Source organism: Lepidochelys kempii, chromosome 9, assembly GCF_965140265.1.
Source record: "Lepidochelys kempii isolate rLepKem1 chromosome 9, rLepKem1.hap2, whole genome shotgun sequence".
Taxonomy (NCBI): Eukaryota; Metazoa; Chordata; order Testudines; family Cheloniidae; genus Lepidochelys; species Lepidochelys kempii.
The window spans coordinates 44,183-169,064 of record NC_133264.1 but is presented as its reverse complement, the minus strand read 5'-3'; the positions used below and the strand labels follow the sequence as shown (position 1 = coordinate 169,064).

General features: G+C 44.1%; 2 protein-coding genes across 4 annotated transcripts; both read left to right on the top strand.

Moving 5' to 3' along the window:
- Positions 1 to 3,440: 3,440 nt before the first annotated feature.
- MELTF (melanotransferrin) lies at positions 3,441 to 81,527 on the top strand. 3 transcript variants are annotated; one of them, XM_073358915.1, is made up of 17 exons: positions 3,442 to 3,723; positions 4,392 to 4,617; positions 14,812 to 14,966; positions 21,638 to 21,737; positions 34,812 to 34,994; positions 35,349 to 35,505; positions 37,080 to 37,147; positions 38,187 to 38,374; positions 39,359 to 39,518; positions 47,153 to 47,304; positions 51,049 to 51,145; positions 63,894 to 64,088; positions 65,547 to 65,703; positions 76,410 to 76,477; positions 76,579 to 76,766; positions 78,508 to 78,706; positions 79,683 to 81,527. In XM_073358915.1, the coding sequence occupies exons 3-17, from the start codon at positions 14,829 to 14,831 to the stop codon at positions 79,748 to 79,750; spliced, it is 2,118 nt and encodes a 705-aa protein (XP_073215016.1). In that variant the 5' UTR covers positions 3,442 to 3,723; positions 4,392 to 4,617; positions 14,812 to 14,828; the 3' UTR covers positions 79,751 to 81,527. The 3 variants fall into 3 exon arrangements, with proteins under 3 accessions (XP_073215017.1, XP_073215016.1, XP_073215015.1); XM_073358914.1 differs by lacking the exon at positions 4,392 to 4,617; XM_073358916.1 differs by lacking the exons at positions 4,392 to 4,617; positions 76,579 to 76,766; positions 79,683 to 81,527 and having other exon boundaries at positions 3,441 to 3,723; positions 78,508 to 78,613.
- A 6,555-nt stretch (positions 81,528 to 88,082) lies between these two features.
- Positions 88,083 to 118,260, top strand: PIGZ (phosphatidylinositol glycan anchor biosynthesis class Z). The gene is made up of 3 exons (XM_073358912.1): positions 88,083 to 88,369; positions 112,863 to 113,081; positions 116,608 to 118,260. Exons 1-3 carry the CDS (start codon positions 88,327 to 88,329, stop codon positions 118,218 to 118,220), a joined length of 1,875 nt encoding a protein of 624 aa, XP_073215013.1. The 5' UTR covers positions 88,083 to 88,326; the 3' UTR covers positions 118,221 to 118,260.
- Positions 118,261 to 124,882: the final 6,622 nt, after the last annotated feature.

Genomic DNA, 124,882 nt, shown 5'->3' with positions numbered 1-124,882 from the left:
AAAATAGTCCAGGGCTTTGTAGCATCTTCTGATTCTTTTAACACTTTCTTTGTTTCTGTTACTCGCCCCGTCAATTTTGTGGCATTTTGTCTTAACCATTTAACAGCCATGGGTTATAGTTTGCAGTATTCTACATTCCAAGGCTACAGTTTCTGCCCTAGCCTTACAAATTTCATTACATGTTTCTTCCCCACTATATTTTTTTTAATTCACATGGACCTCTTTTGCTAGCAACCCAGTGGGCCATGAGTTATCAAACTCTGTGGAGGTTTGATGGGAGGGGATAAGGGGATTCCCTACAGCGGACAGCTCGCTTACTTACTAGATCAGCGGTCGGGGTCACCAGTGTTGTCAGACGTCACCAGTGTGGTGCTCTGCTCTGTCCAATGTTGATAACAGTCGGATGCGTGCATGTGTTCCCTCCGTGTGCTGCCCCAGCTCTGCGCAGATATCTGACACAGCAGACCCTGAGAGAAACCCCAAGGACCACAGACTCTAATAAGGTATGAAGGCACCTGGACAGATTTGTTGCCAAATGAAGCAGAGTAATAGTTTCCCGCAGACTGTACAGGACATACTACAAATATGTGCCCCCTGACAATGGACCAGCTCAGTCAGTGGTGGGTCTTACCACTGCCCCCTAGACCAGACAAAGATATCCACTCAGGGATGCATTTTTATACACAGGTACAAACAAGTTACACATCACTCCTGACCCATTAAGGTACAACCCCTGTACGTGTTAGGATGCTGTCTCTCTCCTGGTACATGTTGGTTTGAACAAACAACTCTATCCATCATATTATCCTTTTGTCCCTGTCATTAGGATGGGTCAGCATGTTCCTTATTATCTCTGTGGAATGTGTTTGTACTGGGATGTTCTGGTGCCATCCTGGCACATGTTCATCTTACTAGAACTCGATACCTTTAGGCATGTGTATATGTCTAATTAGCAGCCTTCTTCTTGCCAACTTCTGTGAGCAAGGCCTGCCTCTGGCTCACAGCTTAACTTTCCTTTAGGTTAGCAAAATCTTGACCATTACTGTAGTTCTGGCCTCATACCGGGCCTCTGATCGAAGGCTTATGTTTCAGGCCCTCTGTCATAAATATAAAGGAAAGGGTAAACCCCTTTGAAATCCCTCCTGGCCAGGGGAAAGCTCCTCTCACCTGTAAAGGGTTAAGAAGCTAAAGGTAACCTCGCTGGCACCTGACCAAAATGACCAATGAGGAGACAAGATACTTTCAAAAGCTGGGAGGAGGGAGAGAAACAAAGGGTCTGTGTCTGTCTGTATGCTGGTTTCTGCCAGGGATAGACCAGGAATGGAGCCTTAGAACTTTTAGTAAGTAATCTAGCTAGGTATGTGTTAGATTATGATTTCTTTAAATGGCTGAGAAAAGAATTGTGCTGAATAGAATAACTATTTCTGTCTGTGTATCTTTTTTGTAACTTAAGGTTTTGCCTAGAGGGGTTCTCTATGTTTTTTAATCTAATTACCCTGTAAGATATCTACCATCCTGATTTTACAGGGGGGATTTCTTTATTTCTATTTACTTCTATTTTTTATTAAAAGTCTTCTTGTAAAACACTGAATGCTTTTTCATCGTTCTCAGATCCAAGGGTTTGGGTCTGTGGTCACCTATGCAAATTGGTGAGGCTTTTTATCCAACATTTCCCAGGAAAGGGGGGGTGCAAGTGTTGGGAGGATTGTTCATTGTTCTTAAGATCCAAGGGTCTGGGTCTGTAGTCACCTAGGCAAATTGGTGAGGCTTTTTACCGAACCTTGTCCAGGAAGTGGGGTGCAAGGTTTTGGGAAGTATTTTGGGGGGAAGGACGCGTCCAAACAGCTCTTCCCCAGTAACCAGTATTAGTTTGGTGGTGGTAGCGGCCAGTCCAAGGATAACGGGTGTAATATTTTGTACCTTGGGGAAGTTTTGACCTAAGCTGGTAAAGATAAGCTTAGGAGGTTTTTCATGCAGGTCCCCACATCTGTACCCTAGAGTTCGGAGTGGGGGAGGAACCTTGACACCCTCATCTTACTAGAAGAGGGAAGAAAGGAGTTGAACAAGGATTTGCCACATCTCAGGAGCATACACTAATCACTGAGCTATAGGCTATGCTGATGTGGGGCTCCCTCAATCTCTCCTGTTGAAGCTGTTCCACTGCTGATAAATAATTTAAAGAGTCATGAGAACGCGGGAAGCGGGGCCTGGATCCTTGGTCTCCCACCACATAGCTAAGTTCTCTAACCACACTTCACAGAGTTATTCTGGCCCAATGGCTCTCTAATTATCATATTCTCTGTGTATAAATAAAGTCTGCTGCAGTTTCCACGGCATGCATCCGATGAAGTGAGCTGTAGCTCGCGAAAGCTTATGCTCAAATAAATTGGTTAGTCTCTAAGGTGCCACAAGTACTCCTTTTCTTTTTGCGAATACAGACTAACACGGCTGTTACTCTGAAACCTGTAATTATTTAATGCCACAGTGGAACTGCTTCAACAGGAGATACTGAGGAAGTGAGAGGGGATAGCTCAGTGGTTTGAGCATTGGCCTGCTAAACCCACGGTTGTGAGTTCAATCCTTGAGGAGGCCGTTTAGGGATCTGGGGCAAAAAAAAAAAAATGGGGATTGTGCCTGCTTTGAGCAGGGGGTTGGACTAGATGATCTCCTGAGGTCCCTTCCAACTCTGATATTCTATGATTCCCTACCACCTCAGAATATCCCATAGCCCAGTGGTTAGAGTGGCCTCCTAAGTGATAGTAGGTCCCTGTTCAAATACCTGCTCCCTTTCTGCTGGAGGGGGGACTTAAACTGGGGGGGTCTCCCAGGTGAGTACCCCAGCAACGCGGGGTAAAACTTATGAGGGAGGTCATTCTCCTTCTGAGCCCCTACCCCAGCTGTTTTGTGTGCACACTCATAGGGCCTAATTCAGTAGTCAAGCTCTGCACATACATATCCGATCAGACCCCATAGATGCGATAGAGGAATGGCAATCTTCGGGTTTGTGCATCACAATGGGGCTTAGACATCTGGATGCCTAGATGGGAGCAGCAGTGCACATGCACAGAAGCAAAAACTTAGGCCTCAAGGGAGGTTAAGTAGCTAGAGCTTTTGGAGGCAGCTTAGTGGGGTTTTTGTGAATCCCAGTGGGACCTGCTTCTGGGATTTAGGCACCTGAAGTGGCAGGTAGGCATAAGTTATTTTGTGAATCATGCCCACTATGCCTGTGATATTGAGTGAAAGGCATAACAGCATCAATGTGCACTTCCTGATCTCCATGTGGAAAAAGCTTGATAGCACCTGCTCAAAACAAAACAAAAAAATTCCTGGACACTTTATTTCACAATCTCACTCTACACCCATAATCGACATGTTATTACCCATTTGACCCAGCAGGTGGTGCTTAAGTCATAATTTGTTTCAGTGTCCCAGGACTCTTGCATTTGTAGTTTGCATTTCCTTTTCAAGACTGAAGTTAATGTAAACGATGCAGTTTTTTCCCTCTCCCTTTAGAATGTGCTGGAGTAACAAAGAGTAATTGTTATGCAGTGTGAGGGACTTGATTTCCAACAGGGAGTGGTCTGAAGAGGAGCAGACTGACCAGAATAAACTATAAAAGCATTGATTGCTGGAATTCTGAAGGCTGGAGACGGAGCAGAGAACACGCAGCTCTCATCATGAACTTCCAGGGCATATTTTGTCATCTCTGTTTCTTTCACACTGGTAAGTGCCTGGTAATCTCGAGGGAAGAGTTCACTGGGCCACTTGGTACGTCTGGGGTTGACTAGTCTGTGAGATGATACAGCACAAAGAGAATTAAAATAATTTCAGAATCACTTTATTTCTGAAGGAAGGAGGGATATGGTGGGAAAACAGGCAGCTGAGTTATGTGCCTTGGATTCCCTCTGTACTTCTCATTGCTACTCAGTGAGTTCAGAAGCGTTAAAAAGCTGCTCGTGAGGAAGAGCAGGAAACATGAGGTGTTGTGTTATGTAAGTGTGTAGAGTGGAATGAATGGATTGTTAAAAAACTGGCTAAAATAGACCCATATTGGTGGAGGGACCGCAAAGACAATGGGAAACCCAACGAGTGAACAACTGATACGTACCCACGGAAATCTCTGCCAGGTGGAATATGTGAATTCAGCATGGTTCTGCAGGTGTTGGACAATGGACTGAAATGTGTCAGGTGGCTGGGATTAGAGTTGGCTTTTGGAAAGAGACAGCAGTTCTCAGGTGGGACTGACAAAGATGGAAAGGGCCAAAAATGGATTCCATGGTAGCTTGGCCAGGTGGAATACTGGCTTGGTCAGAATGGACTATGTCTTAACCTTTATTGCGCTATGCTAATAAATGCCAGTTGACTAATAAATTCTACTCTGTTTTAAAAAGGCTACCTGGTGTCTGCCAATACTTGCTGAGATGTATTGTTCCCTGAAGAGTGAAAAGAGTCTTGGTCAGAGACTATCTCAGTTGGACTTGCTGGGCAGAGCTCATGGGTGTGAAACAGGAGTGCTAGCACCAAGAGGCTCAGTTGCAGAAGTGTTGCAAACCCCTTGACCTACACTTAAGAACAAGTGGGACCCCCTTGGGGATCTGGCACACTTTTCCTCCAAAGGTCTGTTTAAAAGCTGGGGCATAGCATAGATTCTGTGGATCCATGATACCCTAATATCCCCAACCTTTTCTGTTATGTACCATGCTTTGTGTTGCCTTTCCTTCACCCCTGAGGTGATTGCATTTTTTATTATTATTTTTGTCATTGTAGTACCTAGGAGCCCCAGTTGTGGACCAGGGCCACGTTGTGCTAGGTGCTGTACAAACACAGGAAAAAAAATACAGTCCCTGCTCCAGAGAGCTTACAATCTAAGTATAAAACAAGAAACAGCAACAGATGGCTACAAACAGGAGGTAGAGTACAAAGAGACAATATTGTCTAAATAGACAGGACAGATACAGGGTGCAGGAAGGGGTAGAACACACAAACAGAGTGAACATGAGGTAGTGGCAAATGCCATGTTACATCCACAAATTTGTTTTCTTTTTTGAAGGAGTGTGTGGGTTTACTTAGGAGGGAATCAGCTGAAGGGGAGGGTGATGGGAGGGGGAAAATGTGGAGTGAATTTGTGGTAAAGAGATTGGAGGGGAGGGGAGGGGAGAGGGAGAGGTAGGGTTGGAGCAAACAGCCAATGAGCACAGGGCAGAAAAACAGTTTTGCTTGGAATGTTCAGGGGCTCAAAGGTGCATTGACTGTTCTTATGCCTACTGGATGGCTATTTCTCAAGCACTTTGAAATCTTTCAGAAAGAAAGATGCTCCGTTTATGTGTAAAATAATCTTGTTTTAGTCCTCTTTGAGATGGCTCTTGTTGAAAGTCCCACAGAATATCAATGGCCCCAGACATTCCCCTGACACGTGTAAGTTGCAGTATCTTACACCACTACTGCACAAACCTAGTATTGTTTTGTTGCTAAAGGAGTTAATCGGCTGTTTACCTGTCTGTCTAACATAGGGCCCAGGAATGTATTTCAAATAGAAGTTACTAGCCCCCACCACCTCAGAGTTAGTGTACTTCTGTGGAAGACCAGAAAACTGAGTAAACTTGGGTTCAGAGACTAGCTTGCTGTTTTAATGCATGCTTGGCCAGCTGTAGCAGAGGACTCAAACCACAAGTCATCTCTATGTTTCTAGCCCCACCTCAAATAGGTTAACTCCCACTGGCAGACTAAAAGGCATCCTCTGTTACAAGTAGGCACCTGGCCAGATGCTGGGAGAAAAGCTGCAGTTTGGCAAGAGAGAAACTTCAGTTAAGCCCCTGTAAACAGAGTGAGGAAGAAAGAGGTGGATTCATGCTATTTCATTATTTCACTAGGAGCGTGGTGAAGCACTGGAATGCGTTACCTAGGGAGGTGGTGGAATCTCCTTCCTTAGAGGTTTTTAAGGCCTGGCTTGACAAAGCCCTGGCTGGCATGATTTAGTGGGTGCTGGTCCTCCTTTGAGCAGGGGGTTGGACTAGATGACCTCCTGAGGTCTCTTCCAACCCTGATATTCGATGATTCTATGTTTACACATGCTAGAAGAATGTGGAGCTAGGCAGGGGCCTTTTATCTTTCATAGAATCATAGAATCATAGAATATCAGGGTTGGAAGGGACCCCAGAAGGTCATCTAGTCCAACCCCCTGCTCAAAGCAGGACCAATTCCCAGTTAAATAATCCCAGCCAGGGCTTTGTCAAGCCTGACCTTAAAAACCTCTAAGGAAGGAGATTCTACCACCTCCCTAGGTAACGCATTCCAGTGTTTCACCACCCTCTTAGTGAAAAAGTTTTTCCTAATATCCAATCTAAACCTCCCCCACTGCAACTTGAGACCATTACTCCTCGTTCTGTCATCTGCTACCATTGAGAACAGTCTAGAGCCATCCTCTTTGGAACCCCCTTTCAGGTAGTTGAAAGCAGCTATCAAATCCCCCCTCATTCTTCTCTTCTGCAGGCGAAACAATCCCAGCTCCCTCAGCCTCTCCTCATAACTCATGTGTTCCAGTCCCCTAATCATTTTTGTTGCCCTTCGCTGGACTCTCTCCAATTTATCCACATCCTTCTTGAAGTGTGGGGCCCAAAACTGGACACAGTACTCCAGATGAGGCCTCACCAATGTCGAATAGAGGGGAACGATCACGTCCCTCGATCTGCTCGCTATGCCCCTACTTATACATCCCAAAATGCCATTGGCCTTCTTGGCAACAAGGGCACACTGCTGACTCATATCCAGCTTCTCGTCCACTGTCACCCCTAGGTCCTTTTCCGCAGAACTGCTGCCTAACCATTCGGTCCCTAGTCTGTAGCTGTGCATTGGGTTCTTCCGTCCTAAGTGCAGGACCCTGCACTTATCCTTATTGAACCTCATCAGATTCCTTTTGGCCCAATCTTCCAATTGGTCTAGGTCCTTCTGTATCCTATCCCTCCCCTCCAGCGTATCTACCACTCCTCCCAGTTTAGTATCATCCGCAAATTTGCTGAGAGTGCAATCCACACCATCCTCCAGATCATTTATGAAGATATTGAATAAAACCGGCCCCAGGACCGACCCTTGGGGCACTCCACTTGATACCGGCTGCCAACTAGACATGGAGCCATTGATCACTACCCGTTGAGCCCGACAATCTAGCCAGCTTTCTACCCACCTTATAGTGCATTCATCCAGCCCATACTTCCTTAACTTGCTGACAAGAATACTATGGGAGACCGTGTCAAAAGCTTTGCTAAAGTCAAGAAACAATACATCCACTGCTTTCCCTTCATCCACAGAACCAGTAATCTCATCATAAAAGGCGATTAGATTAGTCAGGCATGACCTTCCCTTGGTGAATCCATGCTGGCTGTTCCTGATCACTTTCCTCTCATGCAAGTGCTTCAGGATTGATTCTTTGAGGACCTGCTCCATGATTTTTCCAGGGACTGAGGTGAGGCTGACTGGCATCATCTCACAGATTAATGTAAGAGGTAATCATACACCTTGCCCAATGCACCCTTATCTTCACAGACCCTTGTGTCAGACACAGGGATTGGATATGTGACTGGAGTACTGTCATGGATGGATATAAGCTGTTCAGGAAGACAGGCAGGGCAGAAAAGGTGGGGGAGTAGCACTGTATGTAAGGGAGCAGTATGACTGCTCAGAGCTCCGGTATGAAACTGCAGAAAAACCTGAGTGTCTCTGGATTAAGTTTAGAAGTGTGAGCAACAAGCGTGACGTTGTGGTGCGAGTCTGCTATAGACCACCAGACCAGGAGGATGAGGTGGATGAGGCTTCCTTCCGGCAACTCGCAGAAGTTACTAGATTGCAGGCCCTGGTTCTCATGGGAGACTTCAATCACCCTGATATCTGCTGCTCTGTTTATGTGTAATACAGCGGTGCAAAGACAATCCAGAGAAGTTTTTGGAAAGGGTAGGGGACAATTTCCTGGTGCAAGTGCTGGAGGAACCAACTAGGGTCAGAGCTCTTCTTGACCTGCTGCTCACAAACCGGGAAGAATTAGTAGGGGAACCAAAAGTGGATGGAAACCTGGGAGGCAGTGACCATAAGATGGTCGAGTTCAGGATCCTGACACAAGGAGGAAAGGAAAGAAGCAAAATACGGACCCTGGACTTCAGAAAAGCAGACTTTAACTCCCGCAGAGAACTGATGGGCAAGATCCCCCGGGAGAAAAACATGAGGGGGAAAGGAGTCCAGAAGAGCTGGCTGTATTTTAAAGAATCCTTATTGAGGTTACAGGGGCAAACCATCCCGATGTGTAGAAAGAATAGTAAATATGGCAGGCGGCCAGCTTGGCTTCACAGTGAAATCCTTGCAGATCTTAAACACAAAAAAGAAGCTTACAAGAGGTGGAAGATTGGACAAATGACCAGGGATGAGTATAAAAATATTGCTCGGGGATGCAGGAGTGAAATCAGGAAGGCCAAATCACACCTGGAGTTGCAGCTAGCAAGAGATGTTAAGAGTAACAAGAAGGGTTTCTTCAGGTATGTTGGCAACTACAAGAAAGTCAAGGAAAGTGTGGGCCCCCTGAATGAGGGAGGCAACCTAGTGACAGAGGATGTGGAAAAAGCTAATGTACTCAATGCTTTTTTTGCCTCTGTCTTCACGAACAAGGTCAGCTCCCAGACTACTGCACTGGGCAGCACAGCATGGGGAGGAGATGACCAGCCCTCTGTGGAGAAAGAAGTGATTCGGGACTATTTAGAAAAGCTGGACGAGCACAAGTCCATGGGTGCTAGGTGCGTTGCATCCGAGAGTGCTAAAGGAGTTGGCGGATGTGATTGCAGAGCCATTGGCCATTATCTTTGAAAACTCATGGCGATCCGGGGAAGTCCCGGATGACTGGAAAAAGGCTAATGTAGTGCCCATCTTTAAAAAAGGGAAGAAGGAGGATCCTGGGAACTACAGGCCAGTCAGCCTCACCTCAGTCCTTGGAAAAATCATGGAGCAGGTCCTCAAGGAATCAATTCTGAAGCACTTAGAGGAGAGGAAAGTGATCAGGAACAGTCAGCATGGATTCACCAAGGGCAAGTCGTGCCTGACTAATCTAATTGCCTTCCATGACGAGATAACTGGTTCTGTGGATGAAGGGAAAGCGGTGGACGTGGTGTTCCTTGACTTTAGCAAAGCTTTTGACACTGTCTCCCACAGTATTCTTGTCAGCAAGTTAAAGAAGTATGGGTTGAATGAATGCACTATAAGGTGGGTAGAAAATTGGCTAGATTGTCGGGCTCAACGGGTAGTGATCAATGGCTCCATGTCTAGTTGGCAGCCTGTATCAAGCAGAGTGCCCAAAGGGTCGGTCCTGGGGCCGGTTTTATTCAATATCTTCATTAATGATCTGGAGGATGGTGTGGATTGCGCCCTCAGCAAGTCTGCAGATGACACTAAACTGGGAGGAGTGGTAGATACGCTGGAGGGTAGGGATAGGGTACAGAGGGACCTAGACAAATTGGAGGATTGGGCCAAAAGAAATCTGATGAGGTTCAACAGGGACAAGTGCAGAGTCCTGCACTTAGGACGGAAGAATCCAATGCACCTCTACAGACTAGGGACCGAATGGCTCGGCAGCAGTTCTGCAGAAAAGGACCTAGGGGTTACAGTGGACGAGAAACTGGATGAAAGTCAACAGTGTGCCCTTGTTGCCAAGAAGGCCAATGGCATTTTGGGATGTATAAGTAGGGGCACTGCCAGCAGATTCAGGGACGTGATCGTTCCCCTCTATTCGACATTGGTGAGGCCTCATCTGGAGTACTGTGTCCAGTTTTGAGCCCCACACTACAAGAAGGAAAATTATTATTGTGAACTTGTAAATGGAATAATAAAGAAGACAATATGTATCCCTGAGCATCCATGAACTGCCTGATCACCTAACACAAACCAAACTGTCCCACTACAGGACGCCTTATCTTTTCTACTAAGTCTTCTGTTCATTTCCTCTGAAGCACCTGGCATTGGCCACGGTCAGAAAACAGGCTACTGGTCTAGATGGACCGTTGGTCTGACCCAGTATGGCCATTCTTATGTTCTTAGGGTCTCAGACCTCCTATAGCTTAGTGGCCTAGTGAGAAGCTTGCTTCTCTCTTCAGTAATGCATGTTGGTCTGAAAATTGGTTGAGAAATGTCAAGTTTCTGGGTCTTTTTTTCTAGTGACTTAGAAAAATCACTGGTTTCAGAGTAACAGCCGTTTTAGTCTCTAGTCGCAAAAAGAAAAGGAGTACTTGTGGCACCTTAGAGACTAACCAATTTATTTGAGCATAAGCTTTCGTGAGCTACAGCTCACTTCATCGGATGCATAAACTGGAAAATACAGTGAGGACATTTTTATACACACAGACCATGAGGAAAAAAAAAAGTGAGGATGTTATTATACACACAGACCATGAAAAAATGGGTGTTTATCACTACAAAAGGTTTTCTCTCCCCCCACCCCACTCTCCTGCTGGTACTAGCTTATCTAAAGTGATCACTCTCCTTACCATGTGTATGATAATCAAGGTGGGCCATTTCCAGCACAAATCCAGGGTTTAACAAGAACGTCTGAGGAACGGGGGGGAAGGAATAAACAAGGGGAAACAGGTTACTTTTTATAATAATTCAACCACTCCCAATCTCTATACAAGCCTAAGTTAATTGTATCCAATTTGCAAATTAATTCCAATTCAGCAGTCTCTCGTTGGAGTCCGTTTCTGAAGTTTTTCTGTTGTAATATCGCAACTTCATGTCTGTAATCGCGTGACCCCCACGAACATGACACAGTTCTGTGGTGACCTAGAATCCTATTTTCGACGTCTCCGACTCAAGGAATATTTCCAACACACCTCTGAACAACATACTAATCCACAGAGACCTCCCTACCAACACTACAAAAAGCAGGATTCTAGGTGGACTCTTCCTGAAGGTCGAGACGGCAGACTGGACTTCTACATAGAGTGCTTCCGCCGACGTGCACGGGCTGAAATTGTGGAAAAGCAGCATCACTTGCCCCACAACCTCAGCCGTGCAGAACACAATGCCATCCACAGCCTCAGAAACAACTCTGACATCATAATCAAAAAGGCTGACAAAGAAGGTGCTGTTGTCATCATGAATAGGTCGGAATATGAACAAGAGGCTGCTCGGCAGCTCTCCAACACCACTTTCTACAAACCATTACCCTCTGATCCCACTGAGGGTTACCAAAAGAAACTACAGCATTTCAAGCTCAAGAAACTCCTAGAAAAATCACAAGATCAAATCCGCACAGACACACCCCTAGAACTCCGACCTGGGATATTCTGTCTACTACCCAAGATCGATAAACCTGGAAATCCTGGGCGCCCCATCATCTCAGGCATTGGCATCCTGACAGCAGGATTGTCTGGCTATGTAGACTCCCTCCTCAGGCCCTACGCTACCAGCACTCCCAGCTACCTTCGAGACATCACTGACTTCCTGAGGAAACTACAATCCATCAGTGATCTTCCTGAAAACACGATCCTGGCCACTATGGATGTAGAAGCCCTCTACAGCAACATTCCACACAAAGATGGACTACAAGCCATCAGGAACACTATCCCCGATAATGTCACGGCAAACCTGGAGGCTGAACTTTATGACTTTGTCCTCACCCATAACTATTTAACATTTGGAGACAATGTATACCTTCAGATCAGCGGCACTGCTATGGGTACCCGCATGGCCCCGCAGTATGCCAACATTTTTATGGCTGACTTAGAACAACGCTTCCTCAGCTCTCGTCCCCTAACGCCCCTACTCTACTTGCGCTATATTGATGACATCGTCATCATCTGGACCCATGGAAAAGAAGCCCTTGAGGAATTCCACCATGATTTCAAAAATTTCCATCCACCATCAACCTCAGCCTGGACTAGTCCACACAAGAGATCCGCTTCCTGGACACTACAGTGCTAATAAGCGATGGTCACATAAACACCACCCTATACCGGAAACCTACTGACTGCTATTCCTACCTACATGCCTCCAGCTTTCACCCTGACCACACCACACGATCCATTATCTACAGTCAAGCTCTACGATACAACCGCATTTGCTCCAACCCCTCAGACAGAGACAAATACCTACAAGAACTCTATCAAGCATTCTTACAACTACAATACTTACCTGTGGAAGTGAAGAAACAGATTGATAGAGCCAGAAGAGTTCCCAGAAATCACCTACTGCAGGACAGGCCTAACAAAGAAAATAACAGAACACCACTAGCCGTCACCTTCAGCCCCCAACTAAAATCCCTCCAACGCATTATCAAGGATCTACAACCTATCCTGAAGGATGACCCATCACTCTCACAAATCTTGGGAGACAGGCCAGTCCTTGCCTACAGAGAGCCCCCCTCAACCTGAAGTGAATACTCACCAGCAACCACATACCACACAACAGAACCACTAACCCAGGAACCTATCCTTGCAACAAAGCCCGTTGCTAACTGTGCCCACATATCTATTCAGGGGACACCATCACAGGGCCTAATAACATCAGTCACACTATCAGAGGCTCGTTCACCTGCACATCTACCAATGTGATATATGCCATCATGTGCCAGCAATGCCCTTTTGCCATGTACATTGGTCGAACTGGACAGTCTCTACGTAAAAGAATAAATGGACACAAATCAGATGTGAAGAATTATAACATTCATAAACCAGTCGGAGAACACTTCAATCTCTCTGGTCACGTGATTACAGACATGAAAGTTGCGATATTACAACAGAAAAACTTCAGAAACAGACTCCAACGAGAGACTGCTGAATTGGAATTAATTTGCAAATTGGATACAATTAACTTAGGCTTGAATAGAGACTGGGACTGGTTGAGTCATTATAAAAAGTAACCTATTTCCCCTTGTTTATTCCTCCCTCCCCCCGTTCCTCAAATGTTCTTGTTAAACCCTGGATTTGTGCTGGAAATGGCCCACCTTGATTATCATACACATTGTAAGGAGAGTGATCACTTTAGATAAGCTAGTACCAGCAGGAAAGTGGGTTGGGGGGAGAGAAAACCTTTTGTAGTGATAAACACCCATTTTTTCATGGTCTGTGTATATAATAACATCCTCACTTTTTTTTTCCCTCATGGTCTGTGTGTATAAAAACGTCCTCATTGTATTTTCCAGTTTATGCATCCGATGAAGTGAGCTGTAGCTCACGAAAGCTTATGCTCAAATAAATTGGTTAGTCTCTAAGGTGCCACAAGTACTCCTTTTCTTTTTAGTAAAATCACTGTCATCACTGGTTTTAGACTACTGACATCACTAGAGTTATTCCTGAGTTACAGTGATGTAAGTAACATCAGGCTCTCTGTCTTAGTAACTGGTGCAGTGCAAAGCAAAGTTTATAGGATTAGTGAGGTTGTTAGATTTGCAGCACCCAGAGTTTTTCAAACTGGAAAATTTGTCATAGCCCTGGCCTGTTGAGTGCTGGTGGGATAGTCTCAACAAAGGCAGCAAAGTCTGATACAGACTATAAACCGTACAGCCACTGTGGATGAGTACAAGCTATATTAGGTTTGGAGAGAGGCTAAAAGGGAGGAAGCCTCAAGTAGCAAGCGAATAAGAGCAAATCCTGACCCGGGTCCATAAAAAGTCAAAATTGTAAAAGTGTGTATTGAATTTTCATTTGTGAATAAGGCACATAGGCCAGCTACATGTACAAAACCTGGTTGTAGCTACTGATTAGTTGATATGCTCGTTTGTATGTACAGTTACCCAAGTTACATATGCAAATATCTGTTTACCCAAACAAGTGTTACAGTTTAGCTAGCAGGTACAGTTTAGATAGCCAGATCAGTTTCCTTCATTGGTAACTGAAATCTACCATGTCTGACCTGTTCCCATGTATTTATTTGTATATCTCATTGAGTGACTGGGGAGAGGACCTCTTTCGGTCCAGTATCATGTCGGCAACTTTTCTCTTCTACTCTCTTCCAATTCTTATGCCATGGTCTCTGAGCATCAGGGATTGTTTGTTTGTTTGTTTGCTTGTTTAAGCTGCTAAAGGAACTGGGCTTGACCCAAGCCAGTACATAGTGCTATGCTAGATTGGGACTTCTCTATAGGAGCCATTTGCTGCACAGTGTAATTTTAAACAATTATTCCAGCTCTTAAGGTTGCGGATAAAACCTTCTGAGTGTGCCCCAGATTCATAGTGATTCTACAGACAGATGAATTCAACAGCTCTCAGGTCAAATGCTTCACTCTAAATATTACTACTCTTGCTATGTATGTAGTTTAAATAGATATTTCTTTTCTTCATGATAATAAAAAGTTAGATAAACCCAAGACACCATGTCTTAAGTGACTGGATTTTACTGCTGATAATTTACAATATCTCTAGCAATTTCAGGTTAACAAATCCTAGAAGGTACTCAGAGTAGGACAGTGCTAGCTACATCAAAGCTCAACTTTTTGCCACACAACTAAGGGAACTGTGGAGATTGAATAAATAAAATACAGAGGAATCAAGGTTGTATCATTTTCATAGGTGGTGTGGGTTCTTTGTATGCACTTATTTGCTTTGTCGTGCATGCAGCGCCTATATCAGCATGTGACAATATGAGAGATGGACCCAATCCTGCTCCCATTTACGTCAATGGCAAAACTCTCATTGATTTGAATGAAAACAGGAGTGGGCCCTAAGGCCATAGCTTTGAACAGGCCATGAATTTCTGTGGTCTGGCTCTTCTGTAATCAGTATGCAGGGAGCGCAGTTATAAAGGCAGTGTTTGTTAACAGAGTTTTCCCTTGGTACTTTGTTTCAGCTCTGAGCCTGCAGCATATGAGGTGGTGCACTGTCTCTGAACAAGAACAGGCCAAGTGTAATGACATGAGTGCAGCCTTCACTGATGCCAACATCTTTCCCAACGTATTGTGTGTTAATGGCGGCTCAGCCATTAACTGCATCCATATGATCAAGGTGAGTTTGAAGTCATTACATTAGTGTCGATATAGCTTCTTGCTATGCCTTATAAGGCCACTTCACCTTGCGTGGTCACTTAGAATATGTACTAAGTACTTATGCTACATGATCTGTTCGACCTTGTGTCACGGAGTCTCTGGGCGATGCTCTGGAACTACTCCATACGAAGCCAGTCAGGACTCTGGGGGAGCCTCCTCTCTGTCTCCAGGGCAAGAGGCTTACACAGCTTTGAACTTCCTGGGTTTGACCTTGGAGTATTCAGCATCCCCTTTTCACACTGTGTGCTTCCCACAGTGAGTCCGCACAGGCGGGGTTCCTGGGGAAGCCAGGGGGCCCTGCGCCCCAATTCCGCAGTCAGACGTGACTCTCAGCCAGCCAGTAAAACAGAAGGTTTATTAGACGACAGGAACACGGTCTAAAACAGAGCTTGTAGGTACAGAGAACAGGACCACTCAGTCAGGTCGGTCTTGTGGGGGCAGGGAGGCCAGAGCCCCATCTGGGCCTCCCTCCATTTCCCCAGCCAGCTCCAAACTGAAACTCCCCCACCCCTCCTCTGGCCTTTGTCTCTTTCCCAGGCCAGGAGGTCACCTGATCTCTTTGTTCTCTAACACCTTCAGTTGGCACCTTTGCAGAGGAGGGGCCCAGGCCACCAGTTGCCAGGAGACCAGGTGTCGACCATTCTCTGTGCGGACAGCATCACACTGGCCCTCTAGGGCTCTACAACAATCACACAGCTTATCCCACCACCTGAGGCACCCAGTATTCAGAGAAAACAGTATTCAGAGAAAACATTAAGAACATTCCTACTTTGTCACATCTTGCATTTAGCTGTGACACTTAGGGTACCTTTCCCAGACCTAAAGAAGAGCTCTGTGTAGCTTGAAAGCTTGTCTCTTTCATCAACAGAAGTTGGTCCACTAAAAGCTATTACCTCACCCACCTGGTCTTTCTTTACTGGAAGATAAGCAACAGAGCGAAAACAGTTGTTCCAGTCACTTAAGTTGACTGTTCTACATCGAGTTTCTGATAAAATCAGGCAGAAGAGTATTCTTGTACAGGTGTTTATACTTTTAAAGATCCCCTGCCTTGGGAGTTTGTTTGTTTGTTTGTTTGTTTGTTTGTTTATTTTTGCATTCAGTAGATAAGACTGAGGTTTAAAACAAAAGATGGTCCTGTCTTTTCTGTTCAGACAGAAATTTTGTAACCCAGTCACTGGGGATATGAACAAGAACCTTAAATCTTCCCTTTAAAAGAAAGATCCTCTAATTCAGGCAATTGTATAACACCCTCCTTGGAAGGTAGTTGTGGAGGGGTAGTGAAGGGGCAAGAGCTTAGAACCACAGTATTGGAAATTAGGAAATCTTTAATTCTGGCATAGACTGCCTCTGTGGCTACAGACATGTCACTTAACCTCTCTGCCTCAGCATCCTTATCTGTAAAACAGGGATAATTCTAACTACTTACCACATAAGGTTGCTGTGAAATTTAACTAGAGGGTTGTAATCTTTGTTGCTTCTGTCAGCAGAGCTCATTGTGCACAACATGAGCTTCTTGCATCCCTCCATTCTCCCCCCAAAGCTCTGTGTGTGCCACCTTCCCACCCCGCTCCATTTCAGGGACTTCCTGCAACCTCTCCCGTCTCATTCCTCCAACCCCCCCTCCCCCATGCCAGGAACTCTGTGTGCCCCCCATTTTCCCTCTATGCCACGGGTTCTGTGTGTGTATGTGTCCTTTTTTCTAGAGGGTCACACACTTCATTGCTTTTATAGGCTAAGCTGAATTCCCCCCAATTCCAGGTCCCTGCTTCCCTTTCCTTTTGGGCCCTTGCTTTCCTCTCCATACTGTACGCCCACCCCTGTTTGGGTCCCTGGTTCCACCCATCCCCAACTGAAAGCATTAGAGGGAGGATTTGGGGAGGAAAGTGGGGGTAGGGACAGCAGAGTAGGGAAGAGAAATCAGAGACCCGGAAAGTGAGGCGGGGAAGGGTTGGGGTGGGGTGACTGATTTGGGAAGCAGGGATCTGGAAAGTGGGGGAATGGAAGTGGAGAAGAAGAAGGGACCCAGAGGGAAGGGAAGTTGTGTGGAGTGGGGAAGCAGGGACCTGGAATGGAATGGGGGTCAGGGAGGGAGAAGCAGAAACCTGGAGCCATGGGTGTGTGTAAAGATGAAGCAGAGATCTACAGCTCAGCTTACATAAGCAATGAAAAGGAGTACTTGTGGCACCTTAGAGACTAACCAATTTATTTGAGCATAAGCTTTCATGAGCTACAGCTCACTTCATCAGATGCATACTACATGCCTCCAGCTTTCACCCCGACCACACAACACAATCCTGTGGTATGAAAGCTGGAGGCATGTAGTATGCATCTGATGAAGTGAGCTGTAGCTCATGAAAGCTTATGCTCAAATAAATTGGTTAGTCTCTAAGGTGCCACAAGTACTCCTTTTCTTTTTGCGAATACAGACTAACACGGCTGTTACTCTGAAACCTGTCATAAGCAATGAAGTATATTTCTCCACAGGGTTGGCCTGATTCCTTCCTGCGCAGAGGTGGAAGTGTCCAGGGTGCCATGTAGTACCCTGAGTGAGGAGCTGCTGTTGCTGTGTGGGGAGCTGAGCTTGTCTCTGTCTATCTTTGAGTTTTCAGATTTTCAACAAAAATCAATAGATGTCTGCCTTTTGATGCCTAGAACATTCCATGAAATTTTGGCATTGATTAGCTTTGGTGTTCAGAAGTTATCAGACAGAGAAATGCCATCAAGTTGAGTGTCGTGTCTTGCTTCTCTCGGTCAATTAATAAATATGCGTAAAGCACTAGGAACAGAGAAAGTGCCAGAGTAGAGCTAAGTGTTATTAATACCCTACAGTACATGTATATGCACAAACAGCAAAAAGGCTTGGTAGGCAGCACTAATGGGGGTTAGTCCAGAGGGCTTGGTCATATTGCTCAGCCTCAGTGGAACAGATAATACTTCATTCACATACATTATTTGTGACCTTGGGAGGGAGCAGGTCATTTCTGTGCCCCATCTGCAGAAGAGGGATAATTATACTTCCTTACCACATAGTGAGGCTTAATTAATACATGCTTATAATTTTTTTTGATATCCTGATATGCAAGCTGCTAAATAAATGCAAAATATTAATCCTGAGCTAAATCTTGAAGCCTACTCAAATTTTACTAAAGCCATACTCAAATTCCTGGGGCTGACTAAAATTGAAAGAAGAACCTTGGGATTTGATCTTATAAAAATAGAAGACACTTTACCCAGCAATAAAATGCAGCTGCTTCTGTGATGCAAGGGGAAAAGAATGCAAGATCTAACTCATGTGCTGAATGTAATAACCCAAGTGGATCCCGATCAGCACATGCCCAGGGAAAAATTCTGTCATGCAATTTCTAAGAGATTTTGTTGCAGACGGATAAACACAAACTGCAGTGGTCTAGCAATTCCTTTGCACTTCCAACACAAAGGCTACAACAACCGAGCTGAGAAGGATCATGATATGAGATTGAGAGTATCAGGTTCTGGGTTGGTATGTAGATACCCTCTTCATGACATTCGTTATTTCCACTTATCTGGAGCAACAATAAACCAGAGTAATCGCAGAGCTGTGACATTGTGGTATCTGATAGAGAAAAGATTTAGGAAGCAGACTACCCCAGGTTCATACACTGAGATGTGAAGTTTCCACAAATTAAGCTCAGCAGATCTAATTCTCTTGGGGTGGTATTCACAAGGGAGATTTAGGCATCTAACTGCCATGTGACAGGGTCAGCCATCTCCCAAGCACCCCTTTGGGGCCAGAGATGGCTCTGCAGCACCGTGCCTCAACTTCTCTGGACTCCTTAATAAACTCCACAAGTATGGGCCAGTGCTGGAGATGGGGGTTGGCCCTCCAGCCACGTCACAAACCAACTAAAAAAGTCTCAACAAACAAAAAGGTCTTCCACGTTTCATGGGCTTTTCTTCAGTCTGCCTTCTGGGCCCTGTTCTCATCATCTGTCTGGGCTGCCTTTAAGTCTTTCCCCCTCTCCAGTATAGAGCACTCAGCCCCCATGCTGGTTCCCCTCGAGTACCATTCTCCTGCAGACCCTGGAGGTGACTAAATTAGCTAGTTACCTAAAGTTTGGAAGCTGAGCTGCCTAAATCCTGCATTGCCAGGCAGTTTAGCACCTAATCCATGCCTAAACCCTGGCATGATTCACAATCTGGTAAACATGCTCAGAGCACAACTAAACCTCCTGTTTACTGGATCAACTCAGAAGTTTCCCTCCTGCTTACTGGATCAACTCAGAATCCTGCAGAGAGTTGACACAAATAGATAGCTTTTTGATACAAGGAAACTTAGCACAGTTATGCCTCAGGCGCAGCTCTGTCCTTGAGGCTGGGTTTTTTTTTTTCTTTTTTTTCCTTGTGCTAATGATCTACTAAACATTTGCTCATTGCTGTGCTACATATAGGACTGCATGTGATCTCTGAGCCTGCAGATATACTGAACTCTGCTCTCTGAGGAGGGGAGGGAAGGGCTAGTGTTGTAGGTAAGGGTTGTGGATAGAGGTCTGCTGTTTTATAGTGCCACGTTACCTGGACTTAGTTCCACCAACATGCTTCATACTAAGGGTAAAGTACAACATAATTTCCATCAATAGCCTAAGCTATTTCAAAAGCATTTGCTAAATGCTCCATTCTTTTGTTCCTAACTAATATCCAACTAAAATAGAATCAGCATTGAGAGTGGGCAGATAGATACTGTGATGGGAACTTTACAAATACCGTGGGACAGACAGACAGGGTTTCTCTGAAAACAGTAAACATGATAAAGTAGTGCCCTGCTAATATATTTATCAAAACTCCGATGTGAAATACTTCCATGGATGTTTTTCCCTAGATGTCTCCCACAAAAGTATCACTGACATCAACAATACATAAGGCAGTACTGCAACCAGCATTTATTATGTGGATATAATCTGGGTCAGAAAAGAAATTAGGGCTGATAAAAAGTTTCAGAATACAGCAAATAAAAATATCCTTGGATGAGCTTCCTGGGGGTACAGCATATACATAAACATCTCAGCTGATAATGGCCAAACTGTAGAGTGAATAAAAATGTAGCAACAAGTGCAAGTTGTGGGTTGAGCCCCAGAAATCAGGGCTCTTGAAACGACTGCATATAGGGCACTGATAAAATTTAAGGTGTCTCTGCTCCACCATCAGGCCAAACACAATCTGCCATAACAGAACCTCTTGCTCCTCCTACTTCCTCTTTTACTTCATCTTAGGTCACAAGTACTATAGGCATTAACCAAACTTGCTTGAGATATAAAATAGACTAATCACTGAGGACATTGGCCCTATAACTGTTATCAGACAGAGAATGTATATTCTTAGCTGATTGGTAACATAATTTCCTTGACGTACACAGTGATTAGTCTATCCATTGGTGCTTAGCCCCAGACTAGGGTTTCCAGGTGTCCAATTTTCAACCGAACACCCAGTCAAAAAGGGACCCTCTCCAGCCCGGTGAAAATGTGTGAGTGAGTGAGGGTGGGAGACAGCGAGGGAGGGAGCGGGATGGGGCAAGGGTGTTCGGTTTTGTTCGGTCATTAAGTTGGCAACCCTACCCCAAACCCATAGCAGAAAACCTCCCTCTCTAAAGGAAACATATGTCCTGGTATTTTTCTAGGCAGTGCCGGTTTTTCATATGAAGTCCTAATGGTCCAAGATCATCTTTAGGGCAGATACAACGTCTCAGTTTTTTATTTCATTAGTCAAACTCCAAAGTATTTGTTCAAGAGTATTTCTATACTAAGTAAAATTTGTTGTTTATTAGGAACAAACAGTCTAATGGAACGAATGTTCAGTATGATAAACAGTGTTTGGAGTGAAGAGAAAAATTAAATGAGTGCAGACACTCTGAGCTGTTGTTTTCTTTGAAGTGAATATGAATGGCACTTGTTCCAAGTTTCACGATGAACTCATTCAGATACAAAGTTATGAGGGGAAAAACCCTCCTCGCCAAGAACTATACCCAGGTCTCTGCTGACGTTTTTTTTTGTTTTTTTTTTACATTTTATACCAGCATACTTTTTTTTTTTTTTAAATAAAGCACAGTTGTCTTTGGTATCAGTATTTTTGATCCCTACAAAATGTTGCCACAAAAGTGCTCAGCTCGTTAACTTAAAAATATGGTCCCTTATCCTTATCCCTACCTTCCAGTTTGAGAGGATTACCTAGAGGTGAATGGAAAGCTAAAAGTGGGCCCAACTGATCAAAAATGGTGGGGCCACAAACTCACTCACAAATACTTAGGGGTGGGAGGCACACCGGCAAAATGCAGGGACCTTTCTGAAAATGAGGAGTACACAAACCACGGGGGTCACCACAGTCCTGTGCTATTCAGCAGCAGTAGGAACTGCCTCACCACTGTTTTTAAATTAAAGACCCAAATCTGACTATACAAATTTTTGGTGACACATATTCTCTGTCAGTATATTAATAATCTGATTGCCATAGAAGACTATGAGAGAGAACCCTGGCAGCTAGAGATTAATATCTAGTATGTACATAAAGGGTTTATTGAATTTATGAAGGCTCTGCCCTCAGCTGGTGAAGGGATGTTAATAACTGTGATGAAATATAAATTCTGACTTTGTTTTTACACAGAACAATTTGGCAGATGCAGTGACATTGGATGGTGGCACCATTTATCAAGCTGGAAAGGAACATAATCTGAAACCTGTGGTTGGAGAAGTATATGATCAAGGTACATATACACAAAAGAATTAATAAGGTGTACTGTGTAATCTCTGGGGTGAGGACTGTGTCTTCCTACCTGTTTATGCAGTGCCCAGAATATTTTGGGTGCTACAGCAATGTAATTAATGATAATAAATTAAGGAAGATCACAATATGATGATATCTAAGGGAAAGGAAACCTTGTCCTTTCATCAAAGGAGAAACTGTATTTTTTCCTAAAACAACCCATCACCTCATTTCCTCAAGCCAGAGAGGAACGGAAAATGCCCAGATATAGGATCCAGAGATTCCTGAGAATTGGGTGAAATGTGTGGGGAGGGGGGGCTAGGGTTTTTTTAAGTCATTTTACTTAATACGTTCATCTGCTGGGATCACTTGAGTATATCTCACCTAATCAATTTCCTGCCATTGCAGGGATCTTGTACATTGGTGACACTTTGGTCTGTCCCATTCTATCCATGTGGCACACAGTTTACCTTTCCTGAGGACTGAAATACTTTAGTTTAACTAATGTTTCTGTTCTTAATATAGGGATAGCTGGTTGAAAAATTATGACCTTTGATATACATGAGGTCAGAATAGATTATCTAATTGTCCTTTCTGGACTTAAACACTATAAAATTATAAGAGGCTGAAAAAGAGTCCAACACTTGTTCATTCTGGGAAGCAGTGACTCTGAAAAAGACTTGGGGGTCACACTGAATAATAAGCTGAACCTGAACTCCCAGTGTGATGCTGGGGCCAAAAGGTCTATGTGATGTCTGAACAAGGCAATATAGAGGAGGGGTAGGGAAGTTATATTACTTCTCTATTTGGCACTGATGCCCCCAACTACTAAAAAACTGTGTCCAGGTCTGGTGTAAACTCTTGAAAAAGGATATTGAAAAATTGGAGTGATTCAGAGAAGAGCCATTAGAATGATTATTAGATCGGAACATACCTTGTAATTAGAAACTCCAGGAGCTTAATCTATTTATCTTATCAAAGGGAAAGTTGAGGGGTGATTTGATCACAGTCTACAAGAACCTAAGTGCAAACAGAAATTTATCAATCTAGCGGACAAAGTTATAACAAGTTTCAATGTCTAGAAATTGAAGATAGACAAATTCAGACAAGAAATAAAATGCACATTTTTAACAGGCAGGGCAATTAACCATCTGAACAATACATTAAGGGTTGTACTGGATTGTCCATCACTGGCAATTTTAAAATCAAGATTGGATGCTTTTCTAAAAGACATGCTGTAATTCAACCACAGCTATTGGACATGAAGCAGGAATTAATTCAGGGAAGTCCTATGGCCTACATTATCCAGGCGGTTATAGGAAATGATCACAAGGGACCCTTCTGGTCTTAAAATCTATTAATTTATTTGCCCCCTATTCTCCACACTCCTCCCAGGTACCTGGACGTTGTCAAAGGGCTTTTTACAAATTCCATTAAAAATGTGTCTTTCCTCAAGTCTAGTCTCTCCTATGTCTGGCTCCCCATCCCTACAACATGATTTGTTATATGCGGAGGTGGATTAAGATGTTTTCGGGCCCTGGGCACAAAGAAAATTTGAGCTCCACACAATCAGGGGCACTAGAACTGGAGGGGGAAGAGGGACCATGCCCCCCACTTTTTAACGTGGATGAAGGTGTGGAGTGATGGTAGGAGGGGCTGCACTTTGTGGTGAGGTGATCAGCTCTCCTGCAGTGAAGTGAAGCCCCTGCTAGTGGCGCCAGTCTCTTCCCAGTGGTGGTGAAAGGCTGAGGTGGGTCACAGCCCCGCCCCCTGCCAGGGGTGGCCCTAGACTAGCTGCCAGCAACTGGCGCCCTAGGTGAACCATGCTATCGCACTCCCCCACCTCCAAACTCCAAGGGCAGATCTAGGCTGAGTTTTTCGATAAATTGGGAAACCTTTTTTCCTTTTATTGTTTTTAAGTGTTTTTTGTTTTTTTTTAAACAGAGGCTTAGTTATTTGGTTTGTCCATCCATCCAACCAATGTTTCTGAGATCAGATAAAATAGAGACATGAAATTTTCAAATCAGATTTGTACATAACAGCTAGATGATATTTCAGTCCGATTTCAAATAAAAATGCATTTAAAATGTTAATTATAATTTTTATTATTACAAATCCAAAATCATCCATTACACTATCCTGCTTTAACTGCCATTACCACCACATCCAATACAGAAAGAAATAAGAAAACTCTTCAATGAATTTTAACCTGTATTTACAAAACACTCCAAATAAAAAACACTCTGTGCTCTTAAAACATCACTTTTCTTGCTTTAAGCTTTGAAAATTCATTCACTAGCTGGTTCTTTAAGATCCAGTGTTCCAGCTATTTCATGCTCTATTGACATTTTGGCAAGTCCAACAAGTCTCTCCTGCATTGTTGAACGCAGATATGTTTTTATCAATTTTAACTTTGAGAAGCTACGTTCCCCACTAGGTTTCAGAGTAACAGCCGTGTTAGTCTGTATTCGCAAAAAGCAGTACTTGTGGCTCCTTAGAGACTAACCAATTTATTTGAGCATAAGCTTTCGTGAGCTACAGCTCACTTCATCGGATGCATACTGTGGAAAATACAGAAGATGTTTGTTTTTATACACACAAATCATGAAAAAATGGTGTTTATCACTACAAAAGGTTTTCTCTCCCCCAACCCCACTCTCCTGCTGGTAATAGCTTAAGTAAAGTGATAACTCTCCTTACATTGTGTATGATAATCAAGGTGGGCCATTTCCAGGACAAATCCAGGTTTTCTCCCCCCCGCCATACCCTCCCCAAAAACACCCACTCTCCTGTTGATAATAGCTTATCTAAAGTGATCACTCTCCTTACAATGTGTATGATAATTAAGGTGGGCCATTTCCAGCACAAATCCAGGGTTTAACAAGAACATCTGAGGGGGAGAGGGGATAAGGAAAACAAGGGGAAATAGAAAAGGAGTACTTGTGGCACCTTAGAGACTAACCAATTTATTTGAGCATGAGCTTTCGTGAGCTACAGCTCACTTCATCGGATGCATACCGTGAAAACTGCAGCAGACTTTATATACACACAGAGAATATGAAACAATACCTCCTCCCACCCCACTGTCCTGCTGGTAATAGCTTATCTAAAGTGATCATCAAGTTGGGCCATTTCCTGCACAAATCCAGGTTCTCTCACCCCCCTCCCAAAAACCACACACACAAACTCACTATCCCGCTGGCAATAGCTCATCCAAAGTGACCACTCTCCCCACAATGTGCATGATAATCAAGGTGGGCCACCCCCAGCACAAATCCAGGCCTTCCCGCCCCCCCACCTCCATACACACACAAACTTACTTTCCTGCTGGCAATAGCTCATCCAAACTGACCACTCTCAAAGTTTAAATCCAAGTTAAACCAGAACATCCGGGGGGGGGGGGGGTAGGAAAAAACAAGGGGAAATAGGCTACCTTGCATAATGACTTAGCCACTCCCAGTCTCTATTTAAGCCTAAATTAATAGTATCCAATTTGCAAATGAATTCCAATTCAGCAGTTTCTCGCTGGAGTCTGGATTTGAAGTTTTTTTGTTTTAAGATAGCGACCTTCATGTCTGTGATTGCGTGACCAGAGAGATTGAAGTGTTCTCCGACTGGTTTATGAATGTTATAATTCTTCACATCTGATTTGTGTCCATTTATTCTTTTACGTAAAGACTGTCCAGTTTGACCAATGTACATGGCAGAGGGGCATTGCTGGCACATGATGGCATATATCACATTGGTGGATGTGCAGGTGAACGAGCCTCTGATAGTGTGGCTGATGTTATTAGGTTCTGTGATGGTGTCCCGTGAATAGATATGTGGGCACAGTTGGCAACGGGCTTTGTTGCAAGGATAAGTTCCTGGGTTAGTGGTTCTGTTGTGTGGTATGTGGTTGTTGGTGAGTATTTGCTTCAGGCTGGGGGGCTGTCTGTAGGCAAGGACTGGCCTGTCTGCCAAGATTTGTGAGAGTGTTGGGTCATCCTTCAGGATAGGTTGTAGATCCTTGATAATGCGTTGGAGGGATTTTAGTTGGGGGCTGAAGGTGACGGCTAGTGGCGTTCTGTTATTTTCTTTGTTAGGCCTGTCCTGTAGTAGGTGACTTCTGGGAACTCTTCTGGCTCTATCAATCTGTTTCTTCACTTCCGCAGGTGGGTATTGTAGTTGTAAGAATGCTTGATAGAGATCTTGTAGGTGTTTGTCTCTGTCTGAGGGGTTGGAGCAAATGCGGTTGTATCGTATAGCTTGGCTGTAGACAATGGATCGTGTGGTGTGGTCAGGGTGAAAGCTGGAGGCATGTAGATAGGAATAGCGGTCAGTAGGTTTCCGGTATAGGGTGGTGTTTATGTGACCATGGCTTATTAGCACTGTAGTGTCCAGGAAGCAGATCTCTTGTGTGGACTGGTCCAGGCTGAGGTTGATGGTGGGTTGGAAATTGTTGAAATCATGGTGGAATTCCTCAAGGGCTTCTTTTCCATGGGTCCAGATGATGAAGATGTCATCAATATAGCACAAGTAGAGTAGGGGCGTTAGGGGACGAGAGCTGAGGAAGCGTTGTTCTAAGTCAGCCATAAAAATGTTGGCATACTGTGGGGCCATGCGGGTACCCATAGCAGTGCCGCTGATTTGAAGGTATACATTGTCCCCAAATGTGAGACAGTTATGGGTGAGGACAAAGTCACAAAGTTCAGCCACCAGGTTTGCCGTGACATTATTGGGGATAGTGTTCTTGACGGCTTGTAGTCCATCTTTGTGTGGAATGTTGCTGTAGAGGGCTTCTACATCCATAGTGGCCAGGATGGTGTTATCAGGAAGATCACCAATGGATTGTAGTTTCCTCAAGAAGTCAGTGGTGTCTCGAAAGTAGCTGGGAATGCTGGTAGTGTAGGGCCTGAGGAGGAAGTCCACATAGCCAGACAATCCTGCTGTCAGGGTGCCAATGCCTGAGATGATGGGGCGCCCAGGATTTCCAGGTTTATGGATCTTGGGTAGTAGATAGCATATACCAGGTTGGGGTTCCAGGGGTGTGTCTGTGCGGATTTGATCTTGTGCTTTTTCAGGGAGTTTCTTGAGCAAATGCTGTAGTTTCTTTTGGTAACTCTCAGTGGGATCAGAGAGTAATGGCTTGTAGAAAGTAGTGTTGGAGAGCTGCCGAGCAGCCTCTTGTTCATATTCCGACCTATTCATGATGACAACAGCACCTCCTTTGTCAGCCTTTTTGATTATGATGTCAGAGTTGTTTCTGAGGCTGTGGATGGCATTGTGTTCTGCATGGCTGAGGTTGTGGGGCAAGTGATGCTGCTTTTCCACAATTTCAGCCCGTGCACGTTGGCGGAAGCACTCTATGTAGAAGTCCAGTCTGCTGTCTCCACCTTCAGGAGGAGTCCACCTAGTTCCCCACTAGCTACGGAAACTGGCAAAGTTAAAGGAATGCGTAGAGCTATAAAAATGTTTGGAAAACTGTGCATTTATTTTCACAAACAAACCTCAGTACTTCTTCAGGAGTGTAATGTTTCTTAAGTCGTCCTGAAAAAGCCTGAAGCTCACTACACAAATCTGTAGCATCAATGTCTTTTGAATTTTCATGAGTCAGTGCTGACTCCAGTTTTATACAAAGTTCTCGTATCTGTTTTGCTGTTTTCTTTTGCAAGCTGTGGATAGAAAAGCCAAATACTGACTCTAGCTGCTGCATCTGTTGAAATATTTCGTTAACCGAGTGAATAGCAGTATCAAGGACTGCAAAGTAGAAATTCACTTTGAACCTGTTTTGGGTTCTGAATGAGTGTGTCTCAGCCTTCATACAAAAACTGCTGTTTCTTTTGCTGCATGCGAACTGGCTCTGGTTCAAATTCTGTCAGAAGGTCTATTTCTTCAGCAAGCTCGAGAGAATCTGCCAGTGTTCTTTCGAACCCTTCATCACTTCTGAATTCCTCCAGAATATTTTTAATTTGTTGCAGTTTTTGAACTGCAGAATGTATGTTCAGGTTCTGGTTCTTTTCCTGAACATACATTTCCTGAACATACATTTCCTAGTGAGGTTAATCACAAAAAGGATATTATACCACAAAATGAGTGAAGTCACAAATTTGAACTTGGAAAGGCCATTTGCAAGAGCTTCTGCATCTGGATGTGCCGTATTGCCAGATCATAGAATCATAGAATATCAGGGTTGGAAGGGACCCCAGAAGGTCATCTAGTCCAACCCCCTGCTCGAAGCAGGACCAATTCCCAGTTAAATCATCCCAGCCAGGGCTTTGTCAAGCCTGACCTTAAAAACCTCTAAGGAAGAAGATTCTACCACCTCCCTAGGTAACGCATTCCAGTGTTTCACCACCCTCTTAGTGAAAAAGTTTTTCCTAATATCCAATCTAAACCTCCCCCACTGCAACTTGAGACCATTACTCCTTGTTCTGTCATCTGCTACCATTGAGAACAGTCTAGATCCATCCTCTTTGGAACCCCCTTTCAGGTAGTTGAAAGCAGCTATCAAATCCCCCCTCATTCTTCTCTTCTGCAACCTAAACAATCCCAGCTCCCTCAGCCTCTCCTCATAACTCATGTGTTCCAGTCCCCTAATCATTTTTGTTGCCCTTCGCTGGACTCTCTCCAATTTATCCACATCCTTCTTGAAGTGTGGGGCTCAAAACTGGACACAGTACTCCAGATGAGGCCTCACCAATGTCAAATAGAGGGGAACGATCACGTCCCTCGATCTGCTCGCTATGCCCCTACTTATACATCCCAAAATGCCATTGGCCTTCTTGGCAACAAGGGCACACTGCTGACTCATATCCAGCTTCTCGTCCACTGTCACCCCTAGGTCCTTTTCCGCAGAACTGCTGCCTAGCCATTCGGTCCCTAGTCTGTAGCTGTGCATTGGGTTCTTCCGTCCTAAGTGCAGGACCCTGCACTTATCCTTGTTGAACCTCATCAGATTTCTTTTGGCCCAATCCTCCAATTTATCTAGGTCCTTGTCTAGGTCCTATCCCTCCCCTCCAGTGTATCTACCACTCTTCCCAGTTTAGTATCATCCGCAAATTTGCTGAGAGTGCAATCCACACCATCCTCCAGATCATTTATGAAGATATTGAACAAAACCGGCCCCAGGACCGACCCTTGGGGTACTCCACTTGATACCGGCTGCCAACTAGACATGGAGCCATTGATCACTACCCGTTGAGCCCGACAATCTAGCCAGCTTTCTACCCACCTTATAGTGCATTCATCCAGCCCATACTTCCTTAACTTGCTGACAAGAATACTGTGGGAGACCGTGTCAAAAGCTTTGCTAAAGTCAAGAAACAATACATCCACTGCTTTCCCTTCATCCACAGAACCAGTAATCTCATCATAAAAGGCGATTAGATTAGTCAGGCATGACCTTCCCTTGGTGAATCCATGCTGGCTGTTCCTGATCACTTTCCTCTCATGCAAGTGCTTCAGGATTGATTCTTTGAGGACCTGCTCCATGATTTTTTCCAGGGACTGAGGTGAGTAAAGTGGATGATCCAGTAAAGGTAGTATCATCAGAAATTTCAATTAGGGCATCATAAATGTTTCCGAATTCATAGCAAAGAGGCTTCAAAGCATTAATGTGACTCTCCCATCTTGTCTGACTAAGTGGTTTCACAGAGAATTCACATGGTGAGTCAGGTGTCAGAGTAACAGCCGTGTTAGTCTGTATTCGCAAAAAGAAAAGGAGTACTTGTGGCACCTTAGAGACTAACCAATTTATTTGAGCATAAGCTTTTGTGAGCTACAGCTCACTTCATCGGATGCATACTGTGGAAAGTGTAGAAGATCTTTTTATATACACACAAAGCATGAAAAAATACCTCCTCCCACCCCACTCTCCTGCTGGTAATAGCTTATCTAAAGTGATCACTCTCCTTACAATGTGTATGATAATCAAGGTAGGCTATTTCCAGCACAAATCCAGGGTTTAACAAGAACGTCTGAGGAGGGGGAGGGGAGGGAATCTCCCAACGGCATGTTGAGCCTGAGAAAAACACACAAACATGTTTCACCAGGTCAGAGAAACTGCTTGCCTCCAAACAGCATCTAGCAGCATCATTGACAACCAAATTCAGAGAATGTGCACTGCAAGGAACAAAAAAGGCCCTAGGATTGATTTCCATCATTCTCCTTTGCACACCATTGTCTTTACCCTTCATATTACTCCTATTATCATAGCGTTGGCCATGTAAGTTTTCAACAGATAATGACATTGTTTCAAGCGCTTGTAGAATAGTTTCAGTCATAAATGCACCAGTCGTCTCCTTCAGTGGTACGAAACCCCAAAAGTGTTTCTTTATGAGCACTTCAACATTATCTTCAGACTTTTCCATATCCACAAAACGAATGATCATTGTCACTTCTTCAACATGACTCACATCTGGTGTACAGCCCAGTATTATTGAAAAGTATTTTGCAGAATGGGCAGCTTTTACAATTTTCTTTTTAATGGCATTTGCTAGGATTTGAATCAGTTCATTCTGCTTATTTTTTCCTAAGTAATGAACCTGTGTTTCATGATCAGTTATTTTACGTAGCTGCTCCTTCATGACTGGATCAAACAAAGCTAGGTATTCAACAAATTTTAAAAAGTTTCCATTACCTGGAGCATATAATTTTTCATTTCTACCGTGGCTGCGAAATGCTAAATTTTGCCCACCAAGAACTCTCACTAAAGTAATCAGTCGCTCTAATATTTGTTGCCAATATTCTTCTTTTTCCTTGATCACACCTAAATTTTCTTCATCAATAGTTTTTCCTTTTTTCAATCGTAATTCAAGTTCTTTCCAATTTTGAAAACATTCCAAATGTTCTGTACTTCTTTCATGTGAAGAGAGAATTGAAGATATGTTTTCCCAGTCCTTCAAACCATTTTCAGTAAGTGATGTACCAGTTGCTTGATTTCTAAACAACTTGCAGCAAAAGCAAAACACAGAGTCCTTCAGCACTGAATATTGTAACCAGTTTTGATTAATTTCTTTCCCATTAATGAGTTTCGTCTTGTAATACTGAGCAGAGAATTTTCTTTTATTTCCATCCTTAGGAAAGGGAAATTCATGAACTTGTTCGGGTTCATGTTCCATGAGAATTTGCTGCACACTGTCATTACATCTGGGCCATGAACCTGGGTCCCCATACTGTAATTTGTTCGTAACTTCCTCATCCTTTGTTCCTTCTACTTCATTTACTTCAATTTCTGCATGTCTCTCTGAAGGTGAATAAATTTTCTCCACTTCCATATCAGCCTGATGCTGTGAGCTGGCTTCGTCTAGAAGTAAGTTTCCATGATTTTGTTCAATATCTTCATTAATGATCTGCAAAAAGAAAAGGAGTACTTGTGGCACCTTAGAGACTAACCAATTTATTTGAGCATGAGCTTTCGTGAGCTACAGCTCACTTCATCGGATGCATAGCTCACGAAATCTCATGCTCAAATAAATTGGTTAGTCTCTAAGGTGCCACAAGTACTCCTTTTCTTTTTGCGAATACAGACTAACATGGCTGTTACTCTGAAACCTGTCATTAATGATCTGGAGGATGGTGTGGATTGCACCCTCAGCACGTTTGCAGATGACACTAACTGGGAGGAGAGGTAGATACGCTGGATGGTAGGGATAGGATACAGAGGGACCTAAACAAATTAGAGGATAGGGCCAAAAGAAATCTGATGAGGTTCAACAAGGACAAGTGCACAGTCCTGCACTTAGGACAGAAGAATCCCATACACCGCTACAGACTAGGGACCGAATGGCTAGGCAGCAGTTCTGCGGAAAAGGACCTAGGGGTTACAGTGGACGAGAAGCTGGATATGAGTCAACAGTGTGCTGTTGTTGCCAAGAAAGCCAATTGCATTTTGGGCTGTATAAGTAGGGGCATTGCCAGCAGATCGAGGGACATGATTGTTCCCCTCTATTTGACATTGGTGAGGCCTCATCTGGAGTACTGTGTCCAGTTTTGGGCCCCACACTACAAGAAGGATGTAGAAAAATTGGAAAGAGTCCAGCGGAGGGCAACAAAAATGATTAGGGGTCTGGAACACATGACTTATGAGAAGAGGCTGAGGGAACTGGGATTGTTTAGCCTGCAGAAGAGAAGAATGAGGGGGGATTTGATAGCTGCTTTCAACTACCTGAAAGGGGGTTCCAAAGAGGATGGATCTAGACTGTTCTCAGTGGTAGCAGATGACAGGACAAGGAGTAATGGTCTCAAGTTGCAGTGGGGGAGGTTTAGGTTGGATATTAGGAAAACCTTTTTCACTAGGAGGGTGGTGAAACACCTCCACACCTCCTGATCAGCTGTTTCATGGCATGCAGGAGACTCTGCGGGGAGGGGGAGGAGTGAGGACATGGGAGGCTCAGGAAGGAGGCGGGAAGGGGTGGAGTGGGGGCAGGGCCTGTGGCAGAGCCAGGGGTTGAACAATGGGCACCGCTCCCCCTCCCCCCCCAGCACATTGGAAAGTTGGCACCCTGTAGCTCCAGTCCCGGTGTCGGTGCCTAGACCAGGAGCTGCAGATTAACTTCTGAAGAGCCGCATGTGGCTCCGGAGCCACGGGTTGACCACCCCTGTTATAACCCAACACCGGTTGTTTGGAAAGTAATCCGCTTCCTCACGGTTACTCGCTTGGAGTGTGACGTCATCACTTTCGTAGTCTGTTAAGCGTTAATGCTGTTACTTTTCTGTTATGGACCTTATTTATTACATGTGAACCAGTTATAACAAAGAAAAGTTCATAATTATAGAGCCCAATAAAAACGCTAAGGTTTAATAATGCTTAAAGATACTCACATTTTGGATTTATAATGCTGAAAGATGTTATTCTTTATTCTTTGGCACCAAGAAACACAATTTTCCACAGTATTTGCTTGATTCTTAACCATCTACCTGCGACGTGTGTTCAAATGACCGTTTGACATGTACCAACTCGCAATATCTCTGCTATACATGAATTTCCGGCTATGCAGCCTTGATGTATATTCGAGTTAGGTGTCACTAGCATTGCAGCTTTTGCCGCTGGCGAATGTGTTTCTTTGTGGCTGAGTTATTGCTTATCAGAATTGTGGAGTGGGTAATCTTGACCCTAAATTAAAAAAAAATTGCTAAAATATTATTTATTTTGCAGTAAATAAAAGATTTGACATATTAAAAAATTCTCAGAATTATAATTCATATTCCCACCATACGCGCACAGGAATTGAAATAATGACATCTTTGTTGTTTTATTTTATTTTCATCTTTTTCTTTTTTTTTAAATTTGATTTTTTTCCTCGAATTTGGTGCCCCATTTAACTTGGCACCCTAGACGACCGCCTAGTTTGCCTATATGGATGGGCTGCCCCTGCCCCCTGCTCTTCCTTTCCCCCCTGAGGCCCTGGCTGGGTCAGAAGCTGGAGCCAGGCCATGGTAAGAGCCACCCAGGGAGCCCGGGCCACTGTGGGGAGCCCCAGACTCTCCACCTGCCCTGGGTGGAATGGCCCGAGGGGCAGAGACATGAGCCAGGGGCTGCTCTTGGGCACTCTTCCCCTGCCCACCCAGGGCAGGTGGAGGGTCTGGAGCTCCCCATACCGGCACAGGCTCCCTGGGTGGCTATTACCATGGCCTGCTTCTGGCCTGGCCAGAGGGTGGGGCCTCAGGGGAAAAAGGAGGAGCAGGGGGCAGAGCCACAGTTCTGGCGCCGGAGAGCCCTCCCCCAACACTTCTACACAGGTTCTGGTGCTCCTATAGGGGCGCCCAAATTGGCCAGAGCCCCTGGGCACGGGTCCAGTATTAATCCAAAGCTGGTTATATTAATTATACTTAGCCATTAGTGCTTTCTATATTCCAAACACTACGCAAAAATGAACAAATAAGTTAATATATGTTAATGAAAGAATGCTTGGGCCCAGTCTTAGATGTGTCATTCACGTGAACAGTCCCACAGGGCCTGATCCTGCTCCCATTAAAGTCAACATGAGGTTTGCCATTTATTTCAATGGAAACAGGATCATTCTCCTGGCATTTAGCGGGACTAACATAAGTACAGCCTGTAAAATCTGACCTTCTGACCCTATTTCACTAAGAGGGAACTCAGACATTAGCATTTTCCTTCAATTTTCCCGTCGTCACGGATGCAGCCATCCAAGTGATAACATGATGGAAGTACTAGTGTAGGTAGTCCACCAGCATTTTAACCTCCATTTCCTCTGACCCAGCTAAAAGCAGCTCTTTAATGATGCTGGTTAAACGGTAGCTAGTTGGTCTACACTAGTGCTCCCCGCATTGCCATCAATACCACTGATGGAACTGCTAGTGCAGCTGGGTGTTGGGAGAGAAACGTGAAGAGAACTGTGAGTGTAGACAAGCCATAGGTGACATCCTGAAGTCCTCAGAGAGTAAGTTAATGGGACTTGTGCAGTTAGCATTCAGGAGTTTTCCAGATTAAGATTCACAAAAAGGTACATTTCAGATTAGAAATTAGGCACAAAGTTTTAACAGTGTGCATGATTAACCAAACTACAAAGGGAAGTGGTGGATTCTCCTTGATGTCTTCAGATCAAGACTGGATGCTTTTCTGGAAGGTATGCTTCAGTCAAATGCAAGTTATCTTTAGTCAAACACAAATTATTTGGCTCAATATAAAAGTAACTGGATGAAATGTAATGGCCAGTGATACACAGGAGTCGAATTAGATGATCTTATGGTCCATTGTGGCATTAAGCTTTATGAATTTGTGAATCACATCAGCCATAAACTGGTGAAAATAATGTTTGCCCCTTCATACTCTTGGTGCTAATGGGCTCTGATGCTATAAAATAAAAATTATTAAATTAGAAGGTAATTATGGGGCATTTCTTTTACAAATTAAAGTCTAAATATGGCTTTATTTACAAAAACATTTACACAAGGAAGAAACAACAGGCAGAATTTATTACTGAGGTCAGTGGCGTCATACCAGGGGTGTGAGCTTTGTGCCCTTTGAATATGGATGTGGAAGATTATGAAAAGGTGTCAGGTCAATGTCTCTTATCGTAATACTGCTTCTACATTAGTTTAATTTTGATCCCTTTTTGTTCCTATGCAGAAATTGGCACTTCATACTATGCAGTGGCTGTTGTCAGAAAAAAATCCTTCATTAGCATCAACAGTTTGAAGGGCGTAAGGTCATGCCACACAGGCATCAACAGAACAGTTGGCTGGAATGTTCCTGTTGGCTACCTCATTGATAGTGGTCGCATGTCAGTGATGGGATGCAATGTTCCAAAAGGTAAGGGCTGCTGGGATGTAACCTGCTTTCCAGAGAGTCCCTGTCACTGACCACTGGCATGAATATGGGCTTCCTGGATAGCGGAAGCACTCACAGGGACAAGAACCTTGGCTTCTAGCTGATTTTTTCTCCCTTCTTTTGTTGCTCATTCTAACTGAGAATTGACCTGAAGCAGCTCAGATCAGAATTTAGCCTACTGTATTTGCTGGCTTTTAAAAACAGTTTATACATAGAAGCTATTATCACTTTTTTAATGTATAGAAATGTATAATTAAGGTTTGTTAAAATGTGTTTTTGCCATTTTTGGTTTTGGTTTTAGTTGCTAAAATATTGTTACCTTAATTTTACTTATAGCTGTTAGTGAATATTTCAGTGCAAGCTGTGTTCCTGGAGCCAATAATGTAAATTACCCAAAATCCCTCTGTCAGCTCTGTAAAGGGGATGCATCTGGGCAGAACAAATGTGAAAGAAATTCAAAAGAGCAATATTATGACTACAGCGGGGCTTTCAGGTAAAGTCTTGGTGTTTAATTTTTAACATTTGTCTGTATATGCTGTGCCAATTGGCAAGATATCTGACCCCCAATTGACTTTCAGCAGAATTCCAGAGAGCCAATGAATAATGCTAGTAGAAAATCTGTTAAAATATAAAACTAAGTGAATTTATAATTTGAGGTAATCTTAAAATAATTTCACTAGATACTAAGGCCAAAGGCATATCTGTTCTTCTATACAAACTCTAGCTCACATAACTTGTTTTGTGCATGGAAATCCCATTGATGTTACTTTTGTCTTCATCAATATTCACCTCATGGGAAAATAAATCTTGATATTCACCTGAGCACAGATCCGTAAGTGCTTAACATGCTTGGATTTGATGCCATTTTAGCAAGAACTGATGGACCCTGACAGTTTTCACACCTGAACATTGGACTTAGCCAGCTATTTGGTAAATCTGAAGCTTCCCATTTCAAGTGCAATTAGTTCTCTTATCTCTTATTGTGCTCCCCTCCTCCTCCACTTTGCCAATGCCAACTTCAATACCTCCTTCCTCTATTTTTCTCACTCCTCTGTGCATGCCTTATTCTCTTCTGTGTGTGCGTGTGTGTGTGGGTGTCCAATCTTCCCAATCCCCGTGGCCTGGACTAGGCCCCCACAGATGTCACAAATTTAAAAATCTGTATAATTTTATTTTAAACAGTGACACCTCATTCCAGATTTTCCAATGCGCCTTGTGTCTGTCCGAGACTGTAGACTTTTCAGGAAATCATTTGATATGTATCTCTTGTATAGCACCAAGCATTGTCATCACCTGCCCTACTAGCCATTAGCCCAGGGTGGGCAAACATTTTGGCCCGAGGGCCACATCTGGGTGGAAAAATTGCACGCAGCGCCATGAATGTAGGGCTGGGGCAGGAGGTTGGGGTGCAGGAGGGGGTGCGGAGTGTGGGAGTGGGCTCAGGGCAGGGGGTTGGGATGCAGGAGGGGGTGCAGAGTGCAGGAGGAGGCTCAGGGCAGGGGGTTGGGGTGCAGGCTCCGGCCTGGCACTGCTTACCTTGAGTGGCTCCAGGATGGCAGTGGTGCGCAGCGGGGCTAAGGCTTCCGGAAGTGGCCGGCACCAAGTCCCTGGGAGAGGTGAGGGGCAGAGGGCTCTGTGCGCTGCCCTCGCCTGTGGGTACCTCCCCCGAAGTTCCCACTGGCCGCGGTTCCCTGTTCCCAGCCAATGGGAGCTGCGGGGGTGGGGGGTGCCTGCAGGCGAGACAGCGCACAGAGCCCTCTGTCCCCCCCCTCCTTCAGGGGCCACAGGGACATGGTGCCAGCCACTTCCGGGAGCAGCATGGAGCTGGCAGTCCCGCAGGCCGGATCCAAAGCCCTGACAGGCCGGATCTGGCCCGTGGGCCCTAGTTTGCCCACCCTTGCATTAGCCTCTGCCTTGATCCTTACACACAGCATAAAAATAGCATAGTTCAGCATCTTCCTACTGGTGGTCTTTGGGTACATTGCACTGCACAGCCCTACTGTTGTCACCAAGCAGTATTCCATACTTACGATTAATAGTGTATAAATATAGTCTGATTTATGGTAGGTGTTTGGCTGAAGGAGCTGGAGATGTCGCCTTTGTGAAGCACAGCACAGTGTCTGAAAACACAGATGGTGAGTAATGTAAGGGTTCATCTCTCAACTGAAAGTCCAGCTGTAGTCTCTAAAGCATTGCAAATCTGGTGACCCCAACAATCAGAGTGATGTCATATGTTCAGAATTTATTCTGATGCAAGGAATAAAGCAATAAAGCCAGAACACTGTGTGAACACAAGGGAAAGAAAAATGCCCCCAAGTCAGACATTTTCAAATCAACTGGCGATTTCAGCAAAAAGTAAAGTGGGATCTTTAATTGCAGTCTAGAAGCAGAGATTGACCTGAACCAAAATCCTGGATCCAAACAGTCTTGGTCTTTGGTATATTTTAAAAGTTGAATACAAATAATTGTGGCTTAGGCTCCTCTCTACGCAGGAATCTCTGCAGAAACAGGCAGAAGGGAACTTAGTTTGTAGTACCACTAATCAATGCAACCTCCCTTATACCCATGGCACTTATTGAGTATACCTGTGAGTATATACCACTTAGATATCAAGGTCCTGATTTTTAAGTCCAGTGGAGCTCCATTTAGTGCAGGACACCAGGGTGGGTGGGTGTAAAAGTTTGTTCTGGGCCACCCTTGTGGCCCCTGGATTTTAGGACCATCTCAGCACTGCTGTGGTCCCCAGCATAATTCAGAGCTGCCTGAACGCTGTTCTAATTTATGTTTAACTGCCTACAGTCTCATAGGGTTATATCTGAAGCCAAAGGAATAGCTTCAACCATAATATATTTCCCCCCAACCATACATTGGGGAATACGAGGTGATAGGGTGGTCTACAGCCACTCTGGTGGTTTTTCACCTCTTAGAGAGCACCCTTAGACAGGGGGAATTCTCAGGTAGCCAGTTAAGTCAGCTTTCCTCCTGCTTTATGCAGCTGTTGGGAAAATCAGGCAGAATGTAGTGGAGAATTGCTGCTCATATGATTAGGTACCTTAGAAATAGTGTGGCTGGATGTGTAGAGCAGGGTCAGAGGGAGACAGATGCATCAGCAGCTCTTTGTCCATCAGTGTGATTCTGAAAGCTGTATCATAACTGTGTTCTATTTGATTTCAGGCCAGACTCCTTCCTCATGGGCCCAAGAGCTTCACTCCAGGGACTTCCAACTTCTCTGCCGCGATGGCAGCACAGCTGAGGTTACAGACTGGAGGAAATGCCACCTGGCCCGAGTCCCAGCTCATGCTGTTGTTGTCAGACCTGACACCGATGGGTCACTCATCTTCCAGATGCTTAAGCAGGGGCAGGTGGATTATGTTTTTTGGTATCTGTTGTACTGTTTTTTTAGTTGCCCTTCCACCCACCGGGCTTGATCCTGTGGGATGCTGACCACCTTCAGCTCAGTGAGAATTAAATGGGAGTGGAGGGCACTCAGCAGCTGGGAAGATCAGGCCTAAAGATGGATTTCAGCCACAAAATGTGGCTGGTGGTCTCACACCACTATCTTTGCCCCCAGATATGAAGAGACTGAAAAAGGCTTGAACTTCTTGAGGGGCAACTGTTTATGGCTTGGGAAGGTACAAGTGAGATAGTGCCCTTAATGCCAAGATTTCCAACTACGTGGATCTTTTCACCCCAGACTTAAACATTACTTAGGCTATGGCCTGGTGTACACCTACAACTTAGTTTGACTTAGCAACTCGTTCAGGGCTGTGAAAAATTTTGCACCCTAAACCCCATAGTTAGTTTGACCTAACCCCTGGTGTAGATGCAGCTAGATTGACGGAAAGATTCTTCCATCAACTGGGCTACTGCTTCTCAGAGAGATGGATTACCTACATCAGTGGAAAAACCTCTTCCATTGATGTAGGAACTATCTACTCTGTGGCACTACAGTAATATAGTAGCAGCCTGGTAGCTGTGCTGCAGTTGTGTAGACAGGACCTATGTCTATAATACAAAGATTATATCAGTATAGCCATGTTGGCGTACCTATGCAGGTATAACCCCATAGTGTAGATGCAGCCTATGCCAACAGAAGAAGTTTTACCATCAGTGTAAAGATGCCACCTCCCCGAACAGCAGTAGCTGTATCAATGGAAGCATTGCCAATCAACATAGCTGCATCTCCACTGGGGTTTCGGTCAGTAGAGCTATGTCAGTCAGAGGTATGTTTTTTTAAACACACCTCACTAAGGGAGCCATGTCAATCTAACTTTTTAAGTATAGACCAAGCATTAGATAAAGGTGTGTTTGCCTTATAGACACTTTCTCTTTCCTTAATGTTACAGCAAAGATTTCAGATGTTTGATTCTGCTGCTTACAATGCAAAGAATCTTCTCTTCAAAGACACCACCACAGAATTGGTTCAAATCACAAATCAGAACTACCAGGCTTGGCTGGGTGACGAATATATGCATGCCATGCAAGGCTTGAGCTGCGATCTCAGCAGTAAGTTGGGCCTTTGGATTTGCCTCTGTAATCACAAGTAGAGGTGCTCTTACAAGAGAGACCACCTTTATTTTGTTTGAATTCATGTTTGCATCCTGACCTTTTGGAGAATCCTTGGAGCATGAAGACCCAAACATCACACTGCAGTGGGAGAGGAGACCACTCTGAATTTGGGACCATGAAACACTGCTTCAAGGATCCACCTACCATGGTATAGGAGCTCGCTGTGCTGAGCGAACTGATCAGGACGTGGCTCCTCTTCCACAGGGTGGGCATAGAAAGCAGAATGCTGATCACTGAGCTCAGTACAAAGACCAGAGGGAGACCAAAGAGACAGGACCCTTGAATATTAGACTGATGCTCCGTTTAATTGTAATCTATCCCTGGCCCTGAGACAGAATGCACAGGGCCGGTGCAACCACTAGGTGAACTAGGCGGTTGCCTGGGGTGCCAAGTGGTTGGGGGCAGAGATGAGCTGGGGCAGGAGGGAGCGGGGAGGGCCTCCTGCAGCAAGTAACGGGGGGGGGGGCGGGCACCACTCCGCTCTGCTTCTCTCCCTCCCAGGCTTGCGCGCCAAATAGCTGATTGGTGCTGCAAGCCTGGGAGGAGGGAAAAGTGGCGGCGTGCTCGGGGAGGAGGCAGAGCGGAGGTGAGCTGGGGTGGGGAGCTGCCGCAGGGGGGGCTCCCCAGGCAGAGGGAGGGGGCGGTGGGGAGCTGCCGCAGGAGGGGCTCCCCGGGCCGAGGGAGAGGGCGGCGGGGAGCTGCCGCGGGGGGGACTGCCCGGGCCGTGGAAGGGGGTGGCGGGGAGGGCACCTCAGGGTAGGGGTGGGGCAGGGAGCTGCTGCGGGGGGGGGGGCAGCGCAAGGTAGAAGTTTCGCCTAGGGCATGAAACCTCCTTGCACTGCCCTGAGAATGCACAATACTTGCAAGTGGGGCAGCACAAATGTGCCGATTTGTGTTGTGTTAACTACATCAGTAGTTCCCAAGTCCTGAAATGTACACTGACTGGTGATGAGATCTCATGGTTTCTTTCCTATTCTATCTTGATTCTTGCAGCATGCCCCTCTCAGTGGTACCTGAGCACCTGTCACGACAGTCTTCCTTCTCCACATTAATGATTGTAGCCTCTGTGTTGAACCACAAACTCATATTAAAAATCCCCAAACTGCAATTTGGACCAGCAGAGTTTCATTGCAAACTGCATGAAAAGTAGACTCATCTTGCCCATATGAGTGGGAGGGGTTTTAGTCTGGTAAATTGGTATTGTTGCCTGAAAAGACTCCCTCATTTACAGCTTCTCCTCCTTTTCTTTTTCCTGGACCACTTAGGGTTTGTTTTATATAATTTTGATATGCTGAGTGCCCACATTTCAGTCAGTTAAGTATCATACTGTAGCCAGAAACATGTGAAACATACAGCTCCAAATTCTGCTGTCCTTTAGGCAAACTAATGGGATGGGTTCTCATTGTTTTGGTGGGCCTTTTGCTTGAATAAAGATTAAGTAAGAATGGCAGGATTTGTCCTACTGTTTGGTTCCACTACATTATGTTCTGTTAGCAGGTTTATTCCTTCAGTGCTTGAAAATTTATTCTAGGGCTGTTGATTAATCGCAATTAACTCACGCGATTAACTCAAAAAATTAATCACAATTAAAAGAAATTATCTCAATTAATCGGAGTTTTAATCACACTGTTAAACAATAGAATACCAATTGAGATTTATTAAATATTTTGGATGTTTTTCTACATTTTCATATATATTGTATTCTGTGTTGTAATTGAAATCAAAGTGTATATTATTTTTATTACAAATATTTGCACTGTAAAAAGGATAAACAAAAGAAATAGTATTTTTCAATTCACCTCATTCAAGTACTGTAGTGCAATCTCTTTGTTGTGAAAGTGCAACTTACAAATGTTTGGTTTTTATTGTGTGTTACATAACTGCATTCAAAAATAAAACAATGTAAAATTTTAGAGCCTGCAAGTCCACTCAGTCCTACTTCTTGTTCAGCCAATCGCTAAGACAAACAAGTTTGTTTACATTTACAGGAGATAATGCTCTTCTTAGTCACAGTGTCACCAGAAAGTGAGAACAGGCATTCGCATGGGAATTTTGTAGCCAGCATTGCAAGGTATTTACGTGCAAACATTCGTATGCCCCTTCATGCTTCGGCCACCATTCTAGAGGACATGCTTCCATGCTGATGATGCTCATTAAAAATAATGAGTTAATTAAATTTGTGACTGAACTCCTTGGGGGAGAATTGTATGTCTCCTGGCTCTGTTTTACCCGCATTCTGTCACATATTTCATGTTATAGCAGTCTCAGATGATGACCCAGCACATGTTGTTCTTTTTAAGAACACTTTCACTGCAGATTTGACAAAACACAAAGAAGGTACCAATGTGAAATTTCTAAAAATAGCTACAGCACTCAACCGAAGGTTTAAGAATCTGAAGTACCTTCCAAAATCTGAGAGGGACAAGGTGTGGAGCATGCTTTCCGAAGTCTTAAAAGAACAACCCTCCGATGCAGAAACTACAGAACCCAAACCACCAAAAAAGAAAATCAACCTTCCTCTGGTGGCATCTGACTCAGATAATGAAAATGAACATGTGTCCATACTGCTTTGAATTGTTATTGAGCAGAACCGTCATCAGCATGGATGCATGTCTGCTGGAATGGTGGTTGAAGCATGAAGGGACATATGAATCTTTAGCACATCTGGCACGAAAATATCCTGTGATGCCGGCTACCACAGTGCCATAAGAACACCTGTTGTCACTTTCAGGTGACATTGTAAACAAGAAGAGGGTAGCATTAGTTCCTGCAAATGTAAACAAACTTGTTTGTCTGAGGGATTGGCTGAACAAGAAGTACGACTGGGTGGACTAGACGGCTCTAAAATTTTACATTGTTTTATTTTTGAATGCAGGTTTTTTGTAGATAATTCTACATTTGTAAGTTGAACTTTCATGATGAAGAGATTGCATTATAGTACTTGTATTAGGTGAACTGAAAAATACTATTTATTTTTGTTTTTTTACAGTGCAAAAACTTGTAATCAAAAATAAAGTGAGCACTGTACACTTTGTATTCTGTGTTGTAATTGAAATCAATATATTTGCAAATGTAGAAAACATCCAAAAATATTTACATAAATAGTATTTTATTATTGTTTAACAGTGTGATTAATCATGATTAATTTTTTAAATTGCACAATTAATCATGGTTCATTTTTTTAATTGGTTGACAGAAACTAATTTCTTTCTTTCTAGAAGACTTCCCCCCAGCTGCAGAAACAAAGAAGCTCCTTTTCCAAATGCATGAGATGTTTTAATGCATTTTCAGGACTCAGGTGTTTTGTAGCAGTGCTCTTTGCCCTTTGTGTGTGTGTCTCACATTTCCATTCTTTCCCTTCTCTTCAGTGGCTGGCCAGGAAAGTGGTTCAGCTCCTAGGCTAATTTGGAACAGCCAGGGCCAAATTAAGGCAATTTGGAGCCCTGGGCACACTTCGCATGGGCTCACTAGGGCCCTGACCCAACACCTTGGCTCAGTCACTCTTGGAGTGGCAGCAGGTTCCAGAGTAAGAGGAATGAGGCAGCTCACACCTGTTGAAGCCATTGTTCTAGCACACTTTGGTAGGCATTAGTTACCTTCAGATTTGTCAAGCTTTTCTTTGCATCCATGCATCCTAAAATTTTTTCTAATGAGAGCTAAGATTCTGATCCCAGAATCTGACTTTATGAACTAGGGCCCTAGGCATAAGCCTAGAATGCTGAAACCTTAATCCAGACTGAATGAGCAGCCTCAGGACTGTTCTAAATTGTGCTGGTTTGTAACAACCACACACAGCCCTTAAATCAACCAGGGATCTCCAGACTGAAGTGTACTTTGACCATGCGCTGTCCCATCCACAGTTTATTGCCTACAACAAAGAAGCAGAGAATGGGTGGTATAGAGCTGGCTTATATATAAAGAGAGGATGGAGGTGGTTACAACACCAGCATAGGGCTTGGCTTCATGTCCTACACTAAGTCCACCATTGAACTCCTGTGTGACCTTGAGCAAGAGACTTAGCCACTCTGTGCTTCTGTTCCCCATCTGTTAAATGGGTATTTCATAGCACTTTCCTACCAGTGTTGTGAGGAAAATACATTAACAATAGTGGGACCAAGGCTCTGGGCCTCAGACCAGGAGCTCTGGAATAGGGGTGGCCAGCGGGCCATGGCCCCATCATTTTTTGTCGGCCATAAGGGTGAGCGAGGAGGGGCAGGAGGGGTGGAAAGGAGTGAGCAGGGGGTGGGGTCTTCGGGGAAGGAGCAAGGTGGGGACGGGGCCTCGGGGAAAGGGACAGCACGAGAGTAGGGCCTCAGGGGAAGGGGTGGGTGTGGGGGCCATGTTTCCGATGCTGGTGGCCCTCTCACTTTTTAGGAGCCTTCTGCCACTCCCGTCTCAGACTATAGATTATAATTAAGGCTACATTTTAGTCACTGGTATTTTTAGTAAAAGTCATAAACAGGTCACGACCAGTAAACAAAAATTCACGGCCTGTTACCTGTCCATGACTTTACTACATACTCCTACCTAAAACTTGGGTGGGAGACCGCAGGTGCTGTAGCGGGAGGGGGAGGGTGGTCTGGGGGCACTGCAGGTGCTGGGGGAGGTGGCCCGGCACCCCCACTGGTGCTGGGGGGGTGGGCATCAGTGTGCGGCCCAGGACCCCTGCTGGTGCTGTGGGGGCCGGTTGGTGGGGCTGGCAGGGGCTGCCTACCAGGCTCCACATGTCCCTGAAGCTCCAAGGTGGCAGAGGAGCCAGGGGGCTACTCCAGCCACAAGCGCTAGCTGCGCAACTCCCATTGGCCGGTTACCGCAGCCAATGGGAGCTGCGTGAGGGCGCATGGAGCCCCCTGGCACCTCCGCCTAGGAGCTGCAGAGCCATGCCAGTGGGAGCTGGAGAGCCCCCCACCCCAAACTCCCTGCACCCCCCTTCCTCTACCCCCTCCCATGCACCCAAACTGCTGCTGCTGGCCCAGAGGCTACCCAGTCCTTGGAAAAATCATGGAGCAGGTCCTCAAGGAATCAATTCTGAAGCACTTAGAGGAAAGGAAAGTGATCAGTAACAGTCAGCATGGATTCACCAAGGGCAAGTCATGCCTGACTAACCTAATTGCCTTCCATGAGGAGATAACTGGCTCTGTGGATGAGGGGAAACCAGTGGATATGTTATTCCTTGACTTTAACAAAGCTTTTGATATGGTCTCCCACTGTATTCCAGCCAGCAAGTTAAAGAAGTATGGGCTGGATGAATGGACTATAAGGTGGATAGAAAGCTAGATTGTCAGGCTCAACGGGTAGTGATCAATGGCTCCATGTCTAGTTGGCAGCCGGTATCAACTGGAGTGCCCAAAGGGTTGGGCCTGTGTCCGGTTTTGTTCAATATCTTCATTAATGATCTGGAGGATGGTGTGGATTACACCCTCAGCACGTTTGCAGATGACACTAAACTGGGAGGAGAGGTGGATACGCTGGGTAGGGATAGGATACAGAGGGTCCTAGACAAATTAGAGGATTGTGCCAAAAGAAATCTGATGAGGTTCAACAAGGACAAGTGCACAGTCCTGCACTTAGGACGGAAGAATCCCATGCACCGCTACAGACTAGGGACCGAATGGCTAGGCAGCAGTTCTGCAGAAAAGGACCTTGGGGTTACAGTGGACGAGAAGCTGGATATGAGTCAACAGTGTGTTGTTGTTGCCAAGAAGGCCAATTGCATTTTGGGCTGTATAAGTAGGGGCATTGCCAGCAGATCGAGGGACGTGATCGTTCCCCTCTATTCAACATTGGTGAGGCCTCTTCTGGAGTACTGTGTCCAGCTTTGAGCCCCACACTGCAAGAAGGATGTGGATAAATTGGAGAGAGTCCAGCAGAGGGCAACAAAAATGATTAGGGGACTGGAACACATGACTTACAAGGAGAGGCTGAGGGAACTGGGATTGTTTAGTCTGTGGAAGAGAAGAATGAGGGGGGATTTGATAGCTGCTTTCAAGTACCTGAAAGCGGGTTCCAAAGAGGATTGATCCAGACTGTTCTCAGTGGTAGCAGATCACAGAACAAGGAGTAATGGTCTCAAGTTGCAGCGCGGGAGGTTTAGTTTGGCTGTTAGGAAAAACTTTTTCACTAGGAGGGTGGTGAAACACTGGAATGGGTTACCTAGGGAGGTGGTAGAATCTCCTTCCTTAGATATTTTTAAGGTCAGGCTTGACAAAGCCCTGGCTGGGATGATTTAGTTGGGGACTGGTCCTGCTTTGAGCAGGGGGTTGGACTAGATGACCTCCTGAGGTCCCTTCCAACCCTGATATTCTATGACCTCCATGACAGAGTCGCAGCCTTAATTATAATACAGAACACAGGAACTGACTTTCCAATGTGCTGGTGGCTGCTTGACCCCTAGCTCTGCCCCTGGCTCCGCCGCACCTTCCCCCAAGGGCTTGCCCCCCCGTCCCTGTCCTGTCCCCACTCCACCTCTTCCTGCCCCAGTCCGCCTCCTCCCCAGAGCGCGCCACATCCTCACTCCTCCTTCCTCCCCGCACAGCCTCCTGAACACTGCGAAACAGCTGATTGCAGTGGGCAGGAGGCACTGGGAGGGAGGGGAGGTGCTGATCGGCAGGGCCAGCTGACGGGCTGGAGGCCCTCAGGGGAGGTGGAGGTTCTGATGGGGGGCTGCTGGTGGGTGATCAGCACCCACCATTTTTTCTCTATGGGTGCTCCAGCCAGAGTCAGCGCCTATGATACAGAATATTCTTTAAATCCCTATACTAGAAAATGAACTTTCCTGGCAGCTTGGACCACCTGATACCATGTTTGCTTTCACTTCTCAGAACCCAGAACATCTTCAGTAAGGGAGCCTTTGCCTACAGAACTTGTCTGCTTTGCTGGTTTTCCAGAATTAGTTGGCCTTGAGAACACACCAGATGCATCTGTTCAGGTTGGCCTATGGTTTACCTTTTGAGATAGTGTAATCCATACACCTCCTGGGTGCAGTGTTCTCTCCCGTCTAGTGGTACCAAGACCACTTAGAGAGAGAGATAAAATAAGTCTGCTCTACAGCCTTAGCTACCAGCCAGCTGGCTTTTAGCTCATGCAGTAGAGGCCCATGCACTAAGCTTCAGAGGTCCCAGTTCGATCCCACCCACTGACGACCGGGGTCTGTCGGCATCACAGTAGCACACTGGGTAGGGCGACAGTAGCAGGAGTCATTTATCCACCCTCTGCGAGTGGACTTGTAGTGTAGTCAGCAGTTCCTTCCGTGGCTGCTAAGTCTAGCCCAGTGGTTAGGGAGACCCTGTGTGGAACCATTAAGCAGCACGGGCAGGACTTTCTCAGTGTAGGAGCTAGAGAGAACCATGCGGTCTGTCTGTGCCATAAGTATCAGTAAAGAATCGTCTTCATGTTCATTACACCCCAGCCCTCTTTATTGTGTACTGTGAGGTTTACTACCATTGTGTTCATTTCTAAGTGTGCATTTTTTAATAAGGTGAGGGGCCCAGGTGTATGGTAATGAGCAGAATATATACATGTTTACATCTATTACATTTAATCCTTATTATTTTCTTTCAAATTTAATGCAGGGTTACCAGAAAGCCTGCGATGGTGCGTTGTGCTCACTGAGGAGATCTGGAAATGTAGTGAAATGGCTGTTGCCTTTAAAGAAAAGAACTTGAAACCAGAGATCCAGTGTGTTTCAGCCAAGACAACAGAACAGTGTATGGAAATGATCCAGGTGAGTTTATTAGCATGATTTGTATGAACCATACTGATTCTTGACTATGAAATATATTGTAATGCATTAGTTAATGAGTACATTGACAACTGTCCTCTGCTGGATAGAATCAGAACTACTCAATTGTGTGACATTGGTTCTGTATGTAAGCAGCAGGCACTGGCTGGTAAATCCAGGAGATTATACAGGATTCTCTGGAGGTCTTGTGGTAGAGGCCTGAGATTTTGGGTGAGTATCTCATGCTACTGTGTCCAGAGAGATATCTGTTTCCTATTTCTTAACCTCTGATATCTGTTGCACTTCTATTTTCTCAAAGTATTTTAAAGATAAATACACAAACACTGAGGCTGGCAAACAATTGCCTTTCCACCCTCCAACAGGTGGTCTGACACTGACAGAAAGAAAGTCCTTTAACAGTGATTAATAGCTGCCTTTCAAATGCTTACCTGCTGACAACAGGTACAGCAGTTCATGGATAATTTTGTCTGGCTTTATCCAACTCATCCAGACTCCTTTTTTTATTTTTTTTAAATTTGTTCACAATTTTTCTTTGCCATGGGATGTAGATTACTGGCAGACTTCAGACCTTCTGTCACACTACATAGATTAATGTTATCATTTACCAGTCAATACATTTCTTGTTAAAAAATGGCCCAGTAACACATTGTAAAATCCCCAGTCTGTTGTAAGTGGCCCCAATGGCATGATCCCATGTGCTTCAAACCAAGTGGATCTGGGGAGAGTCAAGTAACTATTTCTAGCTCTGGCAGTCTAGCGCATACTCCTGGGCTCAGACCTCTTGTCTGATGCCTTTCTTTTAACATGGGTACTGCTGCCCAGCTGCCCTATAATCCAGAATCAGATTCTGAGACCTCCTGAGCGCACCAGTTGCTTATATGTGCCTCCTCACCCCCCAGTTCTACTTAGGCTATGGGCATACTTGTTTAACCCTTTTGGGATCAACATGGCAGGACAGCAAAGAACAGAGGCTTAGAAAAAGAATTTCCTAACAACTGTGCAGGAGTGCTGGAACAATTTTTGTAGTGCGGGTGTTGAGAGCCATTGAACTAAACTGTAAACCCTGTCTATAATGGAAACCATTTCCAGCCAGGGCGTGGCTGCACCCCTGGTTCCAATACCTATGCCACAGTGACTTTACTCTTAAAGCACTTGAAAGTTACAGGTTTTTTTAAATAACAAAAGTCCCAAGGCACACCCTCTCTAGTCTGGGCTTACCTTGTCTGTACAGTCCATGGTTTGTCAGTATTTCAGGCTGTGCAGAGCCCTCCTGCGCTCCTCTCCTGCAGTCCTGCTTACATGTGGCAATGTTTGGCCCCCCTATACAGAGCAGAACCCTGCTCTTAACTAGATCCTCTGTTTTTGTGCCAGCTGAAGTTCCAAGTACACCAGTGTGCTTGCCTGTCCCGCTTTCACTCTGTAGGCCTCTGTGTAGAAATTCCGTTGCTCCATGCGAGTAGCTGAGAGTCAAAGTCAATAGATTTTTAACCTTGATGGCTCTGTGGTGGTCCTTCAGCAAGGTGTCAAATGCCTTTTGTGGGCAAGGTGGCTGTCTGGAATATTACATAACAGGCTGCTCCATGGTAGATCCAAACTAACATAGCCACAATGCCAGTATTTTAAATACAGGTACAAAATAGTCTTCACAATTTGATAGTCATATCCCAGTCTATCATGCTGGTAAGCATCAAATGCAGTTGTGACTTGTATAATATATGCTATTAGTCTAAGATCATGCAATCTTACATGAGGATTACACAATTTGTTTTACAAGAAAAAATTTAGAAATTTATTTAGCTTAAGAGCTATGGGAAAGACTTGAATATCTGAGTTTTATCCCTATTACCACTGTAAAGTTCTGAATAATTCTGAGGTGCAGAATTGTGATAGCTGTGAAGCCCTAGGTGGCTATAGATTTGTTACAATATTATGTATCCACAGATCCTTTATCAGCTGAAATCCATCGGTGCCACTTACAAACAAGATTAGTTATGTACTCACTTTATTTAAAAAGATGCATCTCCCTCTATCATCCAATATTAAATTGCAGCTACCATGACTATGGCCACTGTGCTGCTTTGAAGGGAGAAGAATGCCACTAGATTACACACAGAAATTCAATGAAACTATCCATGGGGCAGAATTTATTTTACAATTAAATAAGTAATAATGGCCTCTGTATAAATTCTTCAGCAATCTGAAGTTGAATTTGAGTTCAGTCTTATTGTATTTGTCCATTTTAGAGGAAACTTGCTAAAACATCAATAATAAAACTGAGGTCCACCGTGTCCTGTTCCTGTTGAGGCTGAGACATGTCCCATGACCCAATAAGACATCTAAGGATGTATCTTTATAGCACAGTTACCATGAGTTGTAACTCAAGTGTTACCCCTAACTCGACTCCTATCCACATGCAAAAATCCCAAGCTCAAGTTAAATGGTGCTCTAAACGTGAACTAGTTGGCCCATGTGGCAAGGGTGGAGGGGTTGAAGCTCTCAGGCAGTGCTGATGCTGGAGCTAGTAATGCAGAAAGGATGCAACAGCTTGAGTTACAACAACTCAGAAGCAGCTAATCCAATCACTATGTGTAACTCCAGTGCTGTTTTGAAGTGTGGTCATTCTCACTTGAGCGAGGCTAGCTCAAGTACAGTGACTCGAGTGTGCTAACTGAAGCTAACTGTTGCAGTGAAAACAAGCTCTATGTCTTCCCAGTTAATTCTCACCTCCATGTCAGAACACAGGGCTGCTTTGGGCTCCCTGTGATCCACCATCCAAGGGCTGGATCCTAGCATGAGAATGTGGCCAGGACTAGTGGTGGGAAAATGGAAGAGGAATGCCATGGAGGAGAGGAGTTTCTGTCAAAAGGATATGGGACTTGTTGAAACTCACTTTAGCAAAAATCATAATCTGACTGGGCCTTCCAAGGTATGTCTACGTGACCAAAAAACTCTGCGGCAGTGAGTCTCAGAACCCAGGTCTACAGGATAGCACTGCAGTGCTAAAAATCATAGAATGTCAGGGTTGGAAGGGACCTCAGGAGGTCTAGTCCAACCCCCTGCTCAGAGCAGGACCAATCCCCAACTAAATCAACTAAACAGTCTTGTAGATGTTCAAGCTTGAGCACTGAAGTACGGATAGGGGCATGAGATTCAGAACCCAAGCTTCAGGTCCAGCCCAAACATCTACACAGCTATTTTTCGTGCCATGGTGTGAGTCCCACAAGCCTAAATCTATAGACCTGGGCTCTGAGGCCTGACTACCACAGGGGATTTTTGCCGTGTAAACATACCTTCAGTGGCCAAAAGCCTTCCCACCACAGCATCACCAATGACTCTAGTTATCTAACCTTCTTAACTCCTTAACACTGGCCAGTGTGTCCTAAGGGTTAAATCTGTTGCTGCTGAGATTGCATGTCTGCATTTTTGCATCTGTTTGGTTATTATGTTTTATTCTGAAATTTATGGGTATGATTTGACAGAAAAATCACTTCAGCTTATCCACAACCAGCTGAAGAATCTGATTAAAGTTGATTGGACTGTGGAGTAAAACCTGGGAGTATTATTTTTACTGGGCCAGGACTCATTTTTAGGGTGATAGAGGATGAGGCAGCTGATATTGTGCCTCCTGGATCCTTGCTCTGAGAGATGCTTCAACTAGATGTGTGTCATCACTGTGTCTAGGAAAGATTTCTTTTCACACAACTCATTAATTTCATTGCCTTTCAGAAAAAAGAAAGTGATGCTGTAAGTGTGGATGGAGTTGATATTTACATAGCTGGAAAGATGTATGGCCTAGTGCCAGCTGCTGGGGAAAGTTACTCTGGTAAGAAGAGCAGAGAACATAGGGTTTCTATTTCCAGGCTGTTTGAAAACACTCTAGAAACGTAGTTTGAGGTCAGTGGACCTGTCTGGAAAATCATTTTTCAGACAGAAGCTAAACCACACCTTGAACTTACATGACTCTGTGTTGATAGAACTGGGTTGCCCTGGTAGTCTGTTAACTGAGATAATCAGGTGGGAATGAGGTTTACATCATGTACTGAGCATGAACGTCAATAATATCCATCTCCTTTCTGACCAGTTAGGACATCTTACAATATACTGTCAAAGTAAAACATGCAGTCTTGCACAACTAGGTGCATTATAGAAAGTTTATGTCTCTCTCTCTCTCTCTCTCTGACCCTCTGGCATTAGTCATTGGTGGAGGAAGGGTACAGGACTGTGTAGAGAACTAATCTGCACTATGTGCACCTTCCCCTATGTAACATGTTTATTTGTTATATTTATTGAAATTATGATAAATTATAATAGAGTTTTAGCATTTTATAATACAATATGAACTCTTTCTTAATTAGGCTATAACTTGGGAGCATGGGTGGCGGGTATCATAGGTTGGGGGAGGCTGTGCCTCCCCAAACAGCTAGGCATGGCCCTGCCAAAGTTCTGACCCCAGGCCTGCCTCTGTGGCTCCCCCAGTGCGGCGGTCCCAGCCAGGTGCTCCAGGGCTGGGGCTGCATGGGCTAACCTGGGGTGGGGGGGATTCTGGAAGGGGTAAGGGGCAAGACCTCAGGTGGAAGGGGCGGGGCTGGAGCTGGCCTCCCCAGCCAGCAGTTCACATGCTGCCCATGCTTGGGAGCCTCACAATTCAGCTGTAACCTTACTTCACCATGAAAGAGCCTGTGCTATTAAAGAGTGATCTTGTTAAAGTCACAGGGTCATAGGCACTGCCATACTGAGTCAGACCAAGTGATCTATCTAGTCCAGTATCATGTCCAGTGTCTAGTCCAGTATCATCTCTCTAGTCCAGTATCATCCCAGCGCTGGTGCACTATCTACACTGGAGCTTTACAGCGCTGAAACTTGCTGCGCTCGGGGGTGTTTTCTCACCCCCCTGAGCAAGCAAGTTGCAGCGCTGTAAATTGCCAGTGTAGACAGGCCCTTAGATGCTTCTCACCACAGGCTGGCTGGTTGCTCTTCAGCCAGGCTCTCCCCTTTGATCAGTGCTTCAGTCGCTTGGTGGTGATGTCTGTAGATGTTAGTGGAAGAGAGAGAGAGACAGAGCATGGCATATTTCTCTCCCTTTTATAGTGTCCTTTCTTCCCTCTTGGCTTTGCCCTCCCCCCTTCAGAGTCAGGTGAGCATTACCTCATCACAATTCCAAACTGACCAAAGGAAGGGGGTGACTCCCTGGAGAGTCTAACAGATTCTTTTGTTGCTGCCTAAGCCAGTGTCTTTTGTTCCTGTGAAGCTGAGCTTGGCTTGTCCCATACCTGCCCTGATGAGGTGTGAACTGCCTCTCTGCTCTTGGAGAGTTTTTGTCTGGGCTTGCTTTAAGCCATGAGGCTATATTTTCAGCCTCATAACTATATACATGAAATTATAACTCATAACATAACTATAACAACAATGCTCAGTGCATCATGAGCCTTCCGAAGACACCCGACATGACAAACTTTGCATTGGATACCACACAATCATTTTACAAGAATGAACATGGGGGTACTGGGTGTTCCCCGGAGGTACAGAGCATCACAGTCGCACAACAATGTATTCTTGGCCCAATGCTATTCAATATCTTATGATCTGGAAAAAATATTAGATCATTGTGAGTAAGATTTGCAGATGACAAAAAAATTTCGTAGAGTGGTAACTAACGGTGGAGGCAGGTCAGTTATACAGAGCAATATGGATTGCTTGATAAGGCAGACTTATTTTAGCCACATTCATTCTAATACTGTCAGATGCAACATTTAGTAACAAAGGGCTAAAAGCACAAAGGTATCAACATTTAGGCACCACTGACCTTCACAAAACCATCACTCAGCTGCCACATCACCCTACAACATGTGCAAAGTTGCCTAAGTCCTGAGGGCACCAAGTTGCTTGGCACCCTAGCTCACACCTAAAACCCAGCAGGATTCTCAAACTAGGCAATCCCCAGCCTATTTCAGCTACCTGGCTCAATCCAGTATGCATGCTGTCAGGCCTAAACTGCACAGAAGACAGCCAGGAGAAGCAGGTCAGGATTTTGGGCTGCTAACTGTACATGTGTGTGTCCCAGTCTACCCGGTGTTAGGGCACTCACCTGGGATGTGGGAGACTCAGGTTTAATCTCTGATTAGGAGCAGGGATTGAACTGAGTGCCCTAACCACTAGGCTATAGAATCAATCATAGAATATCAGGGTTGGAAGGGACCTCAGGAGGTCATCTAGTCCAACCTCTGCTCAGAGCAGGACCAATATCCAACTAAATCATCCCAGCCAGGGCTTTGTCAAGCCTGACCTTAAAAATATCTAAGGAAGGAGATTCCACCACCTCCCTAGGTAACGCATTCCAGTGTTTCACCACCCTCCTAGTGGAAAAGTTTTTCCTAATATCCAACCTAAACCTCCCAGACTACAACTTGAGACCATTACTCCTTGTTCTGTCGTCAGCTACCATTGAGAACAGTCTAGATCCATCCTCTTTGGAACCCTCTTTCAGGTAGTTGAAAGCAGCTATCAAATCCCCCATCATTCTTCTCTTCTGCAGACTAAACAATCCCAGTTCCCTCAGTCTCTCCTGATAAGTCATGTGTTTCAGGCCCCTAATCATTTTTGTTGCCCTCCGCTGGACGTTTTCCAATTTTTCCACATCCTTCTTGTAGTGTGGGGCCCAAAACTAGACGCAGTACTCCAGATGAGGCCTCACCAATGTCGACTAGAGGGGAACGATCACGTCCCTCGATCTGCTGGCAATGCCCCTACTTATACAGCCCAAAATGCAATTGGCCTTCTTGGCAACAACAGCACACTGTTGACTCATATCCAACTTCTCATCCACTGTAACCCCTAGGTCCTTTTCTGCAGAACTACTGCCGAGCCATTCGGTCCCTAGCCTGTAGCCATTTATGGGATTCTTCCGTCCTAAGTGCAGGACCCTGCACTTGTCCTTGTTGAACCTCATCAGATTTCTTTTGGCCCAATCCTCTAATTTGTCTATGTCCCTCTGTATCCTAGCCCTACCCAGAATATCTACCTCTCCTCCCAGTTTAGTATCATCTGCAAACTTTCTGAGGGTGCAATCCACACCATCCTCCAGATTATTTATGAAGATATTGAACAAAACCGGCCCGAGGACCGACCCTTTGGGCACTCCAGTTGATACCGGCTGCCAACTAGACATGGAGCCACTGATCACTACCCGTTGAGCCCAACAATCTAGCCAGCTTTCTATCCACCTTATAGTCCATTCATCCAGCCCATACTTCTTTAACTTGCTGACAAGAATACTGTGGGAGACCGTATCAAAAGCTTTGCTAAAGTCAAGGAACAACACATCCACCGCTTTCCTCTCATCCATAGAACCTGTTATCTCGTCAAAGAAGGCAATTAGATTAGTCAGGCATGATTTGCCCTTGGTGAATCCATGCTGACTGTTCCTGATCACTTTCCTCTCCTCTAAGTGCTTCAGAATTGATTTCTTGAGGACCTGCTCCATGATTTTTCCAGGGACTGAGGTGAGGCTGACTGGACTGTAGTTCCCAGGATCCTCCTCCTTCCCTTTTTTAAAGATGAGCACTACATTAGCCTTTTTCCAGTCTTCTGGGACTTCCCCAGATCGCCATGAGTTTTCAAAGATAATGGCCAATGGCTCTGCAATCACATCCGCCAACTCCTTTAGCACTCTCGGATGCAACGCATCCGGCCCCATGGAGTTGTGCTCGTCCAGCTTTTCTAAATAGTCCTGAACCACTTCTTTCTCCACAGAGCGCTGGTCACCTCCTCCCCATGCTGTGCTGCCCAGTGCAGTAGTCTGGGAGCTGACCTTGTTCGTGAAGACAGAGGCAAAAAAAGCATTGAGTACATTAGCTTTTTCCACATCCTCTGTCACTAGGTTGCCTCCCTCATTCATTAAGGGGCCCACACTTTCCTTGGCTTTCTTCTTGTTGCTAACATACCTGAAGAAACCCTTCTTGTTACTCTTAACATCTCTTGCTAGCTGTAACTCCAGGTGTGATTTGGCCATCCTGATTTCACTCCTGCATCCCCAAGCAATATTTTTATACTCTTCCCTGGTCATTTGTCCAATCTTCCACTTCTTGCAAGCTTCTTTTTTGTGTTTAAGATCAGCAAGGATTTCACTGTGAAGCCAAGCTGGTCGCCTGCCATATTTACTGTTCTTTCTACACATCGGGATGGTTTATCCCTGTAACCTCAATAAGGATTCTTTAAAATACAGCCAGCTCTCCTGGACTCCTTTCCCCCTCATGTTATTCTCCTAGGGGGTCTTGCCCATCAGTTCCCTGCGGGAGTGAAAGTCTGCTTTTCTGAAGTCCAGGGTCCGTATTCTGCTGCTCTTCTTTCTTCCCTGTGTCAGGATCCTGAACTCGACCATCTCATGGTCACTGCCTCCCAGGTTCCCATCCACTTTTGCTTCCCCTGCTAATTCTTCCCGGTTTGTGAGCAGCAGGTCAAGAAGAGCTCTGCCCCTAGTTGGTTCCTCCAGCACTTGCACCAGGAAATTGTCCCCTACCCTTTCCAAAAACTTCCTGGATTGTTTGTGCACTGCTGTATTGCTCTCCGAGCAGATATCAGGGTGATTGAAGTCTCCCATGAGAACCAGGGCCTGCGATCTAGTAACTTCCATGAGTTGCCGGAAAAAAGCCTCGTCCACCTCATCCCCCTGGTCCGGTGGTCTATAGCAGACTCCCACCACGACATCACCCTTGTTGCTCACACTTCTAAACTTAATCCAGAGACACTCAGGTTTTTCTGCAGTTTCATACCGGAGCTCTGAGCAGTCATACTGCTCCCTTACATACAATGCAACTTCCCCACCTTTTCTGCCCTGCCTGTCCTTCCTGAACAGCTTATATCCATCCATGACATGTGAGTTATCCCACCAAGTCTCTGTCATTCCAATCACATCATAATTCCTTGACTGTGCCAGGACTTCCAGTTCTCCTGCTTGTTTCCCAAGCTTCTTGCATTTGTGTATAGGTACTTGAGAAAACTCGCTGATCGTCCCTCTTTCTCAGTATGAGGCAGGACCCCTGCCCTCTCGCGCGCTCCTGCTCGTGCTTCCTCCCGGTATCCCAATTCCCGACTTACCTCAGGGCTTTGGTCTCCTTCCGCTGGTGAACCTAGTTTAAAGCACTCCTCACTAGGTTAGCCAGCCTGCTTGCGAAGATGCTCTTCCCTCTCTTTGTTAGGTGGAGCCCGTCTCTGCCTAGCACTCCTCCTTCTTGGAACACCATCCCATGGTCAAAGAATCCAAAGCCTTCTCTCCGACACTACCTGCGTAGCCATTCATTGACTTCTACGATTCGACAGTCTCTACCTAGGCCTTTTCCTTCCATGGGGAGGATGGACGAGAAGACCACTTGTGCCTCAAACTCCAATCAATCTCTCATGTCTTCCTCTGTCTCTCTTTCTGGCCCAATGAATACTTAATTATACAAAGTGGTGCATGTCCATTTGCTCCCCCATTAGCCTTCGCATCACCTCTTGCCTCCGCTCTTCGCACTCGTGTCCCTGCTCTTCACACTCAATGCTTTCCTAGCCTCTAACACTGAATGCCTCCATGCATAAAGCTGTGCCCTATCAGTGCAGGAGGACTGCATGAGCTCGGAAAACATGTCATCGCAAGTGCGTTTTTTTTTGCTTTCTAATCTGTGATAACCTCAGGGACGGAGATGATATGGGGGGAGATAAAAAGGGAAAGTAAAATTTAAGATGTTACACTTCTGAGAACAAAAGGGAGACTCTTTCACAGTGAATCAAGCAATTCACAGCAGACAGCACATGTGCTTTAGGTACAAGGTCGCATTTTGCCTTTTATATTGAGCGCCTGCTGGTATGGTGACACATCACACACGTCTGGGCAACAGAATTCAGTTTCCATGCAGCCATGGTAAGGCAAAGGGTATGTGGGGTTGGCTTCTTACGCATAATATGTGGGAATGGTTTCACACTGCAGCACCATCCTTTCCCATAGCAAGCAATGGGTTGGGTTTCACATTTAAAAGGAGGGGCTGCTGTTTTCAGGTGGATGTGCAGCACACACCTCCCCCCACCCTACCGAGTGGCTATTCTCCAGGATCCAGAGTAACAGTCATGTTAGTCTGTATTTGCAAAAAGAAAAGGAGTACTTGTGGCACCTTAGAGACTAACCAATTTATTTGAGCAAAAGCTTTCGTGAGCTACAGTTCACTTCATTGGATGCATTCTCTAGGATGATCCCTTTTAGCCAAGCGCAAACAGCCCAGCATGAACGGGGTCCTTTTACTTTTCCCTTACAAAAATTCCCCTATTTCAACCAGGTGACCATGAATGATATCACTCTTCTGAGGCTAACACAGAAAGATTTAGACCAAATGTTGCTTGAATACGACCAAAACCCAGGACCATTCATTGCCATGCTTTGTGCTGAAATGATTCCAGAATACTTTCAGAGTACCTCCAGGAGAGCTTCATGGAGATGTCCCTGGAGGATTCCCACTCCATCCCCAGACATGTGAACAGACTTTTCCAGTAGCTGTATTGGCCGCAAATGCATCCCAATTCTTCAGGGCAAATCAAACATTAAACACTATTGCTTTTAAACCCTGTACTGTACTTACAGATGTGCACTCATCAGAGGTGCCTTCTCTGCCTTCAGGGTCGGTGATCCTGCCTTCGGAGGGTATTGGCTCTAGGGTGATGAAAAGGTACTGGCTGCCAGGGAGAACAGATTCACCGCTTGCCTGCTGTGTATTCTCCTCCTCCTCTTCCTCATCCACAAAATCCTCCTCCCTGTTGCGTGAGACTCCCCCCTTGCAGGTGTCCACGGACAGTGGTGGAGTAGTGGTAGGGTCCCCTCCTAGCATGGCATGCAGCTGATCATAGAAGCAGCATGTATGGGTCTCTGACCTGGAGTGACTGTTTGCCTCCTTTGTCTTTTGGTAGGCTTGCCTCAGCTCCTTAACTTTCACGCGGCACTGCTGTGTGTCCCTGTTGTAGCCTCTCTCCAACATGCCCTGGGAGATTTTGGCAAATATATTTGCATTTCTTCTTTTTGATCAGAGTTCAGCCTGCACAGATGCTTCTCCCCATACAGCGATCAGATCCAGTGTCTCCCTTTCTGTCCATGCTGGAGTTCGTTTGCGATTCTGCGGAGACTGCATGGTCACCTGTGCTGCTGAGTTCGCCACGCTGACCAAACAGGAAATGAAATTCAAAAGTTCCCTGGGCTTTTCCTGTGTACCTGGCTAGTGCATCGGAGTTCAAAGTGCTGTTCAGAGCGGTCACAATGGAGCACTCTGGGATAGCTCCTGGAGACCAATACCATTGATTTGCATCCACACTACCCCAAATTTGACCCAACAAGGTCGATTTTAGTGCTACTCCCCTTGCCGGGGAAGAGTACAGAAGTTGATTTTAAGAGCCCTTTAGGTCGACAGAGTGGGGTTGGTTGTGTGGACGCATTCATTTTAAAATCGACCTAGTACGGCTAAATTCGACCTAACCCCATAGTGTAGACCAGGCCTAAAATAGGGAAAGAACAAATAAAAAACTACTTAGATGTCTTCAAGTCACCAGGGCCTGATGAAATACATCCTAGAATACTCAAGAGCTGCCTGAGGAGATATCTGAGTCATTAGTGATTATCTTCGAAAAGTCATGGAAGACAGGAGAGATTCCAGAGGACTGGAAAAAAGCAAATATAGTGCCAATATATAAAAAGGGGATAAGGACAGTCTGGCGAATTAGACCGGTCAGCTTAATTTCAATACCTGGAAAGAAAATGGAGCACATTATTAAGCAATCAGTTTGCAAACAGGTAGAAGAAAATAAGGTGATAAGTAACAGTCAGCATGGATCTGTCAAGAACAAATCATGTAAAAGCAACCTGATAACTTTTGTTGACAGGATAACAAGTCTGACAAATAGGGGGAAAGCGATAGGTGGGGTATATCTTGACTTTAGTAAGGCTTTTGATGCTGTCTTGCATGACCTTCTCATAAACAAACTAGGGAAATACAACCTAGATGGAACTACTAGATGATGGGTGCACAACTGGTTGGAAAACCATTCCCAGAGAGTAGTTATGAGCGGTTCACAGTCAATCTGGAAAGGCATAACAAGTGGGGCCTTGCAGGGATCAGTTCTGGCTCCAGTTCTGTTCAATATCTTAATCAATTATTTAGATAATGGCATAGAGAGTACACTTATAAAGTTTGCAGATGATACCAAGTTGGGAGGGATTGCAAGTGCTTTGGGGGATAGGATTAAAATTCAGAATGATCTGGACAAACTGGAGAAATGGTCTGAAGCAAATAGGATGAAATTCAATAAAGAAAAATGCAAAGTATTCCATTTAGGAAGGAACAATCAGTTGCACATGTACAAAATGGAAAATTATTGCCTAGCAAGGATCATAGCGGATCACAAGCTAAATATGAGTCAACAGTGTAACACTTGCACACAAAAAAACCAAACGTAATTCTGGATGTATTAGCAGGAGTAAAAAGAAAAGGAGTACTTGTGGCACCTTAGAGACTAACAAATTTATTAGAGCATAAGCTTTCGTGAGCTACAGCTCACTTCGTCGGATGCAGGAGTGTTATTCTTCTGCTCTACTCCAGAATGATTAGGCCTCAACTGGAGTATTTTGTCCAGTTCTGGGTGCCACATTTCAGGAAAGATGTGGACAAATTGGAGAAAGTCCAGAATAGAGTAATAAAAATTATTGAAAACATGAGCGATGAGGGAAGATTGAAAAAATTGGGTTTGTTTAGTCTGAAGAAGAGAAGATTGAGAGGGGCCATGATAACAATTTTCAAGTACATAAAAGGTTGTTACAAGGAGTAGGGAGAAAAAAATTACTCCTAACTTCTGAGGATAGAACAAGAAGCAATGGTCTTAAATTGCAGCAAGGGTGGTTTATGTTGGACATTAGGAAAAACTTCCTAACTGTCAGCGTAGTTAACCACTGGAATAAATTGCTTAGGCAGGCTGGGGAAACTCCATCACTGGAGCTTTTTAAGAGCAGGTTAGACAAACACCTGTCAGGGATGGGCTAGATAATACTTAATCCTGCCATGACAGGGGACTGAACTAGATGAGCTCTACAGGTCCCTTCTAGACCTATGATTCTGTGACTCTCAGGTAGACGTAAGGAGATTACATAGGCACCAGCTCCATGAGGGCTTTGGGGCTGGAGTACCCACGGGGAAAAAATGGTGGGTGCTCAAACCCCACTAGCAGCCCTGCTATCAAGGCCTCTCCCTCCCTCCAGTGCCTCCTGCCACCGGCAGGCCCTACTGATCAGCGCCTCTCCCTCCCTCCCAGTGCCTACTGCCTGCCATGGATCAGCTGTTTCGCGGTGTCAGGAGGTGTGAGGATGCAGGGGGAGGGACTAAGGTGACTAGATGTCCTGATTTTATAGGGACAGTCCTGATATATTACCCCTCCACCCCCTGTCCTGATTTTTCACACTTGCTATCTGGTCACCCTAGGGAGGGACTGGGCAGGGAAGAGGTGGGGTGGGGGCGGGAAGAGGCAGGGCAGGGGTGGAGTGGGGTGGGAAGATTCAGGGTGGGGGGGACACTGGGGGAAGGGGTGGAGTGGGGAAGGGGCCTGGGTGGAGCTGGTGGGAGCACCCCCCAGCAGATTAGAAATTTAGTGCCTATATGAGGTTATATTACTTCTGCATTTGGCATTCATGTGATTGCTGCTGGTGTGTCCACTTCTGGTGTTCATAATTCAAGAAAAATTTTGATAAATTGGAGGGGGTTCAAAGAAGAGCCACAAGAATGATTAAAGCCTTGGAAAACATGCTTATAGTGAAAGGCTCAAGGAACCCAATCTATTTAGCTTACCAAAATAAAGAAGGTTACGAGGTGACTTGATCACAGTGTACAAGTACCTACACGAGGACCAGAAAGTTAATAATAGAGGGCTTTTCAGTCTAGCAGACAAAGGTATAGCAACATACAATGACTGGAAGATGAAGCTAGACAAATTCAGACTGGAAATAAGTTACAAATTTTTAACAGAAAGGGTAATTAACAATTTGAACAATTTACCAAGGGTCGTTGTGGAGTCTTCATCACTAGCAATTTTTAAATCAAGATTGGATGTTTTTTCTAAGTGATCTGCTCTAGTTCAACCAGGAATTAATTCAGGAAATCTTATTCAGCCTGTGATATACAGGAGGTCAGACTAGATGATCACAATGGTCCTTTTCTGGCCTTATAATCTATTAAGCAGTTCCTGCCTTTTCAGTCTCTTTTCATATGAAAGTCTCTCCAGGCCCCAAACATTCTTGTAACCCATTTTTGACACACCCATATATTTCTGCAATAGCCATTTTGAGCTGGGGTGGCCATTACTGCACACAGTATTCTAGTGGAGGCAGTCCATTGATTTATATAATGGCATTATAATATTTTCTGTATTATTCTCTATTCCATTGCTAATTTTTGTTAGTTTTTTAACCGCAGATATATATTGACCAGAGGTCTTCAGTGAGCTGTCTACAATGATTCCCACATTCTTTTCCTTAGCTGACACCCCCAGTATGGTGTATGAATAGTTCCAATTAGTCTCTCCCACATTTAGAACTTCGCATTTGTCAATGGCATATTTTACATAGCCATATTCACCACTGCTTAAGTGTGTGCACATCTCCTTAGAAGTCAATGGACTTTGCCTGCTTACTACTTGGGCTGCACAATAATCATACTTAGTATTTGTCATAAATATAAAGGGAAGGGTAAACACCTTTAAAATCCTTCCTGGCCAGAGGAAAAACCCTTTCATCTATAAAGGGTTAAGAAGCTAGGATAACATCACTGGCACCTGACCACAATGACCAATGAGAAGACAAGATACTTTCAAAGCTGGAGGGGGGAGAAACAAAGGGTCTGGGTCTGTCTGTGTGATGCTTTTGCCGGGGACAGAACAGGAATGGAGTTTTAGAACTTAGTAAGTAATCTAGCTTGGTATGCGTTAGATTCTGATTTCTTTAAATGGCTGAGAAAATAAGCTGTGCTGAATAGAATGAATATTCCTGTTTTTGTGTCTTTTTGTAACTTAAGGTTTTGCCTAGAGGGATTCTCTACTTTTTGAATCTAATTACCCTGTAAAGTATTTACCATCCTGTTTTTACGGAGGTGATTCTTTTTTATTTTTTCTTCTATTAAAATTCTTCTTTTAAGAAACTGAATGTTTTTTTCATTGTTCTTAAGATCCAAGGGTTTGGGTCTGTGGTCACCTATGCAAATTGGTGAGGATTTTTATCAAACCTTCCCCAGAAAAAAGAGGGTAAGATTTGGGAGGATTTTGGGGGGAAAGACATTTCCAAACGAACTCTTTCCTAATAATAATAATACCGGTGTTAGACATTTGGTGGTGGCAGCGAAAGTCCAAGGGCAAAGGGTAAAATAGTTTGTACCTTGGAGAAGTTTTAACCTAAGCTGGTAAAAGTAAGCTTAGGAGGTTTTCATGCAGGTCCCCACATCTGTACCCTAGCGTTCAGAGTGGGGAAGGAACATTGACAGTATTTATGTAGCATTTTTCATCAATACATGTCAGAGCACTTTAAAAAGGAGGGTAAATATCGTTATCCTCATTTTACAAATAGGGAAAGTGAGGCACAGAGGGGGGAGGCCTCACAACAAGTCAGTGGCAGACCCTGGCTGCTCTATGTGCTTATTCTTTGATGGTCTGACCTCATGCATGTCTTACTGCCCTTTCTGTGCACCCACCCACAACAAATATTTTGTGCTTTAGCAATGAGGTGCAAATAAAGGGCTGAGTAACATTGTTTATCCAAAATGTTACTGGTGACTTTTTGTCTTTTCACCAGTTCTGCAAAGATGTGAAGGTTTCTGGAATTTTGTGGTGTTAGTTCATAGCTTTTGTTGTCTATGTCAAACATCATTTTTCACCCAGGGGATGAATGAAAGAACTTTCACAGAAGAAAATAATACAGTAATTTACATTTTAAGTTCTAGCTGAGATCAAATTCTTCCCCTTACTGATACTTTTCAAAAGTAGAGTGATAAAAGGCTGACTAGTGGTGGTGTTTGTCATCAAGGTGAGCCTATAGAAATCTGCAAAATGTTTAGAGCTTTTCCTCCAAATCTGTAAAAGTTACATATGAGCAATGTGCTTTTTAAAGCAGCTTAGTCATGTAGCTTAGGACCCAAATGGAGGATTTTGCAAAATGAAAAGGGGAAAAAAGATGGGGGGTAATTCCTAAAAACTAAAACTTATAGAAATATTTTCATGGCATTTGAAAAAGCAATTCAGACCCATCTCTATATTAAGACAGCAGTAAAGGCATCTATATAAATGAAAGGCTCCACATGAATGTCAGATTGTTAGTGTAAAACAGCTAATTAAGAATTATGTATTTATAATGAAAGGAGGAAAAATGACGTTCCATAACCTGGAATTGTTGGTGCAATCTCTTTCATGTAGGATGAGTTAGGAATTTAGCAGCAAATGAGATATAATTGATCTGCCATATCAATCAGGTTTTCATGAAACAATAAGGCCACTCAGGAAAAGGCATAATTATTTTTTTTCTTCCCAACAAGCTGATGACAACAGCAACATGTACTATGCTGTGGCATTAGTGAAACGGAACACCTCCAATGCTTTCACCATCAATGATCTGAAAGGGAAAAAGTCCTGCCACACAGGATATGGGAGAATGGCTGGATGGAACATCCCTATTGGTGTTCTAATTAAAAGGGGCTTTATTAGGCTCACAGACTGCAATATTCCTCAAGGTAAGGATTCTACACATCAGAAGATGGAATGACAGGTTGGTTGTGCCTTTTTTATTCAGGGAAGAAAAGTCCCAAGAGAAGTTTCCTAGCTCAGTGTGTGTTTCATATTGGTATTAAATGCTTATCTTGATGCCTGAGGATTACGTCTGTTACACCTGGGAAGTCTCCTGGGAGTAATGCATGAGAAATTCCTCTTGTAGAGTAGAAAAACCTTTTTTTCCATTTCATCTTATGGTTAACTCACTGCAAAACAATATGGGCCCAGTCCTTCAGCCCTTCCTCTCCTGCAAGCAGTCCTTACAGAAGCAGTTGTAATGCTGACAGACCTCGGTCATTGGTGGGCGGCATTGAATCTGGGGCCTCTGGAGCTTAGTGCATGAGCCTCTACTGCATGAGACAAAAGCCATATAGCTGTTAGCTAAGGTGCAGAACAGACTCATTAATCTCCCTCTCTACTTGGTACCACTAAATGGGACAGAACACCACACCCAAGAGGTGTGTGGGTTACACAGTGTCATGAACTCGCTATACCTCAGTGTGAATCTCTGGAGATAATTGCTGTCAATGGGGCTGCTTGTGTAAGTAAGGCTTGCAGGATTAGGCTTTTTGTGATACTTTGTATGGAAGTCCCAAATGAAGAAGAAACACAGAGCCAAATTCTGTGTAACCCCAATGAAGACAATATGATCAGACAGGATTTACTAGAAGTCAGTGGAGAATTTGGCCCACAGTTCTGGTGTATTTTCCAACCTATGTTTACTGAGCAAGAACAGACTTCTGGGCTAAATATTTGAAAAGTTGTGGCTTAATTGGGTGTACAGATTGTGCATGGGCCAAATCCTGAAAACTTTCTATTTCATCAAGACCTTATTGGAGTAAAGATTAAACAAGGTCTGCAGGCTTCTGGCCCAGAATGAGTAGTTCTCGAAGTAGAGTTTTACCCCTGCAATTGCATTTTTAATCAATAATGTGTGTGCAAATTAATGAACAAAGAAGTGGGCAGGCCCAGTATTATACGTAGCCTTCTTTAAATGTGCAAGTGTATTTTCTACATAGGGGGCACATTTTTGCACTGAATTAATTGATTTGCTTGTTTTAACAAAATGGACATGCAAAATCTTACACCAACTTTCAGAAATGCAGCTGAAGTGTCTATTGTAATCAAAGTAGTTTGTACCCTCTGTTAACCAACTATAAACTTAGCATGTGCTCTTGGAGAATCTGATCCAATCTATCCTTCAGCCTATCTCACCAGCTAACAATCTAGACTGAATTTTGAAGATGTTTTGAAAGATATAATTAGTCAGTCCCAGTAAGCCTAATATAATATGCATGTTGCTGGCTTTTCAGTGAAACCTGCATTGCCATATAATTAAATGATATTGTAATCTAGGTGTTTTGTGAATGGCTGACACTCACCTATCCATGCTTTTTGTTGGCACATCTTTCTTTTTTCAGCTGTGAGTGACTTTTTCTCCGCTAGCTGTGTGCCTGCAGCCAAGATGGACAATTACCCATCAAAACTCTGTGAGCTTTGCATCGGAGATAACAGTGGAAACAATAAATGTGATGCAAGTACCCAGGAACGTTATTATAGCTACAGTGGAGCCTTCAGGTAATGAACAAACATAATTATTGTGCAATGTGGATGCTTATTTTGCAAAAGATGATGAGGCATTATTGTATTCAATGTAATTGTAGCCATGTTGGTCCCAGGATATTAGAGACAAGGTGGGTGAGGGCCAGTAAAAGATATTACCTCACCCACCTTGTCTAATAAGTTTAAGATGGCACTTGTCCCACAAATCTCTCTCAGAAGTCCAGCAATAAAAATATATCAAAAAGCTGCCACTTTATGTCATCCACATCTCTGTTGACACACCTCCTCTTTGGTACAGTAAGCATCTCTCTTTGTGTGCACCCATCATAACCTTGGGCAGCACATCTTGCTGAAAGAAGTTGCTTCTGTCCATGCCTTTCTGATTGAGATGGTGGGGGTTGGACTCCAGGCTATCTGTTAGATCCTAGACCATGAGTCTGGGAATACTATCTCCCCTTGTTCCTATCCAAACCCCTGCACGCACGCACACACACACACACACCCTTGGAGAAGCAGGAGTTAATCCCAGGACCAACACTTCTCTCAATAATAAAACAACTCGTATCTAAGCAGGACAAATCTCACTCAGTATCAAGGCAAATTCCAGGAGTATAGCCCTCTCTACATATACACATTTCCTAGCAATAGTACAGTATGCACAGCCTCCAGTGCTTAATGCTCTCTAACCCAATTAAAAGCCCAAGAAGACTGACCCAGAGTGCTTTGTCCCATCCCGGGTACCAACTGGCGCTTTGCTGAAGTCACAGATGCTGGGCTGCATTGGGAGCTTGGGGTGCTGAATGCTGCTGCCCCTTGCCTGACTCTCCACAGTTGCTCTCAGCTGTCCCCTCCTTTGATGTCTTTCTCCCACCACAAAATGAAACAGCCTGCCACTGCAGCAGCACTTTCCCAGTCCTGTCCCTATGCCAGCTTGATTGACCTAGAGCAACCAGGTGACCTACAGCTAATTCCCTCTCTCTGTTCTGCAGTGACATTCCTCCCCTTCAATGGGGGATCGCTGATCAGGTGGTCAGTAGCCAATCTCCAGCTACTATACCACCCCCACAGTGGGAGGCAGGCCAACGGCAAAAAGCCAGGGTGTGGTATGTGCCCCACCCCTAACCTATCAGGACTTTTTTAGGGCAGGAAGGCTGTACACAGCTTACAATGCCTTTCTTCATGCTGTTCCTCTTCAAAGAGGTTTGACGACTTGGCTCTCATTTAAGGCAGACTATGTGGACAAATGGATGTAAACTGGCTATCAACAAGTCTGATTTGATCTGAGTTACTACAGAGAATTCTTTCCTGGGTATCTGGCTGGTGAATCTTGCCCATATACTCAGGGTTCAGCTGATCGCCATATTTGGGGTTGGGAAGGAATTTTCCTCCAGGGCAGATTGGAAGAGGCCCCAGAGGTTTTTCGCCTTCCTCTGTAGCATGGGGCATGGGTCACTTGCTGGAGGATTCTCTGCTCCCTGAAGTCTTTAAACCACGATTTGAGGACTTCAATAGCTCAGACATAGGTGAGAGGTTTATCGCAGGAGTGGGTGGATGAGATTCTGTGGCCTGCATTGTGCAGGAGGTCAGACTAGATGATCATAATGGTCCCTTCTGACCTTAATATCTATGAATCTAAGTTTGAAATTAGGTTTTTTGCCCCCACTGCTCCCTTTGGAAGGCTGTTCCAGAATTTCACTCCTTGGATGGTTAGAAACCTTCACCTAACTGGCTTCAAGATAGAGCCTGATAAGTGTTTGGAGGGGATAGTATGATGAGACTGGATACAACGGTATATAGCCGATCTGGGACTGCTAGTAGCAAATATCCCCAGTAGCCAGTGATGGGATACTAGATAGAAAGGGCTCTGAGTTACTACAGAGAATTCTTTCCTGGAGTGTGGCTTTTGGGTGTTGCTCAAATGCTCAGGGTCCAGCTGAGCACCATATTTGGGGTTGGGAAGGAATTCTCTCCTGGGTCAGATTGACAGAGACACTGAGGTTTTTCGCCTTACTCTGAAGCATGGGGAGAGGTCACTTGCAGGTTTAAACTAATGTAAATGGTGTATTCTCTGTAACTTGAAGTCTTTAATTCATGATGAGAGCACTTCAGTAACTCAGCCAGATGTTATTGGTCTATTACAGGAGTGGGTGGGTGAGGTTCTGTAGCCTTTGTTGTGCAGGTCAGACTAGATGATCATGATAGTCCCTTCTGGACTTAAAGTCTGAGTCTATGAGTAGCTGCCTTAAAACAGGATTTATTACAAATTAAGAGAATTAAAATAAATGGTTTGCATAACATACCTCATTTGGATACTCAATCTGAGCCCAGAGAGGTTTTTCCCCTTAGCTTAGCTAGAGAAGAAAGAATGCTCTTACATGTCTAAAGGGCAACTCCCTTCTCTGACCTCTGCTGTTCAATGTATCAGTCTCATGCTCCTGTGTCCAAAGAGAGAGCTGTTTCCCATTTCTTCACCCTAGATCCCTTATAAACCTCTCCCATCCCACTCCTGCTCTAGCCCTATTTTCCCAAAACACTTTTCTGAAGATAAATACACATACAGAAGGGTTGGCAAGCACTTGCTTTTCCACCTTCCAGGAGATGATAGCTGTCTTTCCAGTGCCTAACTATTGAACTCAAGCACAGCCTTTTACAAATAATTTTCTCTGGCTGCATCCAGCTCATCCAGACTTCTTGTTTTTTAACCACCTAAGCAATTTTCCCTTGCCATGGAATGTAGATTAGTGGCGGACTCCAGACCTTCTGTCACACTTCATAGCTTCAGATAATAATTTAGCAGTCAACAAACTGATAAGCAACAAATGTCATTGTGGCTGAGTTGTGCCATTTGTTCTAAGATAATGTACCACTGTGAAGGTTTCTCAAGTCTAGAGATGGATTAAGGTCTACTACTGGGACCCTGGGGCAGAGCAAGTGGGGGTGGGGGGTCCTGGCCTTAGAATTGTGGCCCTAGCCCACCCTTTCCACCTATGGCCCTACCCATGGCCTCAGCCTATTCCTCCCCTTCTGCTGTGACCCCGCCCCCATTCCACCCACAGCCCTGCTCTATCTGCTTGTGGCCCCACCCCATTCTGCCCCCTCTGCCTGAGGCGCCCATGACCCCAACCCAATGTGCCCTTGCCCTGCCGCTCTCTCCTTTCCAGTGCACACCACCCCCTGCTGTGGCCCCAAGACCTGGGAAGCTCTGTCCCCCTGAGAGCTCCTCCAGCCCCGGGGCTGAGATGAAGGGAGATTTTTCCGGGGGCCCCAAATTGGCACTGGTACACACACTGCTGTAATGCTATGTCCAGTTGTGGTGTCCACAGTTCAAGAAGGTTGTTGATAAATTGGTTTCACAGTACATGGGTTTACCAAAGATACATCATGCCAGACTAACCTGATTTTCTTTACTGAGAAAATAACTCATGTTCTAGATAAGGGGAATACAGTAGATCTAATATACTTGGACTTCAGTGAAGTATTAGAGACTGTACTGCATGGAAAATTATTAGTTAAATTAAAGAAGCTGGGGATTAGTAGAAGAATTGTAAGGTGGATAAAGAACTGGCTAAAGGGAAGAAGGGGAGACATGGAAAAATTCATATCCCAAGAGATGATGCATATCGAGCTAAAGGCTCCAGGTGTAATAAATTCACAGCATATGGACATTTTGTGGCTCTTTGTCTCACCAAAGCAGTTAGGGAGTTGACTCATATTACAGACAATCAAGAGTCACTGTTTCTGGGATCTATCATGTGTGATGACACGGAACCTGCTTGGAGAGTGAAACTTGCCTATTCATGGAAAGACTATTGACTTTAAAAGTGATTCAGGAGCAGACCTCACAGTCAACTCAGACAGGACTTATAATAACCTTCAGCCCCTTTCAGAGCTGAAGTCACCTGACACAGCTCTGAGTAGCCCTGAAGGTATTCTGAACTGCATGGGCCAGTTCACTATGGAAATAACTTACAAAGACAAAAGCTATGCGTTCACAGCACATATGATCAAAGACCAAAAACTTTCTTAGACGCAGCATGGCAGTCTTGATGGGCCTAGTGAGAAATGTGGAAGAATTCGATTGAGTATTTGAGGATATTGGACTTTGGAAAGGAGATCCAGTACAAATAAACTTGAGAAAATACTGAACGATACAATGTACAAACACCTCTAACAAACAGACCTTGGAAGATAGTAGCTGAAGATTTATGTAAATTCAAAGGATATCATTACCTCATCTTTGTGGACTATTTTTCCAAATATATAGAAATAATGTACTTGAAAGACATAATATGACAGTGTTATAGAGAAACTGAAGTGCATTTTTGTTCACTGAGGTATTCCATAATAACTAGTGACAGACCACAGACCACAATTCACTGCAATGGAATTTAAATCTTTCTGAACCAACTATGATTTTGATCATATTACTAGCAGCCTACATTACCTACAAGTATGTGGAGAGGCTGAGAGAGCTGTACAGACAGCCAAGAAAATCCTACAGCAGGAAGATCCATTCCTTGCTCTTGTGAGTTACAGATCAATACCAATAGCAGCTACTGGATATAGTTATTGATAAAATGTATAGTCAGTTGCTTGACCGCACTTTGTTTCATCATGAAATAGTCTCAGGAGATCAAATGTCAGTCAAATGTATTGGTATGAGCTTATAATAACATAGTACAGGAAAAAGGCTCTATACAATACCAGTCTCCAGGAAACCATCTCATGTAGAGTTGTTACATTCACCTTATGCAAAAGGTGTGTTCCCAAAGTTACATATTTCAGCTGATTGTATTTGTAGGATAATTTTATAAATTATTATTTATTTACATGTCACTAAAATTCAACTAATCAATTTGTTCTAGTTCCTTAACATGTCCTGTTCCATTCCTTATCTTTGTTTTGGCTACTAGCACTCCAGGTACCGGTCCATGAAGGTATCTTCTAGGTTTGTACCAGGGTAGAACAACCATTATGTCTTGTCCTCTTCCTTTGGGATATTCCAGTACTGGCCTGAGAAACTAACTCCCTACCTTTTGCTATAGTAAAATACCTCATATGTCCTGATCCTGACAGCTTTCCTATCTGCTTATGCCAAAGCTTATTTCAGCTAATGCAAGGTGTTATGGGCTATTTAGCATGAGTGAACAGGGTTATAGTAAAGTTATAGGCCAATTTAGGATATAAAACTGCTATAATATTTGTGCTTAAAGCTGTTTGTGCTTAACACATACATGGTCTGGATAATACGTATTAATATGAGATAGATCAGGGGTTGGCAACCTATGGCTGTTATACCAATAAAATAAAAACCAGCAGGATCTTATTAAAGGGGAAAAGGCAAAATACCACATTTATTGTGAATACAGAAAGAATCATAGTAAGCAGTTAGTTATAGCTATAACATTCCATTCAATCTCATATTTATTTACACATTCATTCATACACACACCCATAGGTTCTGCAAGGTTGTTATCATAGTTACCAGCCTTAGAGTTGCTCATGCCAAGCCACTGGCCAGGTGGCCTAGACATGAGGAGGGAGCAGGGCCTTGTCAGATGCTCATCTGATGCTCCTGGAAGTTGCAAAAAGAAAAGGAGTACTTATGGCACCTTAGAGACTAACCAATTTATTTGGTTAGTCTCTAAGGTGCCACAAGTACTCCTTTTCTTTTTGCGAATTCAGACTAACACCACTGTTACTCTGAATCCTGGAAGTTGGTTTGCAGAATCAGACCCCAAAGTTCTCACTTTCTAGAGTCCATTTTTATAGAAATTTCTTCCTAGGCCAGTCTATGGGAATTGCTTCATCATGCTGTTGCTGAATCAATCAGCAGATGTCACATTCCTGATGGCTCCATGCTGCTAGATGTTATCTTGTTCTTTGGTTCTCCCATTCTTGAGGCTGTTGGGTGGATTCCAGTCTGCCCTCTGGGGGTTGTCTGGTTATTTCCACTTGACGCCTTCTTCAGCCAATGGACACTGGATTCTTAGGCTGGCACCTCCCTGATCATTCAGTTATTATCCACTCCAAGCATCCATCCACATACATCCTCTAGCTCTATTTTAATCACAATTGTTAATACAACAGAAGGGCAGGGAGTCTCTGGGTGCTGTTTCTGTTGTTGCAGAGTATTGCTTTGAGACTCTCTCTGTGTGAATTGTTTTGAGAACAGACTCTGTCTTAGAATGTACTAACGCAATTAGCAGCTTGCAGGTTTCACACATAGAGGGAGAGAAACAGTACTAAAAACCAAGAGACCTGTTAATGAGTAATACTCTGGAATTTAAACTATGGGGAATCAAACTCATTTGTGATTTTAATACAGAACTTCTTTAATATGATCCAACATGGCACGTGTGCCAAACACGGCATGTGAGCCAATTTTTAATGGCATGCTGCTGCCTGCCGAGTCCCAGCCACCGGCCCCACTCAGCCCGCTGCCGAACCCAGGCCGGGACCCCAGCAGGCAGCAGCATGCCATGAAAAATCCTGCCTGCCCCGGCCCACTCTTCTCTACCGCCCCACCCCCCACGGGGGCAGGGTGAAGAAGCTTGGTTCTGCTGGCTACTGCTGCAGGGCAGGCAAGCTCCCCCCTCCCCTGCCTCTTCCCCCAGCATGCTGGGTTCTTGCCCTCCTCCTCTCCCTCCCTGCCGCCCATCAGCTGATGGCCCTTGAGAGGGAGGGGGGGAAGCCGAGCTGCATTGCACTCACTGCTTCGGGGAGGAGGCGGAGAAGAGGTGGGGACAGGGCCTTGCGGAAGGGGGGTGGAATCAGGGCATATCCCCTCCAGCCCCCTGCCATGAGCCACTCTAGGCAGGGGGCTGGGAGCACCCCCATGACCTTAGCCCACACCCACAGCCCTCTGCCCTGACCCCTGCACCCCCCTCACACACTCCCAGCCCTCTGCCCTGACCTCTGCACTCCCCACAACCCCAGCCCTGACTCCAGCCCCCCCCACACATACCCAGCCCCCCCACACCCCATGCCCTGACTCTTGCACCCCACATTCCCACCCCCACCCCTTGCACCAAATGGGAGCTGCCCAGGTAAGCGCTCCACACCCAAACCTGCTGCCCCAACCCTGAGCCCCCTCCCTCACTCTAGCTCTTGGCCAGGCCCTACACCTCAAGCCCCAGCCTCCTCCTTCACCCCCAGCTCTGTTCTCAGTGCACTCCCACCCTCAGCTCAATGGAGAGAGAGAGAGGAAGAGAATGGGCTAGAACCAGAGAGAAGGTAGGTACCCACTGTATGTGGGCAGGGCTAGGATCCCAGACTGGCAGCAGGCCACTCAGCCCACTGCCGGCCTGGGGTCCCGGCCGCTGGCCCCGCTCAGCCCGCTGCTGGTCTGGGATTCTGGCTGCCAGCCCCTTGCCAGCCGGGGTCCCGGCCACAGGCCCCGCTCAGCCTGCTGACAGCCTAGGTGAATGGAACCGCGGGCTGGCGGCCTAAGATCATCATTTTAATTTAATTTTAAATGAAGCTTCTTAAACATTTTGAAAACCTTGTTTACTTTACATATGACAACAGTTTAGTTATATAATATAGAGACTTACAGAGACCTTCTAAAAAATGTCAAAATGTATTACTGGCATGTGAAACCTTAAATTAAAGTGAATAAATGAAGACTTGGCACACCACTTCTGAAAGGTTGCCGACCCCTGAGATAGACAGATATAAATATTGATTGTTTTATATAGATATAGATATGCTAACTAGCATATATTGGTCAATGTAGACCAGCACAGCTCCTGAGGGTAAAACAGCTCAGAAGTACAGTTCCACATTTGCAAAAGAATCTATCTCCAAGTGGACAGATATGAAGAAAGTAGCCATACTGGATGAAAGGCAAAAAGAGCTTACGAATGCTTTTACAAGAGATGACACTCAGTTAGAAAATTGCAGTGTTTAGAACCTGGTGTCTCCATTTGTATCAAATTGGATGAAGAAGAAGTTTGGACAATTCCAGCTGCATGGGCGGCACATATAAGAGGCTGGGAGGTTTAGCCTCCCCCAAAAAAGGCTGGCCGTGCAGGGGGGCAAGAAATGCCAGCTGTAGCACAGGTCACCTCCCTTTGGAGGCGTGCTGGCCCATTGCCTTTGGAGCACTGCCACCAGAAGAGCCGTAGAAGTAGGCGGGGCACCAGTGCCTGGACCGTGTCCCTGCCTGTGCTCCACCCCGGTCCTCCCCGAGACCCTGCTGCTGCTCAGCCTCTTCCCCCCGAAGCCCCACCCCCACCCTGCCTCTTCTCCCTGAAAGCCTCTCTTTTGCTCTGCCTCTTCCCCCAAGATTCCCCCACCTGCCACTTGCTCCTCTCCACCCCTTCCCCCCATTGCTCATTGTTAAGGCAGGAAAAAGGTGGGAGCGCTTAGTCGTCCCGCGTTTAAAAGTGATGGGCTATGCCCTCCCACTTTTTTCCTGCCTTAAGGGTGAGTGATGGGGGGAGAGGGGATGCAGAGGATCGAGTGGTGGGTGGGGGGGCCTTGGGGGAAGAGGTGGAGTGGGGGGCGGGAAGAGGTGGAGCGAGGACAGGGCCTCGGGGGAAGAGGCAGGTTGGAAAGAGGTGGCTTGGGGGCAGGCCTTGGGGGAACAGGCCACGCAGGGGCAGGGCCTCAGGGCAGAGGGAGCTGCTGTCGCTCACATAAGCCTCCCCAAATGAAAGAGTCACACACCACCTATGTCCAGCTGTCATAAAGGAAAAGAATTCAGCACCTAGGCCATATGTGATCGAGATCAACATGGGAAAATTTAATAGAAACTATCAACATCTACAGTTTGTTCTTCAGAAAATACAGTCAACAGAGCAAACTCTAAAGATGGGGGATGCAGAGTAAGAAGACGATGACTCAAGACTTACAAACCACCGACAACTAGATGACCAAGTTGTTATGTGTTTGAGTTGTGTAGTTAGAAAACCAGTATGATTTAGAGACATGTTACAGACTAAACTTCAAAGACTATATGATAGTGTAAATTTTATATATGGTAAGAACATAGAAGTTAAAGGAGATAGAATCATAGAATATCAGGGTTGGAAGGGACCTCAGGGGGTCATCTAGTCCAACCCCCTGCTCAAAGCAGGACCAATCCCCAATTAAATACATAATGACAACTCAATTGAAAACTTTACCCCCAAAGAGCTTCTTAAGTACCCCTGCTAGAATCAGTTGCTCACTGTAATTTATTCTTAACCCTCATAAATTTGTATTTTACATTACTTATATTTCTAAGATATGCAAGGTGCATGTGCACCATCAGTGGGATCCACATGGTCAAAGACTCAAAAAAGAACACACACAGCCCAGAAACCTCAAATGAGCTGCCTACAATTGCTGTATTCGGATAGCTTGCTCATACCTAGAAAAAACCTCCTCTTGTGGCTTCTCCACCTTTGGACAGGGAGGCTCTGGTTCCCCTTGTACCACGTTGATCACCTGTTCTTCTGTATTCAGTTTTTGCTTTTTGGGCTGGTCCATCAGCTGCCTGTTTGTCAGTGAATACCTAGAAACTGCTGAACCTTGCCGTTCAACCAGTAGGTGGTGCTATGTGTAACATTTTATTTAAGTGACTCTCAGTCATACTTGGCAGAACATTAACGGATCTTACAGTGAACACATCTGGTGTGTATCCCTCTGAGGAAGAAGGGCTTGTCTCAGTGCATAACTTATACAGCAGCCTGACCTGCTAATAGCAGCCCTGCAACCTACCATGTACAAGAAGAACATAAGTAGTGAAGTCAGTAAGGTTTCAGATGGGTAGCCGTGTTAATGTGTCTCAGCAAAAACAATGAGGAGTTCTTGTGGCACCTGAGAGACTAACAAATGTATTTGGGCATAAGCTTTCATGGGCTAAAACCCACTTCATCAGGTGCATGGAGTAGAAAATACAGTAGCAGGTATCAGAGTGGCAGCCGTGTTAGTCTGTATTCGCAAAAAGAAAAGGAGTACTTGTGGCACCTTAGAGACTAACAAATTTATTTGAGCATAAGCTTTCGTGAGCTACAGCTCACTTCATTGGATGCATTCAGTGGAAAATACAGTGTGGAGATTTATATACGTAGAGAACATGAAACAATGGGTGTTACCATACACACTGTAAGGAGAGTGATCACTTAAGGTGAGCTATTACCAGCAGGAGAGCGGTGGGGGGAAGAGGGGGGAACCTTTTGTAGTGATAATCAAGGTGGGCCATTTCCAGCAGTTGACAAGAACGTCTGAGGAACAGTGGGGGGTGAAGGGGGAGAATAGACATGGGGAAATAGTTTTACTTTGTGTAATGACCCATCCACTCCCAGTCTCTTTTCAAGCCTAAGTTAATTGTATCCAGTTTGAAAATTAATTCCAATTCAGCAGTCTCTCGCTGAAGTCTGTTTTTGAAGTTTTTTTGTTGAAGAATTGCAACTTTTAGGTCTGTAATCAAGTGAACAGAGAGATTGAAGTGTTCTCCTACTGGTTTCTGAATGTTGTAATTCCTGATGTCAGATTTGTGTCCATTTATTCTTTCGCGTAGAGACTCTCCCGTTTGGCCAATGTACATGTCAGAGAGGCATTGCTGGCACATGATGGCATATCAGATCCTAATCTTATGAAGTATTTTGGTAGACAGTTTTTATGAAAGATACTATACAAACTAAAGATGCATTCATGACATTGCACTGTATTGAGTTTGTATGTCATTGCATTGTATTGCATTGAATTTTATCTGTCTTATTTATTTTAAGGTGTCTGGTGGAGGATTCTGGTGATGTGGCCTTTGTCAAGCACTCAACAGTTTTTGAGAACACTGATGGTATTTAGTTTTATATAACTTTTTATTACAACTCATTATTTTTGTTGTCGTCTTTATTCTAAAGCATTCAGTGAGTCATAATGGCAAGTTTCCTTTTTCAGGTAACAATGCTGATTCCTGGGCTCTTCACTTGCAGTCCAGTGATTTCCAGTTACTGTGTCCAAATGGAGCCCGTGCTGAAATCACTCAGTTTGCTCAGTGTCACTTGGCTCAGGTGCCTGCTCAGGTTGTCATGGTCCACCCAGACACCAACATTTTTGCTGTATATGGACTACTGGACAAAGCTCAGGTATAATTTACAATTAGTTCACCTGATGAGGTAGTTAGGCACTATATAAGAAGTCAACGCAGGCCGTTCTCAGATCATCATGAGCAGGGGTATCCAAACTTGGCCCAATCACAGGCTGCAACGGCAAATTTCCAAAAGCCTAAGGAATGCTCCTAATTTCATAATTTAAAAATATAAAAGAAAATGTGCACAACCAGAATACTTGTTTATCCTGAAATCTTCCTAAACTCATGAATAGAAATGCAACAGTTACATGAGAAAAGAGCATGTATGATAAATTATTGTAATTACATAGAAGACTTTTGAAAGCATAATGCCTCCAGGGCTTAGTAGCAGACTTTCCAAAACAACAACAACCCCTCAAACTATTCAGTTTATTATAGGTGGTGCAGGTACTGACACCTAAACTTAAGGCTGCCCAACACTGTCCATTATAAGACTCTATTTTCAGTTGCTTATAACTTTACTAAACTTAAACAAGTGGGACTAAAATTTTCCATGCTGGGTGTCTGCTTCAAGATGAATGTTTTGAAAAAGTTTCAACTAAATGGTTCAACTCTCTCTGAGCACAAGATTAGAGGAAAATACATTGTTTTGCTCATGTTAATAGAACACCATTTTGTTGCCCACTAATGACTTCATGCTTTGGAGCAGGGACTTGAAATTTGGAAGGGATGTGTCTATAGTCAGGGATGTGCCTTTTGCCAGCCTCCTGGAAATCTGTCCAACTATGGCTGAGTTACAAGCTTATGAAAATCTGAGTGTGCACGTACTCTGTAGTGGTATGTTAGTTTGGCAGCTAAATTCTCTGACGATTCTGTCTCCACTGAACATGTGCCATAGCAGGGATGCAGTAGCTGAGCAGGGCTTTCCCTGATACCGGCTATCGAGGGCGGCTGAGATGCCCCACGCAGGAACTAAGAATATGGAGACTGTCTCTCCTGGACTCTCCATGCTCCCCCTGTTAGCACCCTGGAAGCACAGAGGAGGAAGAGAAGGAGGAAGAAGTTGATTTGAATTCATCATTTTTAACAATTGTGCCTTATCTAATACTAAGATACTAGTAATGGTCCTATAACATTGTTGGGATTTCTTTTGTTCCTAATATTCTTTAAAAATTCCTTGTTTTTGTTGTCACTGCTGGCCATGGGTTTTTTCTGATGTTTTTAACTTTCTTTAGCAAATTTCTACACTTCATAACTTCCAATTTATAGTGATTGCTATCTATATTCCTTTTTCCCCATTTGTTTTATTTTATTTTATTTTTAACTGCTGCCTTCACTTTGACAAAGAACCAGGGAGCAGAATTTGGCCCTTATGTATTACATTTTAAATAGATGGATGGATGTGAAAGCCAACTATGGTGGGAGTTCCAGATAGAAAAAAGGTTCAAGTTATGCCATAACGATCACAGAAAATACCTTGCTAATTGGCTCCAATACTGGGAGTCTCAGCAGACTGGCCCTGAACTGAATGGGATTGACACTGAAGAAGCTTTTCACCCTTAATTGGAATATTCTATTGCGCTCCTTTAACTAACACAAAATGTTACTCCAAATTGATTTTAAAAACTTATGACAATATAAAGGGCAAATAATTTGAAGTTAGAATTGTTTGTCTGTGAGCTTCTGAGAAATGGAGAGGGTGAGTTTCCACTGTGTTATGTATGTTGCTAAAGGTGAATATAGCACTGGCTATATAATACAAACTCTGGTACTAATGGAAACTGCATTGCTTTCAGGATTTCTTTGGAAATGACAGCAATGGAAATGGATTCAAAATGTTTGATTCCTCAGATTTCCTAGGAACAGATTTGATCTTTAAAGATTCCACCGTTAAGATTGTACCAGTAGGAGAGAAAACAACCTATGCAGAATGGCTGGGGAGTGAATACGTAGATTCTCTTGAAGGGATGCTATCACCACAGTGCTCTGGGGCAGGTGAGCCAGCATTTTTTGGTGTATGTGAGATTATGATTTTCTCTATCTCTTCCTCTTTCGTATTAATTGTAAGGTGCTGTCTGATCCTTATGGACTGGACAATTCCCAGGTTCCATGACATGGACACTGGGTTTCTGTGCTGTGCAGGAGGGACAGTTTTTGGACCTTGGGAGACAGAGCAGTGTTGGGACTCCTGGCTAGTGAATCCAGTCTGGCCATCTTGATGGGAATGGTCCTACTCTCACTGGCTCTGTTCTGGCTTATCCCCTTCCTCCCCTTGTATGGTTGCTGACTTCAGGCAGAAGTTGGGAATCAGCAGGGGATGAGTGTATGCTGGGAGGGCAGGCTGTGGACAGAGGATAAAGTGTGGAATCCAGAGTAGCTTCTTGCATCATGCAGATGCTGGTGGCTGGGAAGAGGTATTCAGCGAGGCTCTTCACCCACTGGAAGGAAGCAAGGGATCATAGAATCATAGAATATCAGGGTTGGAAGGGACCTCAGGAGGTCATCTTGTCCAACCCCCTGCTCAAAGCAGGACCAATCCCCAACTAAATCCCAGCATTTACTGGGGGCTGAGGAAAACTAGGGAGATTGCAGGGGTTATGTTTTGCAGCTGGGAAGGAGAGCTCAGGAGCAGATGAGTCAAGTACATGTGTTCACTGAATTTGTTTATATTTGAATAATCAGCATATATTTGCACCTCAGTGTCACTGTTCCCTGCTTAGCGAAAGATGTCATTTTGCTCTGTGATATTTAAATTGGCGCAGCCTTCACCAGGAGTGATTTGGGTGATCATTTGGGTGTGATCTGGCTCTAGAACCTTTCTGCATGGTGTGGTCAATGCCTCTGAGGAGCTAAAAACTGTATTTGGAGCCGATTAAATGGATTAGCCTGCTCCTGTATAACTATTTCACAATCAGCTAGCAGTCAAATCAACTTCTAACTCTCAGTGTTCAATTTGTATTTTTATTCGTAGCTGCAATATCCATGAACATCGTTGTGCTGCCAGCAGCTAGTGTCCTTCTGATTAGATTCTACTCGTGATCATTAGGCCATTCCTTGGATTAACAGATATTCAGCATAATAAACTGAAATACTGGTAAATAATAATATAAATAAGATGAAATAAAACAGGTAAAATGAATGAGATGCGCATGTGAAGAGCAGGAGAATTATCCAGACCATTCCCTGATGCTCTATATATCCATAAAGGTAATGGGAGATCTGGGAGGGTGGGAGAAGGATGCAGTTTGCAGCCTAATCCTGGCTTCCTTCCCTTTGCTTCCCTGCCTCTCTTACCCTTTCCATTTGTTTTACGGATGCTGTTCCCAGCCATGGCACTTTGATACCAAAGGAAATAGGCTCCAAATACAATCCTGCTGTTGCATGTCCTGAAAATAGACTCAGGTTTCTGATACCCACAACTACGGATAATTTTTGGTCATGTTTTTTTTTAAAAGGTGCCCTCAGAATTTAATCCAAACTTTTTCAAGTTGTACATTTAACATTTCCTGATGGAAGAGATTAAAGGCCTCTGGTAGCACTCTCCCATTTGTCATTCTCATTGTCACAGAGGAGTACCTGAAGTGGGCATAATTTCTGTATATGGCCTTGAATCACACACACCATTTTTGTATTGTTCTTTGAAGAACTAAATATCAGTTGAAATACTAATGAATAGGAGCTTCATGGATAAGCATCTTCCTTTGTAAGGTTTCCTCTTCTCTTCTCACCATCCCATTACTTACTCTCTTCTTGTAGTGTAGTTCAGGATAAATTCAGCTTACCCACTTCTCATTTGGGGAATGTGAAGTTTTGATTAGGTTAGTATATCTACTTCTTTTTTTTAAACCATTCTACCACTTGCTTTCCTCCCACTTTCAAATGACCTGAGTTATGATTTCTGTTCCTTAAGCCATGAAGAGTTCCTTGCGACTCTTCCATCGCCAAAGTGTCCCCCCAGGCCACAAAGTGCTGAGTTGCCACCCTTTAGTGCTCCCAAGTCCTGATTGAAGAGATTAGGAGTCAGACTCTGAGTCCCAGCATAGCACTGTCACTCACGCTGGGCTCACTCAAGACTAAAACTTTTGAGTGTTTTTTTTAAACACACTTTTTTCTCAATACAACTTTTTTCACTTTTTTAGTGACACGGAGCTTGACACACAAACAACTATATAAAGTCCCTATAAAAGAGTATATCAGGAACATTAATGGCCTGCTTCAGTGTCAAGCTGAGTCACAATGGGACACATACAGCTGCTAAGATTACAATAAGAATGACCTTACTGGGTCAGACCAATGGTCCATCTAGCCAAGTATCCTGTCCTCTAACAGTGACCAATGCCAGATGCGTCAGAGGGAATGAACAGAACAGGGCAAGTATCAAGTGATCCACCCCCTGTTGTCCACTCCCAGCATCTGTAAGTCAGAGGTGTAGGAACACAAGGTTGCATCCCTGACAATCATGGCATATAGCCATTGATGGACCTATCCTCCATAAACTTATCTAATTCTTTTTTGAAGCCTGTTGTAGTATTGGCCTTCACAACATCCCCGGCAACAAGTTCCACAGATTGACTGTGTGTTGTGTGAAGAAGTGCTTCCTTTTGTTTGTTTTAAACCTGTTGCCTATTAATTTAATTGGGAGATCCCCTGCTTCTTGTGGTCTGCATGTCTTTCTGTACAAGAAATCAGACAACTGCAATATGTATATGCATTTGTGTAACTAATATTTAGTTGCCAGGTCAGTGTGCCTGCTTCTTAAGGGATCCCCTATTTCAGCAATAATAAAGAATAATAATAAAGAATGTTTTTAAACACACATCAGAGAGGAGAATTCTCTATCTATGTCTCCATCATTCCGCATTGACGGTGTTTGTAAGGGACATGAATATTGGCTTTAAATGTTTTGCTGTTTCCCCTTTGCTTGTGGATAATCCTTTTAAGATCTCAGGGTACTTTTGCAGGTTCTCACTCCCTTTTCTAAGGCTGTTCTCTCCCTGGCTTCCCCAAGTCACACCTAATACTATTGGCTTTGCTGCCTATATCCTTCCAGGTGTAAGCCTCATGTCTGAAGCCCTAGAGAGTGGGGACTTTACTACTGACACCAATTGGTGAATAAGGAGAAGAGTGCCCCAGAGATTCTTTAGAACACCAAATGAATAGGCCAGCCTCATTCACATTTTGGTTATGTGACAATTTGGGGCATTTTAGTTAAAATACAGTTAAGTTTTGCGTTTGGGGAAATAAAATACTATTATTCTTGGTGGAAAATGGAAGAACTGCATGAAATATGCCTGGGGCAAGGGGTCACCCTGACTAGACCATAGTCAGGCACCCGTAGGGAAGGGAGCCTGGACAGACCTGACAGAAAAGATAGATTTCTGTCTTCCATGGGGAGTGTCTCTCTGATGATGAGGACTCTGTTAAGGGTTCTATATACTACTGATCCTTTTCTGAAGGCTCAGCACAGAGTTAGTCTCAAGAGAGCTTCAAGGCAACAACCAGAGCTGAAGCAGATGATGGTGCTGAGGTACCTTGGACTGAAGCTGTAATGAGCAGAGACTCTGGTGCAGGTCTCCATACCCAGCAATCAAAGCTGAAATAACTTCAGCTGGGCTGGGTGGTAGAGACCCCTGAAGAACACTAGCCAGCTCTTCTCTCTGCGTCTAGAGAATGACCTCCCAGAATTCTTGGACTCCACCAATCTTGGCCAACAAACTGTGAGTTGGGAAATTGGGGATGAGGGAAGTGACTAAAATGCATTAGCCACTCACAACTGCAAGAGATGGACTGAGGTTGGGACTATTATTAAAAAACACAAAAGGGAGGGGAATCTTACTTAATAGATATGGTTAATTTATTAATTCCTAGCTTTCCGAAATTCATTCTGTTGTCTCCCCTACCCCTAATAAAGTTCTCATTGTTTTAAATCTTTAGACTCAGTGCTTGTTAGTGGGAAATATTGACCATCAAGGTCATCCAGGGTTAAATATAGTTTACGATGTTTTTTGGGTGGTGGAGGCTTAAGCAGGTGTAAGCATTCAGAAAGAACTCCTAGAAAATTGAACCCGGTCCTTCTTGCTGCAGACAACATGTGGGCAGAAAGGTTACCTTTTTTTACTGTATGAAGGAACAGCACTATTAATAATTTCATGTTAATACTTTCTTTCAAAAGTAAATTGTCTTTGTAAATTTAGTGCTCCAGACACACAGGCCAAGTCAGTGAAGTCATCCTTATACTCACAGACCAGGTACAATACAGGAAGAGGCAATGAAAGCTACCCCACAATATGCCTCGCCCATGTTTTCATGGGATCACCTCTAAGTGTGGGATATTAGTTTGGTATCCACAACCAACTTAATCGTTGGCCTCTCTGTGGTAACTTTATATTATTATTTCTTTTCTTTTCTTTCTTTTCGCTTTGAGAGGCACTCAGATACTATGGGTATGGAGGCCAAATAATCAGGTAGGTGACTAGAACTGCTATATACCAATTCTGTGGGGGTTGGGGGATGAAGACGTTAGGCCACTAAAAACTGGGACTCTTCATATAGGCCACCAAATAGCTATCCACTTGTAACACCCTTTAGTTACCACTGACCCCGGGCTTGATTTGAATTATCTAATGGTGAAATGTCATCACCAATCCCTTGAGCCTCAGTTCATTATATCAGCTTTGCATTGAACACTCAAACAGGTAGGAGTTGAAGATAATGTATGTGTAACTGGAAATGTAACTTCCCCTACACTTTCCATAAAGTCTCTCTTTGATCTATGGCCTTAGAGTTATATAGTATTAATGATCTCCAAATAGGTATTATATAGGCAGATGTTATTTGGTGGTGTTAGACTTGTATTAATTAACTAGAATAAACTCAAATTAATAAAATTAATTCATTTTAAACTGTAACCTACTCACAATTAACACACTACATTCTTGCATGAGTAGCCACTTCAATACAAGGAATGAATGTATTGCATTTGGTTATCAGCATAAATTACAGTCCAGGGGAATTCTCACCCTCAGGAACAAAAAAAGTCAAATTTTTATCAGTTCATGTTCGTTTGCCTTGAATTTTTCATGAAAACAAGATGCAGTTTTTGCAAGCAAGAACCTTACATTTTGCTGAGGAAAACTGAGGACATTTTGGGTTGTTTTTAATTTTGTCAGAATTTTGTGTGATAGTGATAAAATTCTACCAGACACACCGTTGTTATGCCCTTGCCCTTCTATCACACCTACTAACCCAGGATCTCAAAGGATTTATAATCATGGAGCCAGATTCTGGCCTCCACACCTGTCCCCATATGCCAATCTGGCACCTTATAGAGTATGTAAAGGGGTTGCAATGGGTAGGGGGAGAAGTTCCTCAGTGTAGGATCAGCATAGAGTCTATGAGACTGACCTTGTATCTTCCCCTCCCTCCCCCGCTACACCTGAGACCCTAGCATAGGTGCTGTTCTGAGGTGAAGGCAGCAGTTAAAAATAAAATAATATAAAATAAAGTAAAACAAATTGGGTGTGTGATGGCATGCTCTCAGCACTCGGCCTCTATCCTATGCTGGAAGTAATTTCATTCTCCATAGCAGCCCAGGATCTGGATGGCAGAAAGGTGACAAAAAGTCTTAGGAGATGCAGCACAGAATCTGGTCCTGATTTTTACAGGTGCTTAATCTGAAATGCACAAGGGTATTTGACCCATCTCAAGGGCATTCTTTCAGACTCTCTGCAGACTTTAGGCAGCCATCACCACATTGGTTATTGATGTGTATCATATTTTTAAAGTTATCTTCATAACCATAAGGACTAGAAATGTTTGTAAAATGAAAATGTAGATTCTGGAGCACAAAAGGGCAGTTTAGAAGAGTTGTAGTTATACTGAACCCTGCACCAACAATTCAAGCCCTGCTCCCCGTACTTGTGAATTTTATATCATGCTAAATTGCAGATGAAGAGTAATCACTTATCTAAGCAGAGCCTTTATTTCGAAAAGCTAATTGGTTAAACATAAAAGCACATGATTTGGGAGGGACTGGCTAGAACAGTGGTCCTCAACCTGTGGTCCACGGACCCCCATGACTTAGCCTATGTCTAAGGGGTCTGCAAAAGACTTAGACTGAAAACTGACTGAACAGAAGTCTACTATATATACAGACAATAGATTTCCAAAAAGATCAGCACATCCATTCAAAATTTCCAAAGGAGTCCACACCTCCATTTGAATTTTTGTAGGGGTCCACAAATGAAAGAAGGTTGAGAACCACTGGTCTAGAACAGTGGCTCTCCACCTTTCCAGACTACTGTACCCCCTTTCAGGAGTCTGATTTGTTTTGCGTACCACCAAGTGTCACCTCACTTAAAAACTACTTGCTTACAAATTCAGACATAAAAATACAAAAGTATCACAGCCACTCTATTACTGAAAAAAATGCTTACTTTCCTCATTTTTACCATATAATTATAAAATAAATAAATTTGGAATAGCAGTATAAACAAGTCATTGTCTGTATGAAATTTTAGTTTGTACTGACTTCATTAGTGCTTTTTATGTAGCCCAGAATAAAACTAGGCAACTATCTAGATGCGTCTATGTACCACCGTGTACCTCCAGAGGTATGCGTACCCCTGGTTGAGAACCGCTGGTCTAGAATGTGCATTGCACTCTTGCAGCATGTGTGTGTCCTTGTCAGAAATGATGAACAGGCATTTCAAAGCTTAATTCACAGGATTTTCTTTACCACTAATGTACAAATCCAGAACTGCTTATGTCTCAGGTGCTATAAATAGTAGGACATACATACTCAGTTCTCCAAAGACACAAGGTGACATATGAGATCTCATGAAGGGTCAAGCAGTCTTTTCACAGATCGTCTGTAAATGGATAACATCCTGTATCAAGACTGCATATGAGATAGCTTTGACTACACCCCCTCCATGGGTGTGAGCTCATTCAACAAGAGCACAAGCAACGTCAATAGCATTCCTCAGTGGCATTTCCATATTGGACATTTGCAGGGCTACTACATGGTCATCCATCTATACATTTATGAAGCATTATGCCATTACTACATTTACTAGAGCAGATGCAAGCCTTGAAAGGGCAGTCCTGCAATCCTTATTTAGGTAGACTCTGAGCCCTGCCTCCTAAGAAAGGTACTGCTTATAAGTCACCTAAGTAGAATACACAAGTATATCTACTTGGGAAAGAAATGGTTATTTACTGGATCGGTGGTTGTTCGAGATGTGATGCAGACATATATTTCATGACCCACCCTCTGCATCAGAGTCTGATCTCAAGGGCATTAGGTGTGCAGGAATTGAGGGGGGGTCAGGGTGATGCCACCTCATGTGGCCAGGGGAGGGGCTATGGCCACGAGGTTCAAGCGCTGCCCCTCTACAGGTACTACTAAATTTGAAATGACCTAAATTTACTTTATTAAAATAATCTCAATTAAATGAAAAAAAAATTAAGCAGTATGTTTTCTGCTGAAGTTTTAAAGAAAGTCAAACCACTGACCTGGTGGAAGTCACTGGTTAAACACCTGGAACCAGAATTTGTTGAAATGCTAGACAAGCTTTTCACAGCAATAGCTTCTTCTGCAGGGGCAGAGAGAATATTTTCTTCATTTCGATTTATTCAACTGGTTCAGTTCAATGACTAGTTAATTTAAAGTTAATAAACTGATTGGGAGTTGAAAATGAGAGAGAGCTTGTTTTCCTCTTCCAAACAATGTTCCCTGCATTGAGCTGTTCCAACCTTATTTAAGATTCCTTATGTTCCTTCACCTCATATTAGCACATTAGTTTCAGAATTCTCCTGTCTTGCACTAGAGAGTATAAATGGGGGCCTGATCATAACTGTTGCCAGTGGCTTAGAATCACTAGCATGTCTGCCATTTTAGGTGTACTTTTCTCCACAAGTAGAGCTTATCCCACAAAGATTCTGCCTTCTGTTTGCTTCATTGTGTCAGAGAGATTGAGACACACCTGCTTAAGTTTGTACAGAAAGTCAGCTTTCAGGACAGAAGCTCGGATACATGATTTTGTGATCTATTGCATCACTCTGTGGCCACAATAAGACATGGCAGAGCAGATGATGATAAACCTTAGCAAACTTCCCCACATGTGTGATGAGAAACAGAGAGCGGAATCATTTATTCAACCACAGGTGCTAACTCTTAGTTTTTGTAATGTAAATAAATGTCCACTAGGCACTAGTTTCAGACTAATTTCACATCCATGGACAAGTATCAGATGGTAAAATAGAGAGGCCCTCGCTTTGAGAGGTTGCTGTTGGGAAGATTTAGATGTGACAAAACTCACTAGGAAATGGAAGTAGTAATAATTTAGAGAGGCTTTTGAATTATTTGATTTACTTGTGAGTTATGAGCATTGTAGAAGAAATGAGTCCTTAGGACTGGAATGAGGAAAGGGTTGTAACTAGGAAAAATAGGGATGGGGAGGGCATTCCATGCGTAGAAAAAAAAAAGATGTAAGTGAACAGTAGACTTGTAGGATGTGGAGACTGACATTGTTGGTGCAGTACTGATCTAAGACAGAGGGTTTGAGATGTGAGCCAGGGTTGAGTGTTGCAGGGCCTTGAAGGTGAAAATAATTTTAAACTTGATGCAGTGGGCAAGAGGAAACCAGTAGATAGATGCAAAGAGGTGAGTAACTTGTTAGATTGAAGGACAAGGAATTATCAGGCATATTTTGGATCAATTTGAGAGAGGTGAAGCAGATATTGGTGATGCTGAAGAAGAGAGTGCCACAGTAATCAGCTCTACACACGTTCAGAAAGATACAGGAACGCATGCTTCGTTTTGGTACCCTCATATGTATATGTAGATATGTAGTGACCTTCTGATCATGGGGCAGGAGTTCAGCACTACTGAATGGAAGCTGCTTCCTTGTACGCCAAAATCTCAGCTACCCCTGTAAAAGAAATGGTCTCCCGCGCTTCAGGTTGCAAGAAACCCACAACCGCCATCAAACGTGAGCTGAGGATACGTGATGCAGCGATTTGCGGTCCCGTTCCTCGCCCTAGGGCTGTTGGCTCTGCAACCGCACGGCAACGTAAACGCCAGCGCTGCTCGCCACCCTCTACGGCTGCAGGCCGGGCGGCGCGGCCAGGTCCGCTTCGCGGCAGCACGTCGCAAGCGCCTGCACAGGACGCAGCCGGGGCGGCGAACGCTCCGCGCGCCCGAGCCGCGGAAAGCCCGGCCCAGCGGGTTGGCGGAGCGCTGGCGGCTGGGCGGAGGCTCCAGCCGAGGCAGCAGAGGGCGCTCAAGGGCAGGGGAGCCGAAGGCGGCGCGGGGTGGAAAGGGGGGGTTCGGGGATGGGGAAAGACCCAACCGCCCGCTCTCGGCTCATCTCCCTGATGGCGGAGGCCCCGCGCTCTATGGCTGCTCCCAATGGCTTGTCTGGCCTGCGGTTCCGGCTGCCTCGCTGGCCTGGGAGGACCAGATACTCGCGCCGGCTCTGTGGCGGGAGGGGGAGCGAGCCTATCTCCTCGGAGTCAAGAGGCGGCGACCGCACACGTGGGCACAGCCCTGCCCGGAGCAGCCTGAGCTCCCAGGCCACCGGCGGCGTCCAACCACCCCGCAGCTCATTGACATGGGCACAGGCCGAGTGCCCTCAGCGCCTGACTGGCTCCCAGGTGTGTGGCACGACGCCTCCCTGAGGTAGCCCCGCCCCGTGGACACGCCCCACCGGTGAGCCGCATCTCTCAGAGCCGCAGCCGCGCGCCTGCCTTAGGGCAGCCAGTTGCTGATAGGCACGGGGAGCCGCTGAGCCTCCGGAAGGCACCTGCCCTGGCTGCAGGGGCTGGCATGGCGGGTGCATCGCCCCGTGTGCAGGCTGGGCCCCTGAGCTGGGCGTTTGGGTGCAGTGGCATCATAGATTGCTGTTGCTCAAGTCCGCCTTCCATTAGCAATTGCCTCCTCTCTCCGCCACCTGGTGACTTTGAACAGTGAAAACCGATTTGTGTATGGTGCTTCAGATGGGCTAACTGCCCAACGCTGAGGAAAATTATGAGTGAAATTGGTAAAAAAAAAAATCATATAGCAAATTTGATGAAAATTGGGAGTAGGTTAAGTAGGGGTCCTTGGGGTGCTGGCACAGTTTTTATGGGGGGGGGGTGCTGATGGAAACAATGTATTTGGTGTTTGTTATGACTACTTCAAGCCAGGGGGTGCGGTAGCACCCTTAGTTCCAGCACCACTGAGATGGTCAAAAAGCCACAATTCCAAATCAGGCCAACTTTGGTTAAAAGCCCATAGTGGTTAAAAAGCAATGTGAGGGTGTAATCCCCACACCTCCTGGGTGTGTGTTCTGTCCCATCTAGTGGCACTGAGACCACTTAGAGAGAGAGAGATGCTCCAGAGACCCCGGGTTTGATCCTGCCCCCCCCCCCAACAACTGGGGTCTGTCAGCGCTACAAGTGGGGGTGTGGTTAGGCGGTGTGGTGCCCCACCACCCTGCAGAGGGAAGAACCTCCCCAGACATCAAAGTGGGCGGAGCCAGTGGATCCTGCGCCCGCCCCCCGGCGGTCAAGGCGCAGGACAGGAAGTAGAAAAGCCCAACCCTGGAGCTCAGTTGGGCGACAGCAGGAGAGGCCAGACGCCTGTGGCCTGGCTCCGGCTTGGGAGACCCCAGCAAGCCGCGGCCAACCCGGACCGGCCAATGCCTGATGCTGACCGACACCCAGAGGAGCTACCGAGCCTACCCCTTGCCAGCTACCCAGAGGAGCCCATGGTGCTGGAACCCTCTGAGGATGCCACCCTGACCCAGGTACCCTACGAGGGGGAGTCTAGAAGCAGCCTGGGGGCAGCCGACCCCAGTCTGGCTGCAGCACTGCCAGAGCCAATGTCAATGTATTGTGGCCAGGATCCCCACTGACACAGCAGCGGGTCTTTGGCCGCTGCTAGGGCCCCGGGCTGGGACGAAGTGGAGTGGGTGGGCCTGCGTCCCCCCTGCCACCCACCTCGCGGGTGGCAGTCTCCCCCCTCCCCCTGGTTGCTAAAGCTAGGAGCCTTGGCTTCTACTGAACTATTTGGCTCAGTCCCTGCCTGAGCCCCTGACTGTTTGTTTGCTGCCCAACCCTGACCCAGAGCCTGGGCTTATATTGAACTGCTTGCGGGACCCAGCCTGAAGGACTGGGCCATGGACTGGGTATTCCCCAACCCAGCAAAGAGTGTAGTGAGGCGGTGTGGTGCCCCACCACGCCGCCAAGGGATGAGCCCTGGCTGAGTTCCCTTACAGAGGGCTTGTCCGGGATTTCAACTGGGAAGGCTCTGAAGTTCGGGGTGGGCTTTCTCAGCTAACGGAAGTATGAAACCCACACACTTCCTGGGTGTGGTGGCGTTCTGTCCCATCTAGTGGCACGAAGGCCACTTAAAGAGAGAGATTAATGAGTCTGCTCTACAACCTTAGCTAACAGCCATATGGCTTTTAGCTAATGCATTTAGTTCCAGAGGTCCCAGGTTTGATCCCGCCCACTGACAACTGGGGTCTGTCAGTGTTACAAAGGCAGCAGTTAGAAAGGAGAAACATTCTATAAAGTATGGAAAAAGGGGAAGTAGCTCGCAATCAGTATAAACTAGAAACTATGGCGGGTAGAATATTGATTATGAAGGCTAAAGGTATCGGAAAAATCCATGGCTGGCAGGGCTAAGGATAATAACTAGATGTTTCTAACCACACCAGGAACAGAAGAAATCCAAATAAGGCAGGGGTTTGTGGCTTGTTCAGGGTAAGCCCCTGGCAGGCCATGAGACGCTTTGTTTACCTGAACGTCCACAGGTACGGCCACTTGCAGCTCCCAGTGGCCGCGGTTCGCCGTTCCCAGCCAATGGGAGCTGTGGGAAGCAGTGGCCTGGCCCGTGCCACTTCCCACAGCTCCCATTGTCCAGGAATGGCAAACCGCAGACACTGGGAGCTGTGAGCGGCTGTACCTGCGGACGCTCAGGTAAACAAAGCGTTTTGTTTGAACAAGCCATGAACCAAGTTTGGGAACCCCTGTAATAAGGTGTAGACCCACTGATAAATTAAGATAGTAAAATTCAATAAATATTTCTCTATATAGAAAGAAGCAGGATATTTTACTCACATCACTTGGGCACGAGGAAGTACTTCTCAGTCCGTTAGTAACTATGGAAGATGTTAAACAATATCTTCTAGGGCTTAACATTTTTTTAAATTAGCAGGTTTGAATAACATGCACACATGAGTCCTAAAAGAGCTTTCTGAGGTGATTGTTGCCCTGTTGAAGTTAATTTTTACTCAATCTTGGAATACTGGGGAAATTCTATAAGACTGGAAGAATGCTAATGCTATGTCAATATTCCAAAAAGACAATCAGCATGATCTGGGTAATTTAGTCAACTACTCTGATTAAAATCCCAGCCCAAATAATGGAAAAGATGGTATGGGATTCAATCAATAAAGAATTAAAGGATGAGAATATAATTAGTCCCAGTTAACATGGTAATTGTTAACAATGGCAACAGTGTGAGGCACCACAGAAACTTGATGGACTGATGATAATCAATGGGACATGGTAATACCAGAATACAAAATACATAGGAATGACAGAGTAGGTTGCCCTGGTGGGGAAGTTGTGCTATATGTGAAAGAAAGCATGGAGACAAATATAGTAAAAAATCTTAAATGAAGCAAACTTTACCACAGAATCTCTGTGGATAGAAATGGCATGCTTGTAGCAGTAAGAATATGCTACTGATCAGGATAGTGATGATGCTAGTGAAATGCTCAGGAGATTAGAGAGGCTACAAAAACAGAGAACCCAATAATAATGGGGGCTTTAAACTATCCCCATATTGACTGGGTACATGTCATCTCAAGATGGGATGCATGCAGAGATAAAATTTCTGGACACCATTAATTACTTCTTCTTGGATCATGTATTGCTGGAACCCACACTGGGTGAGGCAATTCTGAATTTAGTCCTAAATGGAACACAGGGTCTCGTCCAAGAGGTGGCAATAGCTGCACCACGCGATAATAGTGACCATAGTGTAATTAAATTTACCATCTTTGCAGCGGGGGGAGGGAAATATCAAAGAAACCCCACCAAAGAAGAGTTAAACTCAAAAAGGGGAATAGCACAAAAACGAGAGAGCTAGTTAAATGAAAATTAAAAGGAACAGTCACAGGAGTGAAATGCCTGCAAGCTGCATGAAAACTCGTTAAAAATCATAACAGAGGCTCAAAATAAATATAATACCCCAAATAATAATGATAATACTATTAATAATAATAAAAAAATAGTTAAAGGACAAAAAACTCAGAGTGAACAGCAGAGTGAAAGAGGTGATTGGAGACAAAAAGGCATCCTTTAAAAAATGGAAGTCAAATAGTACTGAAGAAAATAGAAATGACCATAAACTCTGGCAAGTCAAACGTAAAAATATGATTAGGTAGCCCAATATAAAATTTGAAGAGCAACTAGCAAAAAACACAAACAATTTTTTAAGTACATCAGAAAGGAGGAAGCCTGCTATTCAGTCAGTCGGTCCACTGGACAATGAAAGTGCTAAAGGAGCACTCAGAGAAGACTAGACCGTTGCAGAGAAGCTAAATTAATTCTTTGCATCAGTCTCTCCACTTCAGAACTCTTGGGTGAATACCATCTGGTCCTGGTGGCTTATTACTGTTTAGTTTATCAATTTGTTCCAAAACCTCCTCTAATGACACCTCAATCTGGGACAGTTCCTCAGATTTGTCACCTAAAAAGAATGGCTCAGGTTTGGGAATCTCCCTCACATCCTCAACTGTGAAGACCATTACAAAGAATTCATTTAGTTTCTCCACAATGGCCTTATCGTCCGTGAATGCTCCTTTAGCATCTCGATCATCCAGTGGCCCCACTGATTCTTTAGCAGGCTTCCTGCTTCTGATGTATTTTAAAAAAATTTTGCTATTACTTTTTGAGTCTTTGGCTAGCTGTTCAAATTCTTTTTTGGCCTTCCTAATTATATTTTTACTCTTCATTTGCCAGCATTTATGCTCCTTTCTATTTTCCTCACTAGGATTTAACTTCCATTTTTAAAGGATGCCTTTTTGCCTCTCACTGCTCTTTTTACTTTGTTTAGCCACTGTCATAAATATAAAGGGAAGGGTAACCACCTTTCTGTATACAGTGCTATAAAATCCCTCCTGGCCAGAGGCAACATCCTGTTACCTGTAAAGGGTTAAGAAGCTCAGCTAACCTGGCTGGCACCTGACCCAAAGGACCAATAAGGGGACAAGATACTTTCAAATCTTGGGGGAAGGAAGGCTTTTGTTTTGTGTTCTTTGTTTACGTGGTTGTTCTCTCTTGGGAGTGAGAGAGGCCAGACAGAAATCCATCTTCTTCAACCCATCCTAATCCAAGTCTCCAATATTGCAACCAGTATAGGTAAGCCAGGCAAGGCGGATAAGTTTATCTTTTGTTTTATGTGAATTTTCCCTGTGTTAAGAGAGAGGTTTATTCCTGTTTTTTGTAACTTTAAGGTTTTGCCCAGAGGGGGATCCTCTGTGTTTTGAATCTGAATACCCTGTAAAGTATTTTCCATCCTGATTTTACAGGGATGATTTTTACCTTTCTTTTTTTAATAAAATCCGTCCTCCTTTTAAGAACTAGACTGGTTTTTCCATTGTTCCAAGATCCAGGGGTTTGGGTCTTTGATGATTTTGTAACCAATTGGTTAGGATATTATTCTCAAGCCTCCCTAGGAAAGGGGGTATGTAGGGCTTGGGGGGGATATTTTGGGGGAAGATGTCTCCAAGTGGTCTCTTTCCCTATTCTTTGTTTAAAACGCTTGGTGGTGGCAGCATACTGTTCAAGGACAAGGCAAAGTTTGTACTGTTAGGGGGCTTATTCCTTCACTCTCCCACTTCCCTGGTCCTTCTCGCATAAACAGAGAGCAACAATACCCGAAGTCCAAAGGTGCAAACAATTCGATGTTTATTGGGGGTGAACTTCCAGCAAGCATGGTTCCAGTTTCCTTCCTTAGTATCCCCCTTCCCAGCTCTGACACCACAGAGCCTTACACCTGTGTCCCTGTTCCCATTCCTGCCCTTAGCCAAACATGATTCCAATTTCCCTACCCCCATTCCCTGTTTCCATCCCCCACCCACTCCCTGATTGACTGCAGATTATATAGTAAAACTTGAGTTCTGCTTAGCTATACCTTAACCAATCATTTTCCTGAAATTTAGCAAACCAATCCTAACATATTGTAACATGATTATGTAACCAATTATAGCCCACCACCTTAATTAGTTTACACCCAGCAAAATTAATTATGCAGCAGACAGGAACAATCACAGAACCAGACAGAGATTATACAGACAATAGCAAAGTGGGAACTATAATGACAAAACAATACAGAAGTGAGGATTTCACATCCCAGCTATTGATAAGTGAGTTCTTGCCAGACAGGATGCTATCAAACTAATTAGTTTCCTTTTACATCTTCTAGGCACTTCCCTTTCTCTGGAGGTGACCGGCATTATCAGGACAGGATTGTATTCCTAACAGCCCAATAGCACCTTATTTCAATGTGACTAGTTTGGAATGTGAGGAGGTGACTGGTCACTTCCCAGCTTATGGCTGCCTCTGTTGCTTAGCCAAAGGCCTTAGCCTAAGAACAGGGCCTCAGACTGTCACAGTAAGAGAAGGACCTTACATTGGCAGACAGTGATTTTTATTCTTTCTTTTATACCTCTAACTAGCCAAGTGATAAAGAATACAGCTAAAAATATAGGCCTTTACAGACAGGCCTGAATATCTATATCCTAACATGTACCTTGGAAGTTTTTAACCTAAGCTGGTAAGAATAAGCTTAGGGGGTCTTTCATGTGGGTCCCCACATCTGTACCCTAGAGTTCAGAGTGGGGAAGGAACCCTGGCAGCCACTGTGGCTCTTTTTTGGTTTTCTTACTATGCTTTTTAATTTGGGGTATACATTTAAGTTGAGCCTCTATTATAGTGTCTTTAAAAAGTTTTTATGCAGCTTGCAGGGATTTAACTTTTGGTGCTGTACCTTTTAATTTCTGCTTAACTAACCTCCTCATTCTTGTGTAGTTCCCCTTTTTGAAATTAAATGCTACAGTGTTGGGCCATTGTGATTTTTTTTCCCCGCCACAGGGGTGTTAACTTTAATTATATTATGGTCACTATTACCAAGCAGTCCAGCTATATTCACCTCTTTGACCTGATCCTCTGCTCCCCTCAGGACTAAATCAAGAATTGCCTTTCCTCTTGTGGGTTCCAGGACTAGCTACTCCAAGAAGCAGTAACTTAAGGTATCAAGAAACTTTATCTCTGCATCCAGGGCTGGCCTTACCATGAGGTAAACTGAAGCGGTTGCCTCAGGTGCCAGACTGTGGGGGGGCATCACTAGGACCCAGAGTTTAGAAAATTGTGTCTGCTGCTGGTGCATATGTATTCTCTCTGCTCTAGATGCACAGAGAGGGTGGAGTGCTGTGCTGGAGGAAGGAGGGCACAAGAGACATAGGCAGGCAGGAGAAAAGGTGAGAGGGAATAACAGAAAGCAACAGGAGCTGCCGGGGGAGAGTGGAGGAGGAGCCTATTATGTAACTTTCTAGCACCCACAGGAGCCTGGACTGATTAACACCAGCTTCTCAGGGAGCTTCCTGTTTCCTGCTGCTTCCCTGAACCCACTTGAGGAGAACAGGCAGTCAACTGAAGTAGTAGGAACGAGTTAGGCCCTTAAGACGCTGATATCTTCCCTCACTCAGGCCCTGCTACCAGCCTGCTTATTTGTCTCCTTCAATTGAATGTTGAGAGCCACTATAGCTGGCACAGAACAGCAGTCATGAATGAAAGAAGAAAACGTCCCTCTGGGGCAGCATTTAGAAAAAGAAAGAAAGCAAAGGAAGCTTTTCTATCTAAGCGGGAAGGAGCTCTTCTGAGATACATAGACACAAATGTTCACAGTGAGGCTTCTGGCCCCAGTTAAGATGTGAGTAGAGAGGAGATGCCTGATCTTCCAGGTAGTCAGAGTGCAGGTGACCTGGCAGCCACTGCAGCATCCATATCTCCATCTCAAATGGATGTAACCATGCACATTCCTGAAGAAAAGTGTAGATCAGAGAAGAGTGTGGTGAAGAAACTGCTGCTGTTGAGTTTAGTTCCTTAAGTCTAGATGATCCAGGACGGTGGACGCACTTGAGCAGTAGCCTGACGGGCTTCCTTGTACTGCATGGGCCACAGCAAGTGAAAAACTTCATGTTCCCCAAAGACAATGAAAATAGAAGTTTCCATCCAACACATTACTGGCATGAAATCCCCAGTGGTGACAAAGTGGAGAGGCCATGGCTTATGTACTCAATCAAAAACCCAGAATGCTGCATACTGTTTTTGTTGCAAACTCTGCCAGTCTAATGTTGCAGCCACATTGGGTTCTACAGGAACAAAGGACTGGAAAAATCTGGCTAGAAATTTGGCATGCCATGAGAAGGCAGCAAATCACCGGAGAGCATTCCATAGAAAGAGCTTGAGATGGGACTAAGATTAAAGGCCACCATGAATGATCAGCATCAAGAGAAGATTGCATCAGAGTCCCTTTACTGGCAAAATTTTCTGAAAAGGCTCATTGCCATTGTGAGAATGCTTGCTATCCAAAACCTAGCACTGCGTGGCACTTAAGATCAGCTGTATGTGCCAAACAATGGAAACTTCCTTAAAATTGTGGAGTTGATGGCTGTTTGCTGCTGTACTCCAGGAGCATCTAAGAAGAGTCGCCACCCAAGAAATGTACACACACCACTACCTTGGGAAAACAATTCAAAATGAAATCATACAGTTACGGGCAACAAAAGTCAAACAGAGGATTGTGACAGATCTGAAGTCAGCAAGATATTACTCTGTTGTTCTGGACTGCACACCGGACATCAGCCATACGGAACAAATGGCTTTAATGGTGCATTTTGTAATAACAGCAGAACCTAGTGAAAATGTCCCAGCAATGGTGACTGTCAGAGCATTTTCTAGAATTTATTGACATTGACAGGAGCTGGTATGACAAATGTGCTGCTTAAAAAGCTGAAAGATACGGGAATTGCTATAGCTGACATGAGACGTCAGGGCTATGATGATGATGCCAACATGAGAGGAAAGAACAGAGGTGTGCAGACACGGATCAGAGAGTTAAACCCTCAAGCTTTTTTTTTGTCCCATGTAGTTCTCATTCATTGAACTTGGTGGTCAGTGATGCAGCATCAGCTTCTAGTGAGACTGCTGAATCTTTTTAATAAAAAGAAAAGGAGTACTTGTGGCACCTTAGAGACTAACCAATTTATTTGAGCATGAGCTTTCGTGAGCTACAGCTCACTTCATCGGATGCATACCGTGGAAACTGCAGCAGACTTTATATACACACAGAGAATATGAAACAATACCTCCTCCCACCCCACTGTCCTGCTGGTAATAGCTTATCTAAAGTGATCATCAGGTTGGGCCATTTCCAGCACAAATCCAGGTTTTCTCACCCTCCACCCCCCCCCCCCCACAAATTCACTCTCCTGCTGGTGATAGCCCATCCAAAGTGACAACTCTGGGTTGGAGGGTGAGAAAACCTGGATTTGTGCTGGAAATGGCCCAACCTGATGATCACTTTAGATAAGTTATTACCAGCAGGACAGTGGGGTGGGAGGAGGTATTATTTCATATTCTCTGTGTGTATATAAAGTCTGCTGCAGTTTCCACGGTATGCATCCGATGAAGTGAGCTGTAGCTCACGAAAGCTCATGCTCAAATAAATTGGTTAGTCTCTAAGGTGCCACAAGTACTCCTTTTCTTTTTGCGAATACAGACTAACACGGCTGTTACTCTGAAACCAATCTTTTTAATGTAATTCAAAGCATCTATGTATTTTTCTCTGCATCAACTCATCGATGGCAAATTTTAAAGCAACATCTGGGAACATCCTCTCTGACACTGAAACCCCTGAGTGCCACACAATGGAAAAGTCAAGTGGAGGCGATAAAGCCTATCAAACACCAAATTGGGAAGATAGATGATGCCATAGTTGCCATTATGGAGGATAATGCTATGACAGGAACTGTTCTTAGGAGAACAGTAGCAGAGGGAAATGAAATCACCAGAAACATACATAACTTCAAATTTCTGTGTGGCTTAGTGTTGTGGCATGACATGCTGTTTGAAATAAATGTTGTAAGCAAGAGATTCCAAGGTGTTCGATCTTGATATATCTGGAGCAGTGGAACAATTGGACAAAGCAAAGTCATACCTACAGTCTTACCGGTCAGATGAGGGATTTCAAAACATTCTGAAGCATGCACAGAAGTTGGCAGAGGAACTTCTGTGCATGCTATTTTGTGCAAGCTATTTTGCCACCCATTCAAGAATACAAGAGTGACCGAAGAAGATGACATTTTGATTACGAGGCACGGGATAATCCCATAAGAGACCCCAAACAACAATTCAAAGTTGAATTCTTTACCCAGGTGCTAGATTGTGCAATACAGTCAGTTGAAGAATGTTTCATGCAGCCCAAGGAACACAGCAGTATATTTGGGATGTTATATGATATTCCAAAACTCCTCACTATACCTGAAAAAGACCTACACCAGCAATGCAGGGCACTAGAGACAGTGTTGACACATGGTGACATGCGAGTGATTTAGGTGATGAACTGAAAGCCCTTTCAAGGTACAGTTCAGCAGGATCAACTCCAGAGGCTGTTCTGGAATATATGTGCACAGATAAGATGACCACCCTGTTTCCAAATGCTTTTGTTGCTCTGCGCATACTTCTAACACTTCCTGTAACAGTTGCCAGTGGAGAATGCAGCTTCTCCAAGCTGAAGTTAATAAAACACATCTACGCTCCACAATGCCACAGGAGAGGCTGGTCGGCCTTGCAACCATCTCAATAGAGCATGAGCTGGCCCAGACTTGGGACCTTCAGGAAGCAGTTCAAATCTTTGCAACCAAGAAGGCACGGGAAGTACCACTTTGATTAATTCAAACAGATAAAAATGCCAGAGTTTACTATGCAGACAAGAAAAGTTACATTTGCTGTTCAGGCATTTGAAAGTTAAGTGTTTTAAAATTTTTGAACAAGGCATTTTAAGTTGTTAGTTCCCCTTTATTGGGGTAGGTAGCAGAGCAATACCATGAGAGGAGTAGAACAGGAAGAAGGCAGAATTGAGACCTTTCAAAGTTTTTTGTCCCAAGCGAGGGGACATGGGCTGTCATTTGAGCTTCCCGTCTCAGGTGCCAAAAATGTTGTGGGTCGTCCCTGTCTGCATCCTGTCCTGAGGTGATATGTACCCAGTCAATATGGGGATAGTTGAAATCCCCCATTATTATTTTTTATTTTTATTGTAAGAGCCTCTCTAATCTCCCTGAGCATTTCACAGTCACTATCACCATTCCGGTCAGGTGGTCAGTAATATATCCCTACTGCTATATTCTTATTATTAGAGCATGGAATTAGTATCCATAGAGATGCTAAGGTACAGTTTTTGGTTCATGTAAGATTTTTACTTCATTTGAGTCTACACTTTCTTTCACACATAGTGCCACTCCCCCACCAGCACGACGTGTTCTGACCTTCCAGCATATTTTGTACCCTAGTGTGACGTTTCCCTCTGGTGTTATCTGGACCAGTGATCTGCTAGGTCACTCCAATGCTTGACTCTGGGACCCAGCCTTACCATGCACTGCTGTGAGAACCCCCTACTGCTGGGCTGCTCACGCACAGCTTCTGGCATGTAAGCTGCTCCTAGCTATTTGCAACCGAATGATACGAGCCAATATCTCCGGTCCCAGACATGGCCCTAAGAACCTCCATCTTGTAGTGTCCAATTATACCTGCTGGACGCTGCAAGCTTATATAAGTTCATCAATTTAACAAAGAAATTGATATGTACCTGGCTTGATATCTCAAGGGGAGTCTCTGACACACTTCAAACCAAACGCACTGCTTCAGGTAGAATAAACAAACAGATTTATTAACTATAAAGATAGATTTTAGTGATTATAAGTCAAAACAGAACAAGTCAGATTTGGTCAAATGAAAATAAAAGCAAAACGCATTCTAAACTGATCTTAACACTTTCAATGTCCTTAGAAACTTAGATGCTTCTCACCACAGGTTGGCTGCTCTTCAGCCAGGCTCTCCCCTTTGAACAGTGCTTTAGTCACTTGGTGGTGGTGGTGAAAACAAAGAGGAGTACTTGTGGCACCTTAGAGACTAACAAATTTATTTGGGCATAAGCTTTCATGGGCTAAAACGCACTTCATCAGATGCATGGAGTGGAAAATACAGTAGGAAGATATATATACACAGAGTACATGAAAAGATTCATAGATATCAAGGTCAGAAGGGACCATTATGATCATCTAGTCTGACCTGCACAGCGCAGGCCACAGAATCTCACCCACCTACTCCTGCAAAAAACCTCTCACCTATGTTTGAGCTATTGAAGTCCTCAAATCATGATTTAAAGACTTCAAGGAGCAGGGAATCCTGCAGCAAGTGACCCATGCCCCATGCTACAGAGGAAGGTGAAAAACCTCCAGGGCCTCTTCCAATATGCCCTGGAGGAAAATTCCTTCCTAATCCCAAATATGGCGATCAGCTAAACCCTGAGCATATGGACAAGATTCACCAGCCAGATACCCAGGAAAGAATTCTCTGTAGTAACTCAGATCCCACCCCATCTAACATCCCATCACAGGCCATTGGGCCTATTTACCATGAATATTTAAAGATCAATTAATTGCCAAAATCATGTTATCCCATCATACCATCTCCTCCATAAACTTATTGAGTTTAATCTTAAAGCCAGATAGGTCTTTTGCCCCCACTGCTTCCCTTGGAAGGCTATTCCAAAACTTCACTCCTTTGATGGTTAGAAATCTTCATCTAATTTCAAGTTTAAACTTTCCAATGACCAGTTTATATCCATTTGTTCTTGTGTCCACATTGGTACTGAACTTAAATAATTCCTATCCCTCTGATATATTTATAGAGAGCAATCCTATCTCCCCTCAACCTTCTTTTAGTTAGGCTAAACAAGGCAAGCTCCTTAAGTCTCCTTTCATAAGACAGGTTTTCCATTCCTCAGATAATCCTAGTAGCCCTTACCAGCCCCCATCTTTTCATGTACTCTCTGTGTGTGTGTGTGTATATATAATTCTCTTCCTACTGTATTTTCCACTCTATGCATCTGATGAAGTGGGTTTTAGCCCACAAAAGCTTATGCCCTGTCATAAATATAAAGGGAAGGGTAAACCCCTTTAAAATCCCTCCTGGCCAGAGGAAAACTCCTCTCACCTGTAAAGGGTTAAGAAGCTAAAGGTAACCTCGCTGGCACCTGACCAAACTGACCAATGAGGAGACAAGATACTCTCAAAAGCTGGGAGGAGGGAGAGAAACAAAGGGTCTGTGTCTGTCTGTATGCTGGTTTCTGCCAGGGACAGAACAGAAATGGAGTCTTAGAACTTTTAGTAAGTAATCTAGCTAGGTATGTGTTAGATTATGATTTCTTTAAATGGCTGAGAAAAGAACTGTGCTGAATAGAATGACTATCTCTGTCTGTGTGCCTTTGTTGTAACTTAAGGTTTTGCCTAGAGGGATTCTCTATGTTTTTAATCTAATTACCCTGTAAGGTATCTACCATCCTGATCTTACAAAGGTGATTCCTTTACTTCTATTAAAAGTCTTCTTGTAAGAAAACTGAATGCTTTTTCATTGTTCTAAGATCCAAGGACTTGGTCTGTGGTCACATATGCAAATTGGTGAGGATTTTTACCAAACCTTCCCCAGGAAGTGGGGTGCAAGGGTTGGGAGGATTTTGGGGGGAAAGACGTGTCCAAACTACGTTTCCCAGTAAACCCAGTTAAAGTTTGGTGGTGGCAGTGGAAATTCCAAGGGCAAAGGGTAGAATTATCTTTGAAACTATTTGAAATTATCTTTATCTTTGAAAACTCATGGCGAACCGGGGAAGTCCCGGATGACTGGAAAAAGGCTAATGTAGTGCCAATCTTTAAAAAAGGGAAGAAGGAGGATCCTGGGAACTACAGGCCAGTCAGCCTCACCTCAGTCCCTGGAAAAATCATGGAGCAGGTCCTCAAAGAATCAATCCTGAAGCACTTGCATGAGAGGAAAGTGATCAGGAACAGCCAGCATGGATTCACCAAGGGAAGGTCATGCCTGACTAATCTAATAGCCTTTTATGATGAGATTACTGGTTCTGTGGATGAAGGGAAAGCAGTGGATGTATTGTTTCTTGACTTTAGCAAAGCTTTTGACACGGTCTCCCACAGTATTCTTGTCAGCAAGTTAAGGAAGTATGGGCTGGATGAATGCACTATAAGGTGGGTAGAAAGCTGGCCAGATTGTCGGGCTCAACGGGTAGTGATCAATGGCTCCATGTCTAGTTGGCAGCCGGTATCAAGTGGAGTGCCCCAAGGGTCGGTCCTGGGGCCGGTTTTGTTCAATATCTTCATAAATGATCTGGAGGATGGTGTGGATTGCACTCTCAGCAGATTTGCGGATGATGCTAAACTGGGAGGAGTGGTAGATACGCTGGAGGGGAGGGATGGATACAGAAGGACCTAGACAAATTGGAGGATTGGGCCAAAAGAAATCTGATGAGGTTCAATAAGGATAAGTGCAGGGTCCTGCACTTAGGACGGAAGAACCCAATGCACAGCTACAGACTAGGGACCGAATGGCTAGGCAGCAGTTCTGCGGAAAAGGACCTAGGGGTGACAGTGGACGAGAAGCTGGATATGAGTCAGCAGTGTGCCCTTGTTGCCAAGAAGGCCAATGGCATTTTGGGATGTATAAGTAGGGGCATAGCGAGCAGATCGAGGGACGTGATCGTTCCCCTCTATTCGACATTGGTGAGGCCTCATCTGGAGTACTGTGTCCAGTTTTGGGCCCCACACTTCAAGAAGGATGTGGATAAATTGGAGAGAGTCCAGCGAAGGGCAACAAAAATGATTAGGGGACTGGAACACATGAGTTATGAGGAGAGGCTGAGGGAGCTGGGATTGTTTAGCCTGCAGAAGAGAAGAATGAGGGGGGATTTGATAGATGCTTTCAACTACCTGAAAGGGGGTTCCAAAGAGGATGGCTCTAGACTGTTCTCAATGGTAGCAGATGACAGAACGAGGAGTAATGGTCTCAAGTTGCAATGGGGGAGGTTTAGATTGGATATTAGGAAAAACTTTTTCACTAAGAGGGTGGTGAAACACTGGAATGCGTTACCTAGGGAGGTGGTAGAATCTCCTTCCTTAGAGGTTTTTAAGGTCAGGCTTGACAAAGCCCTGGCTGGGATGATTTAACTGGGAATTGGTCCTGCTTTGAGCAGGGGGTTGGACTAGATGACCTTCTGGGGTCCCTTCCAACCCTGATATTCTATGATTCTATGAATTAATTTGTACCTTGGGGAAGTTTTAACCTAAGCTGGTAAAAGTAAGCTTAGGAAGTTTTCATGCAGGTCCCCACATCTGTACCCTAGAGTTCAGAGTGGGGGAGGAACCTTGACATGCCCAAATAAATGAGTTAATCTCTAAAGTGCCACAAGTACTCCTTGTTGTTTTTGCTGTTACAGACTAACACAGCTACCACCCTGAAACCTGTCACCGTGCTTGGTGGTGTCTGTAGATGTAGGTGAAGAGAGAGAGCCAGCATGGCAAATGTCTCTCCTGTCCTTTCTTCCATCTTGGCTTTGCTTACCCCCCTTCAGAGTCAGGTGAGCATGACTGAGTCTCTCCAAACAAGGTTGAGCAATTCCCCTGGTGTGGCCACATGCGGGTGAGTCATCGCATTGTAGCTCCCTTGCTGGACAATGGCTGTTGATGGGTTGATTGACACCCTGCCTGGGTGTTGGTTACTTTCCTTGCTGTTGCCTCTGGGGAGCTAATATCTGGCTGATTCCCCAACTTACAGCATGTTTTAGTGACAACCATACTACACAATTCTCATAACTTCATATGCATTAATGATATACATATATGGACAGATAAATTACTTTCAGCAGATCGTAACCTTTCTCCTGATACCTTACAAGGCATGCTTTATACGTAAGATCACAATTATATGAAAATGAGGAATACAGGGGTTACAGCATGCTCCCCCAAGGTATAGAATGTTACACCTGGTATTACTGTATCCCATTCATTATCCTCATTCCACCAATGACTATTATATCAATATCCTCATTTAATATGAGGCACTCTAGTTCACCCATCTTATTATTTAGACTTCTAGCATTGGTATATGAGCACTTTAAAAACTTGTCACTTTTTAGCTGTCTCCCATTAGATGATGTAATTGAATGAGACTTTTTTCATTTGACTTTTTCTCATCAGATCCTACCTGTATTTTATTATCTTCCATACTCTCCTTCTTACCAGGACACAGAGAATGTCCATTAGTAGATCCTCCCCAAAGGGATGTCTCTGTCCGACCCATGTGCTCCTCTGCACTGTTGGCTTTCCCCTAGCCCTTAGTTTAAAAAATGCTCTATGACCTTTTTACTTTAAGTGCCAGCAGTCTGGTTCCATTTTGGTTTGGGTGGAGCCCATTCTTCCTGTATAGGCTCCCCCTTTCCCAAAAGCTTCCCCAGTTCCTAATAAATCTAAACCCCTCCTCCCTACACCATCATCTCATCCATGCATTGAGACCCTGCTGTTCTGCCTGTCTAACTGGCCCTGCGCTTGGAACTGGAAGCATTTCAGAGAATGCTACCGTGGAGGTCCTGGACTTCAAGCTCTTACCTAAAAAGAAAAGGAGGACTTGTGGCATCTTAGAGACTAACAGATTTATTTGAGCATAAGCTTTTGTGAGCTGCAGCTCACTTCATCGGATGCAAAAGTCCTCCTTTTCTTTTTGAGGATACAAACTAACACGGCTGCTACTCTGAAGCTCTTACCTAGCAGCCTAAATTTGGCCTCTAGGACTTAGAAGAAGCTAGAGCTAAAAGCTACAGAAATACTATAAAAGCTAACATAGAATTTACTTAAAACTAACTGTCAAGGCTGAATCCCCACTCTGTCACTCCGAGTGCAGAAGTGGGGGCCCATAAGGATTTTAAAAATTAATACTTGCCACTCCAGGCTTGTATTACACTCCCAAGGTTACAGCTTTTCTCTGACCTTGGCTTGGTAAACGCTGCCACCACCCAAATGCAAAAAACCCAACCTTTGAACGCAGGAAGGCGCTCTTGGGAAAACAAAGGAAATTAGCTGTAGCTACCAGCTAATCAAACAACATGCACAAACCTCTTAGGACACCAAAAATCCAATCCTGTTCTTAAAGGTAAATTTTATTAAAAACAAAAAGGAAAAAAAATTACATTTGGAACTTAGGCTTTTGCTAGATTTTTAAAAGAGCAATTCCAAAATCAAGCACCCAAAATAGCTTCTTGGGTGCTCAGCTTAAAGGTTACAAGCAAACAAAAGCATCTAGGGTTAGCACAGAGGAGATCCGCAAGCCAAAATAAACCTGATTGTGTCTGTCTAAACATTCCCTATCCAAATAATTTCTTCTAGGTATGGACGATGAATTTTCATACCTGGTTGAAGCCTTACACAGCATCGCTGCTCCATCCTTGCAGCCCAGAGAACAACAACAGACAAAGGAAAAGTTTCTCTCCCCATTTTAAAAAGTTCTACCTTCCCATTGGCTCTTTTGGTCAGGTGCCAACTCCTTTTCTTTTACCTGTGTTAACACTTTACAGGTAAAGCAAGCAGAGAACGGACCAAGAGGGATTTTACAGCTAACTGGCTGGCTGGGTGTCCATCAAAGAGAGCTACTCCCCTGTCCCTTCATGTATCACACTAACAATGATGAACTAACAATGCACAATCATTGTCCCCCCTTAATCTACTCAATTTTCACCAGCATTATTTTCGCATGTAATGTAGATGAAACATTAGACTTTAACTCAGTCAGAGTAAAGTCTTTGCATTCTAAAATCTCAATGTGGGGTGGGGTGTCACTTTTTATATAAGGGCCTTTCTGCTATTAGGGTAATGACTTCTGTCAGGGTTCCCTCCTCACTGTGAACTCTAGGGTACAGACGTGGGGACCCTCATGAAAGACCCCCTACGCTTATTTCTACCAGCTTAGGTTTAAAAACTCCCCAGGCGCACATTCTCCCTTGTACCTTGGGTTTAAGTAACGCTGCCACCACCAAGTGATTTAGCAAAGAACCAGGGAAAAGGACCACTTGGAGTTCCTCTTCCCTCAGCAATCCCCCCAAGCCCTTACACACCTTTTCCTGGGGAGGCTTGAGAATAATATCCTAACCAACTGGTTAAAAAAATCATCAAAGACCCAAACCCCTGGCTCTTGGAACAATGGAAAAACCAGTCAGGTTCTTAAAAGAAAGATTTTATTTAAAAAAAAAAAAGAAAAAGAAAAGTAAAAATCATCCCTGTAAAATCAGGATGGAAAATACTTTACAAGGTATTCAGATTCAAAACACAGAGGATCCCCCTCTGGGCAAAACCTTAAAGTTACAGAAAACAGGAATAAACCTCCTTAACACAGGGAAAATTCACATAAAACAAAAGATAGACTAATCCGCCCTGCCTGGCTTACCTATACTGGTTGCAATATTGGAAACTTGGATTGGGATGGGTTGGAGAAGATGGATTTCAGTCTTGCCCCTCTCAGTCCCAAGAGAGAACCCCCACACGAAACAAAGAGCACAAACAAAACCTTCCCCCCTTGCCCCCAAGATCTGAAAGTATCTTCTTTCCCCATTGGTCCTGTTAGTCTGGTTGGCACCTGGCCATTTGAGTTTCTTAACCCCTTACGGGTAAGGAGGAATTCTAGGCTATCCTTAGCTCTGTGTTTATGACAACTTCCGATCACACCATCACTAAAATGTTGCAGGCTGAGATGTCTTTAATTTGTGGCTTATCCACATGTATGTGTACTGTTCGAGTACTTTTGTCTGTGGACTCAAGGTATTTTACATGTATACTAGGAGGCCCAAATGGGTCTTAGAGCTGTACTTCGCTCTTATATAGGCAAGGTGTAAGAGTATTAAAGTGTCACTGTACCTTAAGAAATATAAACTGTATTTGGAAACATACAAGATGTAAGTCATTTACCTTTTTGTACTTTTCATTGTCTGTTTCTTTATGAGAAAAGAACAGGAGTACTTGTGGCACCTTAGAGACTCAGCCCTGGTCTACACTAGGACTTTAGGTCGAATTTAGCAGCGTTAAATCAATGTAAACCTGCACCCGTCCACACAGTGAAGGCCTTTATTTCGACTTAAAGGGCTCTTAAAATCGATTTCTTTACTCCACCCCTGACAAGTGGATTAGCGCTTAAATCGGCCTTGCCGGGTCGAATTTGGGGTACTGTGGACACAATTTGACGGTATTGGCCTCCGGGAGCTATCCCAGAGTGCTCCAATGTGACCGCTCTGGACAGCACTCTCAACTCAGATGCACTGGCCAGGTAGACAGGAAAAGAACTGTGAACTTTTGAATCTCATTTCCTGTTTGGCAAGCTGCAGGTGACCATGCAGAGCTCATCAGCAGAGGTGACCATGATGGAGTCCCAGAATCACAAAAGAGCTCCAGCATGAACTGAACGGGAGGTACTGGATCTGATCGCTGTAGGGGGAGAGGAATCCGTGCTATCAGAACTCCGTTCCAGTTTTCGAAATGCCAAAACCTTTGTCAAAATCTCCCTGGGCATAAAGGACAGAGGCCATAACAGGGACTTAAGGAGCTGAGGCAAGCCTACCAGAAAACCAGAGAGGCGAACGGCCACTCCGGGTCAGAGCCCCAAACATGCCGCTTCTATGATGAGCTGCATGCCATTTTAGGGGGTTCAGCCACCGCTACCCCAGCCATGTAGTTTGACTCCTTCAATGGAGATGGAGGCAACACGGAAGCAGGTTTTGGGGACGAAGAAGATAGCTCACAGCAAGCAAGCGGAGAAACCGGTTTTCCCGACAGCCAGGAACTGTTTCTCACCCTGGACCTGGAGCCAGTAACCCCCGAACCCACCCCAGGCTGCCTCCTGGACCCGGCAGGCGGAGAAGGGACCTCCGGTGAGTGTACCTTTTAAAATACTATACATTGTTTAAAAGCAAGCATGTGAAAGGATTAATTTGCTCTGGCATTCGCGGCTCTCCTGGATGTACTCCCAAAGCCTTTGCAAAAGGTTTCTGGGGAGGGCAGCCTTATTGCGTCCTTCATGGTAGGACACTTTACCACTCCAGGCCAGTAACACGTACTCGGGAATCATTGTACAACAATGCATTGCAGTGTATGTTTGCTGGCTTTCAAACAACATCCGTTCTTTATCTCTCTGTGTTATCCTCAGGAGAGTGAGATATCATTCATGGTCACCTGGTTGAAATAGGGTGCTTTTCTTCAGGGGACACTCAGAGGAGCCCGTTCCTGCTGGGCTGTTTGCCTGTGGCTGAACAGAAATGTTCCGCGCTGTTAGCCACGGGGAGAGGGGATGGTTGAGGGGGTAGCCACACGATGGGGGGGAGGCAAAATGCGACCTTGTAACGAAAGCACATGTGCTATGTATGTAATGTTAACAGCAAGGTTTACCCTGAAAGAGTGTAGCAACTGTTTTATAAAATGTCTTTTTAAATACCGCTGTCCCTTTTTTTTCTCCACCAGCTGCATGTGTTTCAATGATCACAGGATATTCTCCTTCCCAGAGGCTAGTGAAGATTAGAAAGAAAAAAAAAACCACACTCCTGATGAAATGTTCTCTGAGCTCATGCTGTCCTCCCACACTGACAGAGCACAGACAAATGCATGGAGGCAAATAATGTCAGAGTGCAGGAAAGCACAAAATGACCGGGAGGAGAGGTGACGGGCTGAAGAGAGGGCTGAAGCTCAAATGTGGCGGCAGCATGATGAGAGGAGGCAGGATTCAATGCTGAGGCTGCTGGAGGATCAAACCAGTATGCTCCAGTGTATGGTTGTGCTGCAGCAAAGGCAGCTGGAGCACAGACTGCCACTACAGCCCCTGTGTAACCAACCGCCCTCCTCCCCAAGTTCCATAGCCTCCACACCCAGACGCCCAAGAACGCGGTGGGGGGGCCACTGGCCAACCAGCCACTCCACCACAGAAGATTGCCCCAAAAAAAGAAGGCTGGCATTCAATAAATTTTAAAGTTGTAAACTTTTAAAGTGCTGTGCTTAAAGTGCTGTGTGGCATTTTCCTTCCCTCCTCCTCCACCCCTACTGGGCTACCTTGGTAGTCATCCCCCTATTTGTGTGATGAATGAATAAAGAATGCATGAATGTGAAGCAACAATGACTTTATTGCCTCTGCAAGCGGTGATCGAAGGGAGGAGGGGAGGGTGGTTAGGTTACAGGGAAGTAGAGTGAACCAAGGGGCGGGGGGTTTCATCAAGGAGAAACAAAGAGAACTTTCACACCGTAGCCTGGCCAGTCATGAAACTGGTTTTCAAAGCTTTTCTGATGCGTACCATGCCCTCCTGTGCTTTTCTAACCGCCCTGGTGTCTGGCTGAGCGTAACCAGCAGCCAGGCGATTTGCCTCAACCTCCCACTCCGCCATAAACGTCTCCCCCTTACTCTCACAGATATTGTGGAGCACACAGCAAGCAGTAATAACAGTGGGAATATTGGTTTCGCTGAGGTCTAAGCGAGTCAGTAAACTGTGCCAGCGCGCCTTTAAACGTCCAAATCCACATTCTACCACCATTCTGCACTTGCTCAGCCTGTAGTTGAACAGCTCCTGACTACTGTCCAGGCTGCCTGTGTACGGCTTCATGAGCCATGGCATTAAGGGGTAGGCTGGGTCCCCAAGGATAACTATAGGCATTTCAACATCCCCAACAATTATTTTCTGGTCTGGGAATAAAGTCCCTTCCTGCAGCTTTTGAAACAGACCAGAGTTCCTGAAGATGTGAGCGTCCTGTACCTTTCCCGGCCATCCCACGTTGATGTTGGTGAAACATCCCTTGTGATCCACCAGAGCTTGCGGCACTATTGAAAAATACCCCTTGCGGTTTATGTACTCGCAGGCTTGGTGCTCCGGTGCCAAGATAGGGATATGGGTTCCGTCTATGGCCCCACCACAGTTAGGGAATCCCATTGCAGTAAAGCCATCCACTATGACCTGCACATTTCCCAGGGTCACTACCCTTGATATCAGCAGATCTTTGATTGCGTGGGCTACTTGCATCACAGCAGCCCCACAGTAGATTTGCCCACTCCAAATTTCAGGTTTCAGAGTAACAGCCATGTTAGTCTGTATTCGCAAAAAGAAAAGGAGTACTTGTGGCACCTTAGAGACTAACCAATTTATTTGAGCATAAGCTTTCGTGAGCTACAGCTCACTTCATCGGATGCATACTGTGGAAACTCCAAATTGATTCCCAACTGACTGGTAGCTGTCTGGCGTTGCAAGCTTCCACAGGGCTATCGCCACTCACTTCTCAACTGTGAGGGCTGCTCTCATCTTGGTATTCATGCACTTCAGGGCAGGGGAAAGGAAATCACAAAGTTCCATGAAAGTGCCCTTACGCATGCGAAAGTTTCGCAGCCACTGGGAATCGTCCCAGACGTGCAACACTATGCGGTCCCACCAGTCTGTGCTTGTTTCCCAAGCCCAGAATTGGCATTCCACAGCATGAACCTGCCCCATTAGCACCATGATGCATGCATTGCCAGGGCCCATGCTTTCAGAGAAATCTGTGTCCATGTCCTGATCACTCACGCGACCGCGCTGACGTCACCTACTCGCCCGGTATCACTCTGCCAGGTTCTGGTGCTGCTGGATAATGTGTGTGGTGTTCAATGTGCTCCTAATTGACAAAGTGAGCTGAGCGTCCTCCATGCTTGCCTTGGTATGGCGTCCGCACAGAAAAAAGGTGCGGAACGATTGTCTGCCATTGCTCTGACGGAGGGAGGGGCGACTGATGACATGGCTCACAGGGTTGGCTTGCAGGGAATTAAAATCAACAAAGGGGGTGGCTTTACATCAATGAGTATTTCAGGCAGGACTTCACGGAGGGTTCCAATAAGAAATGGTGCACCTAAGTAATTGTTCTTATTGGAACAAGCAGGTTGGTCTGGCCTCTGATTGATACATGGCTAGATTTACCTCACTGCACCTTCTCTGTGAGTGACTGCAGTGTGACCTAGAGGAATGAGTCCCCTAGACGGGGGGAGGGGGGGAAGCAAATGAGTACAAAACAAATCTGGTCTATTTCTTGTTTTGACCCACTCCATCTATCTTTTACATCTTTGGCTGGCAGCAGACGGTGCAGAAGGACTGCAAGCCATCCACATCTCATGGCTGCTCGGCAGAGGACAGTGCAGTAGGACTGCTAGCCATCCTCATCTCTTGCCTGCCTGGCAGAAGATGGTACGGTAGGACTGCTAGCAATCCGTATCGCCTGCCTGCTCACCATAAGATGGTTCAATAGGACTGACTTCAGGACTAAAGAGAATGACCTGATCAAGTCTCTCCAACTTTAGTCCCTGCGCCCGTCTGCTCAGGCGCTCCTGGCTGATGTGGCCGGGAGCACCTCGGACATGATGATGACGGCTACCAGTCGTACTGTACCGTCTGCTGCCACAAGGCAATGGGTTGATGCTGCTGTGTAGCAATGCAGTACCACGTCTGCCAGCACCCAGGAGACATACGGTGACAGTGAGCTGAGTGGGCTCCATGCTTGCCGTGGTATGGCGTCTGCACAGGTAACTCAGGAAAAAAGGCGCGAAACGATTGTCTGCCCTTACTTTCACGGAGGGAGGGAGGGAACGGGGGCCTGATGATATGTACCCAGAACCACCCGTGACAATGTTTTAGCCCCATCAGGCATTGGGATCTCAACCCAGAATTCCAGTGGGTAGCAGAGACTGCGGGAACTGTAGGATAGCTACCCACAGTGCAACACTCCGGAAGTCGACTCTAGCCTCGGTACTGTGGAAGCACTCCGCCGAGTTAATGCACTTAATGCACTTAGAGCATTTTCTGTGGGGACACACACACACTCGAATATATAAAACCGATTTCTAAAAAAACCGAATTCTATAAATTCGACCTAATTTCGTAGTGTAGACATACCCTAACAAATTTATTAGAGCATAAGCTTTCGTGGGCTACAGCCCACTTCATCGGCTGTATAGAATGGAACATCTAGTAAGAAGATTTTATATATATATATATATATATATATATATATATATATATAAAATGTGACCCATATTGAATTTATTTCCCTAAGTTAAGTATCGTCACACCTTCTTGTCAACTGTCTAAATGGGCCATCTTGATTAGCACTACAGAGTTTTTTGTTTTTGTTTGGTTTTTTTTCTCCTGCTGATAATAGCTCATCTTAACTAATTAGCCTCTTACAGTTGTATGGAAACTTCCAATTTTTCTGTCTGTATCTATAGCTCTTCTTACTATATGTTCCATTCTATGCATCCGATGAAGTGGGCTGTAGCCCACAAAAGCTTATGCTCTAATAAATTTGTTCGTCTCTAAGGTGCCACAAGTACTCCTGTTCTTTTTGCGGATACAGCCTATCACGACTGTTACTCTGAAACCTGTTTCTTAATGAACATCAATAAACATTTAATCTAATCTAGCTATTCTGAAAGAAATAAATGCTGTCCATTCGTTCCTGTTGGGCTGTACTGATACTGTACATGCTATACTCATACTGTACATGCTCTCATAGTTTTAAGTGGGTTGTGTTAATTTTATTAGAAAGTAATCTATTTTCCCAGCTGAGTGCAGTAGGTAAGTCTGTAAAAATGCAGATACATTCTCTGAGCATGAAAATTGAGTAAAATGAGCCTGCAAATGGATACTGGGGCCTACAGTTACTTCATGTTTTTAAGGGAAAAGATGTGATAGGGTGTATTCATCCTGTGGGCCCAGCTGTGAGAATGTGTCCGTAAAGGCTGTGCAAGGCCTTCACCCATTCAAGGCCAATATTAGCCATAAACCTGTACATCAGAGGGGAGACTTTATCCCTAATTAGTTTTCATTCATACTTCCATGTACCTTTGCTTTATAGTTTTTAGGAATGATTGACAATGTTTTTCTCTCTTCGATGGGCAAGATTTGTTCCTGTAATAAACTTTTTGTCCATTTCAGGGTCAAAGTTAATGATCCCATGGCAACTGATGTTTCTAATAGTCCAAGTCTGTGACTTCGCCCAGACATCATTCAGTTCTGGCAAGCGGAGTGAACTTAGGATGTCAGCCAAGACTTTCTGGGGGATTCTTGCTCTGCTCCGAATTTTCTGGTGCCTTCTTCCTCAGACAGGTTACCTTCATCCTGATGAATTCTTCCAATCACCTGAGGTCATGGCAGGTAAATTTTCCTGCATTTGTGCACGGTTATTTTTAGAAACCCACATTTAGAACTCTACATTCTAGTGGTTTAAGCAGGAAACATTACATTATTCACATTATCAGACGTAAAAAGGCAGCATTGTTGAGCAGTTGCCTGTCCCTTTGACAGGCAGTGTGACTCTGAGCAGGTAACTGAACCTCTCTGCTTCAGTTTTTCCATCTGTAACATTAGAATAATATAGTACTTGCTACCTCAATAGGTCAATATACTCTGAGGCTAAAATCATCAATGTTTGTAAAGTATGTAATTGTACAGCTGGATTCTGATTGGATTATTGTGCTATTCTGATTATGTGAGAATGGTTACAAACACAACAGTCCACAGATGGCCCCCTGTACTGGTCTTCAATCTATAAACAGCAAATCTGCCTGTTGCTCCTAAAACACAGGATCTGGTCCAAGAGGTAAATACAGCTGAACTGCTTGATAATAGTGACCATAATGTAATTTAATTTAACATCCTTGTGGGGGGCAAAATACTAAAGAAGCCCACCACTGTATCATTTAACTTCAAAAAGGGGAACTGCATAAAAAAGAGGAAGCTAGTTAAACAGAAGTCAAAAGGAATAGTCACAAGAATGAAATTCCAGCAAGCTGCATGGAAACTCTTTAAAAACACCATAAGAGGGGCTCAAATTAAATGTATACTCCAAATTAAAAAAAAAAAAAGAGGTCCAGAAAAAAATGCTAGCATGGCCAAACAACAGAATAAAAGGGGCAGTTAAAGTCAAAAAGGCATCCCTTAAAAATTGAAAGTAAAATCCTACTGAGGAAAATAGAAAGGAGCACAAACTCTGGCAAGTCAAGTGTAAAAGTGTAATTACACAGGCCAAAAAAGAATTTGAAGGGCAATTAGCAAAAGACATAAACTAACAGCCAAAAAAAAAAAAACCTAAATACATCACAAGCAGGAAGCCTGCCAAACAATCAGTGGGGCCACTGGATAATCCAGGTGCTAAAGGAGCACTTAAGGAAGATATGGCCATTGCAAAGATTTGCAAAATTTAGCTTCTCTGCATCAGTCTCTCAACTGCAGAGGGTGTGGGAGAGATTCCCACACCTGAGCCATTCTTTTTAGGTGAAAGATCTGAGGAACTCTCCCAGATTGAGGTGTTGATAGAGGAGGTTTTGGAACAAATGGATAAATTAAACATTAATAAGTAACCAGGACCAGATGGTATTCATTCAAGAGTTCTGAACGATCTCATATATGTAATTGCGGAATTACTAACTGTGGTATGTAAACCAACTGCTTAAATCAGCTTCTGTATCAGGTGACTGGAGGATAGCCAATGTGATGCCAATTTTTAAAAAAGGCCCCAAAGGCGATCCTGACCATTACAGACTGGTTAACCTAACTTCAGTATCAGGCAAATTGGTTGAAACTATAGTGAAGAACAGAATTATCAGATGCATAGAGGAACACAGTTTATTGGGAATGGGTCAATATGGCTTATGTAAGGGAAATCGTGCCTCACCAATCTATTAGAATTCTTTGAGGGGTTCAACAAACATATGGAAAAGGGTGATGCAATAGATATAGTGTATTTGGACGTTCAGAAAGCCTTTGAGAAGATCCTTCACCAAACACTGTTAAGCAAAGTAAGCAGTCATGGGGAAAAGAGGGAAAGTCATCTCATGGATCAGTAACTGATTAAAAGACAGGAAACAAAGCATAGGAATAAATGGTCAGTTTTCAGAATGGAGAGCGGTAAATAGCAGTGTCCTCCAGGGATCTGTACTGGGACTAGTGCTGTTCAACATATTCATAAATTATCTGGAAAAAGGAGTAAACAGTGAGGTGGCAAAGATTGCAGACGATACAGTATAGTTAAGTCTAAAGCAAACTGCAAAGAGTAACAATGGGGATCTCACAAAACTGGGTGTATGGGTAACAAAATGGCAGATGAAATTCAAGTTTGATAAATGCAGAGTAATGCACATTGGAAAGTATAATCCCAACTGTAAATACAAAATGATGTGGTCTAAATTAGCAGTTACCACTCAAGAAAGAGATCTTGGAGTCATTGTGGATAGTTCTCTGAAAACATCCGCTTAATGTGCCATGGAAGTCTAAAAAGCTAACAGAATGTTAGGAACCATTAGGAAAGGGATGGATAATAAGATAGAAAATATCATAATGCCACTATATAAATACATTTATGCCCACACCTTAAATACAGTGTGCTGTTCTGGTTCCTCCCACATCTCAAAAAAGATATCTTAGAAATGGATAAGGGGCAGAGAAGAGCAACAAAAATGATTAGGCGTATGGAAAAGCTTGCCAGAGAGATTAAAAAGATTGCGACTATTCAGCTGGGAAAAGAGAAGATTTGGGGGGGTGGGGTTGGTAGAGGTTCACAGAATTGTGAATGGTCTAGAGAAAGTGAATAAGGAAGTGTTATTTACCTCTTCACATAACACAATAACCTAATAAAATTAATAGGCAGGAGGTATAAAACAAACAAAAGGAAGTAATGCTTCACACAATGCACAGCTATTGGGCTTGATGCAGCAAATATTGACTGAAATTCTATATGCTTTGTTAAGCAAGTGGTCAGGTTAGGTGATCACAGTGGACCCTTCTGGCCTTAAAGTCTCTGAATTCTTCAGGCTCTCTGTATGCAAAACACCTATTGAAGATAATGGATATTCTGCATGCTGGGTGGCTGTAGCATTGGACCCTAATTCTATTATCTAGGAATTATAATTGATTAATAACAAACCTATGTCTAGTATATTTATATAAAATGGGCAGGTTGTTTGAAAATATTTTGAGAGCTGAACTTTCCATTTGAACATTTTTAGATTAATAATACTTAGCCTTCATAATATTTTTCATCTACAAAAAGCACTATACAAGTACTAACGAATCCTCACAACCCCCATGTAAGGTGGGTTCTGTATGTATTATAATTAAGGATATGATTTTTTCATGGAGGTCATGGATTCTGTGACTTTAACAGACCCCTGTGAGTTCTTGAGCTTCTTCCCTGGCTGCAGGAACAGCAGCCAGGGCTGGAACAGTGGCAGTCCTTACAGCTGGAGCAGCGGCAGGGGGCTGGAGCACTCTCCAGGGCCAGAGCAGTAGCCAGGATTGGAGCACCCCGGGCGGTCAGGGCTGAGTCAGTCCCCAGGGCTGGAGCAGCAGCTGGGGCTGGAGCATCTCCCATGGCCGGAGCAGGCCCTCGCCTGAAGCAGCCCCCATAACCGGAGCAGCTGCCAGGGCTGGAGCAGCTCAGATGGTAGAAGTTTTTATTTTGGGAACAGGAAGATCTGATTTCTCTTTCTGTTTTCACTGTGAAGTTCTAAATAGCCATGATGGACAACATAATAACTACTCTGAAGTCCTAGATGGTTATAGTTTTGTTACAGTATTATTGTCCGCTAAACCATGCTGCTTCTCACACTAAACTGTATTTTTAATACACATATACTGGTCAATTTACCAAAATGTGTCATCTGCTTTTCTTCTCCCTCCACAGGAGATATTTTAGACCTACAAGTCTATTATCCCTGGGAATTCCTTTCCAGTTCTCCTTGTAGAACCGTTGTGTTCCCATTAATTACATCTGGCTTTACCTACTGGATGATCAAGTCTTTGCAACAGCTGGGCATGTGGCCAAATGGCATCAACAGCTACACCCTTCTTGTGTCACCTCGTCTTCTCCTCACCACCTTTTCTTTCATACTAGACTATAGCGTGTATCGGCTAGCTCCTTTCTGGGGTGCAGATCAGTGGAATGCCCTGGTTCTGCTTGCTGGGTCCTATGTCACACTAGTATTTTACACAAGAACATTTACCAACACACTTGAAGGACTTCTGTTTGCCCTGCTGATGGTACTAGTATCTCCAAAAGCAGTTGGTTATGGAACAGCACCTAAGTCAGACATCAGCCAGGTGAAACCTACCAGTAGCAGTCTCATAGGGATTATAACAGTTGCTGGGTTTTTCAACAGGCCAACTTTTCTGGCATTTGCTTTAATGCCACTGCTTTACTGGGCAGTTTTAAATGCCACTTCTCAGCACAGCATTAAAACTATTGCAAACCACCTCTTGAAGCTTGTTTCAAGCACAGCTTTCACTGCCACCATCTTCACAGCAGCTGACACGTTATATTTTACCTCCATTGGATCAGAGATTAGCCTATACAGCATTAAAAAGAATGGCCTGTTAAGCACCATAGCTCAAATAAATCAGAAAGTAATAGTGACCCCTTTTAATTTTCTCCGCTATAACCTTAATCCCCATAATCTTGCACAGCATGGGATTCATCCACGATTTACTCATTTTGTAGTCAATGGGATAATGCTCTTTGGGATCCTACACATTCTGGCCATCAGTGTTGGTTTAGAAATGCTGAAAATAAACATCCGTCAATTATCATGGATCAGACTACATAATCATAGGCCACCTACAATGTTGGTGCTTGCCAAGGGCAATCCAACATTATTATCATTCTATTTTGTTCCTTTGGCATTCCTTTCCCTGTTCAGCCACCAAGAACCTCGATTCCTCATTCCTCTTATTTTACCACTAGTTCTATTGATCACACAGCAGAATAGAACCCTGAAGTGGAAACCCATCATTATTATTTTCAATGTTCTTGGTGCCCTTTTATTTGGGTGCTTACACCAGGGAGGGCTGATCCCATGCCTGTCTCATTTAGAACAGCTCATACATTCTCCAGAATCCCTGAACCATCCAACACACTATACTCTACTCTTTGCTCATACCTATATGCCTCCCAGGTTTCTGCTCAGTATCAATAAGAGAGACCCACTAGTAGAAATAATTGATATGGCTGGAACTGAAGAAAACACCCTCTGCCAAACGCTGGGACAATTAGCAAACAACATTGCTTGTGGGACTAGAGAGACTGATAAAGAAAGAACTTGTAATTTTTTTGTTATAACCCCCGGTACAGTCAGAACAACAATACAAAAATGTGGGGTTTTGTTCAAGAATGAGACATTAATATTTCCACACTTGACAATGGAAGATCCACCACAAATATCCTTTCTATTCAGTGAAAAATGGAGAAGTCAGTTAGGACTATACATCCTTCAGATAGACAGAAATGATCAGAGCTTTTAGTTATTTTAGTTATTAGTTTTAGTTATGTTTCACTTTTTAATTTTATTTAGTTCTGGTGAAAGTTGCTGGATCAACAGTTCTGGAGATTGACACTCTCTCACTTTATTCACAGACACAAGTACAGCACAAACAGTGGGAGTGCAAACTTCCCCATATTGTCCCCCCACTATTACCTTCACCGGTGTTCTTCAGCCCTGTTCTGGATGGATGCTATCTAAGTGTGAGCTCGTTCGATCTCCAGCATCGTTTTAACATTGTTTGCTACTGAGAGAGGAGAAAATCAGAGAAAAAAGGCTGAAGTTCTCTCCACAAAACTTTCCAGATAGTTTTGGATCAGTTCTTCTCATGTCAGGTGTATTGTTTTGTTTTTTTGATTTTTTTTATTGTGTCTCTTTTGGATTATACTTTATTTATATGTATTAATGCTGCAGCTAAGCATTCAGGGTCTCCTCCTAGTAGTTACAGCAGGCTCCAGTCATGATATACAATTCATCTTTACAAGCACCTCAGTTACAGGATGGTGCATGATCAGATATATCCTCTCAAGGGATTGTATTGTGTCCTTGAAAAGGGAGTGGGATTAGTTTCATTGTCTAGTAATGTCTAATGTTTTATCACTAGCAAGTCAGATCCTAGGAATGGAAGACCCAGGTTCAATCCCAAAACTAGCCACTGCTTAGTCTTAATGTTCATTTAGCTTTTCCTGCTACAAGGCTATTTATTTGTGGAAACAGTATATTTTAAATTGCCTTTCTATTTGGAGTGGATCTGAACCTGGATTCACAGATCCCTGAACTACAGTGGGGAATTGCAGAAGTTGAACCAAGATCTGGATAGAAATTTCACTGGTGACCCCTTTGGATATAGGAGTTTGGTTCTGGCCATTATGGACAAACACTTCCAGACTTTGGGGAAATATTAATCCTGATCCAAACCTTATATGTCAAGCCTGTCTCTTTCAGATGAACCTGCCAATGATAAATGGGACCTGTTCAAATGCCGGTCATACTACACGATGGGCATGGTACATAAAGTTGCAAGTCTTAAATGCCAATTTTACAAGCAGACCAAATAATAGACTATGAAGTTAGTTTATGGGGCCAAGTTATAAAGGGAAATCAAGACCAAGTCCCAGTATGAAGAATTTATCGTTTGCCAAATTTCACAGAAATTTCACAGAAGACTATGTCCAGACTTGGCATTCTGATCAATGTAAATAGTTTTTGTTCTCGGCAAAGCACTTTATGCTAGGGGGAAAAGTTGTTTTTCCTAATTGTGGAAATGCATGTAGGTTATGTGTGTTTATTTTCTACTGTTTGCTTTGCTGTTTTATGTAACATTAGAAGAAGTTATGAAAACACCTTGATCCTGTACCAAATGTATTTTTCAGGTTAATTATCTTGTTTTCTATGCTGCTACATATTTCTGGAAAGAATCTTGTTCCATACATTTTGTATCATGGAGCGGGGAGTGTTGTACTGACTTTTCAGAACCATGTTTAATATTTCAGACCTTCCTTGGTGTTCATAGCAGAATTTAGTGAAGTCTCTTCGTAAAGAATTGTACTTCTTTTCTATATCTTGGAGTGTATATAACCTCCATCACTGTAATAACTGAAAGCCTTATAACTCTCACTGATGTAGTGAACTGTTATTCTCTATGGTACACTGAGATCATGTGGCTTTTCTATGGTCACAGAGGCAGTCTGTGGCAGATCCAAGAACAGAACCTGGCTCTCCTGAGTGCTAGTCCATCTCCTTAATTTCAAACCCATCTTTCCTCCAATTCTCCATTCTTTGCATACCTAAAATGCCTACTGACATCAAGTGGAGTTTTTAGATGTGCAAAGGATGCACTACGAGCCTCTATGTGTGTTAGATTTAATCTTATAATTTCAATAGCATTCTTCATCTCAAGCATACAAAATGATACACAAATTATGTGTATACACAGGAAATTCAGCTGCTACTGTAATGGACCATGATTACTCTTCAGCACACAGCAACATTACACAAATTAAAAACAGGCAGTGAGAAATACCATATCCAACTGAAACTGCCTGGGGGGAAATGAGGTTAATATACCTCTGTATTATGATGTATTGCCCATTAAGATAGTAACCATTTTATATAATTCTTTCAAATAGCACATTCTGAGAGCTATTTTAATACTGAAGTTTCTTTCTGCCCCCACCACAGCCACCACACCAATTGTAAAGTTCTTTGAGATCTTCAGATGAAAGGGGCACTATAAATGCAAAGTATTACTATTGTACATAAGATGCCTGCTGTGACAGGTATTGCAATTTACTACAATATCTTTGAGAGATCTTGCTGTTTTAAGTATATTGTGACGGGGCAAGGCCAGATGACTATAGTAAAGTAGTGAGGAACAGGTATGTTGGTCCCAGGCTAAACAAATCCCTGGTACCATGGGACACCTGAAGCCAATCAAGGGCTAGCTGGAACTAGTTAAAAGCCTCCCAGTTAGTCAGTGAAGCATGTGTGACAGAAGCTGTAGGAGGGAAGCTGTGCTGTTGGAGGAACTAAGCAGTACAAATCCATATCAGGCGCAGGGAAGGAAGCCCTGAGGTAACGGTGAAGGAGATATTGAGTGGGGGCTGCTGTGGGGAAGTGGCCTAGGGAATTTTACACATCCTATTTCCAAAAAGTCAGTTACCATAGCTTCTACTATTAGGGTCCCTGAGCTGGAGCCCAGACTAGAGGGCTCCCCCTCCCTTCCTTGATTAATCACTGAGACTGGGAGACAACAGAGACTGTGCGAGGGGGGGTTGCTTCTCCTCACCGCCCTTGCTGGCTTATGATGAAAATGGCTTAGTAAGCTGTGACCCTTGCCTCTAGAGAGAGAGAAGGGCTTCCTGGAGGGTCACAGTGAGCCCCTGAGGCTAGCCAAATCTGCCAGGAAATGTGGGACCCACGGAGACAAGGACAGCGCTTTGTCACAATATGTAACATTGTGGGCAAGGCACTGTATGTAATTCCATGGGGGTGGGCGAACACAGCTTCTCCAGGAACTAAGAACAGTGGGGGTGATTTGGAAAATTTACTCAGGTTGTAACCTCTCCAGAGTTACCACCACTAGGAGAGGCTCCTACATACTGTTTCAAGCTGGATTCTCTAGAGACCAACAGACAAAGAGTGGACTTTTAGATAAATAGCCTGAATTTAAACTGACTCAGGGCCTTCTTTCTGATCCAACAAACTGACAGGACCCTCTGTCCCAGAGGATCCCGAATCCTTCCTGGGAGGGTTGGAAGATCTTTGGTATACTTAGGTTCTATAAGACTGATGGAGGACATTTGCTAAGCTTTTAGCATGCATATAGGACCTTTTATTGTTTTTAATATGTTTTCTCTGTAGTGCTTTCAACTTATGAATAAATGTGCTTGCTTGTAAAGGGCTGCATGGTAATGCATAACTACTGGCAATTACAGCTGTTCATAGCTTTCAAAGAGAAAGCAAAGCGCAGACACTGGCCTGTTTAGGCAGTCTGGCTTGCTGAGAATATCACAGTGTATGCAGGGGAACTGTGCAACCTGGAAAAAACCCTGGTCAGGAGGGAGAAAAATACAGCTCTCTGCCCAAGAGAGGTGATAGCTCAGGAGTCACAAGCTTAGATTGGGTGCCACAGAAGGGAGGTACAGGTACAGTTGCCCTGAATGGTGACACATGCTTCTTCAGAAAATAAAGCAGGAACTGCTCAATTAAGTTCAATGTAGGATAACTGAGAGGAAAATTCTGCCCTATTTATGTTCTTATACTGTGAACTGGATATGGCACAGCATAACCTGCTCAGTCTTGTGCCTGAAGGTTATGATTGTGGGGAAAGTACATTGCATTCTGCCAATAAATTGCATATCTTATTTTACGCTTTCCTGCATATTGTGGGGATAATTATGAAAATAAAAGAATTAAAGTTAGCTTAAGTCTGGTTAAGAAAATAGTATATTTGCTTTATGTTTGTGGCTAGTAAGGAAAAGGCCCCAGTCAGCAAGTAAAAGAAGGCCATGAGAATAATAAGTAGTATTACTTATTGCCTGTAGTGTGGGAAGGATGTTTGGTTCAAAAAATAACCAATAAAATAAAGAGCTACAGTAACAAACAAACAAAAACGGTCTTAAAAGAAACAAGCATGAACCTTCCCACCGTTCTGCTGATAAGCAAGGAATGGGGAGGAGATAAGAAGGGAAGCCCTTGGAGGAAGGAAAATAGCAAGGATATACTGCTTCAAATGGGATTTTTGCTCAAGATAGAAAATTAGCTGAAGGATATAAAGAGAGCCATGAATCTGAAGGTTGTGAGACACTGTCTGATCATGCTGGAGCACACTAGGATTAGAGGGTTTTTACTTAGGTCTGGTCTGTCTGTAAGTAAGTATACTGATCAGATGCTTACAACTACTTTGTTACTGTACTGGGATGTAGTGACTGCTTATTTTTAGGTTGTTAGGCATGTTTAGAGCAATTGTATAAAATACCATTTGGCCTTTGGACTTAATAAAGGAATTATGGTTAAATTAATGTCTGATGGTCTCCCATATTATTAATAATTTCAGATATTATTGATAATTCCAACACATATTCTGGAAGACTGTGCAATGGGCACATTTTACAACTTTCAAAATACACTGTTGTTTATGTTATTGGGGCAGGACTGTCTTTTACTAGATGTCTATCTAGAATCTAGCACAATGTTACCCCAAGCGTGTTTTGCATATTTGAGAGGAAGGAAAAAAGGTATTGTACAGGTTCGGTCACAGAGACCCCCTTGGGACTGTCACCTGATGTGCTGAAACTACCTCTAAGCCGCCCTGCCAGCTTGGAACTCCAGAACCGTGCCTTGTTAAGCCAGGCATGTTAGCAGGCTGCAACACAGACCCAGGTCTGGTCCATGCCCACAAAGCTGCAGACTTTAACCAGAAACTACTCAGGAGGTCACCTCTCTTCAACACCCAGACACCCAGCTCCCAATGGGATCCAACCCCCAAATAAATCCATTTTACTCTGTAGAAAGCTTATACATGGTAAACTCATGAATTGTCCGCCCTCTATAACACTGATAGAGAGATATGCACAGCTGTTTGCTCCCGCAGGTATTAATCACTTACTCTGGGTTTGTTAATAAACAAAAGTGCTTTTATTAAGTATGAAAAAGTAGGATTTAAGTGGTTTCAAGTAATAACAGACAGAACAAAGTAAGTTACCAAGCAAAATAAAACACGCAAGTCTAAGCCTATACATTAAGAAACTGAATACAGGTAAATCTTACCCTCAGAGATGTTCCAATAAGCTTCTTTCACAGACTAGACTCCTTCCTAGTCTAGGCCCAATCCTTTCCCCTGGTACAGTCCTTGTTCCAGCTCAGGTGGTAACTAGGGGATTTCTCATGACTGGACACCTTTGTTCTGTTCCACCTCCTTTAATATCTTTGGCATAAGGCAGGAATCTTTTGTCTCTCAGGGTTCCCACCCCTCCTTCAAGATGGATTCCAGTTCCAGGTGACATGATCACAAGCACTGTAATACCTCATTCTTCATTACCCACAGGCTGACCCCCATGTCCACAAGAAGGCTTGCAGGTAAATAAACCATCTACAGCCAATTGTCCTAGTCAATGGGTGCCATCAAGATTCTAAACCACCATTAATGGCCCACACTTTACATAATTACAATAGGATCTCAGAGTTAACTTCATATTTCTAGTTTTAGATACAGGAATGATACATACATACAAATAGGATGAACGCACTCAGTAGATTATAGTCTTTGTAACGATACCTTACAAGAGACCTTTTGCAGAAAGCATATTCCAGTTACATTATATTTACACTCATAAGCATATTTCCATAAACATATGGAGTGCAAAGTCACAGGTATATTCACCAGTAAACTTTTTCACTTGTATTTCTCTGTGTTACTAAAAACCCATTCACATCTAAGAATGTGTCAAAATGAATCTCTTTGTCTAAGGAACAAATTCAGACATAGCTACTCAGAACTCAACAGGACTTAACTGGAAGCTTGGACTTGGTTAAGCCTGCAGGATTTGGTTTTAAATGGACATTAGTATGAAATAGGTAATTATTCTGCTACTAAAATTAAACTGGACTTGAACAGCAGCCCAAGGTGCTCCGAGACTATGGTGATGAGGGTAATAGGAAAACTAGAAAAAAATAGAATTAATCTTCTTGAGATGGAAGCTTAAAAAATCTCTTAAAAGACAAGAAATGTGCAGTGAGTGAAAATAATAACCAAATTATATAAACTGACACAATTCAAAGAGTAAACTAATGCCTACTATTCACTGTGTTTTAAAGCTATGGGGCTGCATGTTGCTTGAGTCTGACATTTACAGGCCCTTCCCAGGCTAGGATGAATACTATGAAAGCTATTACCATGTTTAAACACATTTATTACTAGCAGATTTCTAGTGCAGTTTTCCTTGTGGACAGTTTTTTTATTTTCATTTTTCTAGGGAATCACTTTATAAAGCAGTCCTCTAACACTCTACTGGGGTGTCAATAAGCAATGTGACCAGACTGCATTAAACCAGAGATGTGTCACAATTTTTCCAGCACAAGGCAGGTGACGTCAAGTGACTGTAGTCATCCTGAAGTCTAGATGAAAGGTGTGACTTTTCTGCT

Excerpts from the sequence above, each read along its gene's own strand:
- PIGZ (XM_073358912.1), top strand. The coding sequence starts at position 88,327 with ATGGGCACAGGCCGAGTGCCCTCAGCGCCTGACTGGCTCCCAG. Across the intron at positions 88,370-112,862 it reads AGCGCCTGACTGGCTCCCAG|GGTCAAAGTTAATGATCCCA; the intron begins GTGTGTGGCACG and ends TGTCCATTTCAG. Across the intron at positions 113,082-116,607 it reads ATCACCTGAGGTCATGGCAG|GAGATATTTTAGACCTACAA; the intron begins GTAAATTTTCCT and ends CTCCCTCCACAG.
- MELTF (XM_073358914.1), top strand. The coding sequence starts at position 3,678 with ATGAACTTCCAGGGCATATTTTGTCATCTCTGTTTCTTTCACACTG. Across the intron at positions 37,148-38,186 it reads AGTGTCTGAAAACACAGATG|GCCAGACTCCTTCCTCATGG; the intron begins GTGAGTAATGTA and ends ATTTGATTTCAG. Across the intron at positions 39,519-47,152 it reads CTTGAGCTGCGATCTCAGCA|GGTTACCAGAAAGCCTGCGA; the intron begins GTAAGTTGGGCC and ends AATTTAATGCAG.